Here is a 140,323-nt window from a genome sequence, read left to right as displayed (position 1 = left end):
GAATTTCGCGAACAAGGACATATGTCAATTTCATAGGTTAAATTGGAGAAGCTTTTTCCATCTCATTTTGGAAGATCTTTTTTTTTTCCCGATTGATATTGATATATATTGGGTAGAACCCCATAAAAACCGATTTACATGCTCCGCAACCGATGTTCATGGTGACCCACTCTATTGACACTAATCTGATGATAGTCATTTTTTTTTTTGACGGCTCCACTTATCTATAAGTATTCAATGGCTTAATACTATGACCGTACATAATACCAAAGACATTTTACTCCAGCTTATAAGTCGCTCCCTCCGTAACTCAACCACAAAACTGTAACATATTCAATCTCATACTCGACGTGGTGGTTGAATTTTAGTGTTAAAGTTGTGATATCACATCCTATCTACTCTAGAGGAATAACGACTTATTTTTAAGTTCTTAACTAACCTAGACAACGAAGATATCTCTTATTGGCACATCCTAACTAACCCTTAATTAGGCCATTCTTTACTATAAATTTCAAGTTCCCCTTAACATTTGCCGTACAGATTTCCATGGGAAGGAATGGATCCACAGCTGCCCATTTGGACAAAAATTAAATATTAAAAAAAAAAAAAAAAAAAAAAGCCAAAATGTGATTCTCCCAAAAAGGGTTGTTTAGTAAACTGGCCAAGGAAATCCTTCCAGAATGCCCCTGGTCGATCTGCACAAATAGCAAGGTTGCGTACTGGTTTTGAATTCATAATTACTGCATTGGATAGCCTGAGTTGATGGGTTTCAGCTCCACTTCCATTCAGTCTCAAATATAGATTGAATTATCTATATCCCAAATCATGGAATTTTGGATGGAAATACAACAACTCACCAACTATCTTGGTTGGTTCAACAATATGTTCTTGAACTATCTCACCAAACATCACTTACATGTATCACAAAGTTGTAAAAGAGTTATCATCAACTAAAATGAGGGGCGGAGCATGATATTTTGTTTTCTTATCATGTTAAATTATTAATTATCTTAAAAATTAAATTTTTAGAAATTAATGAATTTAATTATTTCAATTAATACTTTAACGTGAACCTTAGAACATGAGTAGCTAGCTAGCATTGTAAGCATCTCTAAACGGGTTTGATTAGACAAATGGATAAAGATGAGTGAGCGGAAGCAAAGAGAAATAAAAGAAATAAGAAATTTTGAAGTGGTTTGGCCTTGGGGGCTTATGTCCTCCCCGCCGTGTGAAGTGTCTTTAAGGTTATATACTTACAATGAAACTAAATCAAGGCTTCAGATGGTTTAATGTTATTTAGTAGATTGCTATACGACTGTCATATAATTAAGGTAATATCGCAATAAAAATCAGATTTCTAACAACTAAAACTCTATACCCTCCCCATGTTTCGTATTTCTTTTTAGGAAAAAATACACATATTCCTTTTAATTAACGCTCAATTTATCGATGCAAACTTTACAAATGGAGTATTTGTTTGAAGGAGGTAAATTAACTTTACTTTTTCCTTCTTTTCTTATTGTGGTTGTTTCTTTTTGGTCTTGTTTTGGTTTAGCTTTTCTTCCGGGTGTTTGTATCTTAGTTAAGTGGACTCCATTCGAAGATACCAAGAAGCAACAGCACAAGCAAACCAGAGGTGATGATCATATTTTAACATGTGCAGTTGGTGAGGATAAGTTTGATGCGAAAGAAGCCAACTGGGAGCAGCCTGAGCCAATGAAAGAAGTCCAAACAATCAAACTCCCCCAAGGCAAGTGCTTTGGGCAAGGGCCTACCCGTTTGGAAAGTGATAAGCTCCAAAGTATGCATCCAAGGAAAGCATGTAGAGGACAACATAATGCATGCAAAGAAAAACACAAAGAGACAGATTGTACACTTCGTGGAGGATTGAATAATGAGTGAGTGGACCTACAGGCCTACAGTATATTGGAAAAGATGTCTACCAAGGATCACAATATATCCTTTGGTGGTGGTGCTGGGGCTAAGTGTGAGAGAAGGCTTTAATTTTCCCCACGTGTAGACTTTGCTATTGGGTAAAGGAGCATATATGATCAATGGCGTAGGTGTCTTTTCTAGTAATAATGGGAGGTCTAATGATTAATTAGGAAAGTGAGGTAGTTGGAACTTAAGTAGCTTCAAGCTAGGGCCATAATTATATATAAAGCTAGAAAGCAAAAGAGGATAATAGCGACAGTTAGGGTTTTGTGAGCCATTTTATGAGTATTTTGAGATGATGAAGAGTGATTAGTGTGGTGTCTGCTATTGGAGATCTCTGTTTGATGCATTTTAGTGCGTTGTTTTTTTATATATGGGAACATGATATAAACCACCACCCAATATTTCCATACATGAAATTAAGAGAGAGAAGTTTAATTTAAAAAGTACTTTTTAAAAAAAATTATAGGGTCATCACTAGCTTAGATGAATGAATGTATGCATGTGATCCGTGGGTATTTCCAAATTCAATTCTCTTCGTCCCAAAGAGGTAGTTCAATCGGCTAAGACCACGTCTTATGAAGTGGAGGTCACTAGTTCGAATCTCCCTCCTTCATCTTGTGTAGACACGTCAAAAAAAAAAAAAAAAAAAAAATCAATTCTCTTCTTGCATAACTTTATTGGCTCATGCTTAATTATGAATTCCCAAAGCTATTTGTAATTGAATTCCGCTAATTAGGTTTAGTTCCAGATGAAAATGGACCCTTTGAGATTAGGATACATATCCCTATAATGATAGATGGATATTAATGAGGTCTTTATCTTCTCATGTATTTATAGGATTGAGATCCCCTCAAATTACTCGAAATTTGAGATTCTTATGTTACGAAATTGTGGCCTTTCATTTTAAAACATCTGGCTTACATGTTATTTTAATAACAGCATGAATGTTGTAGTGTAAGCAACGGTTAATATTGAATTTTAAAGTTGACTTACTTTTAGAAGCTTTTAATAGAATAGAGAAAATGAAGAAAGATTTTGAGAGATTTAATCTTAACCGTTGCTTAAACTACAACATACATGCTATTATTTTAATAACAGCATGTATGCCGGATCCCATTTTAAATCCAATGGTCTATGAAATCATTTAAATCTCGGTAAAACAAAAGTCAGCTTAAAATCAAAATTTAATGCCTCCGTTATACAAAAGCAGCTAATATTATATTCTATAGATCATTTGATTTAAAATGAAGGGCCACGATTTTGTAACATGAAAATCTCCAATTTTGAGTAGTTAGAGGGGATCTCAATCCGTATTTTTATAAGCAGACTTACAAGTGAAATTTGAAATATACAAACAACTAAGATCTTATCCTAACAACCATAATCTTATCCTAAGATAATGCTGTTATAAATAAATCAAATTATGCAATCAAAACAACCTGAGATACGATCTAAACAAATTGAGATAAGAATATCTCGACCTGAGATCGAATCTAAATAAATTGAGATAAGATTCTCTGATGTAATATCTGTAATAAGATTATGAGATCCAATAGTATTCTTGTTATGGGACACGTGTTCCAATCCTAACAAATCAAGTTCCAACTAAACTAGATCCAAGCCAAACCCTTTTGTAATTTAATCTAATCAAAGTAAACGAATCAGCTAGGGAATTCAAAATTAAGAGCTGAACTAGAAATATCTTGTCTAGACTTTGGTTTGAAGAGGTATATTGTTTAGATAGGAGAGTTTAGGATTTGAATGACCCAACAAAGAAAAATAAAAATGGTGTTTTCTTTTCTTGGCGTTAATTTGTTTCAACTTGTAAGTTTAGTAAGATATTATCTTTAATTGTAACCATCTTCAACTTTAGCTAGGTTGAAATTTGAACTAGAATTATCTCCTTGTGTTCAATATAGACTGATGGGAATCGTACGGGAGGAAGCCTAATCCTAAGTACTTGGATTAGTGCTATAATCCAAGTACTTAGCAGGGTAGAGTTTATCTTATGTTTATCTAGGCAGTGGGAGTGTTTCTCTATATAGTTGGGTCGGTAGGTTAAGAAGAAGGTCATTGAGTTATTTGATCAAACAATTTGTATGCAGATGAAATCTAACCCTAAGTGGAGTATCATGAATAAATCCCCTTTCCATTTCTCCAATCATTCACAAATCCATCATCTACATGATATCAGTAGAACGACCCTATCATAAAACCCTTCGTGGGCAGAATGAAATAATTCTAATCATTTCTCTCAAATCACTCTTTCCAAAAGATTTTATAATTACTTGAAGAAAACTACTGAAAACATATATACAGTAATTCTGAAGTGTCCCATTAAGCAGGCTGCAGTACACAATAAAATAATGGATTCAATCGAAACTTTTCTAACAGTAACTTTCTTGATTTTTAAAATTTTTCCTTTTGAATCCTAAAATTTCCCTTGGTGATTTGCTGCAACAATTATTGCATTATGAACTTCTTTTCCGCACGCTTATTGCAAGATTAGACTAATTCTGTCCTTAATTATAAAATTTACTTAATTAGCAAAAGCGAGACAAGTATTTAGTGGGGTTTTCACTTTCACTATCGAATCTAAGTGTCTGAAGGGTGATGGACCACCTTAGCTAAAGCCACACACCATACAAGAAACAAATTAATCAAAAAGATTGGTGGGAACGGAAAGGGACTTCATCCCATAAAGCTTGAACTAACAAACCCCCTTAACTCATTAATTTAATTACCCCCCTCCCTCCACACTAATTAATCATATGTTGTTATGTACCAGACGGTGTACATGTCGCCCCGCCGACACAATCCCGGCTCTTGATCAATTAGTTTATAGTTAATCCATATTAGATTCTAAGATCTTTATGATATATATAGACCAAAATAAGATCATGGTACACCATTACATTTTTTTTTAAAAGTTTAATTAATTAACTAGTCAATTAATAGGCTTTAAACAAGATAGTAATATTTATGGTTGATATTAGATTTCACAGTATAAGCTTTATGGTCCAACAAAGGCATGGTCTTAATTAGGCGTGCAACATGGCGTGAGGCTGAGGTTATCCTAACGTGGATAGAGACATTTTTTTTATTAATTATAAGGTTAAAAACTGCTAAAAGCTAGAGACAAAATACATATACTGTATGTTATTAATCACCTTTTGGCTAATATTGTTGTCGAAGCCGAGGTTGATGTTGATGATAGACAACATTCCCATTCCCATTCCCATTCCCTCCATATAAATGATGATCATAATGAAGGTTCAAAAGCTAAGTTTTCTGCTCCTAAAGCACACATACATAGATATATAGAGAGAGAGAGAAGCAGAGAGAGAGAGAGAGAGAGAGAGAGAGAGAGAGCTCTGAGCTCTCATTTCTACCTTATACAAATCACAGTGCACTCCTTCTGTTGCATGCTTGTTTATGTGTATTGGTGGGTAATAAGAGAGCAAATTGTATTGGATTAGAATGGGATTTGAGGAGGAGGAGGAGGCCATAATCAGAAGCTATGATGGGGAGGCCGATAGAGCTCGAGTGGAAGATCTTGAGAGAAGATGCGAGGTAGGGCCAGCAGAACGCGTATATCTCTTCACAGACACTATGGGTGACCCCATATGTAGAATTCGCAACAGTCCGATGTACAAGATGCTGGTACATTCAACTTTTCTTTCTTTTTTTTTTTTTTTTTTTTTTTTTTCTTTTTGCCCTTTTCATCTTCTTCTTTGATTTAATTTCTTTGCACCATTATTGTCTGTCTATATGTATTGATGTCTAATCGAAAAGAAGTTTCATATATATATATATATATATATATATGATGATGATGATGATGATGATGATGATGTGTGTTAGGTAGCGGAGTTGGACAGGGAATTGATTGGCGTCATTCAAGGCTCTATAAAGGTTGTCACGGTTCATGGGCGTCCTAGGGATCTAGCCAGGGTGGGCTACATCTTAGGCCTACGGGTGGCACCAATTCATCGAAGAAAAGGGATTGGGTCGAGGCTAGTGCGGCGGCTGGAGGAGTGGTTCATTGCAAAAGATGTGGATCTTGCATACATGGCAACCGAGAAAAGCAACGACGCTTCGGTCAATCTTTTCGTCGACAAGTTGGGGTACATGAAATTCAGGACACCGGCAATCCTCGTAAACCCGGTTCACTGCCACCCATTTCATATAGCATCGAATGTTGAGATAGAGAAGATCAAGGTAGAAGAAGCGGAATTTCTTTACAGAAAATTCATGGCGTCGATGGAGTTCTTCCCCAATGACATACACAAGGTGCTGAGGAACAAGCTGAGCTTGGGAACATGGGTGGCATATCCGAGGGGGGAGTCATTTGGGTGTGATGGGCAGGTTCCGAGCAGTTGGGCCATGCTTAGCGTGTGGAACAGTGGAGAACTGTTTAAGCTAAGGGTTGAGAAAGCGCCATTATCTTGTTTATTATACACAAAAAGCTCGAGATTGATGGACAAATTTTTCCCCTGTTTCAAGCTTCCATATCTGCCCGACTTTTTCCACCCATTTGGATTCTATTTCATGTACGGGTTGCACAGGGATGGACCGTTGTCGGGAAAGCTTGTGAGGAGGTTGTGCAAATTCGTGCACAACATGGCTGCAAAGGCTAACAAGGACTGCAAGATTATTGTAACAGAAGTTGCAGGACACGACACGCTGAGACATCACATCCCGCACTGGAAATTGCTCTCATGCCTCGAGGATTTGTGGTGCATCAAGGCCTTGAAAAACGAAGCCCATGAATTGACAAAAACCCCACCACAAAGAGCTCTTTTTGTAGACCCCAGGGAGGTATGAAACCCCAAAACAAACCCACCCCCACCCCCACCCTCACGCTCATGTATTGTTTGATAACTCCATCCATCTCTCCTGGTGGGGGCGAGGGTCCCTGTTTCCTCTTGTTCCTTTCACATCGGTGACACAAAATCTCTAAAGATTTCCTTAAATAGGTGGCACCTTTTTTGTCCCTGTTCCCAACTAGATTTTTCGCCTCTTGATTCTGACTAATCAATAACCCCAGCGGTCCAGCTTTGTCCCTTGCTCTCAGATCAAACTTTTTGCTGGACCCTCCCCCCTCCTCTCTTCAGTCCCATCGGACGATCTTCATCCTATCATGCCAAAACAGCATACTGACAATCATTCAGAATTGCATTCAAATCATATATATATATATATATATGATGAATATATCTAGTTGATGATCATGTGGAGAAAAATTGTTGGTTGGGGTTTCAAGTCACTACCTAGCTAGTAGATAAAGCTAGATGATCATCATCAATTAGGTGCGCAGGCATAATCTCATGCCATTGAAGAGAAAAGCAAGTCTTTTTATAGTGAATACTAAAAAGATGATGAACAAAATGCATATATAAATGTACCAAAAAGGACCCTTTTGTGCCTGTTTGTAAAGATGATTGATCATTAGCATGAATGATGATAATTAATTAGGATAATGGTGGGCAGTGGCCATGCTGATGGATGATGGTGATGCGCTTTATATAAAGTTTATTTGGATGGATGAAAGATGGGGAAATGGAAGAAAAGGGCTAACATGATCATATTGCATTGGACTTTAACTTGGATCTTCAAAGAGGCTTTTGTCCTTGACATAACAAAAATTAAAATATTAGGAGTGAGTGGAACACGCGGCGATTATTGGCAAGTAAGTGGTGTCTGCATTTGTTTTGTTGGTTTGGTTCAAATTGTCTTTATCGTTGAACATGTCCACTTACAATCTTAATTAAATCATATCAGCTTAAGCTTTTGGGAATGTTGAGTTTGAACTTTGTCTCTATAATTCGTCTTCAATTTAATCATATCTGCTAGCTAGCTATACTTATTAGGGAGATAGTTTGAGTTCACGCATGATAAGTATTAAAATGTTAAATTCATGATTAAATTGTACCATTTCTCATTAACTTAAACTTTTGAAATATGCGATAATTTAACATGCATGATAAGAGTTAAGGGTAGCTCATCAAGGCCGAAAGCGTGATATCAAACAAAATCACGGAAAGTATGTCGTTTGAGAGTGCATATTTAAAAAAAAAAAAAAAAAAAAAAATGGGGGTTTGTAAATATAAACAAAGATTACGTTTTCAAATCCAGGCAAAGAAGTGCATTTTCAAAGGCTAAACTACAATTTTAAAAGTCAAATCTCGCGATTTTACAAAACGTTTCAAATTGCACGTTTGAAATCGCTATCTTCTAAACTGCGCTTTTTGAAACCGCAAATCCAAAGCAACACTCAATAGCAGCATGATCTTTGGCCATTGAACAAGGCTGTATCATATATATATATGGAAGCCAACGCTATGAGACAGCTTTTGACAAAAATTCTTGGTCCAAATACAGAAAGAGGAAGAGAAAGATAAAAAAATTAACAGAGAGTAAAAAAAAGGCAAGATGGTAGGCTGGTAGCAGCAGAATATCTGATTTCACAAAGTTCTTGGGCCCTTTTACAAAAATGGAGGCAGAAACCCCCAAGAAGAAATCTTAAATATATATTAGGTGGAGACCACATACGCACGACACAGCCAAAACAATTGGAGTCGTTTTCTGATGATAAAGGTCCCCTGAAACTGTTGTGCAGAAAGTTTGAGCCAACACTGCATGTATTCTCCACGGTCGATGCATTCATTGAGTGAAAGAAACTTGTGGACCACATTCGATGCAATAGTTTCCAGCATTAAACTTAATCTCTCCGAGGAAATGAGAGATTCCCAGAGTTAGTTGATTAATTAATTAAGTCAATCAATTAAAATAGGCAGGCTGCCGCCATAATAAGGGAAGTTAATTGGAATTTTGCTTCTTCCCTGTTCATGTATTGTATGTTGCTGTCTATCACTTTTATGAGAGCTCCATTGGAATTCCTAATCATAGATAGAGGAAAGGTTGAATTCTGATTTCGTTAAAGATGCCAATTTGTGTTCACATGTCAGGTGGGATCGGGCTAAGATATGTGTATAAGATTATATGGGTCAATTCGAACTCAGTTTATTGAATTAAACAAGTCAATCCAATCAACACTGTCGTGGCTTGAATAACCTATTTAATAAACAAGTTTTGTAGGGTGGGGTTAATCCGACCTACTTTACCCGCTTAATTAATAAAATTCTCAATTATTGAGCATGAAAATGAACTGGATAATATTCAATTAGTTATAGTTGAGGGTATTTTTGTCTTTTCACTCCATTATAACTAACTGGATATTATCGAGTTCATTTGAAATGGAGAGAATCCTAATTCATTTTATACAAAGATATATTAACACAATAACTCCCAATTATTGAACATGAAAATGAATTATATTACCAAAGTTATATATTTATAACTAGGGATGAGACTGGTGGTAATTTTTTTGTCTTAGTCTTTTAGGCCGGTTTTAAATTTTTTTTAATGGTAAAAATAAAATTTTTGTTAATTTATACAGATTATACAATCGAAATCGACTCGTTTATTAATTGTATTCAATTGGATCGATTCGGTTTGACTCCTCAATTAATTTTGTATTGAATTTATACGGAATACACAAAACAAACAAATCGAGTAAAAAATTATGAACCGTAAATTTCGTCTTGGCTAAAGAGGCCAAGGCTTGGGGCTAAACGACAATTGCATGGCAACTAGATAGCCGCAGCGTTTGATAGGAGGGTTGTCGATTTTATGGTGGAAAAGAGGTCACGTATAGGTACCACAACATGATAGTACATTGCACATGAAAAAAACAAAACGACAATACGACATAATGACTATTAACGTACAGGATGACTAAAGAGGGAGGTGTCGTCAAATTCTTTTGTTTGGTTATGCAAAAGAAATAAGAGAGATACTCAAATAATTGTTGATTTTTGTTATTGTAATTATCATTCTTTTGAATGAATGAGCAATGTTTCAAAATTCAAAAGCAAAAGAGAGAGATATGAAACGGTTGATACATAGAAAGTTAGAAACCAAACCATATAATGCCAAAGGTTTCCTAAACAAAAACAGATTTTAAGGTGACAGATTTAAGTAAGGTTTTCTGTTGAAATAATGATTATGGGGGAATATAAGCGGAAGCAATATAGAAAATAAACACAAAGAACTTACGGGTGGTTCGGTGTTAGACACCTACGTCCACCACTCGGAATACCCCTAAGGGTTACATTGTGCTCATTAACTTGATTTGTCTACAATACAAATGTCCCTATTTATAGGATAATGTCTAAATACAAGTTTGGTAATCAAATCCCTTTAATTTGATTACAATCCCAATATATGATTACAATCAACCCATAAATAGAGAATATTTCAATATCAGCATAATTATGGAATATATGGAAAATATAATATATTTTCCATATATTCTAACAAAATCATATTTCTTGTTTTTGGGATGCAAATTTACCATTTAGATCTTTATATTCAAGTTTGTAGGCAGTATTATTGGACATTGGCTAATTTTTTGGGAGAGATAATGCACCATAATTTTGTGTGTGTATTTTTTTAATTCTTATTATAATCTCAAAAGATCAAAGACCTCGTCTTCGTATCCAGTTAGTTATATTTTATGGGTATTTTTGTATTTTTTTACTTTTTGAATTCAAGATTCAAAACGAGGAGAACTTGCTCCTTACTTTCAAACCCCAATTCTTACATCCTCTCAATAATATCCAGTTAGTTATATTAGATGGATAATTTTGTCCCATCAAAAAGTGAAAAGACAAAAATACACTTGCAATATAACTAAAACTGGATATTATCCCGTTCAAATGAATTGGAAAAGATCCTATTCTAATTCTTACGGTTTAACTACCTTCTATTTCAATTAAAATATTTATGTATTAATGGCCCAATTATGATAAATGACTATTAATTTGAAAGTCTGAATGGAAGAAATTCTATGGTTTAGCTAAGAAAGCAGTTAAGTGTCATAAATCAAGTTTGAATGAAAAAAAAATTAAGCACCGAGCATTCTAAAAACTTAAACCAATAAAAATATATATATATATATATAATAATTAAATTAATATTAAAAAAAAAAAAAAAAAAAACGGTGTCAACTTGTGTGAAATTTTCACACGGAAAGATGGAGCTATAAGGATGCCTTTTGTGTGGTTGAGGCAATTGAGCAAATATAACAACGTCATGGACCACTTCGTACAAGGAGATTCCAATGCATGCATGCTAGCTATACTAATCTTTTGAATCCCTCCATGGAAATGAAGATAATCCGAGAGGTAAAGAATTAGTCAATTTTTTTTTTTTTTTTTTTTTAAATCAATGCGAGAGACGGGGAAAAATGGGAGAATGGGATAAGCTTGAGTGCCGACTAACTTGATGGTCTAAACGGGCTCAGATGTCACCACCATACTCTCTCTACCTTTATTTATTGGAATTGCATAGACCTGAAGTGACCTTCTTTCTAACTCAATCAATACATTTATTTTTAGAGCATGTGATAGTCATATGCTGTAGAGTATTGACGAGGACGCGAGAGGGCAAATGACCCCGACCCGAGGACTAGTCACGCAGTGCAATCCTTATCAAATTTCTCAAAGTTTGCCCTGTAAGTAAAGGGTTGTACACCAAAAAAGAGGGACAGAAACCCTGCTGGAATTGAGAGCTGGTTGTGTCAAAAAGAGAAAGAAACATTTTGCTAGCGCTTTGAGAGAAATTCGGGTACCAGCTGGAGTCTTTTTGTGGGGGAATGAAAGAGACAAGAGTTGCAATCTTACATAGAACAGTGCAGTTATTTACGAAATAAAAATTAAAATAAATTAAAATTTTCAAAAAAGAAAGAAGAGTGCAAGTTAGGATAAAGTCTTGGGAATAGAGATAAGAGTATTTAGGGTTAGGCTCGATAGCCATCAAAAGAAATGAGCAGGGCCTGACTCAGCAACGTAGAACGTTGAAGGAGATCAATGGTGATGGGCCTGGATAGTCTGAGCTGAGATCTGTCGAGGCCCATCACCACTTTTAGGTTTATCAATTAGATATTTTTTTTTATTAATTTATAATTTTAAATGTTTCCATCTTTCCCAAGCTATTCCAACGATGAATATGCAACGACAAGGATTTTTCTTATTTCAAAAATTTAAAGTAAGCGCATAATTTTAATGTTGGCATTTATAAAAAAAAAAAAAATTAAATTAAATAATATAATATCATGTATATCGTTAAATGTACAAACTTTAAATCTTGATTATAAAATGCATACTATCCATTTAATTTAAAATTGAGAGGATCCTATGCAAGCTATTGCAAATTAATTTGAATCTCTTTTTTTTTCCTACTTAATTCAAATTTAGATTTCCACCAATTTGCTAGTGTGGGAAAGTTCATATAAGACTCACTTGCCCAAGTTGGTGAAAAATAGTCCAAAACTTATTTGGACAAGTAGGTCTCAATATGAACTATTTTACAATTACCGGATATCTTAATGTACTTAATTCATGCATGATCTGGACTCCATTTCTAGCCGTTTTGTTTTTAGATCTAGTTTGTAAATTTATATCTAATATTTCAAACTCAGATCTACTCATTTTCACCAGTCAAGGCGTGTCTTCTCGGGTATGTTTACAATGCCGTGCTCCTCCACTGTTGCTTGTATTGGGAATTTTTTTTACTTTTGATTTTTTATTATTCTTGTCCTAGTCTTTAGGTCGAGGACATGAGTTGTTTTCCTGACCTTGTAGGCCAAGAAGGAGTAGATCGGTGTGGAAATTATCTCTCATGGCCGAAAATTAAAGTTTGGAGGCTACCTATGTCTTATATCTAGTTTGCCTTAAGCATATTTGTTTCATCACTGTAATTGTACATGGATTAGTGGAAGCTGAAGTCATATATAATACTTGATTGTAACTATAATTTTGTAATCTTATAACTTTTTGCTATGATTTATTAGAGCTTTACGCTCTGTGATATAAGAACTTTATACTATTAATATTTTACCAATAAAATCTAACAAAATTCCAGTTAAAAAAAAAAAAAAAAAAAAAAAAAAAAAAAAAATCATTCACGATCCAAATGTCTATGGCCTTTCCATTAATGGCAGCCATGATAGGGTATTTACTATTTAATGCATCAATTGTTTGTGGATAAAAACCATGGGATCCGGGTTGGGTAAAAGCTAGCAAGTTGGGTGTTTATAATTATTGCATCAATTATTTGTAACCTAATGCACCTAGCTAAAAAGCAAAAACCATGTGGGCTTAGCATGATTACGAGGGCCGAAAACCAACCAAATCTAACTTATGAATTGAATTCATTAGAAAAGCCCAAACAAAAATCTAGGAGTTGGGTTTGAAAAACGAAACCCAAATGAGAAAGTCAAAATAAAATAAAATAAAAATCTATCTTTCAAAGAGTCATTTTGGTCAATAAATGGTACGGTTAGCTACCATTCAAAGAGTTTTTTTTTGTTTTTTTAAATATTTGAAATTAAAAAATCTATCTCTCCACTGTCGACATCTTAACTTCACTCTTCCCGTCACGAAAAAGACAACCCTTTTTAATAATTCACAACAAAAGCCTTCTCAAATTAAATAAACTAGAAAAAGGCATAAAACTAATGGCACCTTACACACATCATTACATTACATAACAAGTATTAATTTATTATAACATAACTTTATAACACAAAAGTGGAAGGAAAAGTTTTCGATATTTCTCCTTACAACATGCAAATGCATTCCTCTATTAAAATGCACTTAAAAATAACGATAAATATCAATTTAAAAAATTGTTTGAATTATTATAATTTTTACTACAAAATCATTTACAAATTGATATGATTAGGGTAAGTCATTTTTTTAACTTAATTATTTTATTAATTATAAGTTGCCACATAACTTGTAAATAATTTTGTAGTAAAAGTTATAGTACCCCTAACACCACCCATCATTTTAATAGATCATTTAAAAAATAAATAAAAAATCTCTAACCCATTTTTTATTTTATTTTTTTCTAATTCATACAATAAACATGAGAAATTCACCTATTCAACTACTTATAAAACAACCCGCCCATTTATTGGAACAAATGAACACCATAGTCCATAGAGACTCTAACAATCCAAAGGGCAAATTTTGGGATCCGGATCCGAAATGAAGAGTCACACTCACACGTAAAAAATTGTTTTACATGAACCTAATTTTTCCATATTATAAAAAGACGAATATTGGAAAATACACACATCACACTAAGTATGTCTATTTATCAAAAGGCCCACTCTATTTATCACGGCTTTCTCCATAGTGGACTCCACACCACTCAATCCCACAAAAGTCCACAAAGGCCAGCGTACGCCTACACGGCTACACTTCTCTCTCTCTCTCTCTCTCTCTCTTGGTGCGTGCGAGTTGCATTGGCTGGTTAATCCATGGCTCGGTGTGTAGAGGACACGGCTCGAGCCCTGGCGTGCCGGGACGGCAAAGCGGCGGCGCACCTGAAGCTGATATCCATCTGGGTCATCTTCTTCACCAGCGTGGTGGGCATATCTTCACCGGTAATGCTGGCTCGCTACTTCCAAGGGAAGCCTCTGTACGACAAGGCGGTGCTGGTGATCAAGTGCTTCGCGGCCGGAGTCATCATGTCCACATCATTGGTCCACGTCCTCCCGGACGCCTTCGACGCCCTCTCCGACTGCCGCGTGGCCTCCCGCCACCCCTGGAAGGACTTCCCCTTCTCCGGCCTGGTCACCATGGTGGGTGCCCTTCTCGCTCTCCTCGTGGACATCACCGCCAGCTCGCACGTGGAGCATAGCCACCAGAACCCTCGCGACCACTACGCTCCCGTGCCAGCGCTGACGCAGGAGGAGCTGATGGAGACCAAGAAACCCTATGAGTCGAGAAGTGAAGCGGGCGAGTTGGGACCGAGTCATGAGCTGATGGAGACCAAGAAACCCTGTGAGTCCAGATGTGAAGCGGGCGAGTTGGGACCGAGTCATGAGCAGCGAGTTGAGGAGTTGGTTAGACTGAAGCAGAGGCTGGTGTCGCAGGTTGTCGGGAAATTAATTTTATTTTTGTAAATTTATTTATTAATACCAAATTACTATACTAATTTTCGGTTTTCAATTCTTAAATTATTATAAAATCGTTTTCCATGCAGGTGTTGGAGATAGGTATAATATTCCACTCGGTGATAATCGGAGTGACGATGGGGATGTCTCAGAACCAGTGCACCATCCGGCCGCTGGTGGCGGCGCTGGCGTTCCACCAGATCTTTGAAGGCATGGGGCTCGGTGGCTGCATTGCTCAGGTAACTTCATCCATTACACTATTTAGACTTTTCGATAAAAACAATAATTTATAATTTTGTCAAAATTAGGGTACACAATTTTCTTCCCAATGAATTTTCTCTAAGTTTTCTTACTGGTTTTATTAATGCTGACAGAACACATATGCTGACTAATTGACAATTAGCCGTATTTTAAGTAATTAATATATAAAAAATACTTAAAACACGTTTATTAAAGTGAAGTGAGTGTAAAAAGTAGTATTATTATTTTTTTTTTTGACATATAGTTTAATGCGGGTAAAATGCATCTCATTGAGTTTAATTTAGTTTAATATAGGGGGTGAAAGAATTTGTTCCAACTAGAAGAACTTCATTCATTGAATTTGGGTTAATGGAGTTTGGGGGAAAATCCAAAGAGGATGATTGATATTAAATGGCTAAGTATTTAGTGTCTTTTGAAGCTCCTAGGATGTAGGTAGTTTTATTACAGGGTGTAGTTGAAAGGTAGGTTAAAGAGATAGCCGTTGTGATTATTACTATAGGCACATGATAATGTTATGACATTAATTGATATGGTACAATTATGGAAGGAGTGTTGATGGGTGTGGCACATTGGTGCCTTTAGATTATGTGACTTTCTAAGTAAATGGGTTTTCGAATTGCTACAAGTTTTGATTTAGGATAATCTTGTCTCGGTTCGATTGAGGTGGAGAGAGGTTAAACTCTTTTAATCCTATTAATAATGCATATGAAAATCATTTTATGCCCAACTTAGTTTTAAAGAAAAATTTATCCAATAAATATTTACTTTGGAACATCTTTGAAAGAAAATAAGATGTTTGGATATGAAAAAAAAAAAAATTATAAATTTCTAATTCTTAATTGGAATTTTCGTGCATTTTAAAAATAAAAGTCATGACTATTTTTTTTTTTATATATATAAAAAAATATATATAAGAATGATAGAGTGAAATGAATAAATTTTTTTTTTTTTTTCACTTTTTTCTTCTTAAAAATGGGACATCATACATATTATTTGAAGCAAAATATAAAGTTATCGAACGCACTAGAACTTCCTGCCCCTGGACAGTCAATACAACCGACCGATGCAAGACGCAAACGCCAAATGTGGACACGTGTTTGATTAATATCGAGCGATGGTCTTTTTGCGTAAGGGAAATCGATACGACTTGGACTTTGTGACCGATGACAAGTACTTGTTTGAAAATTCAAATGATTTTTTTTTTTTTTTTAGATATGTCATTTAACATTTCAAGTCAAATGTCACCTTTGGATCAATTTTATTTTTTTATTTTAAAAATAAATAAAGAGAAAATTGAGCATATATATATATATATATATTTGACTTGTCCGCACAAGAGGAGAGATGGAGATTCGAATTAGTGACATTCTCTTCATGAGTCGTGGTCTCCAACTGATGGGAAGTGCTAAGGAGCCAAACAAATAAATCTAGAAAAATTTCTAAACTGACATGACAGACCGTGAGTAACAGACAAGGGAGAAAAAAATGTATTTTTTAAATTTCAAAACCATTGTCTTGTCAGTTTGGAAATTTTTCTGGATTTATTTGTTTGGCTCCCTAGCACTTCTCCAAGCTGATTGAGCTACCTCATGGGACAAAATTGAGCGTATTACATCAATTAAAAACTTAGAATGTTAGAAAAATGCTGAAAGAATACTAAATAGCATTTTTTTTAGTCAAAGAAATGGCATTTTAGATTGTTAAATCAGCATTTGTTATTAGAGATATCGATTTTTAAGTGCACTTATATGTGAGAATCTACGTGAATTAGATGCCTGTTTAAAATACTAAATTAAAAAAATTTAAATTTTTTTTTTTTTTTAAAAAAAAAAAACCATTGAGAAATAATATATTTCATGAAATAGTACAAATGATTTAAAATAAAAACAAAAAAGTGATAAGTAATCTAAGTACATTTTACCTCTTAACTATCCACCAAGCATTTTTAATCTCAATATTTAAAAACTGACATTTTACCCCACAAAGTATCTGACATTGATACTTGACCCCAGAACTACACTTTACCTCTTGAAGTATTTTGAGTTGACATTTTACCCTCGAAATAACAAAGTTTTCCCAAAATAACGAAGTTTTGAGAGGGTAAAGTGTCAATTCAGGGGTAAATTGTCAATTCAAAATACTTTGGGGATAAAGTGTCACTTTTTAAATATTATGATTAAAAATATAAATGTGTAGATAATTCAGGAAAGTAAAATGTATTTTTTCCAATATCTTATTTTCACCGTATTCTCCTATCAATTTAATGACGTGACGAGGGTGAAAATTACAGGCGGGATTTGGGTTCGGAACGACGGCCTATATGTGCTTTATGTTCTCAGTGACAACGCCCGTGGGGATCGTGATGGGGATGATATTGTTCTCAGCGACAGGCTACGATGACAGTAACCCTAAAGCGTTGATCATGGAGGGGTTGTTGGGGTCCTTCTCTTCGGGAATACTCATATACATGGCTCTGGTGGATCTCATAGCCGTTGATTTCTTCCACAACAAGATGATGAATTCCAGTCCGTGGATGAAGAAGACTTCGTACATCGCCTTAACCCTCGGCTCTACTGCAATGTCTATCCTTGCCATCTGGGCTTGAGGCCTGAAATGGTGTTTTGTTTGTGAAAAAGCATTGGAATTGGAATCATATGGGGGAGGCTTCATGATATGGGAATGTACATTTCAAAACTTCTGGTACCATGTTCTTAGCCTCTCCCTCTTTCTCTCTCCATTTAAATCTTGGAGACATAATCAAAAGTAGATTGGTCAGCATTTGAACAAATCTTCTTTCCAATTCTCATGTTCCTTGAATAGAGGATTTTGTTTCCTTTACCATGCCACATTTTACATGGCGACACTTATATGCAAGTTTATGAGAATTTATGATATGTTTGAGTGTGCACTTGAGGGACTTAAAAGTAGTAGCGAATCAATGAATTCGTATTAGAATGGGCAGAAGAAGAATAATAGAGGCAAGAGAAAGAGGAGTAGGGACTATGATCAAGAAAACTAAAAAAATACCCTTAGAAAAGAAAAGAAAGAAAGAAAAAAAAAATAAAAAATAAAAAATAAAAAATTGAGATCCGCCCGCCACTGCTTAAAAATGCGTTTAACACTTAAAAAATCTATTTGAAGAAAAAAAGTACATGTTTGGTAAAAAAAATTTGAAAGCGCTTTTAATAGTCAAAAAAAAAAAAAAAAAAAAGGCCAAAATGCAATTTTGGCAAAAGCAAAAAAAATGAACATTTTGTCAAAAAACGATTTTTTGCTTAAAAGCTCTATTTCTTAAACACAATTCCAAACATGCTCTTATTATATTTAAGTGGGTGTATCAATAAAACTTAAACATTTACAATGCCAGCTACGAAAATATGAATTATTTATCACATATATATATATATAGAACCTCATCCACAAGTTTGAATCATATAAAATTTAATTTAAAATATCAAATAAATCTTTTTACTTGAAATGAAAAGGATGATTGCCCCTTCGAAAAGTGTCTCATATGGTCATATGTGAATCCCAATTGGACTACAGTAACATGTCGTGAAAGCAACCCACTTTGTCTTAAAATATTGATGCCTTTTTACCAATCTTCCCTGTTTCTGCCTCCTTTGTCATCTCCAATATCTTCCCTTTTCTTTTCTCTTTTTCTTTCTTTCTTTCTTTCTTTCTTTAATATTTCATCTCCAATCTCTCACATTAAACGGAAGTGCAGATATAGAGAGGATCATGGCCCCTTTGATAAGATGGGATAAAGCTAAGTGGAAAAATGAGGTGGGCTTTGTCTCTATGAGCTAATGAATATCTTACAACATTCACAGCTCAATTAGCTAAAAATAGTTTCTTAACCAAATTTTAGTTGACCCGCTTAAATTAATCATTGCAATAAACCCGCTTATGCTATCGCCTATAGGAATTGTGCTTATCAATTCTCTTACGTAGAATTTTTATATTCTCACTCTTTCTTTCGTGCTCTCACTCTCTCTCTTTACGTACTCTATCTCTCGGGCTATTTTATCGATATACTACCATAAATACTTCTAGTAATTGAGAAAAGATTGATTTTTCTATCTCTTAATGGACTGACGATAAGTCCAATACGTACGTTGTCTTCCTTTTATATCATATCTAAGTTCTGCTTTAACTTAATTTTTCTCAATTTGATTGGTTTTTATTTTTTGTTGTTGAAGTGTTTCATTGTCAAAAGGATGATGTGGAGGTTCATGGGAACAAGAAATTGATTAACATAATATCATATTTGAGTGTACTTCCTAGTGTTACTTTAAAAATATTCCTTAGTCCATTATACCAAGTTTCTCATTTCAGATGAAATAACCACAAAAAGCAAGCCTTCATCTAGGCATATGTTCAGTAATAGAAATATTATTCACGCAAACAAAAATATATTATAGAAACAATCATTTGGTCCATAACAATTAATTAGGTCATGATCAATCAAGTTGGTAAGATGCAGGTCATTATACGTTCTAGAAAGATAATTGTTAAATAGCAGCCTATTTGTTTGTAAAACACATCATAGAATCACCAACAAGGTCCCGTAGCTCAGTTGGTTAGAGCGTTGGTCTTATGAGCCGAAGGTCGCGGGTTCGAGCCCCGCCGGGACCATCCATGTTCTGGGATTTTGGGTGTTTTTTTAATCCAGAGTATATAAAGGCCTCCTCTCTTAAGATTAGGCCTTTTTGAGTCGAGGCTTGAACAAGCCCAGTCCCAACCAAGCATCCTCTTATGGATTTCATCAGAAAGCCCATAAATTCAGATTTTTTGATTTTTGATTTTTATTTTTTTTAAGTCTTTTCCTTTTAGAAATATTTTTGAAATGGTGATTTTGCTGATATGATAATTACAAACTCAAAATTCAAAAACTAAAACTATATAAGTGTAATGATAATATCTCACAACCCTAATTATATCCTATAAATTCCATTACATCAATTAAATATAGATTTCAATTAGGGTGCCTGAATTACATCTCTAACATTACTCGATAAATAATAATGCACCAACTATAATTCGATAGGAGAATGTTATGTGCTCTCTTAGTGTTATTCTCATGTCCTCCTAATCTTATGAGGAAATACACATATCTCACCTTATTATACACATACACACACTTGATCATCTTCTTCCCTTAATTAGTGCTAGAAGTAGTTTTTTTTTTTTTTTTGGCAACCCAACTTTATAAGTAGCATTTTATTATGAAAGCATATATTTTGAATTGTAAATTTTTTTTTTAAAAAAAAAATATATATATATATATATATGTTAGTCCCAATTGTGTTGTTTCAGCAAAGAGAGATATATTTTTTTCCCCTAAATTCTGAAGCCTTGGCTGCTAGCAGAAGGGGACCATTGATGGCATGGCATCTTTTACTTGCAGAAAGATGATAGCCACATGCTTGTCCTGAATGCATAGTACACTCTCTCTTCCTCACTGCTATTAGTACTTGCCTTTTATACTGAAGCTTCAGCCTTGAATCCTGAGTCATGCTATATAAAATCATTGTCACACACATTATTGAGCGGTAAAGAGGGAGTTTAATCCAACAGAATCACGTCTCATCGAGCGAAAGTTAGTTCTTAATTAGGAGTTTATGATGAATAGGCTCTATTTGATCTTATATATAGCATATTTTTACGTGTAATTTATTAAGTTAATTATTAAATAACAAACATTTTTGATACAAGTCTCACATTCGGCCAAATTAAAGATAATTAAAATGAAGGGTTGTGTATAAAATAATAATAATAATAATAGTAGTGTGTTTGTCCTTGTATGAGTGTATCCCAAGTCTTGTCTTTCAAATCACGTGCCCAAGGCCCACTTTGGCTAAACGAGGATTGCCATTTGGAGTCGGCTTGATTTAACATCCAAACAGAAAAGTGAAAATGTTCTTTTGCTACTTGTCGTTTACTGCCTTGGCGTTAGCCTGATATCATCAGCTACGACTGCGAGTACTAATAATACATCAAAAAGTTTTTGGATTGGAAAATAAAAAAACACTATATTAAATTAATGGAAAAATTAAAGTTTATTCTCTTAAAGTTGACAGCATTTTTCAATTCTAACATTAAAGTTTTAATTTTTGCAATCTATCTCCCCCAAAGTTTCAAATTTTTGTAATTTGACCAATTATATAAAAAACTTCTCATATTGCCTATAATTTTTATTTTTTTTATTTTTATAAAAAAAATTTAAAAAAATTCGGGCTACCCCTTTGGCCATCTGGCCATTTTTGCACCATAAAAAAATAAAAATTAGGAGCAATATGAAAATTTTGGGATAATATTGGTCGAATTGAAAAAAAAAAATTGAAACTTTGTGAGGGGTGGATTGCAAAAATTAAACTTTGGTGTTCGAATTGAAAAATGCTGTCAACTTTGAGGGGATAAACTGTAATTTTCCTAAATTAATATATATCATTAAATTAATTAAAATTATATATTTTTAAGATAAATATCAGTTTAATATATTGAATTATCGGCCAATATTCTAATTTTTTTAAAAAGATATAGAAACTTATCCAATAAAATATGAATGCTAAATTTTGTTTTTTAAGCAAAAGTAGTTGGCGGAGGAGAGCAACTGTAACTATTTTAGCTATGAGGTGACTATAATAGCACATGTTCGTTACGAGCAATACTTAAAGGGCCTAGACGATGGAAATTGCAGATATTTCCTCAAGTTTAACTGTGAGCCACACATGAGAGGCCTAGACAATAAGAATTACAAGCGCTCATTTAAGTTCAATTGAGTCATAGCCTAATCCAACTTCATTAGGTTCTCATTTTGAGAGTCAAACTCTGTTACGATCCTAGTGTCCCACATGAGTTAAGTATAATCTTGACCATGCATAATATATAAGTTATTGGGCAACTTTTCTTTGTAAGTTGGTTTTTAAGGGTGAGTTCTACCCAAGGTTTGTATCATTTGATATCAAAGGTAGCTACAATGTCGGTTAGATTAAAATACTGATAGATGAGTGGGGCAGCCAAAAGAAAAATGACTACCATTAGATCAGTGTCAATAGAGTGAACCGCCATTAACATCGTCCATAAAAATATGATAGTATATTACGATTCTAGTGGTCCTTATATAAACTCTTAGATAATCTTCCCTTGTAAGCCTCTATGTACATATTGAAAATTTGAAAGAGGCGGAGATGGCGACAAGGATCCGAAATTAAATGTAGAGCGTTGCATTGCAGCACTTGTTTGACCATTCTTCTTCACATAATAATTGTTTTTTTTTTAAAAAAAAAAAATTCTCCTTCACATAATAATTGATTGATCAATTGAAGGATTGATTATAAACGCTCTCTGACGAGTGACCAGAAAACATGGAAGGCTGTACAGCTGGTCTTTGTCCTCCTCTCCCTACTCTGTCCCCATTATCCTTGTCTAGTCAACCATAATAGGTCCACCTTTTTGTGTTGAATATCATATTCATTGTTCACCGTACATCCTGTGTATACCGCGCAATTAGTGTAAATTTGGATCCTCTGCCGTTCATTTACTTAGTTATGTTTGATCGACATTTTTGTTATTTATAAAGTAAAAAAAAAAAACAAATTTACCTTTCAAATATAACTATTGAGATACTTTCTTGTTCCCTTATTATCGGCCACAGCCCATAGAGATTTTTTAGTATTATTATTGGGGTGGTTAGTAATCTAAACACTAAACATGAGTCTTTGTAAGACCTTATTTGTCTGAACATGTTTTATAAAAACGTTTATTGTTTGAATCTCTAGTAATTTTAATGGTAAATTAATTCAGCTATACTATTCCGTGCACTTGATTAGCGAGATGTTGAATTTATCGATTTAGTGGTTTTTTCTCACATAAATATGGAAGCTCCACAAAACGATGTACATAAACTTATGACTACTCAAAAAGTTGGATTATAAAAGTATTTTAAAATGCTAAGTTTCGCGATAGTTTCTTATTGATTGAGATTGAACTTTATAAATAATTTTAAAAAGTAATTTTACAAAGCGTCAATAATAACTTGACTAATCAAAGTGTATAACTAACTTTTTTCACTGATTCATTATAACAGTTATCATTCGCATTACTAATCCATTAGAAGCAATATGGAAGAGAATGACACTAAACACATATTTTTTAACATTATTTTACCATACATGCGTTTGGGATTTCGGACTCATATAGTCATATGTTCGAAGTAAGTGGATCCCAATATCTCCGCTTGATAGCGTTACTCAAATTGAGTGGAATTTAAGTAGCAAATTACCAAATGTCACCTACCAATTACACTAAATTGGGTGCGTAAAAAACATGTTTCAATCAAACAAATGAGAGCTAGTGATTAGGAGTGTAGGAACACAAGTGCAATAATATAATACGATCTCACTAACCGACCAAAATAGACGTTTCAGTATCAACAGCCCCAATCAATCACAAAACATGACAATTTGCCAAGAAATCTATACAACAACAACAACAACTGTGTATCCACATTCAAGCACAGTCATCTCTGATCACTTCATTCGCATTCGACGACGGGAAAATCTTGCGTTCTGATCTATTCCGGCTCAGCATCCTCTTCAACGAACAACCCAGCGACGAAGATGACGGAGATACTGGTACGGAATCTCCCGCCACTGCCACTGCTACCGCATTCTGATCACTCTCAAGCTCGAAACTTGGGATATCAACCACAACCTCCAATGCAGAATCCCCGTCGCCGATCAAACCCAACTGATTGTCGGAGGAATCCGCAGTTGAAGAAGTAGTCGTCGTCCCATCACACGCCGCCGGAGCTCTGCAAATGGGGCAATTGGGATGCGAACTCAACCACATGTCGATGCACTCCACGTGGAACACGTGGCGGCACTTGGGCAACTCTCTCCCCATCTCGTTTTCCTCAAACGGGCTCAAGCAGATGACGCAATCCAACCCGTGATTTTGCTCCTCCGAGCTGTACAAGAACAGAGGAATCGCGGATATGGAAGACGGGTCGAGGCCTTTTGTGGGTGAGTTGGAAAGAGAGGCGTCGATGGTTAATGTGTGGAGATTGCGGAACCGAGAGGGCCTGAGCACGTGCGAGATGGCCATGGAGCGCCGCCTTCGTCGCTGGGCTTGCGCCAGGAACCAGTTCGCGCAGATGTGGAGAAGCAAGACGAAGAGGATTACGACGAGTAGAGATATTACGGCGGCGAACATGATGTTTCCGTCGTAGGAGAAAATGCTCTGGACCAACTGGGTCATTGTGTGTGTGTTGGAAAGATGGAATCTTCTTCTTCTTCTTCTTGTTTCCTTTTTGTATAGCGTGGCGGAAGAGAAGGTTTACGTGAAAATGAAGTTGTTGTGAAAGGATTAAACAATGGGGGAGTTGGGATTTGCGTGTACTCTTAGCAACACCCTACTACATCTCTCTCTCTCTCTCTCTTGTGTATGTTAATGTGTGAGAGTGTGTAGGGGGTACGTTGAAGTCAAAAGAATCCCTTTATTCAAGGAGATAATGAGACTCATATGCATGGGAGAGGAGAGAAAGAGGGCAGAAATGGACGACTCGTGAAGGCGACGGCAGCAGAGGGTGGGTGGGAGCTTTTTTTGATTCATGCTCTGTCTCACATACATTTTTTTAGTGGGGGTGTGGTACGGATCACAAGACCAAATAGGAGGCCGGAGGGATCCCAATTTTTCATTTACTAATTTTCTCTTCCACCTCCTTAATACGTGTCCCGACAATTTAAAATTTATTTGGATAAGTGGGTTTTCATTAAAAAAAAATAATAATAATTATTATTTATCTAAATTACTAATGATTTAGATCAATAATTATTATAAATGTTTATGCAAAGGATTCTCGTACGGTTCTCCTAGGCCCATCTTTTTTCGGGTCTTTGTTTGCTTTACTAGTTTTGGTATTTTCTTGCGTGGAAGACTCGTAGGGTTGGCGGGGGACCCGGTGGAGTTAGGTGTGAATATTGGGTGAGGGATCAGGGGTGACTTGTGAATGTAACCAGGGTCTTCTTTTTGACTCTTCAGCCATGATTTGCTGCTACTACACTTAGCTTCCACCTTTTTATGCTGCATGTTTTAGGCAAATCATCATACTTTAGCCTTCGTTACAGGCTCGTGAGTTGTGACCCTCCGACCCATCTCGTGATAAATGTACCAGACTTATGACAGACCTCGGATTCAGTCATAGGCACGCAATTTATAGCCAAAATCCAAGATTTTGAAATCTTGGGTGTGGAAAATATGAGGTCCTATCCTTTTTCACACGAATTACAAATTTGATACAAACTTAATATTAAATAAGTGGGTTAAAATTTAAAGATTTAACTTTTTTAATTAAATGAATTGAATTAAGATTAACATATATAGTTTTAGATAACTCGAATCCGACACAACAATTTTTTACATGAGTCGTAAATCAATTTTCACCTTTTATGTCATATGATAACACTTTTTCAAACAAAAAAACAAAACACATTGATAAAAATAACCAACTTATTTCATGCAGAGATGACAAATGAAATCATTTTCCATTGATGATTATTGAAATACTGATACAATGTCACTTTTATGCTAATGTTACATCTTGTTAACGAATGAGGATTAAAAGAATGCAAACTTGCCTCAACAGTTTTGAGTTACAAGCTTAAAAACTAAAAAGTTCTTGTGAACTTATCTAGTCCATGAGTTTGTATCTTTTCTCTTGGACACCTGTAACTCCCATTTGAATCTCTATTATAGTATGAAGCGGGACCTGAAAACCAGTATTTCAATTATATTAGGATGTTAAAAACCAGTAGACTAGTTCTATTAGGATGTATATCCAATACACCCAGCAAACACGATTAAATCAACTATTCTTACAAGCTCTGCTTATCTAAAGACTGATTTTCATTGCTATATTATCCCAATTATATAACAGTCATACAATGATCTACTAAATAACATTACTCATTCTTATGGCGTAGTTGAGGAGCAAGAAGGGAACATGAAGGGAGCATGCAACAAGAAATGTAAAGCATAGTCAACCACAAAAACAAACGCTGCAGGCCATATTACCTCAATGTGTGGGATTTCTTTCAGAGGCCTATCAGCAAAATAAGCATATAATGCTCTCAATACTGCCTGCAAGAATAAAGAAATAATGAAGCTTAAATGGGATCATAACCACAACATCAGAATTTCATAAAAGCAGAAGTTCCATATGATGTATATAACCTGGTGAGATATCACAACAACAGGTGCCCGTTGTCGTTCAAGCTCAATAATTACAGGCTCAAGCCTGCATTAGTGGAGATGTTAATACTATTGAACAGGTCGGAAAACTATGTATTCAGAGACTTGAGAAAACTCATGAATCATTAGTACTACAAATTACATACCTTTGAATAACATCCAAATAAGACTCCCCACGAGGATACCGATACCTCAGCTTGTCCTTCTTACGTCCCCTGTTATTTTATAAAGACATAATTATAAAGGATAAATCTCACAGCAAATACAGCTTACTCATACCAACAAAATTTACAGAACAAACTATTATTTGGATAGATTTAGAAAAGTATACGCGTTCTTCATCTTTACCATTTAAAAAGAAAGGACAAAAAAAAAAAAAAAAACATACTCGTATTCCTCAGGCATGTTCTTCTTTATTTCTTCATATGTCATTCCATCACAAACTCCAGCATATATCTCATCGAGTGCACGCCATTGTATCTACCATATGTAAAAAATTACATTATATCCCATATAGGTAATTGTAGAAAAAATTCCTACATCTATCTATCACACCAAAATCAGCCGTAAGTATATGGCTTAAGATGGTGAAAAGTCAAAGACATTCTGATGGATCAAAATAAACCTTAGGGAATCCGCCAATTGGAGTTGCAGTCAGAATTGTTCGCTGCAGAGTGCTTGTCCAAATCTAAACCACAAAAGTAAAATGAAATTAGCCATTAGATCCAAGAAGTTCAAGAATTGATAGCTCTAGAAGAGTTAAAAAAAAAAAAAAAAAAAGGCCAAAGAACATATTCAAGTAGCGAGACTAGCTCTAGAAGAGTTTTACGCATGTAAACATTCAAACCCAAGACTAGATGGCCCAAATACTGTGACCTAACTTTAAATACAGAGCCAAAACTATACAAACCTCTTTTAAAAACTACTTAATGTAAATAAAAAAATCATCCAGAGAATTATTTTCCAAACTCACGTTTGAAGGAGGCCAGGTCTGCCCCTAAACTATCATGTTATGCCCTTGAGAAATCAAGCGCGTAATAGAACAACAATTATCAATTTGTTTCTTAAGCCAATTTTTTTTTTTTTTTTTAATTTATTTAAATGTTAACTAAATGCTATTCATATTCCTAACTTAATCAGCTGTTAGAAGTGAGGTATAAAAGTACCTATTTGTTTGCTGAGCAAAGGGGTAAGGTCCTTTACAGTTCTAGAAACAAGAATCAACTTACAAGCATTGCATCATAGTAAAATATACCAAAAAAATTAACTATCATGCATGTGGATGAATCTTACAGAAGCAGCCCTTTCTGATTTGAGTCGCTTTTCGACAAAGTTTGCAAGTTTTTTTGAATAAATTTCTCCACGATCACTGTACAAACAATTTGCAATATAGATGGGTAAGTGACACTCAAGATATAAAACTTTGTTGTTGAGGAAACAATATTCAGAAGGAAATTAAAATGCAAAACTTCAACAGCAGAGTGGATTAAAAAAAGCACATCTCCAGCATCAAAGAAAATGAAACCTAGATTTAGATGGACAGGGCTAACAGTTATGATGAGCAAAAAGCCAAAAACTAATCAGATGACAGAAGAAGATTGGTACAGACAAACAGAAGTTAAGATGATCATAATATAATTTAGAGTTAAATGAAACCTAACAAGTGGAATTACCATTGGCACATGTTGATCATTATTATAGTTATATACCTAATATTCACTTTAAACATCAAACAAGGAGTACATGCAAGGACTTTCTAGTTTCTCAACCAGCAGATGAACAACATGACCTTCCATTTTCTGATGCATTTATGAGTAACAGTTGGTATTTGCATTGATTGTCTTGACAACTAAATGTTTACGAAATTTAACAGTTTTTACTGGTGTGTTTTTTGTGAGAATCAATTATTGGCGTGCTTTTCTTAGAAGTCATTATTATTGCCAACAATTTATATATTTATTTTACACCACAGAAATCACCCAGCCTCAACCAATTACTAGCGCTCATGATTTTCACCCTATTTTTTGTCATGCCTGCATTCTTTACGAATCTATGATCTTAAAATATTCTCAGGATCAAGGATAAAAGGCTAGATTTCAGTCCTTTGGAATTTTTGATTGCACAAATGGCCTTTTGGTCTATGAAGACGGATCTTAAGCAAACTCAAGTAGAGCCACAGGACTGCAACAAAATGAGCCAACGTCTTTATGGTGAACCTTGTTTTGTAGTAATCCATCGTCCAGTCCGGCTGTGTAAAATATCCTCAACAGACAGTATTAATGTTTTGGTAGAAAAAGTTTTTCAGATATGTTGCATCATCTTAGGAAACCACCCCCAAACTAGGTGGTTGAACCCTTCTAATGCTAGAAGTAGGACTTTTGTCCCCCTTTTATCACTCAAAAGTGAAGTGTTTTTTAAAATCACCATTAGATTTGGGATGATCACTATTAGATTTTGATCCAATGGTGATTTTAAAATCATATCAACTTTGGGGGATAAAAAAGGAACAAAAGTCCTACTTCTAGCATTACTCACTAGCAATACCTCCAATCAATGGAAAAATGAGTGGGGAGATTCCAAATTCTACTGTCAGATTGCCAATATCAAACATCCTTGTAAACAATTTCCCACAAAGGAAACTTTTCTCAAAACCCGTTAGGTTTTAATGTTGGCTTATTTTGTGATCAAAACAATATTTTTAAGTTTATTTACACCCAAGTATTTTGGTCTTTTAATTTGGAGTTGGTCCTGCAACTGTGTCATCGAAGGTGTCCTAACGTGAATCTTCCAGTAGCACTCTAGAGAGCCTTGTCAGCACTAGCGTCAACTAGCCTTCCTGACATCTTTGTTATTTCACTACGGAGGCAAAAGAAACCCTAGAGGCCTTCTGACGGGACTATTTAGGCATCCTAACACCGCTACATGATCTGCATGGGTTCAAAGCTTTTCAACATGCAGATTAGGTTTTTCATCCTTGCACTTTATAAGGATCACTAGGCAAGATTAGAGCTTTGCTCAAGCCTTTTGATAGATAGTGCTTATTGTTATGAACTTCCATTGTTTTTTTTGATACGTTATCCCGGTGGTTATGAGCTTCCATTGTTATATCTCTTGGAGTGCTTTGATCAAACCACACCCTTCACCATCAACAAACCATCAATCTATTCAGAGTTCCAATTAAGGAAGATCAAATAGAAGAATTATATAGAGGTTTTGGGAGAATTACTGTGGTAGCAAGTGAGTGGGTCACTTGTTCAGTACAATAGAATGTCATTTACAAAGGTTTTGTGAATATAAACTTATTGTAAACTTCTAATTCTTCTGTAGTGAGCTGATTTCCTAGATTTGGCTTTTTCAAAGTGTTTTACTTTTGAAGCGTTCTTCAAAGGGTTTCACTTCGACAATAAAAAGTGTGTTGATTGTATGTATGTTCTTCTTTCTTTTATGTGGTTTGATATATTGATTATTTGTGCTGCGTTGAATTTTTAAAATTGCCATTGTCGTTGCTCATTACATATTCACCCCCTCTAGGTGATTGCCTTGGGGTCCAGGCTTGTTTTTCAAAAACCGGCAGCCACACTACTGTTATATGATCAATCCATTGTTTCTTGCATGTTTCACTTGGTTCTGAAATGCATTTCTAGTATTTATAGAAACTTTTGAAGAAACATTTTTAAATGTGAATTCAGCTACTAACAAAATATCACCAGTATAAACTGATGAAAATTAGAGATGCTATCAAAGTATGAGGGTTATTCAAGATAGATGATACAAATTCTAAAAGCAAGTGTTTTATTTCCCACAACAAGTGTGGAAATGCACTCATGAACTTTCAATTTCTTAGAAATAGCAACTAAACCAGTAAAATACTATCTTGATTGTTGTTAGAAAGATATACCTCAATTCAGTGTCACCCCCAATCCTGCCTCTGACATTATCCTTACTCTCCCCGTGTCGAGTAAGTAAAATTGGGCGAGGTGTGAGATGTGTGTTTACCTGCAACAGATATAATGAAAATACATGCCAAGAATATGAACATCAAATCAAGATAGTAACAGCAGAAAATGATCTCATTTTTAACAAAGATAACTCTATACCATAGTTACCAGATTCCCTATCCCCCCGGGAACCACATTTAATAAAAAAAAAAAAGGTTCTCTAAATTTGGCAATCCCTACTTCGAAGAGTAAACAACTGATTTCATCTTATAGATTAATGAAGGACGAAGGATATTTTATTTTCTATAGTTTTTTCCCTTTTTGAAAAAATAGAACATTTGACTTGATCTCATATGAAATAAGAATCTGATCTAATCATTAAAAAAAATTCCTTATTGAAAGAGTAGAATATTTGATTAATCTGATACCCAAAAAAGAAGTGTAATGATTTTTAATAGTTATTTTTTCCTTTTGAAAACCATAAATATTGGATTTGACTCATACTCAAATTAAAAATCTGAATGGAAATTTTTTTTTTGTAATAATAAAATAATTCATCTGATCTCAAACCCAAAATAAAACACATAACCTAATTTTTAAAATTTTCTTTTGATGTTATGTAAATGCAAAGTGTAATGATGCTATTTTATCCTTGTCAAGACACAATATTTTGATTTTCTTTGTGTTTATATATGCTACATGAGTAATGCTAAAAAATACATTTTCATCTTACAATTATCCCACATAACGTGACAGTCCAAACCAACCATAAGACTAGTCCTTGTTAAAAAATAAATAAATCTAAAGGTTAGTTGACACTGTCACATCAGAATTATAGGATAAAAATATGGTATACAGCATTTCCCACGTTACATATAGTTAAAATCCACAGATAATGTGTACATACATACATACCTACATACATATAGCATTCTAATGCATACTGCAAGCTTAAGTAGGGAACCAACTAAGTCTACCCCCACAATACTGCATACTAGGCACAAGAGCATACCACATTTCTCTACCCATACCACGAACCCAAATGTCGCATCTTCCAAATAACCTTATTCTAACTCAATCAAAACTAATAGTGATGTAAAAGTCACCCCTTATTTACAAGCTCAAATTAAGCCGAAGAAATCTGTTGGTAAGTATATATGGGGAACCTTTTATGAAGAAGTTTAGATATATCTTCATATAATGCAGTTCTCCTATTAATATCTTCACATAGTGCAGTTCACCTATTAACAATCATGGTTCACAGATATTACTTCTGCTATTAATACAATGTCCATATGTTAGGGTGGCTAGGACATTTTTTTCTCATAATATGATCTTATTCAAGCCAGGTTACTTATCCAAAAAATTATCTTGTTCAGGCCAAATGGTGATCACATATTGCAGATAAAACATGGAATATAGCATATAGACATGTGGTGTGCAATACATCCTAAAGCTATCTTTGACAAAATAGGCATGCCAACTGTTTACATAGTACAGCCACTAGGACATATATTCATTAAGAACTTGCAAAAATGATAATTCCTTGCACAACAGTTGTGAACCAAAATACCGGTCTCGCCATGTTAAAGATTCGCTCTATGTAGCCAAGCTAATCCATGGAACATTAACATCATAGTTTCAAATGCATTTATTTTGTGTATCCAACTTTACACGATATATATTGGCTGAGATTAGAGTTGGCTGTGCAGTTGACCAAATTGTGTCCTAAAGGACAAACAAGATGGAAAAAGATTCTAAAGATCACAAAGCCTTACAAAATCAGGAAGACATATGCTAGGACCGTATTTTTCACAGTACAACATACCAAGAAAAACACAATCCGCCCAGGAAGATAGCCACTGATATTGTTCACCTGAACAAATAAAAAAGGTCGTCAGCAAGTTGAAAATCATAGGACACCACTGTAGATTAATATATTAAGAAGACAAAATAGATGAAGGAACATCTAACCAAGGATTTTTGGGAAGAAAAAAAATAATGACAACTTACAACAAACAACAAACATTGTTAATGGACAAGAAATGGCCCATGCCACTCTCCTTACCTGGCAGGAATGCCAGTGTTATGAACTAAAGTACCATTTAATTGAATTTAAGTTAAAATAAAACAGAAAGTTATCAGGCACTGCTATCTTCAACAACATGAGGTAGTGAATGCATCAAATATGTTTGTGCTAAAGCAAATAATAAAAAACTAATACAACATCCAAAATTTTGTCAATAATAATCAAGCAATTTTCAACAGATAAACATAGTGCACAATTAAAAGAAAAAAGTACATTCAATAGGTTCACAACATTTTGAGGTAAGATCCTTCTTATTAACAAAGTCCGCAAGCTTACTTGTATTTGTCCACCGTTTCCACTGACCATATCAATCATTTTAATGTAAGATCCTTCTTCTACTGGCTCATAAACCTAGTAAGAGGAATGCAGTGTATATTTTAGCAAGATAATAAGCATTCCTGTAACCAAATCTCACCAAGACCAAATTGTAGAAGTGCGTTTGAGAGAATTACCTTTTCATAATTGTCTAATCGATTTTTGAAGTCCCGATATCCTGCCTCAAAATCTGGCCTGCAGGAGCACAGAAATTATCAGGCACACAACTTTCAATCAAGGTAAGAAGCAACTGGTTTCAGAGAGCAATCATACTCTTCCGCATAATCAGGACTTTGTTGAATTTTAAGACGTATATTTCTTTCAATAATGCGTTCATCATTGCAAAGTGTCTCCAAAAAAATAATCTGCATTAAAAAAATAAAAAAAATAAAAAAACGTATCAATGGCCTAAACTATGTATATTACTTTTCATATATGGGATTCCTTAACTATACCCACAATGCTTGGATCATGGTACCTTGCATTTTCCTTCAGCCATTTTCATCAGCATATTCCTTCTTTTCCTGGTACTGTTTGTGGCATCAAATATCCCTACCTAAAACCAAATCAAGATTAATGAAAAAATGAACTAAATGGATGCCTCAGATATATCAAAAGAAAACATAAGAGAACTTACCTGGCCACCTTCTTGCATCCAAGATATCATGTCTTCCATAGCCAAGGCTGCTACCTAGTAGCATGTGATATATTAAAACTATTTTACAAAGAAGAGGGTTAATATGGTGTTAATATTACCAATTGTCCAAAATAAAAAACAGTATAAACAACCAAATATTGTCCCTCACTACCATATTCATGTGGTGAATTCATATCCAAAGATCACCTCATCAACATAAGCCAAACTGCTGAATCATGTAAACATTGTGTGAGGTCTCACGGTGTGTTTACTCCTTTTCCATCCTTCCTTCATTTATTTTTTTGCCATTCTTTTTGCTTCTTATAAATAATAATAATAATAATAACAAAAAAATTAAAGTGAATCATGACCTTTAGATTTCCAATCATTATATTCATGCAAAGTGCATGCTCAAATCACAGAGAAACTTTAAACAAACCAATCATTTAATCCAAGTAACCTCGTCGATCACAGAATTGGCATCACTCATTTAATGATCTGACAGATCAGTATTAATAAAGAAAACCAGACTTGTAAACTATAGAAAACAAATACATAATCACATGATATACTCAAAGCAATAAATCATTCTAGTGGATATTCACCTCATTACGTGCTTCCATGCCTTCGGGATTGTCAGCTCGGAAAAAATCTGCAGACTGCACCGAGATATTCTTCATCCATCAAGAATCATTCAAGAAAGTTGAGAAAACTAATGCAATCCTCTTCAGATTCAAAAAATGTTTTTAAAGAAACCATGGCCTGAAGACAAACTATGAAAACCCCAACATTTTAAACACACAACACTTTCTCCTGCAAATACTTGGGCTCCCTCTCTCCTAAACTACGAAAACCCAGACATTTCAAAGACATAAGACTTCCTCCTGCAAAAACTTTCATACCACTTCGTTTAAAAAGGCCCTAACAATTGTAGGCCACCACAGTTATATACCACTATTAAACCCAACTCCCTCTTGTTAGAAATCAAATCAATATATCCTAACATACATCACAACAGAGCCATTGCATCCCTAGGCCCAAGCCACAAGTCAGTCCGCTTTTCCCCTCCTCATTCCTCTACATATATTGCAAATTTATGCATTTTCCGATGTTTGGTGCCAAAAAAAAAAAAAAAAAAAAAGGAAAAGTCCACATAACCCCTCAAACTTCCACCCAATTGACAATGTCCTCTCCCCAAAAAAAAAAAATTTCAATTAAGACAATGTTCCTCTGGTTAGCCATATTTTGGCCCCATCTCCCGTGGTATATTCCCCATCTGAGTCTGCATCACCATTGTTCTCTCCACGGAAAGCAAATCCACCAATAATAAGCGACAGCTCAGCCCCAGCTTCCACTTCTAGGCTTGCAGAGTCCAAACAACCTTCAATCCCTCCTTTAGGATCTCCATCAATTCTTCCTATATTACCTCCAATCCCATTTCATAAATCAATTGATCTGGCCATCAAAAAAAATGTGACAGTAAAGGCATGGACAACATTGCTCTTTGACTCTCCTCCATAGCTCCATTTCTAGGCGGCAAGACTGGCCCCCTTTCTGTGCTTGAGATGGCAGTAAAGGCTTGCATCCAACATGCAAAGAAGGCGCTGGCCATGGCTTCACAACTCCTTGTTGGAGCTAACAGTTCTCCTCACAAATGGTCAGGGGTGGCTTGGCCACCCCCCATTTGGCCAAAGGGGGTGGCTTGGTTTTTGTGTTTTTATTTTTTTCTATTTTTAATTTTTAGTTTTAATTTTTATTTAAAAAAAAAAAATTATTTATAGAGGTACTTTTTGTCTTATTGAAAAAAATTTAGGGCCATTTTTGTCTTCTATTTTTTTTTTCTTTTTTTTTGCCTGGGGAGACATTGACTATTTCATGGTGGTTTGTGGGGAACATTGTCCCAATTGAAAGGTTTGGAAAGGATATTGTCAATTGGGTAGTAGTTTGAGGAGTTTATGTGAACTTTTTCAAAGAATAAAAAAAAAATAGTCAGTGGTTTAGGGCAAAAATAGGCTCAATCCATCTTCCACCCACTCATTTTAGTGCCAAAGTGAGTGTATTTTTTCATGAAAATTTACTGGGCAATTATTTATAAAAAAAAACATTTATAAAAGCAGGTGGTTTTATATATGTAGACGTGTGTGTGTGCGTGTTTAAATAAATTAACAAAACACCAAATCTTTTCCCATAAGCATTTATACTTGATTTTTTATTTAATTTTTTATTGTACTTTTTATTATTTTCTTCATAAGAAATCAATCTATCCAATCAGTAGATTGATCTTCTAGTTTCTTATGTTATATCTTATAGTGAATAAAAACTATTAATTACATAAGATTATAAAAAAATATTACAGATTTTCAATACGAACCAAACAACCAAAAATGTTTTCAGGATCACTTCCGAAGTGTCAACCAAACACCAGGAAATTAGTAGTCCTCGCAGAAAGTATTTTTAGCCGAAAACATTTTCCATCAGAAAATGCTTTACGTCGAAACAAACATAGCCAAAATTGTAGCAAATTCTTGTTTCTTTAATAAGATTGAATATTTAGAAATAGAGCGAAGCAGGTAAGTGCAGAAACTGGCTATTGTTTATTAACACTATGAGATTAACCATCCAAATGAGTTTTTCACACCACTATTAAACCTCTACAGATTATAATCAATTTTGTAGCCAAAAATCTGCCTGAAATTAATCATATCCAACTTTAGGCAACTTAGAAGAATGGAAAGAGAAATCTTATGTCAATGAATGAGATATCTAAGCGGGAAACAGGAAAGAGATATACCTGATTTGACCCATGCTTCAGCCGCCGATACTGTTGCAACCAAAAAAAAAAAAAAAAATCAGAATAACCTTCATCTTCAAATTTTTCCCCATTAACTAGAAGTCTGACGGGTAAAAGCAGTATTCATGGTAAGAAAATAAATGACCTTCCCAACATTGAAATGCTTGGTATCATGACCCAACCAACGAAGATATCTGGTAAGTTTAGCTGCAGTGAAAGTCTTTCCTCGAGCTGGCAAACCAACCTAAAGAACAAGCAAGTACTTAGAATAATTCATTCTCAACAGTAGTCCTGAATTAATTTTATGAAGCAAATGGGGAACTAATGATGTTGGTAATTATTGCCAACACCCAATTTCCAGTCTATTAATGGTCAAGCTTTAAATTCCAATCTCGTGAAGTTTACACCTGGGAGAACAGTGGTTAAACTTATTAGCAGTTCTGATAAACGGTCATGCAGAGAAATACCAAGACAATAGCCAAATGTCGATCCTCCTTTGGTCCAAGCATCTGATCAGCTACAGCTGCAGCTGCAACAGCTCCAGCAGCCGCCGGAATTGAATTCTAACAATTAAAAAGAAGATACATGATCATCTAATAAAATAACACCACCGAAGAAATTAATTAAATTGCACAATCTTCAGTTATTAGAGAAAATGTACTTTTAACAAACCTTTGTTTCTGTGTCCAGTCTGAGATCAACAGTGAAAGTACTTGCACTAGCTGATTTAACTAGCCTAGGAGATCCAACACCCCTATCCACAAGAAGACCCCTGTGACTATCTTGCTTTTGCAAAGGCGAAAATGTCCCAACTGACTTCGATTCAACCATTCCAGGACCTGAATACACCCGGGATGAATCAGGGACAATTACCTCCATCTCCTATGTAAACAATTAACATAAAACATTAGATCCAGAATAATATAGCATTTTACAGAAGAAAAAGATAAATTCTGGAGGCACGCACAACTCAAACAAACATATCAAAGTTCAGTGTCCTATCTAACATCTTAAACAACAATATCACACTGTTCTGAATCAGCTAGCACGCCAAAAAAAAAAAATGCTACCTGTTGCATACAGTAACTTCCATTTCATAATGGACCAAAGAACACCTGAATGTTGACTGTCCTATCCTCATGCTGATATAGCTTACTATTTCTCCAAAGGTCATAGTAAAGTACAATTTACATATTTGCAAGATGGGTTACCAAGAAAAACCTTTATAGTTGCAGGTCGATCAACAGAAACACCGGCATCCTTAAAGGAATATGAAACACTCCCTGGGCCATCCATGCTGGCAAAAACCCCAGCATGACCTAATGACCTTGGGGTCTCTGTGTTGTTAGCTGCATAAACAAAACCTGAATTGGTTGATGGAGCTGGAACAACATAATGTTCAAGATCAAGCTCCAAACTAGTTGAAGAGTTATCCTGCACAGAAAATGGAACAAATTTTTTTTACTTGGGCTATATAAGACATTTCAAAATAAATGTCATAAGCTAACGTTTCCAGCAAGAAAGGCCTCACTGGAACCAACTAAACTTCAAAACCAATCAGCTTAACCTCAACATTAAGCCACCTTGAATATAATTAAGAGACATATATGGCTTCTGAATTTGGGTCAAGGAAGAAAATTAAAAATTATAACAGCACTACATAAAATAATCTGTTGGAAAAAGAACAAGTTCTTATTTCAATTCTATGATTGTAGTTCAACTGAGTTTGTTGCTCATTGAATAAGAACATGTCTCAAATTTATTTTCCATCAGAATACCTCTTCAACAAAATAGAAGCCAAAGCATTGAAAGTTAAACTGTACCTCGGCACCCATCTCCGGCAATGAATTAATAGTGACATCAGGAATACCACGAACAGCTGAAGGCCGAAGGTTCTCCTGATAAGCCCTCCAACTAGCCGCAAGATCAAACGGCGAAACCCTGTCGGCGTGAATGAACACCCGATACTCAAGAACCTCATCTGCATTAAGCCTAAATATAGCCAGCCTTGCATCCCCTTGCAAGGTTCCCCCAGTGAGAAGTCGATTTGGACCCTCCTCGACTATGCAAGGCGCATTATTGTACCTAGGCTTCAAAAGGAACTTGAAGTCCAAAGTTTCTACACCCAAAACAAAACAACCCCTAAAAATTTATCACATAATTTTTTGTTGTGATATTTGAAATCTTAACATCGACTTTCTTCTTTTAGGAAAAAAAAAAAAAGAAAAAACAAAAGAACAAAAAAAAAAGAATCTTTCTGTTCTATGAAACTTAAACAACAATCAAAACAATAAAGATTATGTTAATCAAATAGCCATTGCATGAGGGTTGTTTGCTGGTGTATTGAGTATTCTGTGCTTCCAAGAGCAATAAAAATACTGAAAAAATGCTTTAAGCAGCTGGTGCAGTCAAAAATTACTGCTTAATTGTCCACGGTGATATCTGGAAATTGAAATAACCGGATTCCTTTTCTTTTTTCACCGTTTGAAACCTAATTTTCAATAGATAGAAAACAAAGCTAATTTTCTTGATTGAGTAAAATTCTCTTTTTCAAACTAAAACAACAATTAAACAAAAAAAAATTATGTAACTCATCAATTAGCATACTAATAAGCGTGTGTTTACTGGTTTACTGAGCACACGTTAACGCTTTCTATGCTTTTCCAAAAGCAGTAAAAGTGCCTTCAAAAAATGCTCTAAGCAGTTGGTGCAATTGAAGCGACAAACTCAACACAATTACCGTGATTAGGAGGAACAACAAAGCTCAATTCCCACATAGACGCCGATTCCCGTTCCATCGGAAGCTAAAACAAGGCCCCAATTAAAACAAAAAAAAAAAAAACATCAAAAACCAATACAACATAACCGAGAGAACACAGAGAGAATGAGTGTTATAGAGAGAGAGAGAGGAAATTGATTACGGCTTTAGAGGAGTCCCAAGAGCCGACGAGAGGGACGGAGCCATAGACATGGGGAATGATGTCGCCCTTGCGCTTGTAGTTCTCCATCTTCAGCGACAAGTAGAGCTGCCCGCCCGCTTGGTCCAGGCTCTCCTCTCGCTCCTCCTCGCCTCCATGCGAGCCGTCCTCTCTACTCTTCGACACACCCGTCCCCATTGCTCTTGTTTTCGATTGCTCTCCCCTATGCTTTAAGCAAAGGGACTGAATGAGATAAATGTATTCTGAGGTCGTTTGTTTCTTTTGGTATTGGATAGGGGCGGAGAGAGAGAGAGAGAGAGAGAGAGATTGAAAGATGGAGACGAAAACAGAGAGAATAAGTTAATAACGATAAAAAAAAAAAAAAAATTGAGAGATTTTTATATTATTTGTTGGCCAATATTACTTATTCCCCAAGTTTTTTTTTTCGAAATTAATTATATATTAATTAATCATTTAAACCCACCAAATATTTTTTATAAACAAATTTACAATATTTTGACAATACATTTGGTTAAATCTTACAAAATATGGGCTAGCTCACTATTTTAACAAATTTATAATTTCCTTTAAAAAAGTATATATTAGAGTGTTTGTGTGGTTATCCTTAGCGGAGGAAAGGGATGGCTCCACCAAGATAGGGGTGCTTCGCCATCCCTTTCCTCCATCGATGGTGGTCACAGGTCACACAGTCATTTTTTTTAAAAAAAAAGTTTATAAATAATGAGTCAGTTTTACACTTATTTGTATTTTTTTAAAATAAATAGGTGCACTCCACAATTAAAAAACATTTTTCTCAAATCTCACAATAAATTACTTTCAAAATACTTGTATAACATTTTATGTCACATCATAACATTTTTTCTAACAGACGATAGCAACTCCACTCCCATTTTGTAGGAAAATATAATGATCAATCTTTTGTTGCATCGTTACTATTAATCATTTATTTAAAGGAAGCATTCACTTTTCTCTTCATTTTTGCTATTAAAAAATTCTATTTTGACTTTCTTAATTTTCAAAGCAACTACATCACACTTATTATACTTTTATTATTTCATTTAAATATTACTTTTCAACAACTTCTTTATTTTTTATTATTTTCATTGAAAGAATAAATAACAATATAATCAATTTTGTTAATTTTGTTACATTTAGCGAGTGTACATTGCTCACCAAGCTCACCATTTCTTTTTCTTGGGGTTAAAATAGCTAGTTATATGTTGGTGATTTTTCATCCAAATTTACATCATGTTTATTTATAATCAAAACAACATTAATAGCTACTATCTTGCATTAGCCAAAGGCAATAAATTTGGACGGTTACACCAATAAAGTAGAGTCACCTTCAATATATGAGCTATGGGTTGAGAATTCAATCATTGACTTTCTACCTAATAAATACAAGTAGAGTTTTTAAGAGGTAGTTCAATCAGCTTGGAATCACGCCTCATGAAGTGGAGGTCACTAATTCGAATCTCTCTTCCCATTTTCCTCCTCCTCTTATGCAGATTGTCAAAAAAAAAAAAAAAAAAATCAAACAAACGCTTTCGATGAAACCACCATTGTCGTTGCCGCTGAGGAGTCTTGAGACCTCTTCTTGGAGTTCCATACTTGCAAATCACTACCAAATTATCCGTCAAAGCACAATCAACATTAAAAAAATATATATTTATTTCTCGGTTGTGGTATATAATTCCAATGTTGAGTAATGGTATATTATTAATTCGAGAAATGCTATAATCTAATAAAAACTCAATATTTTACCCATAAAAATCTATGTAGTAAGATGTCACATCATCTTTTAATTTTAATAAAAAATGACAAAATAAAAAGAAGATAATGTGGCATCTTGCCACCTGAATTTTTATGGACAAAATATGAACTTTTTATTATATTCTACCATTTTTCTATTAATTCATATCCCTGTCATCTTTGTTAAAACATTGTTTTAAATAATTAATTTTTTTTTTTAAAAAAAAAAAATTATAAATTTTTAATAAATAATAATTTAATATATCATCCGAAGAGATCCTCAGTCAAGAATCACTAGATTGCATCCCATAAAAGTGGAAGTTAATAATTTCATAAACCAATTATTAATAATATGGTCGAAATCATATGTATATCAAGTAATTGAATCTATTAGTTTTATTAAAAATGATTTATTGAGAATCTTATATTCATAAATGTTACATTAAAATTTATGGACCAAATCCAAATTGAGATCTACGTCAATATCCAGAATAACATTTCTGATTCGCTGTTGATGTTATAGCTCTTGGCCTTTTCAATTCTCTTGTGAATAAGTCCGCATACGCCTCATCTAGTGAACACGTGGGATTCTCTTTTCGATTTTGTCATTGCCCTGACACGTGTCGTGCGCTGGTGATGAGTTGCCCATTCGACCGTTGGTTTCGCTGCTACGACAGGGATAGGGTTGGGTGCTGAGGATAACCTACTTTTTTCCAACTAAACGAATCGTGGCATGCATACCTGTCATTGTCCGCCACGTCTTATTATTGTGATATTCATCCCCAAAAAAAAAAAAAACTATATAATTTTTTAATTTGGTTAATATATTAGGCCAAAGTTTTTCTTCAAACTAAGTTGAAAGAATTTTCTTCAACTTAATCTATAAAATTGACATGTGTCCCTTCTGCCCTAAAAAAATGTTCGGGGTGACTCGACCACTTTCATTAGTTTTATAGTGGTGTGTATTTTTCTTCTCAATTTCATGACAGATAAAAATTATTTTATTGTATTTAATAGTGTACATAATATTAAGAGATAAATGTAAAATTAGTCTCTGTGGTTGGCCTAAATTAGAAATCACTTCATGCGATATAAAAAACAATTTATAGGTCATCAGAGTAGCTAAAATAACAGTTTACTTACTGAAATCAATTTTCATCAAGCAATTTAATAGAATCCGTAACTTTGTCACGTCATACCCAATAAAAACCCGATACATATTATTATTAATTTATGACTTTAAAAAATGACAACTAGTATTTTCTATATCATTTTAGGACACCGGCTAAGATTACACACCAGTCCTCACTACAAGTCATGTTGCTTCAGTAAATTAACATAATCTCTTCTATCCCTAAAATTTTACTTTATGCGCAACCCTCCCTCATTTCCATTCTTCTCGCCACGATTTGCAACCCTCTCTCATTTTCATTTTTTTCGCCACGATTTGGGAGCATTTTGTGAGAATTTGAGGGTCACATCTTCTAACCATTGAAAAATAAATAAAAGCAACATTCAAGTTAATAAATTATGACAAAGTTTTATTTCAAATTAAGTTGAAGAAAATTTTGTTACTCTTTTCATTAAACTGACATTTGTTTTTAGAGCATGAAAATCGATTTCAGAGAGTAAACTGTTATTTTGGCCTACCCTGAGTACCTACAAATTATTTTTTATACCACAATAAATGATTTGTAATTTAGGCTAACTACATGGGCCTATAAATTATTTTTTATACGACATTAAATGATTTGTAATTTAGGTTAACCACACGCGCTAATTTTGCATTTATCCCTAATATGAAGCTATTTAAAAAATTTAAATGTCATGAAATATGACTGTTAGATCTGTGAAAACTTTTAATAATTTTCTTTAAATTAAAACTGTAGTGGAACCAAAAAGAAAAAAGAAAAAAAGAAAAAACCGGAGATCCTTATGGGCTCGTTGACCATGATGGCCACGCTTGGGTTTAAAAGGCATTGAAGCCCCGTATTCACGTGGATCCCCTTCAATTGCGCTCCGTTTTCGTACCCGGCCCAGTTTAATGGTAGGGTTTGCATATAAATACCGTAAAGCCACCATCAGTTCATTTGAGTACACAGCCTTCGTTTTCCTCGGCTGCGCAGAGTTTTCGAGCCGTTCGAAGGAATTTTGGGTTTCTCTCTCACTTTGCCACCATGCGAGCCAAGGTACGGAAACAAATCAACAGTTAGACTCTCTTTGTTGGTTAAAATGATTTTCACAGCGCTTGATTACAATGAAAATTCTACCTTTTTTTGCAGTGGAAGAAGAAGAGGATGAGGAGGCTGAAGAGGAAGCGCCGAAAGATGAGGCAGAGATCCAAGTAGAAGCAGAGCTGCGCTGGGCTCGATCGAGCTCGCACGACGTCGTTTCTGGGTCTTACTGGGTTTTGGCTGGCGTCTTTGTTTTGTTACTTAGCTCGTTTAGGTCCGCTTTTGAACCATTTGCTAGCGGCTTAGTGATTTGACTCTCTTGAGCATTTAATTTTGTTTTTTATGAGATGGGTTATGTGAATCTACTGAATTTGTTTATCTAATCTATTATATTTGGTTTTGATATTATTTTTTCTGTGAATGCGATGGTTGAATATCTGATGGTATGAATGCGATGGTTGAATATCTGATTGTATGAATGCGATGGTTGAATATCTGATTGTATGAATGCGATAGTCTTATATTGATGCAGCTGGGTGTTTCTATTATGGGCATGAATTGGAAAAAGAATAAGAATACAGAAAGCCGATGTACGCTATGTTCTTAGTGCAATATGCGCAAGGCTTCTAATTTGATTGTTTTGATTAGGGTTTGAAATAGTTTCATTATGTTCTCTGCTATAATTTTGGTATATCTAATTGCTACAACCCGTATTGCAGTGAGCAGTTGGGCTGTACTACTTTGTATCTTAAGGTTAGGATCTAAGTAGACTTGGATTGGCTAGCATAGGTTTTCATGGTTAGTCTCCAAACACTCCTGATGTTTTTGTTTGTTCGAAGGGTTTTGCTTTCCCATGCCAAAAGGAAAATAAAAAGTGATTTGCTATGTGTAAGAATGTTGAATGGTATTGAGCTTTGCATTATGGTTTGTCCATGGAACAAAGTGTCCAAATTGGGTTGGAGGAATTTTCTCGTACCCAATCTATTAAGCTTGTGATTCTCACATGTACACCCGGAAACTGACACTTAGGAGTAGAGTTTAGAGAAAAACTTTGTTCCTATCGAACCATGTAGGACACATTGAGCTTGCATGTGTATATATGATTGACTCGTAGTTTCTTTTTCTTGCACAATTCTCTTGGGAGCCAAAGAAGGAACGACCCTTGTTTGTTTGAGTCATTAGTATAGATCTCTTCTAAAATGGATGCTAATAGCTGCGCAGGCATAATAAATGCACTATACAGTTAGGAAGTATTGGGTTCACACTCAAGTTCATACTCAATGAAACTTACCTTTTTAGAAAATATATTCAAAAATATGCAAACAATGAACTACTTATGTAAGTTTTGAGGACACTTCACATGTTGGTGCACTGAAACCACACAACTTCTCAATGTCCATATTCTAACATGTCCAAGGTGTTTAGAGACAACGCAATCAATTTTCGGTACCCAAGCCAACTTTCTTTAGCTTTTCAAATGCTTGTATGGTCTCTGCATCAAAGCCGCCTGCAAACTGAATTTTCTGGTGGTTAGTATGACAGATATTAGAATGTAGTGTTAATTTTTTGGTGTCCATTTTACCTGGTGTACTCGATATGCATATCTAACTCCTTGAAGCATAAGATTCTCTTCGCATGAGCATTCATCAGACTGCAGTTCTTTTGTAATCCTTTTCATGTATTCCTTTGCTAGCCTCAGTGAACTTAATTTCATCTGCCAAAAATATAAAAATTAAGATTTGTTGAAAATGGAGAGTAGTTGTTTCTCAGACAATATGGGAACTCATTGGCTGATTTGGGAAGTTATGTAGATTATTGAAATGAAGATGGATACATCTTCATGGCTGCTTTGCACCAATTTCTGTCACAGATTCGATAAGTTTTTTGAGCGATAAATGTCAAGAAGGGCTACTATTGTTTCCTATTTATAGTATGGATGGACCATTTAAAGTAGAGCTAGCATTTTTTGATAAGATGTGTAAATTCAATACGAAATTAGCGGGTTAAGGTTGAGTGCTTTACTCCTTTAATCAAAGGACTTGGGTTATGGTTGATGTATATAGTTTTATACTCATGTATCAACATGACCAAAATTCGAAATGTTGAGGGTTGATAATTTTTTATATGATTTGCGAATTCAATACAGTTAGCATATTAGAGTTTAAGGGTTTGACCCGTTTAATTAAATGGGTTGAGTTAGCATATTAGAGTTAGTTTTATCATATTATAGTATTATGTTCATGTCTTGACATGATCTGAAACTAAAACTCGAACATGATTGTTACTCTCGATCTAAGGTTTGTAGAAGAAGTTTTGAAAAATGTACCGATTTAAATAGCAATTTGGGTGTGCTCGTCAAATTGGTAAGCCATTGTTATATCTTGAATCTTAAGTTTTGAAGTAAAGATCAGCTATGTGCTTCCTACCTTACCAACTAGGCCTGTGTCCAGCATCCATTCCCAAGGGATCTGGAGATCTCTGTACCTCTTGCTTGTGCTTTCCCTCATCCTCTCTACATTGTCAATGCTCTGCTCCAACCTGTAAATTGGAATATGGGAGATCATGCAATTTAATCGATAGTCTAGAATGAAAGTATCGAGTTCTTATATAATATTTTATACATGCTCGCCTGTCTTGCAATGCTTGAATTCTTCTTAGAGCCTGGGTTAAAGGCTCTTTGGGGTTGTCTTCAAAACTTGAAACTTCAGACTCAAGGCTCTTTAGATCTCGGTAGGAGAAAGAAGCTTCCCGCAGTGCATCTGCTTTTCGTTCTGGCCATTGTGGGAAATGCTTCAGCACTGCTCTTTCATCAACCAATGAAGATAATTCCCCATCTAGCCATTTCACAAATGCCTCCACTTCTGCAATATCTTTATAGGCTGCAGACTCTACCTCTTTGATCAAGAACTTGATGAATTCTCCCCGTCTATCGACATCTGATTTTATCTGTCCATGAATTTACAGAGTATCAGCAATGGGTTTTTCTTTTCAGATAACTAAATATGAAGAAGAGTAGGCTGCAACTATACTTACAGCTGAAAGATATGCCGAGCGGTTTTCAATTTCTCCAATCATGTTCTTCGTAAATGCAACTACTGGAGTTCCTGCAGAATTGCTTCTGTTCTCCTTGTGGGCATCTCTCCTAGTTAGCGAACGGTACAACTCCATCACCTCCGGCACACGGCGCACCGCTCTTGTCCCAACTAGCGATTTTGATGGTGGCGGCGGCGGCGGCGGTGCTGGTGCTGGTGGAGCTTTACTTCCTTTCACTTCTTTGGGCAAAGAGGGGGGAGTGACTGAATTAGGCCTTGGTGGTGGGTTCGGTACCTTCATTGGTTTTTCCATGGTTGATTCTGGGATATCTGCTCTGGTTACTCCTGGAGATGCATCTGTATAGCTGCTATCCATGGAGAGCTGAAACTTTTTCCAGAGCATCGTCTTCCTCTCATTGTTGTGTGCTCTGAGGGAGCTTATTTGCCCTTTTAGACGGCTTACTTCCTGCTTTAGCTCCTGGTTTTCCTTCTCCAATGAATCCATCTTTGCCAGAGAGACTCCGAGCTCTTTCTTGAGCAGCTGGATCTCTGAATCATCTTCCTCTTCTGTCATTCTCTCGTGCTCTGCTTTCATTGAATGACACAACAAAGCACAGGAGTCACCACCGAAAGGTTAGATCGATCTTTTCCCCTTTATATATATGATTTTGCTTTTGAACTAAGGTTGTCATGTTTACCTAAGCCCCAGGAGTGATGTTCAAGAAAATGCCCCTGGATACTCTAGCAATGGCGCTTTGGGGCATACAGTGTACACTAGTCTAGGCAAGGATGCTTTCGACATTTTCGAATTTTGGGTCGGTTGAACATGGAGATTCATTGTAGGTGAGAGATTACTTTGGATTGCTAGCATGTGATTATTTCTTTAGGAAATCAAGTTAGGTAGAACATTAAATTCTCTTTGTAATTGACCAAAACAATTTTTTTTTTTTTTTTTTTTTTTTTTTTTTTCAGCGGTGTTAGGGTACTACAACAGTTGTATTATAAGTTTCTTACAAACTAAAGTAATAGTCTCCGTAACACTTATCACGTTATCTTCTAAATAATCAAATTTATTAGTCAAATTTTGTTTCTTTTTTTTTTTTTTTTTTTTTACCAGAAAATGTTAGCCAGGCTAATTCTATTCCTTGACGTAACAGTGCAATGTGGCACCTACGTCAACCCTCCAAAAAATTTACGATACTCATGTAGACTACCACGTGAGTTTGCAAAAGAATTATAGTAAAAAGTGTAGTATTCTAAGAATTTTCCTTTGTTATTAAAAAAATTATGTGTTTTGTTGGCTCTTGAAATATTTGAGCCTACTTACTTCATATTTTAGACGTAGTATTTGAAAGATGGCCAGAATGGCAAATGAAATATGACTGATTGCAATCTTCCAACTTCCCTTGTATGAAACTCTCAATTCCTCGTGGTCCAGGTGTCAATCGTGGTATGGGACGTTGAAATCTTTAGGTCAAACTAGTTTTTATTTCTAACATCGCAAGGCCAACTATGGGAATCGATGCATTTGCTATTCTTTGCGTGCGAAGCAATGGAAAAAAACATGAAAAGGGGACTGGGAAATGAGTTATATTGAAGGATGCTGACTGTGAAAAGTAAAAGAAAAAGAAAAAGAAAAAGTATTGATGTTTACAGCCCACCATATTCTAGATTGAGATCCTCTTGATATTCTATTGCTAGTTTGTTCTTTCTAAAAAATACTCATACCGGAACGAGTTACAAAAACACTAATTACACTTGCGCTATTATTTTTTTAAAATTTTTTCCAATTTAGAGTTTATTTAAAAATCTTGTATAAAGTCCAATTTTTTGTTTCTTATTAGGTGATACTGAACTTTATAAATGATTTTAGAGAACTCTAAATTGACTAATCATTTCGAAGTGATAGCGTAAACGTGAATAATGCTTTTTCTGATCTTTATAAATGATTTTAGGGAACTCCAAATTGACATCATTTTAAAGTGATAGCATAAACGTGAATAATGCTTTTTCTGGGTCATTACATCTACCCCATTTTTTCTTTTCCATTTTTCCGGTTTGTAAATTGTGTTAGGGTTTAAAATATGGGATCATAGGTGATTAGGAAGACCTTAAACATGGAGTAATGCTTGCATTCTTTGTCCTGTGAGCACATGTCATATTAGTAATTAGAGACGCGTGACACTCCCAACTTGTGTTTTTTTTTTTTTTTTTTTGTTGTCTTGTGTGCACAAGAATAGGACACAAACTAAAGCCTCAAACATGATATTCCTGCTACGTTTTATATGACAAGTTTAATGGTATTGGTGGGATTACATAATGTTAAAGTATTTTATTAAATTATTAAATTTACTTATTTCGACCTGTTTAAGTGGTGATTTAACGCATAACAAAAATATGTTATAGGAGGCTAATTATTTGAGTGTGGTAGGAGAAAATAAGTTGATGGCGAAATTTTGCTTTCTGTGGTAGTTGAATCTGAGACATAATCCAGCAGCACTATAATTGTGGTGAAGAAGATTCAATTAGAATGAGAGGTTGCTCAATGCCCCTCAACTAGGGTCTAGAGAGAAGTAGATCTTTCTTTACATATTCTCAAAGGATTATATTCTTACCAATTCTCGAAGACAAAAGGCAAAGGTACCTTAAATGCACTGGTGGCTGGCTGGTACAGGTTTCAGATTTGGCCTTTACTTTCTTGAGGGCCCATGGCCATGTCTATCTTTAGTTCTTAATATGACTTCCCTATTGGCAAGGGAACCTTGTAGGGTGATAGACTAACAACTTGCTGAAGGCTAAAAATATTATAAGCCCTATAATCCTCTTTATAAATTTAGTTTGAAAGTTTACGTAGCACTGCCACGTTAATCACAATTAAATTTAATTATTTAGTAGCTGACGTGGTAAGTGTCATATGACATTGTCATATCAGCTACACTCAAATTTAATTGTACGTATAGGGTAAATATTATGTAAACTGTCGCGTTAGTTTGTAAGAGACTTGTAATAAAAGTTGTAGTACCCCTAATAATACTCATGAATGTAGTATTGGAACTAGATAGTTTTAGGAGTTTTAATTGAAGAAAATTTGCATCATTGCCATAGAGGGAAACAGAGAAAAAGTAAGTGATGAGAAAAAAATTGTGGTCGGTTTTCTACGTAGAGTAATGTTACTATTCACACCCATTTATTATTCGCTAAGGTTACGTGTTCAAATACAGTTCAGAAAACATGCCACCGGTGATAAGTGGTGCGACAAGTAACATTACTCTTCCATATATGATAGAGATCTATGCCCCAAGACAAAGGGAAACATTGTCTGTCAGATTTTAGTTAAAGAATGATCATACTAGTCTTGGGGTCGTTTTCCTTTTTAAGTTTCAACAATGCAAGGCTGTGGTATTTATTGAGGTTGTTGCCGTCCATGCAGAACCTTGCCTAGTTCTTTGACAGTTTGACTAGTCTAAATTTCAAGGATCTCTAGCGAACTTTCCTTAAACTCTGTGTACACATTGCCCCAAATTATGAGAGTGCAAATTTTGGCATTACTCGGATGTTTCCTGCCCAACATGGCATGAATAGAAGTAGGTTCTGGTGGTTAGAAGTACAAAGAAAATGAAAGCTTGAATATAAAGTATATGCTTTCATGTAGTCTGCAGAACATAGAGAAGCTATTTTTCATACGAAAACTTAAGCAAAGGGAGACTGAAAAGCCGAGTGCATGTTAGAACGAGCAACAGATTGAGTTGACAACGAGCGAAAGCCGTTGAGTGTTAGAACAAGCAATAAAGCATAGACAATCATGCCTATCTTATTGTCACTGATCAATATTATTTGCACCTAGCTAGGTTAAAGTGTGAGAGACACTCGGACGGGTGCTTCATTGAATGCTTAGGTTGAAACAATTCAAAATCATTTTGTAGACCGTAGATAGTGATCATAGGGGTCATATAAAAAAATTTCAGCCATACCAAAATGTCACTTGTAAGGTTCGAGTCGTATAAAGTCATGTGTATAAGACTATGAGACTCCTCAATCATAACCCGCTAATTTAATGTCAGATTCGAGAATTGTGAAAAAAATTGTCAAAGTCTTAGGCAAGGCCAGCGGAAAACTTGACTTCATTAGGCATAAAAAACTAGGCAAACTATGGCTCTGAGAACTTCGCCCAGCAAGATAATAGAACTTGGAGTTATTGATCCATTACTACAGGAAAGCCTGCGGATATATATATAGTTTGGGCTTAGAAAGCTTGCGTCAAGTCGAAAAACAACTATCTTTTCAGCTTTTTGTGGTTAAGTTGATCTCTAATCAGATTGAATAAAACAATGGAGATCAGTTCCACACACAACATATGCAGATTGTTCCCACAGAATCTCAAAAAACAAAGAATATTGAACAGTAAACTATCTCATGCATTCAAGATTTTAATGTTTCATCAAATCCTTAATTAACTAACCGATAAAATGAGAACTCAACTAAAATTAAGAAAGTCATTGAAGACAAAACGCTAAGATATCTAACATGCTTAATTGATCTTATCTAAGCTGGAAGATCATTGAGGATTTGGTGGACGGCTATTCGCTGCAGAGACCCTGGACCCCCATTCAAGCAACTCTTTGCTGGTATCATCCTTGTGCACAATCACTTCTATGAAGCAGAAGCAGTCTTTCTTCTCCCCTGTAGCTGTTTCAATTGCTTCAATAAGCTCCTCTTCGCAATGAACCTGATCATGAGTTAAGAATAATATTGTAAGATTTTGAGTGTGTTTGGCCAATAGTTCGATTTTAAACAAAATCAGAAAGTGTACGTTTTGAAAGAGCAAACTTGTAAGAATTACAAACACAAACTGACCTTTGTTGTCCAGCACTTTCCTTGTCCATTATGGATGGCTTCAACTAACCCAGTGTAGTTCCAATTCTTGATCACGTTGTATGGTCCATCATGTATCTCAACTTCAATGGTGTATCCTCCATTGTTTATGAGGAACACGATTGTCTTTTGCCCGCATCGTATCATTGTTGAAACATCTTGTGCAGTCATCTGCGAGCAGAAAAACATCATCAATTTTGTAACCAATCAACAACATCATAGAATCAGCAGTAATTCTCAAGACATTGGTCCATTCAAGTTTTGCCTAAGGTTAAACAAAATTTCAATACTATTTGTGTTACCAAATGCCAACCTAAGATAAATTTGGGTAATGTTTGGGAATTAACTTATTTCTATGATTTTATTAGCACTAAACTCCTAATATAATACAACTTACCACACTGGAACAAGCAGAAATATGGGTTTTAATAGATTTCTAATGAAAAAACCAAAACAAAAAGCTTTCAAATTCCTGCTAACCTGGAAGCTGCCATCACCAATGCAAGCGATGACACGCTTATTTGGTACAGCCTGAGCATATCCGAGAGTTGCACCAACAGACCACCCGATCGAACCATATTGCATCTGGAATTCATATCTGCAAACCCAACTTTTGAATTTTTTTCATGTTCCTTAAAATTTGGCAAACACAAAAACAAGGTGCTAGCTAGATTTCTGGTTGCTTACCCACATCCTTCAGGCAACTTCAGTTTCTGGCAGTTAAACCAGGAATCCCCCGTCTCAGCAATCACAGCAGTGTCGCTTGAGAGCATGTTCTGTATATGCTGAAACAGAATATTAACCCTCAATGGCTCTTTAGGCTCACATTTAAGAGGAACCCCATCGGGGATATATATGCGGTGGTAGTTTTCATAAGCGGTGGTGTTGCGGTTGAGCCTTTTCGCAAGTGCTTGAAGAAAGTCCTTCATTAAGATGCAGCCGAAAGCAGGGCCATTGGCGACTATCACACGATCAGGATGCACAATGATTGCTTTCTCCTTCCTGAGGAGGAGGGAGTAGCCGACAGAGCTGTAGTCGTTAAGGATTGGCCCTGCAAAAATGTATGCGTCGGCAGATTCCACAATCTCAGCGCAGAAGGCAGTGCTCACTGCACCCCAATAAGTCCCGATGAAGTGAGGGTGATTCTCTGGCACCAGCCCTTTTGCAGATGGCATAACAGAAAGGGCATAGCCAGAAGCATTAGCAAGTTCAACAAATGCGTCACAAGCCTTTGCAACTCGGAGCTTCGGCCCGCCCACCATCACCGGCTTCACTGCCTTGTTCAAGAAGGCCGCTGTCGCCTCTACCGCGGCTTCTAGTCCAATCTTGTTGCTCAATCTGTATCAAGAAATTGCAGAAATACCATCAAAAGATTGATTGGCACTATCACATCAAGAAACAATTCGGGTTGAGATAGGGGGATTTTTTGTCTTACTTTCAAATGCTCAGTTTTTAGTTCATAAAAAACAACCAAAGTATATTTTTTTTAATAAAAAAAATTCTAAAGAACCGAAAAAAACGAAAAAAGAAAAAAAAAAATTTGCTCCCCTCCCTTAAAATTTCCCGGGTCGTCCGTGTGTACCTGGGAGACAGAGCAAATGGAATGGGCTCCCTGCTGAAAGTTGGATGAGGGATGGCAGGCAAATTGCAACTGATGCTGATATAAACAGGCTTGCTTTCTTTCAAAGCAGTTGATATGGCTGTATCAATCAGTTCGTGGGCATCGTCCAAGTTATTCACTACAGCCTTTATTAACAATCACCATATTGCCAAAACAAAAGGGTAATTAATTTTTTGTCAATTAATCAAGAATTCAAAAAAAAAAAAAAAATCTCAACTTTGACATTCAAATTGCGCGCATAAGTATTGCTCACCTGAAAGCAAGTAACAGGCTTGAAGCATTGAAGTTCTTGGCTGAAATCGGGCAATCCAATGGTATGGTGAAGAATTCTGTTTGTGCCATAATCGTTGGTATTTGGCCCTCCAACAATACAGATAACGGGAAGATTCTCACTGTAAGCCCCAGCAATGGCGTTGAGAACGCTTAGGCCACCCACAGTGAAAGTGACAACGCATGCACCAACCCCACGAGACCTGGCGTAGCCATCAGCAGCATAGCCAGCGTTGAGTTCATTGCAGCACCCGACGTTGTTGAGACCAGGCTCGGCAATGAGGTGGTCGAGAAGAGTGAGGTTGAAGTCCCCCGGCACGGAGAACACGTCGCTGACTCCAATCTGGACGAGCCGGCGGGCGAGGTGGCGGCCGAGCGTGGCGTCGGGGGATGCCATGGCAGGAGCAGGGTGAGAATTTTGGATTGAGGCTGTGCCGTTTTGGGGAGGGCAGCCAACGTCGTTGTTGCAGGGTTTGCACGAGTCTAGCATTCCCATTGTGGTGTCCATAATATTTTGTGAAACGTACAAACAAACACAGAGAGTTAGAGAACAGATTTCAAGAGATGGGATTTTTGATACCTGGTAGACAAGGAAGTGACCATATTTATACGTGCGATTAACGGTTAAACCAGGAAGTATGTATGGGGTTTACTTGAGGAACACGCATACGCCAATTATGGTAGTGGTGTTCAAGGCATTTACAAGGCCGATTTTGATTCTGTGTACATGCTCGCTCTATTTATGTTGCTATATATATATATATATATGAGAATTTTTTTTTTTATTTTTTTTATTTTTTTTATTTTTATTTTTTTTTTGCACTTTTAGATCATATTCACTAGTAAACCGTGAGATTAATTAGTTTAAGTTAGTTTTGCTCCATATATATATATATATATAGGATTGAATACCCTAAAAGCGAGAGAATGGGTGGCGAGGCCAACCACTAGGCGAGTTAGGCGGTCGCGTAGGGCTCCCAATTTAAAAATATTAATTAAAAAAAAAATTCTATAAAAAAATTAAAACCCTTATTACCCTTCATATTCTTTAATTAAGGCTTCTAATCATGGTAAATAAGTAATTTAAGAAAGACCCCAATTTAATAAGGCCCCCACAATTAATGATAATAAAAAAATTTCCATAAAAAAAAAAATCAACACCAAATTGCTGTTTCCATAATTTTTTTTTTTTTTAAAAAAATTGATATCAATAAATAAGATAATCAAATAACAATAAAGATATTCTTAAATAAAATACCCTTATTACCCTTTTATGGCTTGCACGACACTCATTTTTTCTTTCTTATGTGTTTTTGGGCTATTCATTTAAAATAAATACTCAAATTAGATATTACACGGGATCTTAATCATTCATGGCTCACTCTCATTGGCGACTCCTATGGCTTGCACAACACTCACTTTCTCTTTCTTATGTGTTTTTGGACCGTTCATTTAAAACAAACAGTTCAAAGTAAATGTTGTACGGGATCTTAATTCTTCATGCGCCTAGAATATAAATTGTTCTACTTAATTTCTTTAATTTAAAGCATATTTACATTTTGTTTTCCATATGTGTCTGCATATTGTTTGCATTGTATAAAAATTTTTTATTTTTATTTTTCTTAGAGTATATCTTTTATATTACTGCTTTTGCACTTTTGACAATAGATTCAAAGGTTGGGAACCATTGAGGATTCTACCAATGAAGTCCGACTTTTGCTGCATGATGTTTGTTCGACATTTTCTTTTGGCTGATCACAACTATAATTGTTCCTCATTTTTTACAAACGTTTTAGGCTTTTATAAATCTTTTTCTCTTCTCTTTTGTAACAAACATCGACAAACACCCCAAACACAAAGCACTTCTAAGAACACAACAATTTTCACTTTTATATTACATCGTAACACTTTTTCAAGCAAAAAACACAAAACAAAACAAAACACTCATCAAAACACACATTCAAAGCCGCCATTTTTTTAAGAGACCATTTAGTGTTCTGGACTCTTTGGAGAGAAAAACACTTGAGAATTTTCAAATGAGACTTTGATATAATAAAAATGTTAGACCTACAACTCTTTACACTTTGCTGGCATGTGTGAAAATGTGATTGAAGGCTATTAATTTTTTTAGTCACTAATATGATTTCAATCACATGTTAACAAATGTCAACAAATTGTAAAAGAGTTATAGGTGTAATATTACTCTTGAAATAAATATTTGACATCAACTCAATTAAAAAGCTTTAAGAACTTTATGGCTTTTCAGCTCAACAATATTATAATAGCCACATTTTTTTTTTTTACCTATTATCCAACCCATCTTCACCGCTTACTCTAACATGTAGACTCAACATTCATAATTAAAATGTGGGTTTTTTTTTTCTAAAATAAAAAAAATAAAACCAAGTACTTTTCATGGCACTATAAAGTGCACCGTTCCTGAGTTCCATACCAAAAGCCAAGCAAGAAAATGGAGTGCAAATAAAGCTATCCTCATCTAGATCTAATTCAATAATTGTTAAAATATTTTTCAAAGTTAATTTGTATATATATCTAGGAAAATGATCCTCTTCATTTCACTTGAAATGAAGATGATCCATTTAGTGCGTTTAGGAGGACCTTCTAAATGCACTAAATGGATCATTGAAATGGAGAGGATCCGTTTCCAATATATCTATAGTTTGGAAATGTTTTAAATGGAAGGTGTTTAAAGAACCTTCGAATAAATTTATAAGGTCCAACTCACACAAGCATTTGCTTTCAAGCAATACTTGAATGTATGCAATTATATGTATGTTCTAGTATAGTGTGAAGCAATAGACACACAAGCGCATGTGCGTGATAGTGGGCTGTAGGGTGCTAGTGGTGCCTTGATGGTGCACTTGGCACGAACCATCGAAGCTTGGAGCAACAAATCACAGCCATTAATTTTTGGACGGTTATGATTATACGACTTGGCGATTTAAGATGCTTCAATGGTAGATCCAATAGTTGAATTTACTTGACCGTTGGTAAAGTCAACTATGAGATTAAATTGAGTTTGATCTAAATAATTGTTTCTAACAATTAAGATTTAATAGTTATAATTAAATAACATTAATTATAATCTTAACCTAACTGTCAAGATTAAGTGGCTATTAATATTTGATGGTCAAATTTTAATGATTGTTAGATTAGCAGTTATTTACTGTTAAATGCGAAATTATATGTCTGTTAGTGAACAAACATTTAAACTACTAATTTGACACTATATATATATATATATCTTTTCTTCTACCTCTCGCAAAACCTTTTGTAGTTTTGAAAGAGTCTCTCTCTTACCAGAATAGAAACTTTGAGGGTATTTTGATTTGGTTTCGTTTTGTGCAAAACGCAATCAAACTACATAAGATTTTTAGGCTCCATTACATTCTTGGAAAAAGTATTTGATATAACCCGGTGCATACCAATTCGCAAATAATTTCTTAAAGAAAGGCACTCGGTAACACACCTTAGAAACATTTCATTTTCTGTTCTCTATTTCTGTTCTTAACAATAATTAGCTTATAACAATGATACAACAAAGATGGAATCCTTATATATCCTCATGTTATGCAGTTACAACTCATGAAGCCCGGTTGCATTATATATTCTTTAAAACTATCATTATGGGAGTGCTTCACTTCTATTTCTCTCTCTTATAAGAATCAAGGATTCAAGATAAAATGTATATGTACAAATTTCAGTGAAGTGCTAGTTGGGCTCTACAGTGTTCATTTGTCAAAAGGATAACCTAAAGACCAGTGACAAATAATCTAACTGAAAGAGAGAAGTAAGTAGTAACACCTGTGGGGAGGATCTTCATTCTTCTGACCAGCAGGGAACCCCTTTCTTGAGCCCTTAGATGTTAGACATAGTAAATCATACCAACTTCCAGGGAAGATGTAGGAGGCACGTTCAAAAGAGAATTAGGATCTCTGCAGTTCTTGCTCAGAAAAGCATATACTACATTAATAGCAAATTTCTTGAAAATGGAAGATGATTTCTTTGCCTTTGCATAGGAATGCCCAAAAACGTAAGTGACACCGGATTCTTTAGCTGTTAGAATTTGAAGAGACTCAGCCTTAAGAAGAAAACTTTCGACGTGCCCGATATCAGATTTCGTCACTTGAATATCACGCGAAGACCTCACTCTGTCCTCTTCATGATTTGGATTTGTGATGGTGCGCGCTAGAGAATCAAAGACTTCAACATGTGAGTTCCCAAACTCTTCACATAAATCAGTTGTTGCTTTTGATGCACTTTCTTCCTCTGTTTCTACAAATTGTACTAGTCCAGACACCAGTCTGTGCTCTAAATTATAATTTTCTTGTTGCAGATCCTTGTAACCATATCTCAAGATGCACCTGAACATGCCGCACTCCGTTGGGCCTACCCTGCTAATGAGAAGTCGTTCCTCTTCACAAACATAGGGAACTTGGACAGACTTTATACAAACAAAAACAAGCACCTGATGAAATGCAGGTAAATTAGTCACAAAGTGTCCAAAAACAGCTGGGACCCCAGTTGCCAGATTAGTGTATACAAGTCCAATTCCAGGGACCCGGACCATGCCTAGGCTTGGCCCTAAAGAAACTATTCTATTCATTGAAACCTTGTTCTCCATATCAAACTGGTGTTTCTTCATTGTTCCATAGTTCCATACATACATTATAGCCATAAAGACAGAAGACATTGCAAGTGCAATCCATGCCCCCTCTGGTACCTTGAAAATGCATGCAGAGATGTAGAGCAGTTCCATTGACCCAAAAAACAAAAGAAATGCAATGGCACTAATTATCTTCTGCTTCCATACTATTATCATCACCAGTGCCATCAAGCAAGTTGTCACAAACATTACAGTGGTGACTGCTAGCCCTGTATATTCAGCAAAACAACCAAGTTCATTCATGGACACAAAAGGCCTAAAGATGCATTAGAAATTGGCAGATTTACTCAATTGTTTATGTTGATACCATATGCATGACCCATCATGTTTGTGTCCCTCAGCCCGATTGTCACAGCTAAGGAAAGGCACATTAACAACCAATTGACCTCAGGAATGTATATTTGCCCACATATTTTACTGGATGTATGGACGATTCTAACATGCGGAAAGCAATTCAATGCACAGCACTGGCTTATAATGGAGAAGGTAGCTGATATTACAGCCTGACTTCCTACCACGGCTGCAGAAGTAGCCACTATGAAGACTGGCCAAAATACAGCTTCTGCACAGAAGATAATGGCATTAACATGAGACGGGGAAAGAATGATATATCCCAATTGGCACTTTAATATGTTCTTGCCTGGTATGGATTTGTAGAAGCTTCTTTGAATATCTTCGTGGTGCTTAGAGAGGAATGCGGCCTCACCCATATATGTAAGAAGCAAAGAGGGATATACCAGAAATGTGAAGGCTATCTGGGATTTGAAGACCATGTATTATGACAATAAGTTTGATAATTATCCAAGGCATTAATGTCCCATGCATGCACAAGAGTTTGGCTTTACCTTAATTGAGAGTGGAGAGAAATGGCCCAAATTAGCAAACATCGCCTCCACACCTGAGACAATTCCCAAGCAAAACCAGTTCCAGTAGCTCTTTCTAGCAACAAATAAATGACAAAAATCCATATTGGATCTGTGAAAGAGTTACCTGTGATTGCAAGAACCACTCCTCCTAATGACACCCATCCTTCGATGCTCGTACTTCTTAGGAACTTGAACATATAAATCGGAGAAAGTGCACGATATATATGAGAATTCCACCGAAATATGTTGTATGCCCCAATGCCAGTAAGACACAGAAGCCATGCTGTGGCAATTGGAGCAAACATGAAAGCAACTCTGTGTGTTCCATGGTGCTGAAGGGAGAAAAGCCCCACCAGAATGATGCATGAGATAATAACAACATAATCTGAAAGAAAAGAGAATCAAATGAAATTAATATGTTGTTAGGGTTTTTAGAGAGAACAGGAAGATAGCAATGTATTTAACTGGACTTACTCTCATGGAGTCCTGTGATCTTCAGTTTAACGCCCGAAACTGCTGAAAGAACTGAAAGGGGACACACATGCAAATCTCGGTAAGAGCATTTGTGGAGAGTAAAGTTGAAATTAAATTGAAGGGCCAGCAGATACTAATATATAAATGTGCACTTTGAACATGTAGGATCCAGACCGAAGGGAAAATGCAGGATCCTTCCTCCCCACCTCTACCCCAACCAAAAGAGTATTACCCATTAGGTATTCATTCATGTTTTACACCACTTTGCCTTTACATTGCCCAATCATCTTCAAACAAGGTTCTTTTTAGTAGGCTTATGAATGATCAAATCTTCACTTTCCCAAATTCATTTTGAACATTTATGCTTTGCAGTTTAAAATCAGTGATAAAACCACTCATGACCGACCCTTATTTTTATGCTTGTAATAAGTGCATAAACTACAAATATCACACATAAATGCAAAGCTCAGTTCTATGACAGCTACATGACATGTTTTAGAAATAAGTATGTGGATAAGAGCTAGATTCCTAAATGTTATACATGTACATATATGTATATTTTCATTTAAAACAAAAGAAAATAATCCTATAAATTTCAATGTTGATACATAATGAAGATATCATGTAATTTATATATAAAGCAACAATAGACTTGTGAAATGAAATGCTAAGAACTATAGCACTGAAATCTGCACCAGATCTATGATACACAATTAAGAAAAATCTGATGCTAGGCATACTTGAATTCATATCTTGTGGACTTGATATCAATAAGGCTGGGTACTAAGAGAAATTCAAATGATGGAGCACATAACAGTCATGATGTAAGCAGCGCTAGAGGCTGACACTAAATCCAGCTACCTGATATTGCAGGGGTAAGTACCCCATCAGCAATAGCCATACCGGTTCCAAGCAGTACAAAAATCAAAAGCCCTTTGTGAAATCTTTGGTGCTTATTGAAGAATGACTTCAGAGAAGAACTCTGCCATGTGTCTGCAGATCCTTCTCTTACATACGCAGACAACTTCTCATCTGCGGCTTGTTGATTGGGCAGAATGCTCAGCCCTGCATGGCGGCAGAGAAGGGAGTACAATGCAAAGGTGCCACCTACATCATAAGTGAAATGTTGGCATTGATAGACTTTCGATTTTGACTAAATCTGCAGTCATTAAGTTTCAAACAATAGTACTTCACATAACTGATTAGAGGTTTACTTTCTGAAGTTTACGTCTACCATACGAAAGGAAATTCTCAGCCACAAGGTCTAAATAAAGCATCAGCAGCACACAGTGCTTCTGTTCAGTGATGAGGAGGCTATTTTATAGTCAGGAGTGTTCAGCTTACTGGCATATGCCATTTGAACAACATCGTATGACCATGCCCAAATTTGTAAGAAGAGAAAACAATAAAAAGAAAAACTAGAGGATTTTAGTAAATCACTTGTTTTTGGTTGTTTGAGACACAACATGTGGGTTCTCCATACATATATGCAGACTTACACCAGATTTGGAGCCAGAAATGACCCCTGCCTAATGCCTACATAATGGTGTCATAACATTTTTCATATCCTTCTCAACTATTGTGGGCATGGGAGGGAAAGTTGAGGGACAAGGAGTCAGTTTGAGTCATGAGTTCAATCATGTTGGCAAACTAAGTAATTAGTTATTGAAAGGAATGACAAAGTTATACCTTCACCATTGTCATCAGCCAACATCACTATGAATACGTATTTAACGAGAGCAATGAGAGTAATTGTCCAGAAGATAAAGGAAAGCACCCCATAAATCTCTTCATCATTCTCATGGAGGCTCAACTTCCCAGAGAAGGTGGTCTTGTAAACATAGAGGGGGGAGATACTGAGGTCGCCATATACCACTCCTAGACTTTGATAAGCCAATGTGAGCACTGTTGTACAGGACACCCTTTTCAAGTTCTGGTTCAAGACACTAAATTTATTAACATATATGTGATGAACTTAGTTGGAAAAAAGAAAAGGAACAGGCATCAGTGGTTGCTTCAAAAAATTTCATGGTGGATCACCATTGTCAGAGATTCACGACCCAACTTTGGCTCAGGACTCGAGCCTGACTCAGATTATATCATTTTTCTTTCTTTCTATTTTCTCTTGTTCAATTTCTTTATAATGGTTGCACTCTTTGAGTACGGTTCGAACATGGTTCAGGCAGCAAGCTGACAGTAAAGGCTCTAAAGCCATTACACACATCCCTTTCCATTGGGATTGAAACTTGAAATGCCTCCAGGGAGGCAGGGTATGAAGCATATATGAAAAAGACATGCACTTATACAAACAATTATGTCCTAAATAATTAAGGAGAATACACTCCTTCTCCTTCCACATGCATCATACATTCATACTATATCTCACCAATTAATCTCTTGTTATAACTCCATTTAATACAGAACCCAATTAACATTCTGAATACAACAATCCCCACTAACCCATGTCATTCTTTTTCAAAGGCACATTATTTATAAACACCATTTTAAAGAACCCCATTAATTCTAATAGACCCAGAAACTCGTTAGGAGACAAATGACGAGAAAAGACTGAAACTAACATGGAAATATTATAACTGATTATTCTTACCTCTTGAGATATTCCCTGTTCTACAAACTCTTCAGAGGGGTTCATGGCTTTGAGAGAGAGGGAGACGGAGAGGAGACTGGGAAGTGGGAAACAAGAAGGCTGGGAATTAGAATATAAAGAGAGAGAGAGAGAGAGAGAGAATGTAGGAAGTGAGCGGCAGTAAGTAGTCAAGAAGCAAGTGGTGTGTGTGTCCAAAGAAGTTGCAAAACGCTTTCAATGCTCTTCACCTCTCTTGGAAATTGCACTGCTTATTCAAAGCCATGGAAAATTAGTTCTATTTATTTATTTTTTTTTTTTCTGAACAGAAAATTAGTTAGGAATTTATTAGGCCAAAATCTTGGATTAATTATTACATTGGAGAAAGAAATGCTATATACTATTTTTTTTCATCCCACCATTATCTTATTGGGTTGATATAGCAGTGTCTATTAGCTCTTAATTTTTTTTTTAATAATGGTTGATCTGGTTAAATCACCAGTTATCCCATAAGCTTAAGCTTTTGGGATAACGGGTAGTTTAACATGGTATTAGAACAAGATTCGACCTAATGACCTTTGACTTTGATACTATGTTAAATTACTAATTATTCCAAGAGCTTAAACTTTTAGAAAAAGTGGTGATTTAATAGATCCAAGAACTAATAGACACCGTCAATTTAGACTAATGTGATAGGAGTGGAATTGAGGTGTAGTATATATATCATTTCTTCGAGAGATGCTACATACCAAATAAATATGAGGCATGTTATACAACTATCTTTCAACCATATATATATTTTTATAAATTCAATAGATCAATCATTAGATTCGTAGACTCATGTGGACTCCACACAAATTCAATGGTAGATTCATTCATTCACTATGGAGATCGTTGAGAAAGAATAAATTCATATTTTCTTTTTTTTATAATTCTTATTTTTAGAGCAGATTTTTTTTTTTTATTATTATTATTACTATTATTATTATTGTCTTTACTAAGTTAAGCATCAAAGTGTTTCTCTACCCAACGAGCCTCTAGTAATTTAATTTATATCCTTTTTTGCATGTTTCTATTGACTAAATAGTTTTTTTGTCTTTCCTAACTTAAGCATCAAATATTTCTCTCCCCAACAAGCCTCTAGTAATTTAATTTACATTCCTTTTTGCATGCTTCTATTGACTAAATAGTCAATATGACTGAGGATCAACAGCATCATTACATGTTTTTCATCTAAAATTTTTTGGGCAGTTTTCTTTTCAGTTCAAGTTTTGTTTTCCATTCAATTTAGGAACCCTAATTAAATCTCACTGACCAAACAGTATTCAACAAATTAGGTCAGGCTTCTTCTGCACTAGGCCTCCTAATCTCCTCCTCATTTGTACCAACTGAAGTCTGGCTTGTCACATAAATGCTGTGTACAAGTAAAACCTGTAGGTAGAGTTGAAAATCTAGAGGTGACAGAAGGACCACCACGTATGTCCTTCCCCCCTGAACCAATATCCAAATTGTACTAATTGTCTCGGTAGGGCATTTGGTCCCCAATTGTTGAGGATGTTTTTTTTTTTGAGCTAAATATCTTTGTGTTCATTGAAATTATTTTTGTGGTTGGAATTAGCATTATTTATGGGTGAACTTGTGCTAAATTTTCACTTCATGTCTTTTACAATGTTGATGAATTAAATGAGTTTGGACATTTTTCAATTCTACAACTAATAATGTAGGCTAATCAGTGTATTACATGCATTTCATATGCTAAGTTAGTTCACAACGCACGAAATTGGACAATTAAGGCTGCTAAGATAAAGTTGGTGTGGACCGTTGATGCGACGTTCTCAAAATGTCAATCATATATTAAGTCGGTAGATTATAAGGTGCTCTTGAGTGTTAAGTTTTTTGCATTGGTTTAATATTATGTGAGACAAAACTTTAATGAACTTTAATTGTAATTTGACTAATTCTTCTGAGCCGATACGATGATAAAGACCTAACAATACTTTTCTTGGGTGATACTTTTTTGAAAGCAACATTCTAACACAACTTTTTTGGTTGATGTGCATTATTTGCCAATAGTATGAGATGCTAAGATTTGATTTGATTTTACCCACCAAATCAGAAGGAAATGTAGTAAGGAAAGAAAAAAAGATACGATGGGAACTTATCTTAAGATAAAATGTCAACTTGAGACTAGTCTCTCACTCTCTCACTCTCTCCCCTCCAAATGTTCTCTTTTCTATCTTGGATGGACAAAAATCTCTTTCAAATTATGTTAGAAGAATCTGTTTTAGCTTAGTTTATATTATTGTCATGTGTTTATTGATCATGTGAAAAGCATATGTTGATTTTCATGTGTTAATTACATGTTTTTCATATGCTAAGAAACATATGATAATAAATTTTCTCCGACCCTATTTAGAGGAAATTTTTATCCAGGTTCATTAAACTTGACACTTGGACTATCATATTGAACTGGTTCAGAGGATCCTCAGGCATGATGAAACGTCATGGTCAAAACGTTTGTCTTTGAATTTGGATTAGAAGATGAATGATTAGGATCTAAGATATCTTCCTTAACAACCAAATCTGACTTTGGTTGTTTCTCTATGTATCATTGGGTTCCAGCCGTACAAGTACTAGTTTATACAATTATTGGATTTCATTATGGGCAAATTGGTTGATGGTCTATCCATCTTAACAACTAAGTCGGTCGATAGAGTTTTTCTCTAAATTAGGTTAGAATGAAAATTTTTTAACGTGTAACTCATGCTGATGTTAATTTAACAGATTGGATTGGAAAAATTTCTTCAAACCCAATTGAGAGAAAAATTTTGTCTTATCATTGGAATTGTGAATACACTGCATTTTTCACATACTCTAAAATTATATGTTAATTTAATAGATTGAATCTAATGAATTTTCTCTGGCCGAAAGGACAAACTTTGTCCTATTTTGGGGTCCACGTGTCAATGTTTATAATTGAAGGCTGATAAAATTTGAAAAGAGAGAATGACAGTGTGAGAGAGTGTGAGAATGAGAGAAGGGATGGGGTATTATGTTAGGTGCCCTTTCTATGTCAAAGATTTATGGCTCTTCCATTTTGATTCAATGCTAGGACTTTTGTGAGTCCCCCTCCCATTTGAAAGGTCATGGCCTCACGGGGGGACTTACTGCCTTATCTAACAGTTGCTTTCATGGACAAAAAGAGTAAGGCAATTGCTCCAACTCTCTGTGCTTTAACGGGTTCCTCCATGGCCCATCATGCCAACCAATCATTCAGCCACGCACGGGTGCATATGTTGAAATGGCATGCCATAGCTGAGAAGATGACATTCCCTTCCATGATTGCTGAGGTAGCAGGACCACATGAGGGTAGGATAGATTTAATGGTGCACTGTGTTGTTACATTCAAATGCAACCAAAAACCGTAAAACGGATTCTCACCCGATAATTTTGGTTGATAATACTAGACTTTTATTATACCACTATCTTATTCGGTTAATGTGACAGTACTAAATAGTTATTGTTCCAAAAAAAAAAAAAAATTCAATGACTAATTTGACACTGATGTGTCAGTAAAATAAAATAATAAAAAATAAAAATGTAATTTCTATCATTATACCAAGATAAGTCAAGTTGAACCACCATGTAAAGCCATATAGATTTTTTTAAAAAAAATTTGTGAGGGGCCTTTGGTACATTTTGGGTCCTTTGATCAAATGTAGGTAGAGAGGTCCAAGTAAATGTTTATATATAAGGCCCAATACAATCTAGACCATGACAAATGCAATTCAAGATGGAGCTCCCTACACTACAAAAGTGAGTCTTAGTGTAAGGTACTCTGACTAATTTTATATTTGGTGACTTTATAAAAAAAGTTGTTTATTTTTTTTGACAGAAATTTTATTGAAATTGGATCGGAGGAATATTATAAAACTGTCATCTTGTAATAACTTGAAAAATGCATATGTTATTTTCGCTCAATATTTTAACAGAGACATGTCAACACATCTCATAATGTGACATTTGTCTCATACATAGCATCATATTATTTTAAAATAAGAATAAGAAATAAAATCAAAATAATTTTTTTTAAAAAAAAATGATGAGAGTGGCCGAACCACCCTTAGGGCGCCCGAGCCACCGCTAACCATTTGGGGTGGTTCAGCCACCCCTAGCTGGCAATAGTAATTCATCTCTTTTGGCAAAATGGGAGTTGCAGCTATTAAAAATAAAATAAAAAATCTTTGTTTTGTTTTAGTTCTTCAATTTTTTTTAAAGATTTTTTTAAAAAAATATTATTAAAATATATGAACACATGACAATTGCTGATTAATTTGACGTGTCTCTCCGCAAAAATAATGAACAGAAAATGAATAAAAATACCGTCTGCCTCTTTCAGATTATTATCATTACGACACTTAAGAAAACCAGAGTCTGTTTTGACAAAGAGACAAACCACAAATACTCACAAAGCGTTTAACTATTTTATTTAAAAGAACTCCCAAACAAGAGTAACGGTGGGTTGCCACCATTCTGAGCATTCCCTCTCGGCCCAATCATCAAACCGATGAAATTATAACCCAGAACTTCTTCTGAAGCTTTGACAGCCAATAATCCATGGGTGACTTGAAAACTTTGGCTTTTTTTATAATGAGTTGGAAGAAAAAAGGTTAAATTTGCACTCTTTTGTTATTTCATTATGAATCCGTCTCTAGGCACAAATGGTTAAATTTGCGCCAAATCCTTATAAAAATTACTCTTGCTCATAGTGGTAATCAATGAACTCAACTTGGGAAGTGCACGTTTTTTGTACAAGAGAAATGCAGGATCGTTTCAAAGGTGAAACAAAGATTTAAGGTTGCATTCTTTTAAAGATTATATTTTTTGGATTAGATCCAAAGTCGAGTCTCTTCAAATAATCGCTTTCTTATTGGGTCTTGGGATTTTTTTTTTATCTTTGCTTGTCCAATACCACCATTAAACTAGACTTTCCACACAATCAATCAAACTCTGCTCAAAATGGATTGTAGCTTGAGACACAAGCAGAAGAAATATATTTCCAGGAAATTGTTGACAATAAGACACAACCTTTCGTTCATATATGGAATAGATAACAATTCCAGACTCTGCACAAAACAAGAAATAATACCCCAACAAAAACTCTATTTTTATAATACTCTTTCTTCCAGACCCTCCTGAGCTTAACGACCCGCAGCTTAAACCATGTACTTAAATTGCTTAGAAAAAACCTTAAGACATGCCCAAACTGCAAAAACAACCCTCAAATACGCAAACGAGAACAAAGTTCGACCAAATATTGAAAAAAGACTCCCAAATGAAGGACGCAAGAACCTCACCACCATCCAACCCATAATTCACACCCAATGAATTTCAGCTGCATGAATATATCAAAGACATGGGTGGGAAAAGGTCAGCCAAACAACCTCATCTTATGGCCAGGTCTCTATGGCATCAGAAGACATCATCTTTAAGAGGAGGAAGCAGGCTCCTCATTTTTCTTCTCCAATTTTTCGGAATCACTCTCAATTTCCTCTTCGGATGCAACAGGGGCGTCATCACCAGCTTCATCCTCGGTTTTCTTTTCTTCAACAGTCAACTTATCAAGAAGCCCAGCAGCTGCAGATGTCTCTTGGTCTTCCTCTTTCGTTGATTGGGATTCAGCAACTTCTTGAAACTTCTCCATGAAGGTTTTGCAGTCTGATACAGAAACAAAATATTAGTAATCTACATAACAGAATAATTTCTTCAAAAAGGAGTGTTGAGTGATAACTAAGAAAATCAAAAGAATAAAAAGCGAAAACGCAAAACATTCATAACTAAGAAAATCAAAAGAATAAAAAGAGAAAAGGCAAAACATTCATTATACTCTAGTTTTGCTACAATACCAAAGGTCGACAGCAATCAGAAAGTAATTCTTTAAACCAACAGGAAATAGAACATGACAATGCTGCAGGACATTATCATAAAATACATTAAGTGAACTGCAGAATGTACTAGTTGACCAATGCAACACTTTATTGAGAATTTAAAGAAAAGGCAAGATGCACAAAATTTCAGTATTGATTGTCAACACATATTTAATAACACTTTCGTGAAGCCAGTAGGCACCTGACATCTAAAGAGAAATAAATTTCCTCTGTTTGTCAATATAGAATAAAAGTCACTATGCTCCCGCTTGTACTTTCAAATCCAAAAGATGACATTATTAGGCAACAACTAATAATAACAAAGTTTTTGCATACTTAAAGAAAGTTTGGGTTTAAATCTTCACTCTAAGTTTCCAATTGATTTTCCCCAAGTATAATGGCTAGGGCAATATGACACTCATTCCGAATCTAATGAGTTCATTCCAATAGGCTTCATTGTTAAATAGTCCTTCACATATTCGCATGCTTAATGAGTTCTCCAATATAGCGTATTGATTTTCAGGCATTACAACCTAGATCCAGATTCACTAACCACTACCAGAACTTTATGTCATGAAATTCTAACTTGGTCTTGTAATTAAATCAAGAACAATGCTCTCTTTGCCACTTCACTAGCATCAATAAATGGCACAAAAACCAACACCACATTTCAAACTCGACACAAATATCACCCAAGCATAGAGGCTTCTCTTCCAACTACACCCTGAAGTAATCTTAAAATACCAACGTAACTTTATTACTCTTATAAAAAAAAGTACTTCGGCCTCTAATCTATAGCAAATCGAGGGAAACCCAACTGTGTTTAAGACAAGTTACAACTGATGATAGTTGAGATCATATTTTCAATTCCATTTTTTTCTTCTGAGCAGGCATATTAGGGTCAAAATCTCTATCTTCATATTGATTTTCAATAAAATCCACATTCAGATCAAACACAATTGCAAATTCAAATGATGTTCAAAATAGTTTCCCAACTAGACGGAAGAGAATTATAAACCACATATATTCATTTGAGAACCGCATCAAATTCATCAAAATTTTAATCTTCCAGCAGTTGAAAAGATTAACACTTGCGTAGCATCTAAAGAAAATCCAGATTTACCAATCAAGAATTCGAATATACTGTAACTCAATTGAAGATATCAAGACTCACTCTCAATGGAAGCAAATCTGATGCAGAAAAGCTCGTCCTTCAATTCACCATCGGCGAAATCGGTCGCATGCCACACACACGACTTCTCGTTCCCGGCGTGTTCCTGCACCGACATCGTCGAAATAACTGCAAATATACACAAGTCCGTCCGTTACATCAGATTCAAGAAAACCCTAACCCTAACCACAACCAAAAAAAAAATTAAAAAAAAACAAAACAAAACATAAAGCAACGGACCGAGATGATTGGCGCAGATCTTGAGGGTCTTGGACTGCCTCATAACAAGGCGCACCTTGTTGGACTCCTTGTGCTTGAGGAACTTCACCGTACCAGCGCCCCTCTCTTTCCACTGCTTCCCATTTTTATCGAATCGGTATAGCTTTGCTTTCCTACAAATCCAAATCAAATAAAAACCCTAGATTCAAAAGATCCGCGAAAAAACCAAACCCTGGGGACAATACAATCAACATATGTATAAAAAGAAAGCGTACAGCTCGAGAATGGCTTCTTCGTTCTCCTCGCCAGTGGAAACGGCGACCTCCTCTAGCTTGACGATCGGAGCGACCTGAGCGCCGGTATCCTCGTCTTCGTTGGCGGCAGCCTCCTCATCCTCTCTGTGCTCGTGCTCTGGTTCGGTGCTCGCCATCTTCTTCTAGAAAGAGAGATCCGGAATTCGGCTGCCGAGAAGAGAAAGAGGGGTTTTATAGTGGAATGAGAGTGTGTGTGTAATAGAGGGCAGGGCTTCGTGAGAAAAAAGCGTGAACCTCACGCCTTTATAAGGGAGTGAGGGATAGGACGTCCATCGATTTGTAATTTTTGGACACTAAATATGAGAGAATTATTAAAAGGTATATTTTGGGGCGTAACCAGTATTTATATTTTAGGGGGTCAAAACTATATAAAAAAGAAAAAAAGGGGGCTATATTCTAATTTTTTAAAAAATTTCGAGAAACAAGCTGAAGCCCTAAGCCCCATGTAATTCCGCCCCCTCATCCTCTCTATTATGCTCTAGTTCGGTGCTCGCCATCTTCTTCTAGAAAGAGAGATCCGAAATTTGGCTGCTTAGAAAAGAAAGAAATAAGGGTGTAAACTCAGTCCCAGTTTTTTGATTATTGGCTAAAACTAAAAACTGAAGCCAGGATACTCAGTTTTTTATTTTTTAAAACCCGTACCGGAACCGGGTACCTACTTAACCGGCCGGTTCCGGTTGGTACCCGGTTATCCGGACCGGGTAACCGGTTTTTTAATTTTTAGCATTTTGGGCTTAATTTAACCATTTGGTGCCCCATTTTAAAAAAAAATCAAAAAAATCAAAATATTAATAAATATACTAAATTCGAAAATATAGAAATGATTTACAATTTTTGTGAACGCTAGAGTAAAAAAATAATAATAAATATACTAGATTGGGATATATATATATATATATATATATATATATATCCCCGATTATAACCGGGTATTTAAAAACCTCAAAACTGGTACCTAGAACCGGGCACCCAGGTTACCGGTGTTTCCCAACCGGTTTCTAAGTTTTCCGGTTTCTCGGTTCTCGTCCCGGTTTTTGACAAGAGAGTGGGGTGAGGGTTCAAACATTCATCAATTTGTAATTTGGACACTAAATATGAGAGAATTATTAAAATGTATATCTTGGAGGTGGAACTAGTATTTATAGTTTGAGGGTCAAAACTAAAAAAAAAAAATGGGGGCTATATTCTAATTTTTAAAATATTTTAGGGAAACAAGCTGAAACTCCCCAAGCCCCCATGCAATTCCGCCCCTCATCCTCTCTGTGCTCGTGCTCTGGTTCGGTGCTCACCATCTTCTTCTAGAAAGAGAGATCCGGAATTCGGCTGTTGAGAAGAGAAAGATGGGTTTTATAGTGAAATGAGAGAGTGTATGTGTGTAATAGAGGGCAGGGCTTCATGAGAAAAAAGTGTGTACCTCACACCTTTTATAAGGGAGTCCAAGAGAGTGGGGTGAGGGCTCGGACGTCCATCAATTTGTAATTTGGACACTAAATATGAGAGAATTATTAAAAGGTATATGAGAGAATTTTTTGGGAAAACAAGCTGAAGCTCCCCAAGCCCCCATGTAATTCTGCCCCTGCATGTTGTTCAAGACTTGCTCGGACAAATTGCTTTCTTACATTTATTTATCGCATCGTTAGCAATCTAAGCAACTAAAATTATTAAGGATCTCCATTCGAGAATAGGTGAATGTGTGATGCCTTTTACGTCGATCATTTGTACTACTTTCTAATGGATATGATATGATCTCATGACCACATAATCACTTATACCAATAAAAGGTTAACAGAAATAGTGTGAAGAGAGTCATTTGATAATGGTCTAAACCTTAGGAAGTGATTCAATAAATTTGAAATCGTAAAGAATGGTTTGAACAAAAAATGGAACCTTAAAGAGCCACTAAAACTTTTTTTCCTAGATAAAAATTGTGAAGTTTTAACAGAATTTTCGATTTAGAGTCTAGCCAAAGTAATAGCACGAAGTTGCTTACCATCCAAGCCGATTGCCTTCAAAGGATTTTGAGTGTAATTTAGATGGTATTCCTAATTCATTAGCATTACTTATTAATGTCGAAAGACTAATGTTAAAAACTATACTTTTATCTCACCATTATCTCGCTATGTTGATATGACAGTGTCAATTAGCCATTGTTTATTAAAAAAAAAAGAAATGTAAAAACTAAATGATACTTTCACATTAGCAGAATTAAATATTGATGAGATATGATTTTTAACATTATTCACGTTGAAAATGTATTTGTAAAGACTTGGGAGGATTTATGTGGTTAAAGTATCATGGTCACAACCATCCAGCATTACTTCGGAGGGATTAAAGGAATGCCTGTATAACATCTGAAAAGGGTGGAATAGAAACCAAATTCACTTCTTATTGCCAATGAAAAAGAAGATAGAGAGTTGCCCAATTCATGCAAGATATTGTTTAGTTCTTGAATGGAGCCACGGAGGATATGTTATACATGCCTGTCCATCTAAGCAACAGGGTTTTCCTCACTAGCATTTTTATAGGACCTCGGTATTTCATGCAGATTTTTAACGAAAGAATATTCCTATTAAACTGACAAATTTCAAAATGTATGTGATTTTTGTGAGAATCAACATATTGAAAGAACTTTTTCTTTGGTCGAAAAATTTTGGCCTTGAAATGGGAGGAACCTCTTTTAAATGAAACCACTTGGTACTTATGTCAAGATTCTGTTAAGATTTTTAATGGAGTGTTACGTCACCCTTATATATAGTGTGGTACTTGTAGTTTCAAAGCGCTACATGGCGTGGTACTTGGGTTTTTGGGTGCCACGTTATATTAAAACCAAAGAAAAAAAAGGAGACTTGGGGTGGCCGAACCACCTCCTAGGGGGTGACCGGCCACCCCGTTTGGCCTGAGGGTGGTTCGGTTACCCCCAAGGGCCGGTCTGGGGGTGGCTGGAGCCACCCCCATGGCCGGTATGAGGGTGGAGAAACCACCCTCATGGCCAAGGGGGTGGTTTGGCCACCCCCAAAAGGCCAAAGAAAAAAGAGGGATCGGGTGTTTTGGGGTTAGGGACCCACCCCAAGGGAACCTGAGTGGTTCGGCCACTTATACGGCCTTTTGGGGTGGTTTGGACCACCCAGACCATTTAAGGAGTTGGCTCTAACACCCGATTTTACTATTTTATTTTTTCAATATTTTACCTTTTATTTTTATTTTTATTTTAAAAAATAATAATTTTAATGCCCAAAACGATGTCGTTTTGGTGGGTGAGTGTTGTAGTTTTGAGGTCTAAAACGATGTAGTTTTTAGGTGAGGGTGTAATGAGAATAAAAAGTCAAACCGTTTGAATTTAACCTTGAAAATTAACAGAAGGATCCAAAATGATAGAAATTGAAAGTTCAATGGTTCAAAGTGAGAAATTTGAAAGTTGAGAAAGTGAGAGATTTAAAAGTTGAGAGGGTTTTGTCAAATCGGCTGAAAGTTAGGGGGCAAACTGAAGTTTCCCTTTCTTTTTACCATTTCTTTTAAAGAACTGTGCTTTAGCACTTCATCTCTATTTGTGGTAATGGAAATCCAACTAAATATGTTGACAGAGTAGCTCACTCTGAACCGTGTGCAGTTTCATGGATTTCTTTATTTTGTTAAATCTACGATATTTAGTTTGATTATTTAGATTCAGTGGGCTCTATCTTTATTTATAATTTTTGAAGGTCCCAAAGGCATGGAGATATAGAGAGTATGTAGTAGGCTAATTTCTTCTATTATCTAGGTAGGCATTACCTCTCTTTCATGGTCCTCAATTATAATACTTGATTTTTTACTGACAAGGACAAGGTGTTGGAATTCGGAGCTCTTCTTCCAAAAATAGAGGATGGGACTGCTTGATATTATTATTATTTGTAAACTACATATACAATTGAGTTGAATACTTGCTCGAATAGTTGTTAAAATGATTTGGCATTAGCTAAGTCAGCATACATCGACACTTAATTATGTTTGTATCGTAGTTCTTAGCGATTGTAACATTGTGTGATCGTTTCTATCTCGGTTATGAACAAGCTAGATGAAATGTTATTGGTTGCTTAGTTCGATCTCTTCACCCTTCATTTTTCATAATCTGTTAAGTTCAATGTATGTTGTATGCATGGCATCATTAACATTAACCTAAACTGTTTTTTCCACTTCTTAACATCTTATATGCGTTTTGTGTGCACATGTGCGTGCTTGCGTGGTGTGTATGTGTGACATACAATATGTCAAGTTTGAATTATAAATAGTGTAGGTACTTGCCCTAATTTCTCCATGGCACAAAGTCAGGCTGATCGTGGAGCACTTGACATTCCAGCATTACCAACTTTGCGAGTACAAGTTAGACAAGCTAATTGTCACCAACCGCGATGGTGAGATCACAAGCCAACCAAGTAAGTCCTTTATAGCCAGCTTCAACATCAGAATTCAACAGTATTATTGCAATTTGCTAACTAGGGCTTCTAGAAAAAATGAAATGATCCCAATGGGAGGTATGTGAACAACGTATATGACCAACAATAATAGGACAAGAGTAATGCCAAAATCCACACTTTTATCTTACCACTGTTCGTCATGTTCGACTATGCTGACATGATAGTGTCAATCAACCCTTACACTTTTTTTTTTTTTAAAAAAAAAAAATAAGAACTGATTAACATTGCAAAATCAGCATATTGGGTAATGGCGTCCAAAGGTGAATTGACACTTCTCTATCAACATAATGGATAGTGGTGGAAATAAAAGTGTGATTTTTAGCATGATTAGCAAACAACGGCCAAAGAGGGAGCATAAAAGAATGAGATGATCTTGATAAAAGGTACAATTTAGGAAGAAATGCAATATAACTAGGTGATAAGAAACAATACAAACAATATCAACTATATGATTCGAAATTTTCTGGCCATTTAGTCTCGGTGGCAAAAGAGGTTTAAATCATGGTTATGCCAAAACTTGCTGAGATCCTATCTATATATATACATGCGTTCCTTGCATGTCATAAGTGCCATGCGGCATAGCTCCAGATCCATATTGAGAACCAGCATCAGCAGCAACCTGGACCTGAATGCAGTACATAGTTTAGGAGCTATCGAAATGAAGAGCCACAAAGTTTTGTGGTATCAAATAAAAGCCATTACCCCCCATCCCCTGCGCGACGATAATTATACAATATTATAATTACCCCGAAGTGTCACTGCTACTCATGTACTGTAAACTTGCAGCAAAAAATGCTATAAAATTAATTAACATTATCTATTTTAAGAAAAATTTACGTACATAAATCATGCTATAAAGCTTAAACTGCCTTCGAGAGGTGTTTACTTACTTTAGTTTCTTAGTGTTTTCTGTCAACATTTCACAAAACACTCTGCTCCAACATCTAAAAAACTATAGCACTACTGAAATCACCATTCAAACATTAACGATGGAGACATATGGATAGTGGACTATTTTTCTACAACTAATGGTTCAAATATTTCTTTACTTGCACCGCTCATGATATATCATGTGACTTTGAATTTGCTTTGGGGGAAAAAAATATCTCAGCTGGACAACCTAATTAAGACTAGTATTATGTGATCGACCTAATTCTCGTTTGTTGGGTGATATAAAGGACTATTATTTATAGGTGATGGATGACATTGGACCAAAACTAAAGCCTTAATCACTTTCCAAAGCTGTCAATCATAAATAAAGTATTAATGACACAAAACTCGCAGTGGTGCCTATTAATGGCGATGAAGTCCCAGCCGAGTCTCAATGAAGTCTTGACCGGGTTCGGTAAGTTCCGTATGGGTCCGTACGAGTCCCAACCGGGTACCGATTGTGTTCCAACCCAGTTCCAACGAAGTCTCAACGGTTGCTCGATTAGGTCTGGACGAGTCCTAACAATGTCTTGAAAGGTCCCGGCGATGTCTAGGCGAAGTTTGGGAGGTGGCGCGGCCAAGTCTCTACCGTGTTTTGGCGAAGTTGTTAGCAAACTCATTCACTAGGGGTGTCGGTATTTGACCCTCACACCCCACACTCGTTACAATTCCACTCTATATCACAAAACCCATCTTCTTTTAACATTTTCCTATATATAGCAATGCACTCTCTCCCACCCTTTTGCCTACTTCATTTCTCTCTCTCTCTCTCTCTCTCTCTCTCTCACAGAGGTATTTTCAATTCAATAGGGATGGGAAGGCCAAAATCCATGAATGCGCCATATGTAGGTTGGAGTTAGGGCTGGGTATCGGTCGGTTTGGACCGGTTAATGGACTAATCGGTCGGTTAACCAAATCCTAACCGATTACCGACCAATAAGAAGTGTTAACCGAAAATTATCGGTTATATCGGTAATCGGTTAACCGGTCGGTTAAATCGGTTTGGGCTTTTGTGGGCTTTTTATTGGGCTTTTACTAGTTGCTAATTAGGCTAAAAATTAATTGTTTTGAAGGTCAAAATACATTTTGTTGGGCTAAAGCCTAAAATAGCTTATTAAAAATTAGTTATTTTAGAGTATATTTTTGGCTAAAATACCTTATTGAAACTTTTTTTTTTTTATATTGATCCACTACAATAATAAATATAAAATTCTAAAAAATTAAAAATTAAAATATCTTATCGGTCATATCGGTTTTTCGATAAAAAATTTTTAACCGACCGATAAGCTTATCGGTATAAAATTTTTAACCGATTACCGACCGATAACTATCGGTTACGGTTAATATCGGTTCGGTTAAAGTCGGTAATCAGTAATCGGTTAATCTGCCCACCCCTAATTGGAGTTTATGTCCACTCAGGCACTCAGCGCCCACATGAGGCGGCATATGGCAACTTCAACAAGCGCTGCAGCAGACTCCGTCCAACATGTTGAGATCAAACGAGAGATATTCTGTCTTTGGATCTTAATCTTTCGGCGCTAGAAGACAATTCTAATTCCACTTTAGATCGGCCGACCAACAAAGCCTTGTCTTCTCCACCCCCGCCTTGGTGGATTGCCACTACTAGCTGGAAGAGGAGGAAAAGAATATTGTTGATTTTTGATGAATGTAAATTATTAATTACCATTATTATAATATACTATTATTCATAATTATAATTATTTTTTGTGTTATTTGTGAAACATATTGATGAATGGGAATTTGAACTAATGATCTCCGCTTCATGAGGCATGGTCCTAGATGATTAAGCTACCCCTTAAGGACAAGATCAATATTGTGAAGGGTCTTTATCATATAAAAACCAACCAATATGCATAACAAAAAAAAAAAAAAAAAAACCCAATATTCTCAATATCAATATGCTACGAAGACCTGACATTTAATAGAACAAAATAATATATGTTCTTTGTTTTTTTTTTTTTTTTTTGGGGGGGGGCGGGGAGAACAAAATAAAATAGAGGTTCCTAAATATAAATTATAGGAAGGTCAATACTATTTTATTTATTTATTTATTTTTTTTGAGAAAAGGAAGGTCAATACTAGAGTCTATAACCAAACCCCACCTATACTTTCTCTATAAATAAATTCTTTTGTAACATAATTGTATTTAAGTCAATAAGATCAATTTGTAGCCCTAGCAAGCTTTAAAATGGTGAACATGAGACTCTTAAGGTCAAATTACCTCAAATTCTTGTTTTTATCTTTTTCTTCGCTTCAATTCTTTTACATGTTAGAATTTAATTCTAACACGGTATTATAGCCACTTTCTTTTGCAATTGTTAAGGGTGATTAGAGATCGCTACCACACTGTTTTTTGAAAAAATTCGGGTGCTTTTAGCTCTTGTTTTGGAATAAAAACAATACCTTTGGTTTCACAAGCCCTAATCTACTCTATGCTGGCCAAGCAAAGCAATTCTAAACCTACAAGCGACATAAAAGATTTCTTTGCCATCCATGCACTTTCAAGCGCTACCCACCATCACTTGTGCGGCTGTACCGTCACCGTCGACCATTATTGGTGTTTTAATTTTTAACCCACATAAATAGGCATGGAAGGTTGCTAATCTTCCAATCGAGGGAAGTGAATTTCTCACCATACACCTCCGCACATGCCTTCAAGTGCCACTTTAAAGTACAATTCTTCATCCCATACACTTCACACACCATGGCAGATTTTGGCCAGCCATTCGCATGCCCGCGCACGTTTTGCATGTGTCACGCGCTACATTCACATTCATTGGATTATCAAGTTTTCCAATCTTATCACCGCCTCAAGTTAGCCCGTTTTGGCTCATAATCGGATAATCGGCCCAAATTATCAGCCTAGTTTCAGCTACCCAATGCTGAGCCGAAGTTTGTGTCCCATTGCCAACCGAACAGCCCATATTGTGGAGGGTCAACACATCGAGTTTAACGAGTCAACGATCAAGTCACTTGGTTAAAAAAAATGGGAAGTCAACTCACTAAACCCACTCGGCACGAGTTAACTCAATCAAAGAAAAAAATATATATATTGACATACCGAAAGAAAAAAGGGAAAATGTCCATCCAGAGCTAGGGCGCCAAAAGGTAGTTGACTAGTTGTCCTTAGTTAGCATACACATTCAACCTCACTCGAGCAATAACTTCTGGGTGAAGCCTCAACTCTGCAATATATTCTCCTGTTTCCCGGATTTCTGGAAGAGAAACAATTCGCTTGTCCACATCCCTATACATGCATTAATAATAGCAATTAAGAAACCACAAGCATCAAATTAATATAGCCTCCAAAAACTTCTTATTCTCTATTTTTTGAACTGTATACTTTTATAATCATACCCTTATACTTTAACCAAAAATCCTAACGGAGGGTTAAAATTAACATTAAAAAAAAAAAAAAAAAAAAAAATGAAAGGTGGACTGTGATTGATACTTTTAAAAGTTTAAGGGTATGCTTGCAAAAGTGATGAAAGATTAAGGGTGGTAAATGAAATTTTTCCTAATAAATAAAAGCTATGTAGCTAGAGACCATGAAGAGAGATTTAGAAATGGAGACTCAATGGATCAAATAACATAGAAAATTATGAATGAATTCAAGAAGAAGAAAAAAAAAAAAAAAACCATCCATAAATATGAGAGGATTTCAATCTGAAGTAGGATAACAAATAATACAGTATCCTGGAATCATAATAATTTCAGAAATGTTCAAATATATTAGAAATTATGGATTTGTAGATAAATATAGAAATCGTTGAAACTTGGATTAGGGAAAAGCTCACAAATATAGTTGGAATCAGTGAAAAAATAAATAAAATTAATGGCAATATAGGTGGTACCTCTGAAGTTGTGCCTTAATTATGTCAACAAGATCTTGAGCAGTAACACTGTAATTGGAATTTTGCATCAGTTAATATCCAAACAATAGATCATATAACTGCTTAATAGTGCACTAGTTCCACTCACCTTCCAAAAATTTGTTTCCCCTTCCCACCTTTGCGCCTCACCTTAAAAGCCCCAACCGTTTCAAAACTTAGGGCGAGTTGCTGTGCCTCGTCTTTTGCCTAAAGAAAAAAATGATATAAGGAACATAAAAAAGAGGGACGGGGGACACCGGTAGAGGTTTTTACTAACAAAAGAAAGAATATAAATGTAATCAAAGATATAGTGCATTTGGGCACTGAATTGAAATAATCAGCTCTTATTTGTCATTTGGAGGCTTTTTATTTTTATAATTAATGACGGGGAACCTCCAAGGCGGGGTCATTTCGTATACCTACCACTATCGAGTCTAAGAGTACAAGCACAGTCTAAGAATGGATCTTTTAATAGGAAAGTGGGGTTAGACAATGTCATCAGTCTTACCCAATGATGGCAACAGAAAACAGGATTCTGAAATCGTTACAACTCATGTCAAATCTATGCAGTAACCTTAGGTGCACTGTCTAAAGACAAGAAATGTTTTAACTACAAACCACATGTAGCCTTAGGTCATAATGTATATATGAAATTAACATAAAATAAATTCAACGAGATTTGGAGAAAATAATGATGTAAACATGGAAATATTTATAAAGGTATAATCTGAACTAATTTCAATTCTGGGGAAGTAGAGGGATAAATAAATGTAAAAAACCTAGGGTTTCACGAATTCATTTTTGTATTTGGGAATTTGCTTGTAATGGAAATGAGGCAATTTTTTAGAATTAAATGGAATGATCGAATAGAATTCGATGTTGTGGATTGTACTGGAAAGGAATTGATGAATTGTAATGAACAGTATGGTTGAAATGAAAAAAAGTATGCCAAAATCGATGGGTTGTTTCGAGGACCTTAGCCTAGCCTAATAACAAAACTCACACCTACTAAACACACCACTACCATTAGACCTATTACAATAAATGGCTTATTTCATTACCCGTGTTTTCTCAGCCTCAATTCTCTCCTCTTCCATTCGCATTTCCCTGGAAAAAGAATGAAGAAAATTTATATCAAAGCGATGAGATAGGTTACTTTTTCTAACAATAATATGATACTAAATTCTATGATCTGCAGCTTCAATCAACTATTTGCCTGCTAATAATTGAAAAATGCTATGCAAGATCAAGATCATAAAGTTTATATCTAGAGCTTATGTATACATAACTTTTTAAAATAAATTATAAAAAAATTTGCTATCAATAGCTCTTTGCGAATAATTTGTTGATGTTACATGGCAGATACGAATCATGGGTGACAATCAGAATGTAGATATTTTAAACATGTGATCAATTAGAATGTGTTCTTATGCTGCTCCCCGCAGCCTCCTTCGAAGCTTGAGAAGAATGTTAAAAAAATAAAAAATAAAAATACTCCCAACTTTTCAGCTTTTTGAAATCTTTGGAGAATCTGCCTTGCTCAGATGTGAGAGTACCTGTGTATATTGACGGTTCAAATTTTGTCAACGCAAAACCACTTACCGTTACAAGTTTCTAAATTCCCACATGAATTAGAGTTTTGGGTGGACATCATGATAAGCCATATTTGAGAAAATGCCAAGACCACCATTACCACCTTAGACTACGAAGATATCATCCATTACAAACATTATACCTTCCTTCACCACCAACACCAACAAATGATGGAGCAATTGCTAGGAAACTACGGCATGTGATTGTCTACTCATGGGGATGGTCCGGTAAAAATTGGTATTGATAAGTTTTAGGTTGAGGGTGATGGAATGTGAGAATGGCAGAGGTGGTTAAGGCTGACGAGGGTAGGATTGCTAATGATGGCTTTGGCAGGTTGTCATAGAAAGGGTGGAGGTAATGAAAATTGTGATGGAGATGACATCAACAGTGCTCTCCTAAGGAGATGGAGAATATAAGCATTGGTCAACACAAGATGATGAGTCACAGTAGCACATGGTGGAATAATGATGGACCCCAAGTGAGGAAATATAGAAACTAAATTCAACTTACACCAAGTGATTGCTACTTTAGGTGGGAACCAACACCTCAGTACAAGGATAATAGATTTCTTTTTCTACTCTATCACACACAATGCTTCCTTCCCTCTCTAAACATAGATCTCTAACTGGCTACCACACTCCCTAGGACACAAATCACACTCTAGACAGTTCATGCATCACACAACACACACATATAGAACACATTAGATACACTACACTACACACGTTGAACACCAAAGTACCCACATTTCCATAACTGTATTACACTATCCCACGACCTCTATTAAACTAAATCTAGTACCCACTCATTCAGGGATCACCTCCTCTAACACCCCAAATTTACTTAAAACACTCCCAAATAGGTGCTCTATTCTGGCATGTTTTGCAGGATGCAAAAAGCACTCCCACTTCCAACATTTTCCAATTTTTCCAGGCCTAGCACTTGCTCCCTCGAGATGAATATTGTCCTTCAGGTTTAGATTAGGAAAATGGTTAGAGAGCCGATCCAACGAATCAAAGTCTTTAGAGATTATATTCATTTTCCACAAAATGAGCACTATGAATGAAGAGCAGCTACTACAAAGGTGTTTGCCCATCCGTTCTTGACCCAATCTTTCCTCACGAAGCAGAGGAGGAAAAGAGAACTTACCCGAACCATAGCCCAAAGCTAAAGGAGCTACCGAGGCAAAAACCCGATCCAACTCAATATTAGAAAACCCTACCTGCTGCTTAACCCATTGAATGACAGAAATGCCCTTCGTCATCTTCGTGGAGACAGCCGCCAGCGCATATAGAAGGAGATCTCTTCTTCTTCGGCAGAACCCGATGAGCCTTAGAATCTGGCTTCTCCAACTCAGAATCAGAACAATCCACCGCTGAGTGCGGCTCATTTCCTCCATACCCCGTCTCACGAGAAGCCGACACCAGAAGCAAATCAATAAGTCCAAAATCCATGCCTAGTTTTACTTATTCTATCTAACATACACATTCCCTAATAGTTTGCAGGTACTCTAGTTAAGGACTGTTAGCATATGGTATGGTATAGTTTCTGTTTGACAAATTTTCCAATTTACTCAACTTAGGCTCCTAAACATGTTGCATTGTTTCATCAAATAATCAGTGTTCCTACTGAATTGGAGATGTGAGAGACAACCAAACTAACACAATCTAGAGATAATATGGTTTCAGTTATACGTTACTTGAGCAGAGCTGGAGTGACAATTTGGGCCTTGCCCATGGGCAGCAGATAATTCCTGTAATACCCGGCCTTCACGTCAAGCAGCTGCCCCATCTTTCCCAGGTCTGCCACATCCTCCTTCAAAATTATCTGAATCCCTCCAACAACAACAATAACCCCATTATATAATTTTTTTTCTTTTCTTTTTGCCAGGCAGTTTGGTTGCTGAGAAGATGTGGGAAAGGAGAAGCCCAATTGTGAATAATGTAGCTTAACTGAAGTGGGAAAAGTTTATTTTAGTTTTCTTTCTTTCTTTCTTCAATTTCTCGGCAACCAAACAAAGGCAAGCACACAAAGACCCAATTAATTATGAGAATAGTAACAGAAACCCAGTTCGTTTTTATGCAATGAAATCTATGTTTCTACCTTTCGGGTCTTCGTGGCTTTCTTCTGAGCAAAAACCACCAAGGCTGTTCTTCTATCCGATAGTTTAGTTGCTTCGCTCAAGTTTCCGCCCAAGCTATTTAGCCAGGAAGAACTCCATGATACAGTCGAAGCTGTGGATGCCATTGCCAAGGCGCTCTTCTCTCTCTGTCTCTAATTCGTTTATGTGATATTATCCGTTTAAGGTGGGTGTGCCTTGTTTTGAGTAGTTTTGGAGGGATCAGATCCCCTCCCATTATGGGGAGGATCGGAGATTCTCCAAATTTTAATCTTAGCCATCCATTTTTATCCGACGGCCCATACAATGCCACATGTCTAACTTAAATTAAATAATAAAATATTAATTAATTTTTAAAAATAAAATAATAAAAAATTAAAAAAATAATAATAATAAAATAAAATAAACTTAGGAACTGGAATCGGCCGGTAACCTAGACTCAGTTCTCGGTTCCGGTTTCCTAAAACCAAGAACCAAGGTACCCTGATTTTGGTTCCCTGTTTTGACCAAAAATTGGGAACCAGGTTGACACTCTTAACTCTCGAGCATGTGAATGTATTGTTCAAGATTTGTGAGATTAAGTAACCCTTATAAATACTTTCTCACATTTATTTATAAAATTATTAGTAATTTAAACAACAAAAATTATTAAGGATTTCCATTCGATGATAGGTGGGAATGTGATGTCTTTCACATCGATTGTATGTATTACTTTCTAGTGGATATGATATGATCTCATGATCACATATTACTTATACCGATGAAAAGTAAAAAAGAGTCATTTGATAATAGTCCAAACGGAAGTGATTTCAGAAAATTTGAAATAATAAAGAATGGTTTTAACAAAAAAACAAAAAATGGAACCTTAAAGGACCACTAAAACATTTTTTTCCCAGATAAAAATTGTGAAATTTTAACGGAATTTTTTATTTAGAGTCTAGCCAAAGTAATAGCATCAAGTTGCTCACCATGATACCCTCCAAGCTGACTGCCTTCAAAGGATTTTGAGTGTAATCTAGATGGTACTCCTAATTCCTTAGCATTGCATTACTTATTAATGTTAAAAGAGTAATGCTAAAAACTATATTTTTATCTCACCACTATCTTATCAAATATGGCAATACCAATCAACCGTGGTTTATAAAAAAAAAAAAAAAAAAAATGTATATATAAAAAAACTAATTGACACTTTTAGATCAATGGAATAAGATATTGATGAGATTAAAGTGTGATTTTTAACATTACTCACGTTAAAAAGGTATTTGTAAAGACATTGGGAAGATTTATGTGGTTAAAGTATCATGGCAACAACCATCCAGCATCACTTAAGAGGGATGAAAGGAATGCCTGAGAGGGTGGAATAGAAACCAAATTCAGTTCTTATCGCCAATGAAAAAGAAGATAGAGAGCTGCCCTGTTCATGCAAGATATTGTTTAGTTCTTGAATGGAGCCACGGAGGATATGTTATACATGCTTGTCCATAAAAGTTATAAAACACTCCATCAAATGCGATGGAATGAATTCAGCAACAGGGTTTTCCCCACTAGCATGTTTATAGGACCTCGGTTTTTCACGAATGAATATTCCTATTAAACTGACAACATTGATTTTTGTGCGAATCAACAAATTGAAAGAGTTTTTTCCAATTCAGTTTGGTTGAAAAACTTTGTTCCAGGTATTTTTACTCTGCCTTGAAATGGGAATAGGAACCTCTCTTAATGGAGATCTATGATTAACATCACAGAAGGCCCATTGGATTCTAAGAAACATAGAATCTGAGGGGCCTTGTGGGGCCGTGGAATCTAACCTAAAACAAACCAGAAAAAGGAAAAAGAAATCATTACTTTTGTCCAGAAATGTCTCATGAACAGATGATTTTGTACAACTTAGGAGCTTCTCGGTTATAAACAAGAAGGTGATTTACCATAACAACTTAAAGGGGAGCATTCAGCTGCAGAGCCAGACAGATTTAAAGTTCCTGATGCATATTTTGTAGATGGCTGAAACAAGCAATTCAATAACACACTCAAAGCTTGGATGAACAACCACCCTAATAATGAGATGAGACCCGGATAATTAAACTACAAAATCTAAATGGTCATACTGATTTCTATCATAAGTGAGTGCATTCATGTACCCTATTCAAGTTATAGTGCTCAAAACAATCAAAATATACACCCCTCTCCGTGTGTATGAATGCACTCACATATGGCAGGCACTAGTTCGACCATGCAGATTGTCCTCAATTGAACTAAACTAAAGATCAAGACTTGGCCTGCATGAGGGTGCTGCATTGGCCTCATGCAGCACCCTCTACTCCGCTAAACAATTCTTATATGTACCAAGAAGCCTACGTTCAGAATTGACATTAGTCATTTCAATCACATGCAGGGGAGAGTTTCAAAAGGCACGCTAATGGAAGTACCAACATCACGGATCATTTAATAGTCAGCAATAGAATAACATTCTCTTTTCCAAGTATCCCAGTGCACAATCAAGACAGAAGTAACCATAATTAAGCTTTAATCGTGGGGGATATTTTATGCAGCCATTTGCTTTTTATTGTTTGAACAAGTGAAACATTGGGACCAAGTAGTCGATAAACAAAATGATCTCTGTATGCATTAAGCCAAATCACCTCACACATCAGAAGCCCCAATCAGACACTATATTAGAGAGGTTTCTCCACAAAACTTCCATTGCAATTAGCCAATACAGTGGAGTGATAAGTGCCTAAGACTAAAAACTCTTATTCTTGAGTTACAGCCCCATTCTCGGCATCCATTGACTCGGCTTCTGCTGAATCCTCCACTTTGTCGCCCTTTTTACCTGCAAATGCTTAAGTTCAAACTGTGAATTATTGATTGATAAAAGGATCAATGGAGTTTGATCTACTGCCAACCCAGTATAGAATGTGTTGTAGCTGAATATTTAACCAAGTTTCTCTTTGACCCACCTTTCTTCTTCTTCCCACCACCTTTCTTCTTTGTTTTAATGCCAAGAGCCAGCCAGGCCTTGATTTCAGGATCATTATCAATAGACTTTGCAGGCTGCAGTTCCTGCAGAGGATGAGAAGTGACCCTGTCTGACCCATTTGGCATTAGTAGAACTGTGAATTTAATATGCGCAACTAAATCCCCTGCACACCACCGACAAAGTACGTTAAAAGAAACTCAAGTGGTTAGAATTAAAACCAAACACACAATGTTAACTCGCCATTTGTCTTTGAAAAAGAAGCCAGAGATTTTGTATCACCAGCCTCTTTTTATGTGTCCCTGATGCATATTTGAATAACATAGTTGCATATCAATAATTTTATTTTATTTATTATTATTATTTTTTTTTAAAAGGTCCTCCTTGTGCTACCAAGAGTAAACATGGGAGTTTCTGAAATGATTTGTGAGACATTTTTGGTAAGAAAAAATATTAGAGCAATGATGCGAGCACAAATTCACTATTTGTGAATTTAATATTTTGCAAACAAAGTTGATCAAGAGACTTGCCCGGTTTCTCGTGGAGAACAGGATATGGCTGCAACAGATCATGGTTTACACATTCCACTAGTCCCAGTCGAGCTCTCTTCTCTTCTAAAGCCCTAAAAAAGAAAGGCACGCAAATGGATTTTTTATAACAAACCACACAGGCTAAACAGCAATATCTTTTCAAGATTGAAACAGCATAGAAGTTGAAAAGCATGTGAACCTTGCCGTAAATGGCATGATGGGAAATTTCTGACTAATTTCACTGAAGATGAACCTCGATGCTTTCATCTTCAAGTGATAATTTCTGTCAACAGCTCTCTTGTAAATAGTTGTTTGACGCTCATCCAACAGCTTAGGCTGCAATACAATATCCATAAGCCACCAATAAAACATATTACAGTATGATGTTTAGGTTAAATAAAAGCCTACACTTACCTTGCCATCACCTGTGCTGGTCACTATGTCAATGGCATAGACTTCATTTTCCTCAAATTCTGCATCATCAACTCTTGTTTCCGGACTGGACACACTCAGTACAACCTTGTTTCCATCAATCACAAACTGCTTCAGCTGGTGACTCAGAACACCTTCAACAATCTTGCAGTCATAGGCAGCAGCAACTTTCTGAATAGCATCTGTCACATCTTTGTTCTGCCACATCAAGAGTGAACAAGTGAACAAATTGGGGCATACCATAAAGAAAAAAAAAATCAAGAGCATAATGAAGGAACATATAGAATTAAATATAGGGAAGATGGATGAAGTAAATTAATATAACATAAAAATACTTATCTAATGAACGAAAAAATGTCAACTCCAATAAGTATAAGGGCATAATAAAGACTTGTCGTGAACCGTAGCTATATTTCAGTCAAGAGAATGGGGATGAGCATGCAACTAATGCAACAATCATTTTTAACATCTATCCTATCTTATTTTTAAGATAACAAAAAAAGCCCCACTTGAACATGAAACGACTGAGATAGCATCTTATCCTTATGATGCGAAGGATATAACACAGTATATAAACCACATTGCATGCAATACAATAATTTCTGAGTTTTTGTATTTTTGTTTATGATATATTTACACAAACGTGTGCATTTAAACAATCCTCAACACAGTTTGTGAAGAACTCAAGAATTTATTTGTCAAAAGTCGTCACCATCAGTCATCTTAAGGAACTCTTCATTCACTGTATTTCACTCTCATAATGGCCTTACAAGGTACCCAAACATTTCATTCATCTGTTATTCAGTAAGTTGAATAATAATTTTGATGCTTCTTCAATTAGTTTTTTTTAAGAAGCATTAAAAAAAAAAAAAAAAAAACTAATTTAAGAAGCATATAACACAGTATATAAACCACCAGCATCCAATACAAGCTCAAGTATCAATACAAACCAAAATTTTGCATGCCCTGAAACAATTCATTATAGTCCAGTTCCATACAAATGAAATTGCACCAAGAGCATAACCAAATGCTTTAGATATACACGAGTGGTTGAGGAAAAACCAAATGCTTTAGATATACACGAGTGGTTGAGGAAAAACCAAATACCTAAGACAAGTTGGGCGTCCAAAGGAAGAATATTATTCAGTGCCCCCACTAAGTTGAGAGAAGAAAGAAATTGAGCATTGTAAATTACCTTTCTTCCAGGCTTTACAAGTCTCAAAGCAACTTCAGCAGCTGTATTGGCTGCTGCAATAACATCTGCTGCCCTACCCGTCACCGGCCCCTCTTGAAGAACATGAGTATGTGCCACTATAGCAATAAAACCGTCGATGTGACATCCCATATCACTGCAACCAACCAAACACTTCCTCACATATCCTCTTTCCTCAAAGAAAAAACCATTTACACCATAGCTAAGAAAATAAATACCAGACAACAAATAACCCAAAACAGGACTTACATCTTTATCATATCACCTTCTTCCAACAAAGCCTCGTCACTTGCTAGCGGCGAGAAGTGGCAAACCGTATTGTTTACAGAAACACACGTGGGAAAGGCAACACCCCTCTCAATTTTCCTCTTAACATTCTTGTACATGTTCCCAGTTTGCCTGTACCCACAACCCCATCATTAATCAACATAAGAATGAATCCATATCCAATCAAGCCTTAACACATTACACGCAGTCATCATTAGCATATACAAAGTACACATTTTTTTCACATTTGGGATTGGGAGCATGAATTCTCAAAATATACAAACAAATAAATTTTGCCATACTCTCTGATAAAGGCATCGCCTTTCTCGCATATATCCACAATCTTCGCTTTGGGTTTGCATTCCGATATCACTAACTGCAATGCCCCTGCAAAACAATACGTTATACAAAAATCAATTAAAACCCATTTTTTATCCCCAAAAAAAGATACACTTTTCTCTAACATTTCCAAAAACCCAAATTAAAAAAAAGAGACAAAGACAGAGAAATAAGATCATCACTGTTGACAATCTCGGCAGCACTCTTGTACTTGGTGACAACCTCAGGAGCTGTGAGATCCAACTCTTTCTCTTCTCTCTCCTCGTCCGACATGGCTATCAAAACACAATAAAACAACAAAATCAAGGACTACGAATTGTGTAGGAAAAAGATTTTTAAAAAAAAATGAAAATCCAAAGGCAGTAACTGAAATTACCGGAATTTAAAGCTAGGGATTTGAGATTGGGTTTAATGGGCTGGGAAATGTTAGGGCTTTTCTTTTTCTTTTTTAATTAATTATGTTAAAGGGTTTGTGAGAGAGAGCTGGTGTTAGACTGTGGAGTACAATTAGGGCTTGTGGCTTCGTTGGCGAATCAGTAGCTAATAGGGGATGTATGGGAGCCAAGTGTAACGGCGATGGAGCGTGGTGGCGTAACGGAGGATCTTGGTCCAAGCACCCACGTGTGTGTGGATTATTCAACTAGCGGTGACGATTTTGTTACTCCATTTACTGGATAGACATCTCCATTAATTTTGTTTTTACTATCCACGTGTCTAAATAAGTTTTGGATAATCCACCCCTTTTTGGACCAGTGGGATATCGTAATTAGGATCTTTAATGTGTCCTTTTTGTCGGATCAAAATCCTGTTTATTAAGTTACTTTAAGGTAACTTTTTCTCTATCACCCCTATAGACCGAAATATAATCTCTCAATTTTAAGTAAAATGAAATGGAACCATTTCATTCTCCATATTAAATTTTACAATATCTAACGATGTTTATATTTACTTATAAAAACAAAAACGATGTTTATATTTACCTACACTTCTAAATGACATGACAATATAGACAACATAAACACCTTTAATTAAATGCTGTGAAATCTAATTTATACCATAAAATATGTTTCCTCCATTTCAAGGATCCTGTTCACCATTGTCACAATGTAGTAGGTTCGGTTATCTTCTGATATGGACCTCGTAAAAAGCATAAACAAAATATCTTCAAGAATGAGATTCAGAAAATAACATGGCCAACAATTGGGGGGGCCAAAAAACAAAAGAACGTGAACGAGAATCAATCATAAAATTTAGCGGTGAAAATTGTAATACAAGGAAATATAGTGTGTACAAAATTTTTCTAAACCCTCGTCGGGAACCCAACATGTGTCTTGAAACTAAGACAACGTTTTACTGTCTTAGTGATCTAAACAAAGAAACCTATACACGTTAAACAAAAGTTCAGTCCAACACCGCCTGCTCGGCTCACCCTTGACTGCTAAGGAAATAGAGCCGTGGTGATGCAACCCAACAAATATTTGGCACCACCGCTTCAATTTCCACTTATCATTAGAATTTGTAGACAGTAAATAGGTAATTCTCTATGTATATTCAACAACCCAGAGATCAATAGCCCATTGGTGGCATGCCGAAACCTGGCATCGGAGGCATCCCCATCCCGCCCATTGGTGGTGGAGCATAACCGCCTGGCATTGGTGGTGCAGGCAAAGCAAGAGGCAGCAACTGGGCATGCATATTCTGCAGATATTGAAAACATTAAAAAAAAAAAAAAGAAAAAAAAAAAAAGAATCTTTTTGTTACTTTTATAAACAAACTTTTTATGTACAATAATATGAATGTTTTCAGAATTCCATTTGAAATGGAGACAATTCTATTCCCAAAATATGCACCAGAAGCACAAATTTCCATGTGGAGAAAATGTCTCCTTAATGACGCAAATAAATATTGGTGAATAGCCATACCAGCTGAGCAGCCACATCCTGCTCCTCCTTCGCTTTAGCTTTCACCTCTTTTTGAGCTTCAAGTTTGTCCTTGACAAGTTCATCTACCTTGCTTGTGTACTCTCGAGTAAACTTTTAAAAAATAATTTAAAAAAGTAGATGTTAAGAAAAAGCAAACAAGTGTTAAAGACAAGTAATAGAGGAAGAAGAGTAATGACAGAAATAAAAAGGTCACCTGCAAGAGGTATGGGAAGGAAAAATCAATGATATTGTTCATCCATGCTAGCTCAAGAGCAACATCTGGCCGGATTAAGTCATAACAAACAAAGAGGCACGATGCAAAACACTCTTTCTTTCCCTGCATACACATCATGCACAATTAGACAAGAACATGAAGCAATGTTCAGTGAACCAAACTTCAAGTAACCACATTTAGGATAATATATCATAAAGGAAATAGGAGAAGAGCTCCTGGCCTCAGCTGAAACTGAGGTTATGATTTAAACAAAAAAAAAAAAGTAGTCAAATGACAACAAAAGCAAACACGTATCGAGGAGCTATACAAAAATAACTACACCAGCACTATACTTTATATATTGAAAAATATTTAATCCAAAAATATCAAAATCTAAAAAAAATAATAATCAAGAAGATAGGTGTAGGAAGGGAAGAACATGACTCAGATAATAATGTACATTTCCTTGACTCGATTTATTCAAGAACAATGTATTATAATAAAATAATAATAGAGAAGAAGAAGAAGATGTATGACTCGGATAACAATGTACATATTTCCTTCACTCGATTTATTCTAGAACAATGTATTATAATAAAATAATAATAGAGAAGAAGAGGAAGAGGAAGAACACGAACCTGCTCAATGAAATAGACAAGCAACTCCTCTGAAAGTTCACGCTCGCCAGACTGTGAACATGTCTCCATGGCATCCTTGTAAAGATTATCTTTCTTTGACAATGCAATGGACTGCTTCCATCTGCCTGCTTTCTTATAAATATAAGCAGCAACACGCCTCATCTCAAGGAGTTCATGTTTCTCAATCTGAAGATTTGCATTGTTGGCAAGGTTAGTCTGAGTCCCATCAAAAACTTCCAACAACAAAAAGATTTTAACCTCACCTTCTGTGCAAGGCCTATGTGATCAAAGTTATCATGCAGATCAATTGATTCACGAAGTCTGTCATAGTCCTCCTCCTCTATGTAAATCTCATTCAAAGCTTCGTTTACAGCAGCAACATCGTTGCTCTGAACTGCAACCATGTATGGCTTCACAAGACGGAGGTGACCAGCCTGAAACCCAAAAGATAGCAAACAAAAAAAAAAAATTACAGACAGCACTTTTTCCAACAAATTCAATCATCCTCTTCTCAACTAAGGGAGTGGGGGAAAACAGCAGCAAGACCAGTATATAGCATATACTGATAATATCATAAGTAACATTCATACCTTTCGCATTATATCCACCACACGGCTATGGTCAACACGAAGGGCAAGCACATTAAGAAGATCATTGATAAGATCCGGATGTTCCTGCAAGTAAAAATGCACAGCCCTATAGTAGAGCTCAACACTTGCAACTTTGACTATCACATCCTTGAATTGCATGTGGTCCCATGCTTCCGGGGAGTGGTTCATAATGGTAGTTGCAGCATTGTCAAACTCATCATATTGGATGTATAAGTAAGTTAATTCCTTCCAGTGCTGTTGTTCATCACAAGCTCGTATGAGCTTTGGAATATTCAGACGGGTTGAGAACAATTTAATGTGCTCCATAAGCTTCTCAGGACGATATCTTGCATATAAAACTCCCAACTCAGTAAAGATGCCCATATGAGCACGTTCCAACCCCAGTCCACTCTCCATGAGAGAAATGAGCTCGTTAAAGCATCCCCTGTTCTGATAATACTCACTGACCTCTTCCAAGTCATCCACCTTAAATAAAGAAACATACAGAATTAAGGAGTAGTCAAACAGCAATGGGGTTCTAAATAAGCAAGAAACTAATTATGTTACAAAAATGGACCAAAAGTATAGCTGCCAGCCCAGGGGGACAGGAAAGTTAGGTCCACAAGGACCTAAGCACCAGTATTCAACCACAGTTGTGGCAAGTAAGCAATTTTCAAACCCAGTGAAGCAATGAAAAACATGAGGGGAAAAAGAGGACAAGGAACTGGTGTGAAACCTGCAACACGTGGAAGCATATAACATGGAAATTCATTACAGATTTCCTTCTATTTTGTAAGTACCTTTGACTTAAGTAATTTAGATATTGGCACCATAATGGTCAAATACTCATTTATGAAACCACAATATTAACTTTCATCAGCGAGATGGCATAAAAATTAAATGCACTATAAACATGAAAGGCACCTGTATGATGATGTTTAGACCACATATCTGAGCCAAGCGGAATTCCTCAGCATCAACACAGGCAAAGCAGACTTCCTTCCATGTTTTCGAGCTGTTGGCTTTCCGAGCTGCGTCAACAGCACCTTGAAACTGTTGTAGCTTCACCAGAGTAACTGCCAGTTTAGCCCAGTTTGAAATAAATGCATATATGATCTTTGCCGCCTCATATAGGGCTTCATCATATAAGCGATCTCCAACATTTTGGAGATTAGCAACATTTGGCATGAGAATGAACTCTTCAATGTCGCTGAGCCGATCAATCTTAGCATATGCATAAATGAGTTCACTGTCCACCTTGGGCTCTTTGGTCTTCTGCCTAACCATTAGAAGGTACTTCACCAAGTCATGGTACACATTTGCATCCTCAGCAGCCCGTATGACATCTAAAAATTGGGTGGCATCATCTGCACGGATAAATGACTCAATAGCATCACTCACTAGCCCCTCTCGCAGTTGAGCCTTGGCAACTTGGCTCCAAACAGCATCTTCTTCAACCCGGAATGCAAACTCCACAGCTCGTTCAATGCTACGAATGTTATCCAACAGCACATTCACTGCCTGAACATTCAAATTGAACTTTTTAAAGATGGCATATGCTTCTTCATATAATTGAGCTTCCACAGCCACCTCCCCAACAGCAGGTCCATCAAAATTGTCTAACCTATTAATATAATCCATAACTCTTGACGGGTCAGCCTTGATGGCAGTAAGGATCAGCAGATTCTGCAGATTAAAGTTGCCACTAAATGCAGAATTTTGGAGCACAATCTTCTCAAGAAGCTCAATTAGTTCATGTGGAAGATCCGCCGTCATAAAAGCTTTAACAGCTGCTGACACTTGCTCCGGACTTTTGCTTTCAGGCAAAGCAGTAGACACAACTTGATCAATTAGCTGCCTTCTATACTCATTTTCAGGAGTAAGAACTTTCTCCCAGAGGTCACCATCCATCCTTTCAACCACATATCTAATAGAGAAACAAAGATAAATAAAATCAGTTCGCCAAGTAGAATAGTTAGGATATAGATTCACATCTAAAGCAAGTAACAACATACAAACCTAGCCTGCAGTTTGAATAAGGAGTTTTTATTTGTGACATTTATAAGTTCATCATCACATTGCCCTCTACGGTAAGCAACCACAGCAAGAGTGGGATCTCTTTTCTCACAATATTTTCCCACGACACGAGAATCGTAGTATGGGTTGGTTGTGAGAAAATGCTCAGGATTATTGTTGCTGTCAATGATGATTTTACCCAGAGCATTGTGAACATGTACATCTTGGCTTCCCTCACTCACAAGATGCTCTAAGAACTGAGTTAGCAAGCGGAGACGATTCCTGCCAAAAGGACAAGCAACAATTAAATAAAATCAAAATAATGATGAAAAAAGGGCATAGTTAGAAAACAACACACCTTTTCTCACATTCCTCCACCAGGGGCTCAACAGGAAGAAGAGAACGAACTGAAAGAATAAGACCTTTGATGAAATCTTCGGGGCACTCATCATCTAACAGCTGCCCTACAACTAGAGGAGCATTTCCTGGATTGACCTATTAAGCAAGACAAGAATCATAATGCTTAATATCCACTTGATATTACTCAGCTTCATTAGAAATAACCAAAAAACCAAAATCACTTGGAATATTCCATATATAAGTAAACAAATCCATGTGAAATATTTACCTTTTGAACGTAACCTTCAATATAGCGAAGCATGTTATTAGTGTATAGGTAATGGGTGAGATCCGGAACAAAACCAAAACGATCACAGACATTAATCAGAGGACGCGCATCTGGAAGCTTGGCTTCCATCAGAAAGTTCTTTGTCTTTTCAGGGTCGTAAAAGTTAGATTCCCGCGTCACACGTTCTACCTCCTTAATTTGGCCGGTTTTAGCAGCAGCTTCAATGTACTTGAAGTGGATATCAGGATCCTCACTATATAAAAAGAAATAGAAAGTAATGATAAATTGCCCACCAAACGAATATAGTCAACTAATGTCGGTTTTTCCTTTTCTTCCACTATAAAGAGAAGGGTACCTGGAGCTCAAATATGACCCTAAGAAAAAGTATAACCCTTCATAGGACTTGAACTGCTCAAATAGTTTTATGCAGGCGTCAACACCTAAATGCTCAGAGTATTCTTTGGCAGCCTGCATCAAAAATATTCTAATGAGCCGCATGCTTAAAAACAGCAGTAACAGCAACACCAACTGAAAGAATCACCACTTCACCTGCACAATTAGCTGAAGATTGCCTCTAAGATTGACCACTAGAAGATCTTTCATGCACTCAAGAGCCCATTCTCTGGAAAGGGTTCCAAAGAACTCAACAAGCGACTGGAAAGCACCAAATGATTAGAAATTTTACCACATTCACATTTGGCCAAGTTTTGTATTAGAATGAGTAGCAAACCTGTGGTTCAATTGCATGAGTATTCACAATGACACGTTTAATATCAGGCAACTCCGTATAGTGCTGCAGAATAAAAAGATAATTTAGATCAGGAGATAACTAATTATCCTTTTAAATAATTTTGTCATCAAAGTTCAAGAGGCCACCATACCTGAAGGGCCCGCAAATATAAACCACCTTTTTCACAAAGTTGTGCAATACGTGGGCGGTCGTAATGGCTGAACATACCATTGGCTAATATAGCATCCGCAACATTTGGAAATGTCACAAGGTTAATTTCCAAAACCTGAACAAAATAAAAGATGAAACGGATATAAGTAAAAACATGGAAACAAAGTTATAAAATATCAGATTAAGATATTAGAAAACAAATTGCAAGAAAAAAAAAAAAAAACACTGGACCTTTGTTTGAAGGAAGCCATGTTCAGGTAGATTTGGCTTCAGCACATCCAGCAGAAAAGCTGTTGCCTCACGGATTAAGTTCCTCTGTACAACAGCAAATTCTTAATAAAACAACGTCTGAAGTATGCAAGTTTTTAGTAAATCAATAATGAGAATATAATAACTTTCTCCTGGTAGAAAATCTGAATATGCTAAACTAAAGATTTCTTTAAAAAAGGAGAAAATATGTTTCTAACTTCATATCCAAAATACATTTTATTAGCTTACGAAGAAAATGAAGTCTATGTTGAATCTGAAACTATTAGAACCACATATTAGGAAAATTCAAGTTGAACCTGAAGAAACAGATCTGTTATCGTGTTGTAGTCAACTGGGCAGCCTCCCTCCATTTGAGACATCATCAGTGCAAAATTAACAGCCCCCTGCAATCAAAAAAGTAAAAAAATAATCCTATATAAAAAAACGCAGTTAATATTTGGCAACTCAGTCTGGTACAGCACTATGACACGTTCAACATTTGAAAAGAGACTTGCTATGAGCTAGAAAATGAAGAAACCACAACATAAAAAACTGCATTTTATATCATAAGGGAATAACACGTGTCCATGACAACACATAAGATACTGCAGAATACAATTTAAAAATTGAATCTGGTATATGAACCTGCAAATTTTGCACCCAACTTAGTTATAATATCCTACTACGAAAAAAAAAAAAAAAAAATTGCCTCAAATTCTATTACAAAACAATCCACACACCTGGGGATCTGACCGCAAAATCGTTTGCAGAAGGAACAAATAATCAGGTGTGTACCCAACCTGCATTGGTAAAGAAAATCATCTGCATGATGAGCATCAACAAGTACATATTACATATTATTTGCAATGACATGCCAAAGGTCATATAATGTTAGTAGTGATTTACTTATCAAATACAAAATGTTAGTAGTGATTCAAAACTAAGGACTACTGGTTGAAATGGTTGAACTTGACTAACTATATTTAGAGATGCTGGTACTAGTAAGAAAAGCTTATTAAATCACCTGCTTTGAGTATATCAAAATCTTGTCAAACTCCCTCCTCTCAGCAAATGCTGCAACAACTTTTGGAGTTGCCCTAGCTTTGATATATATTTTCAGCGCAAGGTCACCATCCACTGTCTGCAAAATAAAACATTTCAAAATATTAGAAAGATAAAAAAAATTAAAAAATTAAAAATTAAAAAAAGAGAGAGAGAGAGAAGAAGAAGAAAATAGATGAGTAAAACAAAAGCACCATAAACACCCAACTATATAAAAAAACAAACAGAAAAAGATTCAAGGAGACAATCGTCAATTACAAGTAAGAAGGATAATTCAGTTTGATCTTAACAAAGTTGGTATTTTTCCCTAAAAAGTATAACCTTCACTCACCCAGCCCAATGAGCTAACATTCAAGCTTTGCACTTGAATAATCCTCAAAAGCTTCTAAACAAATCCCCACACACATAGGGTGTTACTGAAAAGAGTTCAAGAAAAAACTTCCATACAGACCTTCACAAGATCTCCAAGCTCCTCACTACATTCCAGCTTGTCCTCTGCCAACCAATTCTCCAAAAGATTCTTTTTGTTCTGATTTACAACAAGGCGTGATAATTCCAAAGACTCAAAACCATTGAGTTTTCCTCTCGTCAACAGTGTTCCAAAGTACTGCAATAATGGTGGTGTTTGCCCTGCTTGCACAGGAACACTCTGCAACAAAAGAACAACACAACCATATTAGAATCTCGCCACAAAGATCACGTGCATGTCTTATAGATTATGTATCCCGTTCTCAGGATCACATAAAGAACCAAATGGAAAGCAGAAGAATCTATCAGGAGTGAGGAATATGCATAAACTAACCAAAAAATGCCAAACTGGGATGTATACCTGAAATTTAGCAACAGTATCAGGGGTACGGAGTATTCCCCGAGGAGATTCTGCAGCAAGCTCTGCAGCCTCCTTATACTTGGTCTGAGCGAACAACTCTTGAAACCGTTGGACAACCTAAGCATAATGAACAAAACAGAAATCAGCTAAAGCATACATCAGAGATCACTACATTTCACCAGTCACAGCTCAAAAACAAAACCATTGTTATAAACAATATCAAAATCAATGTCAAGTTACCAGCTCATCTGCACCAGGAAGGTTTGCTCTTTTGGCGAGATTAACAGCAAGTTCCAAATTGTTCAACTGCAGAATCACATCAACAATAATTTAATATACCGATAATTTATTTGCTCTGACAGCCAAAATAGGGAAAAATTTATAAACATACCGATCCACTAACAAATTTTACAATTGTGTCTTCATTTACAGTGGCAAGCAACACCTGCCCACGTCTATTGATGGCATAAAAGCCCCCAACTGATGAAGCTTCTGATGTCAAAAATATAGGATCTGTACTGATTCGGTTTCTATACACTGCAGTAGCTGTCTCTAGGTCATACACAAAAAGAAGTCCAAGCTTCGTGATCACATATATTAACCCATATTTTTGCGATATCTGTCACACAAAGAATAGCAGATTAATTTATAGTGAATCTATCTGGAACCAAGCAAATCAGTAAGAGAATATTCTGACCTGCATTGAAACAGGAAAGTCATCAGGAAAATCTGGGGGAAAGAATAGATCTGCTTGTTTCTTGGTAAATGATGGTTTGCCTGACAACAAAAATCCATAATCAATACAGCAAGACATTACAGAGACCAGAAGATAGTGTGTAACAGAAGCATCTAACTTAAAACAGCTATAAAATTGATTGCCCATAGTATCATATGGCATGAAAAGCATGCATGTGACGAACCCATAGTAGTAGTAATAAACCTATCAGTATGCATGCACTTCTATCACAGATGTTAATGGAGAATAGATTAGACCTGGCTGGGCACCAAGTTCAATAACATGCATCTTCGATGCAACTTGTCCAGCATTCAAGGTCTTTGAGGCAAAACAAATTAGAATTGAAGGATTTTCATTCCCTGCAACCTGTATATAACATGAAAAATAATATGCAGCACAATTACAATATAACTGCATATTAATAATAAACCATATTGAAACAAAACAGCATTGAAGGAAAGTCATACTTTAAACGTGGCAAATGACGCAGCATGTGCTTCTAGAGCTTGACTACGTTGCTGATCCACAGAGAAAAGCTGCATATTTCCTTTGACCAGTTGGGGCCTCTATAACAAAAAATTTGTAAACACAAAATATATCAGTGTTGAAGATACTGCCGAACTGGTAAGCTTCTTACATCTTCTGCTCTAATAATAGGCAGAGGCAATTTCAGTGATTCAAAAGCCCTATAGACAAAGCAATTATTGTTTTAAAAAATAAAATAAAAAATGAAAAGAACAACACTGCTGTTTAGTGGAAAACAACACACTAAAGGCTGTGCCACAATAATTGGAACTAGCATGTTTTATCATAAGAGAAATTGCAGTAGTATGACCACGTTTAAGCAATTAAGCAGCAACCTAAATGAGTACAGCATGTGTGCATCCACCACAACATTACAGCTGTCTAGTATTTACAGGAAATTGGCATAATTCATCAAAATAATGAGCACGTAGCAAGATTAACAGATGAAACCATGTTGGGAACTGCAAGGCCAATGTCTGCAGCGTTATGACATGCCTAAAAGACACCCAATCACTAAAAATGTTAACCTAAACAAACCCATGAGTGAAAGATACACAAACGTAAGAGCAAGCATAGAACATTAGCAACATTGACAACATGGGTCCAAAAACTACAGATAAGGATGGAACCACTTACCTCGGGTGAACCAGGAGCAATTCCAACCAAGACCAACCACTTTTCAGTAGGATCGCTACGATAGTTGATTATTTGATTATTTACCAAATTAGCTGCTCGCTCAAACATCTTCACAGGCTCAGAATCACCTAAATATGAGATGCATTAAGAATGTTATATGAACCAATAACCAGCAAAGAAAGAGAGTGAGCAAAACAAAAGGCCAAATCATTAAAAAAAAAAAAGGGAATACAAATAATCAGGAAACGTTAAATGTCTTGCCTTCAATTGACCAATGATAAACTGAGGTCAGTGTGACAAGACCTAGCATCTTTGGGGTGATCCATTTCCAAAAGACAACCTATCCAAAAAGGAAAGAGTTAACACTGTTTAGTGCAGTCAAACTCATAACTTGACAAAATAAAGGTTCAAAAGTGACATCACACACTTTCGACATGCTTTAATGGGATAAATTCATCACCTGCTCTGGCATCTGATGCGACTTGACCTTTGCTTTTAGTTCAATGTTGAATATTTGTAAGTGATCCTGAGTAGTTCCCGCAACTTGAGCTTTAAATCGAATAAAACCACTCATTAGCCCCATAGTAACCATAGTACCGAAAACATACAATAAAAGTGCAGAGAAAATAATTTCTGTTAAATTTCTTCTTTTTTCTATAGATTTTGCCACTATTTCATAATACTGAATCCAATATTGCTCTGTGGTAATGTTTAAAACAGAAAAAGACGAAACTATACTGAATATACACTGTTGCAATTCCGTGTCCAATATTCCAAACAAAGATCACTATTCCGCAATAACATGAGTCAGTAACACAGAAACAATGTACCACAAGGTCCACAATCTTTAGTTGGCACTTGGCAAAACAAAATACAATGGTTAACAGTTGATTGATTAAATGATTCTCATTTCAAAATGCCCAAAATATGAGATATACACACAACGACAAAACTCAAGTTAAGTTCCTTTTTACAAAACCACTATATTAATGATAAACAGAAAATTAAGATCCATACACCTCACGGGTCTCATTGAATATACGCTGTTTATCTGAATCAATTCATTCTAATGAATCTTTAAACATTTGATATAGACTCCCATATTCATCACCATATTTTGATAAAATTTCCAACCATCTACATAGTCTAACAAATCTCAGTAGAATTATATGTTAACGAGACAAAATTTCAAAGATTTCCGATGGTCACTCCACCGTGGACTTCTTAAATTTCTAAATTCAGGTTTTGCTAAGTGCCATTGACCATAACTACATTCTTACAACGTTGTATGGTTGCACATTTTTTGATCAATAAAACAACGATAACAAGATATAATTTGTACAAATCTCAACATTACTATTTTTAGAACGGGCACATAATGTGTGGTACCGGTACACTAAACACGATGAGAAACTGCGAAATTCGAAACCGGAAGTCGGAATTCAGAATGGGGAAAACGAAATGCACACCCTTGAGAGCGAGGATTCTGGAATTGGGGTTCATGAGGGCCGAGTCAGCGGTGATAGGCCGGCGGAGGGGCTGATTGGGCATGGTCATGTCGATGATGACGACGCTGTTCTGCGGCGACGTTTCTCTCACGCAGATGTACTTGTCAGACTCCATCGTCACGTGCGTGAAGGTGATGAACTGCGGGTTGATCCCCAGGCTCGGTAGCTGCGAGCACCACAACGAAAAGCAAAATTAGATCGAACCGAACAAAAACGACGACGTAAATTGAAGCGCAACCGCGCAGACACAAACATGGAAGCGTAGGGATTTACAGTTAGGGTTTCTCTCGCGGATATGGGGGCGTTGGCCGCGGTCTGGGAGGGCGTGGAGCCAGACATGGCGGAGGAGATCGGACGGTGCAAACCCTCCGGGAGAGAGATAAAGGATACAGATCTGAGAGTAGAAAAGGGTCGTGTAGCAGAAGGGCTATCGAGCGTAATTTGAAGGAACCTTGGGAAATGAGTGCTGTGCGGGGTTGTACCCTTTGAGAGAGTGAGGCTGGTCAAATGTCAATGCCCATGCTGGTTCCAAGTGTTTACAGGCATTACAATACTTGGACTGTAAGTATAAGTTGTTGCAGTTAATGTCCGTAAGACAATTTAAGACCAGCATGGCCCATTTTCATTTTTTTAAATATGAGGCAATGGATTTGGGCTACCAGTTCATCAATTTGGGCTAGGCCTGTTTCCTCTGGTGGCAAATTATATAACATTTTACATAGGTTTTGCATCATTTAACGATATACATGTCGTCAATATTGGCACATATTTTAAAAGGTTTAATTAATATTACATCATATACATTGTTATATGCATCATTTTAAATGAAATGAAGAGGATTCTTATAATTCTAGACAATGCTACTGTTAGGACAACCTTTATTGCCTTAACAACATGATCATTAGCTTTAGAAGCTCTTAAATCTTAAAGGATAGGTTTGACATACAAAATGGCTATTTTGTTAAGAAGAAAAAAAAAATGAGTAACTTTTATGGTGAATGAAAAAAATATAAAATGTAATAGCCTTAGAATAACCATTTTCATAGCCAATAAATGAGGAATACTTATTCCTTAGTTTAAGGAATAGTGAATGACTATTTCAAGTAGGGAGGGGTGTTGTTTTGGAGCTACGGTAGTTGGGCCACCGAGGCAGAGCTCACCGGCCTCCTACTTCTCTCTGTTATGTGGCCTCTCGGTGTCCAACAAATTCAGCAAGGATGGTAAGTTCTAGTAGCTTCTTTGGTCTAATCTTGTTTAAGCTACAAACTTCTTCCAACTACATATACTTTTAGAAAAATAATTTCTTTTGTTCTGGTGATTCCTTGGACTCACTTGTCCAAACTTTTCTTTATTATATATATTGGATTTCCATTCGGTGCAGTGTCGTGTTGTTTTGTGGTACTCATTGATCCTTCACTCTGCAGCCAATAATTTACAACGATTAGATGGTTTTGGGGTGATGATATCGACAAGATTGCTATTAACGATATCTTTGAGGTACTTCCCACTCTTTACTGGTCCAAGAGTTGTTGCCGTTGTCTAATGTGTCTCATGTTTATAGGTCTCATCAAAAGAAAGTGAAATTGCTCCATTAATATTGTTCGTGAAGCACATAGAAAAGGCCATGGTGGGTAGTTCATATTCATCGTTTTACTCTGTTGGCTTGTTCATAATTGCATGGTACAAATTTTATTGCCTTAAAGAATCGTATCCTGCACCTGCATCTCTTATTTGTATGCCTCTATTACTTGCAGTGGTTTGGTGAAGGGGTGAAGTATGTCAAAGCAGTTTTCTCTGAAGCTACTAAAATTGCTCCCAGTGTTGTTTTTGTTATGAGGTTGGTTTAATGCATCCACAATGGCTATTATTTTGTCAATTCTATGTTATGTTCATGCCCTTTTTTTTTCTTGTGAGGAGGGGGTTGTCAATGTCATAGCCCTTGAAAACCTTCCCCTCTCTCTGTCTCCGTCTCCCTCCCCCTCTGAAATAATGTCTGTTCACTTAATTTATTTTTGCAGGTTGATGATAGCATGATAGGAAGACGTCAAATCCACTAGTTAACTCGTAGAACCCTAATTTTATGTGAATTTCGTTTATGAATTCATTCAATTAAGAATTAATATCCTTATTCGCTAACTTTCTTAGATGCAACGTCCACCCGAGATTCTAGTGGCTTCGATGCGACGTCCACCCGAGATTCTTGACGATCGACGAGAGGAAGAGGAATTTCTCAAAATTCGAATCATCGAGGCGGTACCAAATGATGAAGTAGCAGCAGTTGGACGATCCGATGAACGAGGTGAGCTGGTTGGAAATCGCAAATGCTCAGTTGGTGCAAAGTATCAACTGAGCATTGTTCAGAAGTGATTATCTACCATTGTTCAGAAGTGGCTGAACAATGGTATATAATCCATCCAAGGGAGTTTTTGCAAGGGCTGATTGAACAAATTTTTTAAAATAAAACAAAAGATAATTATTGGAGTTGAGTTGCATGTATATGTGAGGAACAATTGCACTTCTTATATATAATTATTGGAGTTGCATGTACAAAAGATAATCACACGATGCTGTTAAGTATATATATATTAAAATTAAGCATTTGTTCATAACACAAAAGACATGTTTTCTATAAAATGAATTTTGAAAAAGGGAAGGCACAGATAAATCATTTAAACGTAATACCAATAATCTTTTTATGAAAGAGTCATCAAGACCAACATAAAATAGCATATGATGCCACAATATGTGGATAACGATATAATGCCCTAAGAAACAGGAAAAAGCCACAACTATGTCTTTGAGATATAGAGAGTGACTTTTATAAGGAAGTGGTGTAAACTCATCCCTTTGTGCCTACCACTCATCAAGTGACACTTCAGCATTTTAGAGTAAACCTAAAGTTTATGGAAAAAATAGTAACACACCAAATTATTTCACCTAAACCCTAAAAAATTAATTATTTTTTTTTAAAAAAAGAAAACACAAAAATTGATGGGGTGGCTGGGTGGCCGGCCACCCCTAGCCCATTTGGGGTAGCCGGCGAGCCACCCCATAGGCAGAGGTGGTCACGTAGGCCACATTTAGCTCATTTGGAGTGGCCGGCGAGCCATTCCATAGGTGGAGGTAGCCATGCGCAGGCCACTCCTAACCCATTTGGGGTGGCTGCGTTGGCCATATCTAGCCCATCTGAGGTGACCGGCGAGCCACCCCACGCGAGCCACCCCATGGGTGGGGTGGCTCGCAAGCAACCCCAGAGGCCTTCCCCAAAAAAAAAAAAAAAAGGAATAAAGCTATATAATCTGGTGTTTTTGTTCTTATTTGGGTTTGTGCAATAATCGTAGGTGGCAACTGTTTATTGGTTGGCATAAAAGAGCTGGTTTATAGAAGTTATTATATATATATATAGAGAGAGAGAGAGAGAGAAAGAGAGAGATAGATGCTTGAGTGCAATAAAAAGACAATTTTTTGCCCATAAAAGTTTTGGGTGGCAAGAGGCTATAGGCTCTATCCTTAGTTGCTGTGGCCCCACCCACTGATGGACCTGTGGTTTCTTGCCACTTAGGACTTTTATGGGCCAAAAATGATATTTTTATTGTCCTACTTAAGACTTTTATGGGCAAAAAATGATATTTTTATTACCCTATAGCATATCTCATATATATATATATATATATATATATATATAAAAAGAGGATTTAAGATTATTAGGAGGATTTAAGGTTATTTTTGCGGAAACGGGTTGGATTTTGTCCAACCTTTACAGGGCGGGTTCGCCCGCTTAACGCACAAAAAAAAAAAAAAAATCCCTAATTTCCAATTCCTAGCCTAAGCGCCTCAGTCACACCTGCCTCTCTCAAACTCTCACTTTCCATTTTCTCCAGAAACTCAGAATAGCTCTCTCTCTCTCTCTCACTCGACGCTCTCTCCAAGGATAATGCTCTCTCTCTTTCTCTCCGTGTGTGGGTTTGTGAAAGCTGAAAGCTTTATGTTCTAAGATTTGACCATGGAGCTACTGGAAGAAAAGAGCAGCAAGACCCAGAAGACCAATCTCTAGTTTTCCCAGGTATTCTTATTGGGTTGATTTGATGCTATTGTTTTTGTTTCTGTTTATTCTTTTTTTTTTGGAGTTTTTGTGTTCTTGGTAGGCTCATTCTGAATGTGATTTTCCTCGTCGTGAAGTTTTTTGTCATCGTGAAGTTTTTGTCGTCGTCCGAAAGGCTGGCCACGTCCTCGCTGACAGTATTCTGTTGTCGTGAAGTTTTTTTCCGAATGTGATTTTCAATATCCGGCCCGCCCCGCCGGATATTGCCTATTTTAGCCGGGTTGCAGGCCTAAATTTCAAAACCCGCATCATGCGGGCCGGATAGCCAAAACGCCCAATACCCGACCCGATCTTTCTTCTTTCTACATTGTCAATATCTCTTATTTCTACGCCCTTCTCGCGCAGCCCCTTCACTCTTTACCAAAAGGAGCAGAAGAACAGCGTTCCTCGACCCGGCCCAGGTTAGTTCTTGTATTTTCTCGTACTTTTTATTTATTTTTATTGTTTTAGGCTTTATTACTTTGACTGTTTGTTTGTATTTTTTCCACTTAATGTTTCCTAGTAGACTAGGATGTTTGGGGTGTTTTAACAACAAAAACCCTAGAAACTAGATGCAGAGTATCACAAATTTGACGAATTTCTAAAAGGGGTGTCGTATCTGGTTATGTGTATGCAAAAGTACGTCTTTGTTGTGTAGGTCGCTGCATTTTGTTGTATGTTTGAGTAATGCGCTACCTGGTGTTCTCATTGATTAAGGTGTTTTGGGTAAAGCAATGGCATAGGATGAGTACCAAGTGTTTGATGAAGTGCCGCTGTGAATTTACGGGGTGAAATATAGTTGTGTTCGGGTTATTCTGGAACAAGTATTAGGAAATAGATTGAGTTTGTTAAGAGTCGCGGAGTGCGGGACGCTTGGGGTTGAGTTGAGCTCTTAAAAGAGATAGGGTTTTAGTACTTCTTATAATCTGATGCGGAAAAGTTTTTAGGGAGTTCTATTTGATGGTGGACCATGTATCAATAACCTGCGTCTTATGGTTCTTGTGTTGTTAAGCTGTATTATCTCTTTTTTGTTTTTGACAATAATTGTTAATCTCTTGGACGTTGTTATCTGTGATGTGGCTATCTGTGATATGAAGAATGGGGATTTGCTGGTGGTTTGACTTGGCTTTTTGGTGGCTAGAAAAATGATTGTTTGAGTTATACATAAATCAACTGGATTGTAATCGTTTAATCAAATTTGGGCAAGTCTGTTAATTTTGTATATTGCTTAAGAAGAAGAAGAAAAAGGGCCTGTTCCTCTCTATCTCATATGGGTTTCATTACCAGGGTGATCGATTTAAGCAGTTGTGGTTTTTGCTGCCGTGGTGTGGTGTTAGGTTAACCCTTAGTGAAATACTTTTGATTGATTTGTAATTAGGTGTATAAGGAACATATTGCATTTCTAACTAGCTTCTCACTTGACTTTTATCGCTTACTTGGTTTGATGGTCCACATGTTTGACTGACCTTTGCCATTCTCAGCCTCCTGTGGATTTCAGCTGTACTTTACGTGACATCTAGTTGTTTCTTTACTAACCTTTGTTTAACAAAATTTTACTTTGAGTGTATGATTATGGAGAAAATTGCATGTTTTATTTATATTGGAGTATGTTGTCAGATGATCGTCGGCTGTTTAATCCTAGCAGTTGATGTTGTTTGCTATGTTTCTGATACCACAAATTAATGTGCAATGTGCCATGCATGGGTTTTGTTCGAGTGTGAGAGCATCATTTCCAAGTTATATGGGAGGGTACACTCTTCATTATTAATATTGTGAATTTACACCAAATTTTGTTTAAAAAATTGTTCGAAGTTAAGACACTATTAGTGGGTATTATGGATATGGGTTTTATATCCTAACAAATAACTCAAATACAAAACATTATTAAAAACAAAATAAAAATAATTTTTATTTTTATGTCTAACCAAAATACTTTTTTAAATCACAAAAAAATAATAATAATAATAATAATTCTATGTCACAAAATGTTTTTTTTTCTTCTAAATACTATATATCATATTTTTATCTCATATTCCAATCAATCCTTAAATTAATTAAGAGTGACATGTTAGCATTAAAATAATCTCTAGCATTACTTTTTTTAATTATATATTTTCTTCTCTGTTGTCTTTTAGTTAATTCAAAAGCATTGCCCATCACAATGTGTATTAATCTTGCAAACCCCAATCTCCTTCCATTCTCTTACCCAAACCGATATGTTCTCCCCTTTCCTTGCCCTCGCCGGAACGCAACCCAAGTTCATCGTCTTTGAACGTGTAGTGGCCGTGCATTGTTCAGTGTGCGTGAGGTTTGTCCGAGCAGGCAATCGTTGTGCAGTATGGTGTGGAGTTCATCAGTGGGCGGATCCGTTTCCGTGGCATTTTAGTAAAAGAAAGGGGTGTTTGGTCGTATTAAATTACCACTTGTCCCAAAAGCTTAAGCTAATAGGAAGAGATAAATTTAACTACTTAATCATTACTTTAACAGGTTGTAGGCTCAAACCCATCTAAGTGTGCTTCTTTATTCCTATCCTAGTGTAGGGATTACGTTATATTTGTATTGCAGAATGTTTGGTTCTGTGTTTAGAAAGAGGCAATTAATTGAATTATTTTTCGGAAAATCTAGTTGATTAAGAAAAATAAATTGTTTTGAAGCAGATGGCATTTAGAGGGCGAGGGCGAGGACGTGGATATGGAGGCAGTTTCGGTTATTCTAAACAGGAGAAATTTGAGCTTTTTCCCGATATCGAACTACCCAAGATCCCAACTTTGACTAAGGAGCAAGAAACCTTAGTAATCGAGCAAAGAAAGCTCGAAAACTTTTGGAAAACTTCACCCTATTTTCTTGAGGAATTTGCTTCCAAAGAGAGTATATTTTCTGACAGTTTCCACAAAAAGAAAAGTGATGATATTGAGAGATATTCTGACCGCAAAAGGCCAAACAACAGAATAGTCCGCGATTCTCTTAGTCAATATTTAGTGGCCACTAGATTTCCTCAAGAGCTCGTTGAAGATTCGAAAGGGCAACGACCAAGTAGGAAGAAAGCTCGGTGGAATTTGGACTCGGAGCTGAACAAGTTAGATGTCTTAGAGAAGCTTGAACAAATGGCTAAGGGCGGAGAGGATGGAGAGGACAAGAAAGGAGATGGGGATGAAGATGAAAATGAAGAAGAAGAAGTCGTTGAATCTAGTGATACTGATGGTGAATACACGCAGAACATAGATTTCGATGACGATGAAGATGATTTTATTGATGCCGACAATGATGGTGGTGATGACGAAGGTATTTATTAATAATTTGGCTCTCTCAATGTGTATCTTACAAACTTCGGGATGATTTTGGCCTTGTTTTGCTACAACAATTTTTTTTATTTGTTTTCCTCTATTTTTCTATCGAAAAATCAAAACCAAATTTAAGTTTGTGCATGTTGTAAATTTTAACCCCATTCCTCGTTTTCAATTGTTTTTTTTTTTTTTAATATGGTAAAAAGTTGGGTAAAGTCTAGTTAACCCCCTCAAATTACCACTCCAATGACAATTTACTCTTCAAATTATCAATTGCGACAATTTACTTTCCAAACTACCAAAACAATGACAATTTACATTGTCATTATTTTAGTAGTTTGAGGGGTAAATTATTGTAATTGATAGTTTAGGGGATAGATTGTCATTGGGGTGGTAGACTTTACCCTAAAATGTTAATAAATAATCTTTGATCAAGGCCCTCAATTATGGTTTTTTTTTTTAATAATATTGAGGCCTTAAAAAGTCTCTAGACGTGGAAATGAGAATTTATTGATGAGAAATGATAGAATTCATTTTCATTTCGACTATCTCCATAGTGAAAGGATAAATTCACTATTGAATTTGTCTAAGGTCTATATGAGTCTATAAATTTAATGGTTGATCTATTGAATTTATAGTATGAGATGGAGAATATATATATATACATATATATATATATATATATATATATATATTGAGGTGAATTATTTCTCATTATTGACTCTAGACATGTAGTTATTCCATTTCTTCGGATGTGTATGATTCACATCCATAAAGAATGACTCAACGTCATAAATTTTTCAACGTATATAAATTATTAGAATGCCCACTTGTTACTTTCTCATCTTCACATTCATGAAAGTTTTTCATACATAACTTTCTACAAGATAGTGACGTTAGTTTCAATTAATTTTTGTTTCTAATGTGCTCTAACGTCAATCTGAATTGAATGCTAAGAAGAATATGGAAAGTAATGAATATAAAAACTTAATTAATAATTTTGCATTTTAAAATGTATGATTTTTAAATTAAAATATAATTAAAAAACAAAAAAACAAAAAAAAAAAAACAAAAACAAAAACTGAAAGAAACATTTTGTAGTTCATATACATATTTAATCATATATATTACTTTCAATGATATATAGAGACTTCATTTGGTTCTTCTTCTTTCACAAATACAATTGAGCCTTTATACTCAAGCCCAAACCGCAAAGACCACAACAAGTGGAGAGTTTCTGGCCCCCCCCTTCACTATAAGAATCAATGTTTTGTGACGCACGTGACTTTTCTAAATGGCTCATGTGCTAGAGTAATGCATAAGATAACCCCAATTAGAATTCCTACGATCTAATTTATAGGAAATATAGAAAAGAATAAAGAAAATAATCCATAACCCCAATGGAACCTTAAAAGAGTGTTATATCATCCCATTGTCGTTAACCAATTCCCTACGAAATTTCCTAGTTGAATTATAATATATACTTCCAACTTATGTTTCACGTGGAATATAAAATATATATATCTCTTAGGAAAGGATCAATATGAACCGATCCAAAGAAGCCGTCAAGGAAACAGGGGAACCTCTGTTTCTGTCTAGTCAAAAAGAAACAAGAGGAGAAATTTTTTGTTTATACTCAAACCACAAAATCTTCTACTAATTAATATGTGGCTCTCTATATGTTTATCCTTTCTAAAGTATCATTATTATTGTGAAATCGTTACCAACATTACGTGCTAGTGGTGCTAGTGGCGTGAACAAGTCTCATCGCCACCCCACTCTTATTCTTGATATGGTTCAAGACAATAATTTGGGAATTGCATTATATATATATAACACAGTTTATTGCACGGTCAATTTTGGATAACGGATGGGATACAACTATGGCAAAATGTAGCATGAACTCCTTCCCTACTGACAGGCTACAACCATCATCAAGTGCCGCGCTAGATTGCGTGCTTATTGACAAGTTAACGATGTTGTCTGAGGATGGAATCGTAAGGGAATTACCTTATGCATTACATCCTTAGTTATTATCAAAGTAGTTGGAACTTTAGTTTTTATGGCCCGATCAGAACTTATGATTTGGCTCCTGAACCCCTAAATTCTAAACTTAGGCCGGCCGATTAGACATTTTAGTATATCTGATGCAGCGTGACTTAGTGGTCTACATCGAATAACAACAATAAGGAATGTGATAAATATTTCTAGATCTTAAGACTATCAAAGATCTAAGAAATCTTCTTAAAACAATCGATGTTATCTAAGGTTTAAGGAAAAAAAAAACACAAAAGAAACTCAACTCTGAGTATTCTTATTAAAGAAAAACATATAATAATCAAAAGTTGCGTTTTTGGGGTTATAAGCATGTATTTATAGCTCCAAGATTCCTAAACCTAGAAGGAAATAGAATTAAAGTTGGTTAAGGTACAACTACGTTGGCCGTCTAGACGGGCAGGGAAAAAAAAAGGAAACTGCAGAAATTAACATAGGCGTCCGGATGGGGTTGCAGACAAACTCCAGACGAGCTCTCCCTGGTTGCCCTCCATCCGGACGAGATTGCAGACGAGCTCCACACAAGGACTCCCTGGATAAACCTCGTTCGGACTTGCGGCAAACGAGCTTCAAACGAAGCTCTTTGGATCATGGGCGTCCGGACGGATACTCCCTCCGTCCGAACGGGCTTCACCTTCCTTGCGCGTTTATGACCTAGTCTTGATTCTTCGAGCCACTTCCACACTCACATATGCTCGGTTCTTCTTCAAGTAATCCTTTTTAGTAGAGCTCGTCAGGTGCGAGTTTCTCCCTAATCACTGCTCTTCTTTATAGAATCCTTAGCTTTCCCATCTACATCATCCTCCCCAGGTTGGAGATAATTCACCCTCGAATTCGCATCCTCATTATTGAATCTCGTAGGGGGGTTAATTTCCACCCAACATCATTCTCCCAATGTTTGAGAGAATTCGTCCTCGAATTCGGCCTGTTCTTTTCAAGATCCTTCGGGTGCCTGTCAACTCATTCCATTCCCCCTTTCTCAAGATTAAGACAAGGCAACATCCCATTATAAATGTGATGCCTCTAATCATCAAAAGATCTTGATGATTGTTTTGAAAGCTCCACACATCACCTTGCCATGTAGGCTTGCCATGGTTTTCTCGTACCATGTCCTTCTCACATGCCATGAGAATCTCCAAAGAACTAGCAACTACCCCTTCACTCTTTGATAAAAAAAAAAAAGGTCTTCTCTGCCATATAGATCTCATCACAACTTTGGTTAGAATAATTTGATAAAATAGCATCTACCCCGATGAAATCAACATAGTTAATTGGCTCAATACAAAAATTGAAGACTTTATCCTCGAGGCTCTTATCAAGCACATGGTGTGTAGAATTGTCATGAAAAATTGCAAAACTATCTGAAATGTTTACCTCTTCCAAGGGTTCCTCTTCTTCATGAAAAATTGCAATACACTCTGAAAAATGTATCTCTTCCACTTGTCGTCTCAATCCGTCATGCTCTTTAGAACTCTTGTTGTCCCATTCATAAAAAGTACTTGGGCTCTGATACCAACTTATGCAACTTGATTTAGTGGGTTACAGGGAATAACAACAATAAGGAACGTGATACATACTTCTAGACCTTGAAACTATCAAAGTTTTAAGAATTTTCTTAAAACAATAGATGCTATCTAAGGTTTAAGGAAAAAACACAAAAGAAACTCAACTCTGAGTATTCTTATTGAAGAAAACCATATAATAATCAAAAGCTGCGTTCTTGGGGTTATAAGCATGTATTTATAGCCTCAACAGTCCTAAACCTAGAAGGAAACAGAATTAAAGTCGGCTAAGTTACAGCTACGCTGGCCGTCCGGACGGACATAGGGCTGTTTAGACAGGCAGGGGAAAAAAACAAGAAACTGCAGAAATTAACATAGGCGTCCGAACGGGGTTGTAGACGAACTACTGGGCTCCCTGGTTACCCTTCGTCCGGACGAGATTGCAGACGAGCTCCAAACGAGGACTCCCTGGATAAACCTCATTCGGACTTGCAGCAAATGAGCTTCAGACGTAGCTCTCTGGATCACGGGCGTTCGAACGGATACTCCCTCCGTCCGGACGGGCTTTAGCTTCCCTGGCGCTTCCACACTCACATCTACTCCGTTCTTCTTCAAGTAATCCTTTTTAGTAGAACTCGTCAGATGCGAGTTTCTCCCTAATCATCGCTCTCTTTATGGAACCCTTAGTTTTCCGGTCTACATTAATATCATACATTTTAATTATGAGAAAGATGTAATTTGAGCATGTACTTAATAGTATATCACAATCATATTACTCAAAACTTGTGGTAACCGGCATTTGTGTGAATTTTCCTTGCTTCCCGCCGGCAAGAAGGGTGAAGGAACTGGATGGAAGCAATAATTGATGATCCAAACATTGTACAATACTTTAAATTAGATGTGATTCTCCTAACACCATATATATGAGCATCTACACACTCTGTATAGACAGTTGGTCACATGCATACAAAAATTGAGGCCAAGAATAAAAGGTGAAGAATATGAATAATAATTTATTAAAAATTATTTCTGTCAAATAAACTTCGAACAACAATAATGAGAGTATCGCACTCGCCACCGCAAAATCTGCCTTTTGCGTCCCACACCGACAAGGCGAGCCAGCTCTGCAAGCACACCCAAATCCAGAGTCGCACTGGAAATTATTATTACTATCTTTCAGCCTAATTACCAGTAAAAGCCAGCCACCAGAATTCGAATATTCCAAACTTGTCCTCGCACTTGTCCCCGCTGTTTCCTCCCCTGTCCTCATCATTTCCGGATCTTCCGTACTTGTCCCCTCCCCTTCGTCCCCACTACAGCTCCCACCTGCTGCCACCGTGTCACATGCCAAGGCCCTCACCTCCACCCAACCGTCCGATTCCCAATTTTTCCATGCCGTTGTCGCCAATTTACCGATCCTGTCCCTCGCCGAAGTTTCGTAACTTTGAGAATCAGAATCACAGTTCGGACTCGGCCCATTCTCTTCGCTACCGTATTCCTCGAACTCCGAGTTAACCCAGTCGAGCACGCAACGCGGCGATGAGTCGATGACCACCGAGTTGGGAAACGCCGATGATGACAGAAATGGGTGCTGTAGCAGCTGATCGCAGCTCCACCGCTTCTTCGGGTCTCTCCTGAGGCACTTCTCGAGAAAGTCTCGCCCGAGTTCGGATAACCGGGCGGGAAATTCTGGCAAGTCGTCCGAAAACCCAATTCGACTCAGCGTATCGGCTCCGTGGTCTTCCCAGGCCGGCTTTCCGGTGACCATCTCGATGACCGTGCAGCCTAATGACCACACGTCGGACTCTGGCCCCTGAAATTCCCGCCTAATTACCTCCGGTGCCATCCACAGAGGACTCCCGCGTGGCACAATCGGAACACCACGCGTTTCCCAAGAGCTCTCAATCGCCGATCCGAAATCGGCGAGTTTCGCGGAGTTCAAACTCGGCCCCACCAGAATGTTCCTTCCCTTGACGTCGCAGTGGACAATGCTTCTGGAGTGCACGTACTTCAACGCCGAGACGACACACCAGGTGTAGGACCGCACAGTCCTCTCATCCACGTCAGGGACGCACCTTTTTGCCACTGTGCCAGCTGGCAAGTACTCCATGTGGAGGTTCCGGAACGACGTCGTGGGGGACTCGTACGTCACGTCGTCGCCGAGAAAGCCCACCACATAAGGCGAGGAGAGCGAACGGAGGATCCGAATCTCGTTCTCCAACGCCTCCACGTGACCGGGCAGACCCGAATTCCGATCCACGGACTTCACAGCAAAAACGGCACCGTCCGGTACGTTGACTCCGAGCGTCACGGTACCGAAGGAGCCCTTCCCTACGCACTTCCCTCTAACCCAGGAAACCATGTCTGAGTGGAACTGTTCGTTTACGTTGTCTTTGTAAGCTCGCCTCTCTCTTAACTCTATATATATAAAGACCAAGAATATTAAACAAAAATAAATGTTGGGTGTGACGTGGAATTTACAAGTGGATAATTTGAGAGAACGGTTCGGTGACGTCAGGGGAGGTTCTGGGGCTGGAACTGGTCTGGGTTGACGTAAAAGAGATAGTGGTGGGGGGTGGTGGGATACTGAGTTTTATCCTTATCCGTCACAATGAAGGCCTCATCTGGACCGTTTATTGGATGAAATCATGGGAAATGTTTCGGAAATTTCGACACGTTGTTTTGTTGGAAGTAAATAGTGTGGATTAGGAATCAGGTGGATGGTTCGTGGAAGAAAGCAATTTTGTTTGGAGTTGTGTGGGTGTGCGTTGAGGAAAGTGCTATTTATGGAACGTGGAGGCCTTCTTGCTAGCTGCAGTAAATGTCCTTTAGATCTCTTTCGATCCACTTACTCTTTTTTTATTTAATTACTTTTTGGTTATGTTCATCGTACGGAATCATAGTTATCAAGATGTAGGATTTTCCTAACCTTTTGGATTAAATTAGTTAATAAAATAACTATTAAATTTTGATTCGTTTAGAGCATTATCTCAATTATAAGTCAATTTTATGTACTTTGAACAGCTGACAACTAGAGTACTCCAAACATGTTGCTTTCTAGAGATTATGAGCCCAATCTACGTTGGACGGCTGTGATGATGTGGTGTACACCTCTGAAACTAAGGCGCGGTGCAATGGATCAGGGAAAAATAATCATAATTAAAAAATCAATTAAAAAAATATTGTAGAGGTGACAAATCGGTCGCGGAAAGGAGCAGTGAAAAGAGCGCGCCACATGGGTTCAAGGGGGGACAGGGTTCGGTTGAGACCGGTGTTGGAACTAAATGGTGGGTTGACGACGTGGCAGAAAACTGTAGGTCCACGCTGCCGGGAAAGAGAAAGTAGAGAGAATTTTGGTAAAGGAATTGGATATGGATGCTAGATGTCTGGATTCCCACGATGCTTGTTTGTGGCGTTTACAGTGAAGAGTTTTGAGGGTTGAAGCCTGTTGACGTGCACGATCAGCCTCCATTACATACTATAATATAATATATGTTATTGTTGTTGTTGTAATATTTGATTTTAATATTAATTAGCATGTTTTTTGGAAATTGCATGCCTGTCATCCATCCGTATCTCTTCTCAAAGGTCAGGGTGTCCTTTGAGGCTAAAGTGAATTACCAATAAGGATTTGGGGCAGTTGGTAGTTTCCCACCAACCCACTCCAATTATTATATACTTATATCTTGAGTTTTTAATTATCCTAATTACACGCTTTAGGGTGCATGATAATTTAGTTGATTGCACCGTCAAACTCACACCAACAAGAAAGAGTAAAAACAGAGGAAATTTTGCTATGGATTGCTGGTGGGGAAGATCTTCAATTGACTTAAGTTAACAAAGATAAAGAGTGAGTTGCTAATTTAAGGAAGATAGCTATAGCGATGAGAGGAATAATGGTTTATGTAATGATACATGAAATGATTGTATGTCCTCTTCTTATACTGGTGTCCATTAATAAAGCAAATCCTTGAATAGGAGGTGCCCACTAATATGGAACGAACCTGTTCGATTGTAGCGCTTAATTATAACTTACTAACAAGTTATGATCGCAACATGATGTTACGCCAGATTCCATGCTTGCTTGTATTTAGGACGAAACCAATAATAATTATTCAATTATATGTGTTGTACTCTTAGTATTCTTTAAGCAACTGTTATGCTAACACCTTAATTTCTGTGGTATAATTGGAGTTCGCGTTTTCAAATCACATTATCGATCTGAGTTGACCAAATGGATATCGTATCGTATTGATTTTGTCAAATGAATCACTTTCATCCATTATCTTTAAATTAGTGGCAACTATTTTTCTCTGTTCTTAATTACTATAATTACACTCATATTGAGGGGCCGAAATCAAGACATTCCATTTTAAATATGGAGAATTTGGTACATCAAGAACTTGTGGTACTTGTGAATTTACATGAAAGTAAGATGAAGATGGGAACCGATGGGGAGGTTTCTTGATTCTTTATTGTGTCTTGTCATGGGCCCATCTGTCTCTAATTTTTTTGTGGATGACCACGTGTCTTCGTGTGGATGGTGATAGATAATTACAAGGTGAAGCTAATTCACAATTTAAGAAAGTGGGTATAAAGGTGTCTTCATCAAGGGATAAGTTGGAACATTTTCTTACGCGGCGTAAGAAAGGGAAAAGAGAGTATGGGTTGTCCACGTAAACTACAATGGAAAAAACTATAAAAGAAGAAGAAAAAAAAACCTTAAAAAGAAAAAGAAAAATTCAAAAGGTGTGCTTTTCGTTTTTTTTCATTTGCTTAAAAGTATTTTGAAAATGAGAGAGTAACGTCGCTATTATAATAAATAAATATGCAGAAATATAAATTTGGTATTTTCTGCACAACACAAAAACAAATCTGGTTTACAAGTTATTATTAAAATAACAATATGTATGTTGTAGTAAAAGTAACCGTTAAGATTAAATTTTAAAATTGACTTATTTTTAACTGACCATCCAACTAAAAAGAGCCCAAACATGAAATTGAAGTTCTATATTTTTAAAGAACAAAGATAGATGATAGTTTATATTTGCCTAAATTATTCTTGAATTTAGAATTTTCCTTTAATTGATTAACATCCCTTTGATTTTGTTGTTTCAAAACACAGGTTTAAAACGGGTCACTTTCTATAATTTTATTTAAGAACTCTTTTTGTTTTTATGGGATTCGACTTACATGTTGTAGTAAAAGCAACAATTAAGGTTGAATTTTTAAAAATTTCTTTTCATTTTTTCTTTTATATTAAAAATTTTTAAAAATAAGTCAACTTTAAAATTTAATCTTAATTGTTGCTGTTATTAAAATAATCTCATGATTATGGATAATATATAATTATGATAAAGAGGGATGAGAGGAATTAAAAAAATGAGAAACTTTGGAGCGAAGGCAAAAGGGTATGATGGACATAAAACATATTTTCCTTCGTTTGCGGGTTTAGCAAATACGAGGATTTATTGGTTTTTTAAAAGAAACGGAAAAGGCTGACACCCCATTCTGGTGGTGCGGACATATGTCGTCGGATGACGAGACAAAACAGCAAACACATATCGGACGGCCGACAATCCAACATGCATGAACAAAATGTTCCATCTTTTGCGGCTGACATGCAAACCTCACATCCTTACCTTCGTTTTTCGTTGAAATTCATGCATTTCAGAAAAAAAAAAAAAAAAAAACACGCCAGCCGCCAGTTGTTATTAGAGAATCAAAAAGATATCTGTAAAAAAGAAACTTTCTTGCAGCTTTGCGTTGGAAGTTGGAATGGCTAGAAGGCAAGCCAAGAGACGCCCTATTTTCACTTTTATAATGAAGGAAAAATTACACATTACTTTCCTCAAAGTTGTTAACGATTTGCAATTTCGTCTCCAAAATTTTAATTTTTGTAATTCACCCCTCTAAAGTTTTAATTTTTTGTAATTCAGGCAATCCGTCAGTAAAAGCCGCTTTGGCTGACGGAACAGTGATCATGTGTACCACACGTGATCACTGTTGGCCTTTTTATACCCAAAATGCCCCTATGCTTTTCCATCACGCACGCACGCCCAACCCATATGACCCACGCCCATCCCAACCCAGGCTAACCCACGCCGCTTTGATCTACACCGAACCACCGCTCTAGCTTTCCATTCAGTTCTCAGGTTTGTCTCTCTATTTCCCTCTCTCTCTCTAACAAGTAACACGATTAACGGTCTAAGTTTCTAACAAGTTTCTCTCAAATATCTCATTCTCAGGTTCAGTGCTTTCTAATTCTTACAAGTTTCACAGAATCACGGTTTTCATTAATCACAGTTTGGTGCTTTTCCTTAGCCGGAGTTCGTTGAATCCCGAAAACCTGGCTTCGAACTTGGTTGGCTTTGCTTAGATATGGCTCGTCTGTGGGAAGAGAACAAGGTGTGGGGCAAGCACATGAAAGAGGACAAGGCGTGGGGCAACGCGTTAGCTTTCTAGGATGCTCTCATCTCCCAACATCTTTCTTTGAGCTTAGACCTAACCAATCCAAATGCAGCACATGGTTTCCTTGAAGATCTGTATGCCACCAACAAACAAAACATACAAGCAACAAATTGACTTGTGCGATCCCTTTAGGAAGACTGTCAACAAAATGAATAATTAAAATTTGAATTAATTTTGTAGAAAATGACATTCAAAGTTTGAATTAATTTAGTGTTAAAGGGGACTTTGTCTTTGAACGCCAAAGGGGGCAGAGGAGGAGATTTCGATCTGTTGCAGGAGATTCCGTCATTTGGGCTCTCCATCTTGTTGCAGGTAAAGGCAAATTTTCGAGCAATGACCCATCAACGAACTCTGGCGAAGGAGCAGCATCAAACGACGCCGTTTGCTGTGGGTAAGGTGTGGGTGAGGGCATTTTGGGTACAAAAAGGCCAACAGTGATCACGTGTGGCGCACATGATTACTGTTCCGTCAGTCAAAGCGGCTTTGACTGACGGATTGCCTGAATTGCAAAAAATTGAAACTTTAGGGGGGTGGATTGCAAAAATTGAAACTTTGGAGGCGGAATTGCAAATCGCTGACAACTTTGGGTGGGTAAACTGTAATTTTTCCTATAATAAATCTTTTCCTTTAATAAAAACCGTCTTCAAATAAGGTCGGAGTAAATTCATTGAACTCAATTTATTAAAGTTTTTAAATCATATAATTGTTAAATGCATTTTAATAACAAATATCAATTTATCATTTGATAAAAACTTTATCCATGATAAAACACCGAGAAATGATCATTCCGCTTCTCTGTCTCTTATCGTAAAGGGAATTATTAGGGAGCCAAATAAATGGATTCGGAAAAATTTTTAAATTGACGTGGCAAACAGTGAGTGGTAAACAAGGGATAAATAATTACATTTTTTTTAAATTTAAAAACCCTTGTTACTTCAGTTTGGAAAATTTTTGGGTTCATTTGTTTGGCTCTTAAACACTTGTCTACTGTAAAATGGACCGTGTTAGAAATTATTTCACTAACCAACCCATCAAATCCTGAGTTTCAAGGTCAATGATAGGCTTACAAAGCTACTGATTCAGGAAGACACAATTCAAGCCCGAATATGACTCTACTAAAAAAATGTAAGCTAACCGTCCGACTCCAAGTTGAATTGGAGTAGAGGTCCTGGTCCAATTCAAACTCTCAACACATAGGTATAAAAGATAGATTCAATTATTGTGTATTAGACACTTTTTTTTTTTAAATGAACTAACTTAAGCATTGAAGTGAGTTTAAATGAACTAACTTAAGCATTGGAGTGAGACCCGTCGGCATCCACCTCGAAAAAAGTGCATCACACCAATCAAAAACTCGGAACCTGTTAGACCGAAAAATGTAATAATTTCGGTGGATCATTGTCATTGAATAATGAGATGCAAGACAAACACATATGGACCACAAAGATTGCATCGATCTACAATTAAGGTTTGGACCAGTTTGGTACAGAAACAAGAAAGCTGTGTAGTAGCCAACCATATAACATGGTGTTAAACATTATAATGAGACAACTGTGAGCTTGCACCTTCTGCGAAACCCCGCAAATTGCCAACGTGCGGTGTGGGCAGACATGAAGGCATTTGGTCCTTACTCATGTGCAACTTGTGGGTCAATTTCAATCACAGGCGACCATGTTGGTCTGTCTTTTGTGATTATTTAACCGCTCAGAAAAAAAACGTCGCTCTATTTAAGCTATTAATTATGTTCTTAATGTGGAACTTTAGTGTTCGAGATTATCTGTCATTTTTAACTAAGATTTTGATTTTTGTGACATGAAGATGATTGAGTCGAAGATACAACCCTACAGTACCAAGTATATGAATACAAAGGGCAGGCAGTGGTCGGCAGGTATGTGGTATTCTTGTAATTTAATTAAGATATTCGATCTTCATTATAAATTGATAAAGAATTGGTCTTCAATGGTTAGTTGTTTTTTGTTTCTTTTGATTGATAAATGACAGGTCGGCTGTCTCCAGACAGATAGTTGCATGTCTTTTAGACTGGGTTTGGTCACACAATTTTACATACCAAACGCGTATTTTTAAACAAAATTATAAAAATTATTTTGTTTGAAAATGTATTTATGAAAAAAAAAAAAAAAATCATTTTTTTAACAGGTAGACAAAATAGTACATTTTAAAAAATATACTATTTTATAAGTAGTTTACCATACTATTTTTTTATACTACGTTTTAAAAAATATGTTTTTATTAACTACATCTATTTTTTCAAATTGTATGTTTTGAAACCGTTAAATCAAACTGACAGTAATTTTATGGATAAATATCTTAAAATATAACAAAACTTGAGATTTGAGAAGTGAACTTTCAGCTGCAATGGTAGCCATCACAGAAATTAATTGGTTTTTTTTTTTTTTTTTAAGAAAAAAAGTAAATATTACTGTTTCATGTAGGGTGGAATGACCACAAATTCACTGTAAATAAGAAGAATAAATATCAAGAGAAAGTGGTAATTCAACAGAACCCGGCCTAGGGCTCTATTCCTTACTCTAGTGAAACCTAATACACCCCACTCAAGGATTTGTGTCTGTCCTGTAACCTGTTTCTGTTTTAATGGATGCCGGTTTGATTAAAAAAAAAAAAAAATGTCTAGACCGAAATTCTTGTGAAGTCCTGAATTGGGTTTCAAAATTGAAGAAAACCTTGTAAAGATAACAAGGATGGCTGGGCACTTATTGGTGTTAAATTCGAAGCAATTTGTTAAGATTTTGATAAGAAGATTAGAAGAGAACTAGGTAGAAAGATGGATATGATAAGATTTTTGAGGAATCGTGACCTCTTATGGTAGGATTTTTGATGAATCTTAGATCTCTTATTATAGTTTTATGAGCAATTAGATATGCTCTCAACTCTTACAAACATAGTTTGAATAATTTACTTTGATTGATTAATTTTATTCAATAACAATGCAATATTTAAAAGAATGGAATACAAGAGAAAATAGAGTCTCACATGAAATAAGACTTTCATTTGACTTACAACTTAATAACCTAATCTATTGTGATACTCTTGACTCTATCTCAGTATCTTCTTTCTGGGAAGCTAGGAAAGTCACCAGAAGTGTAAACTTTTACGCTCATTATGCGGTACGTTGGGCCGCGGCCAGAAACTTTTCTGGCTGCATTCCCTATCACCTTTCTCCTTTTCTCTCGATTCCTATTGCCAGTGGGAAGGACCCCCCAGACTTTTTATTGTTTTCATAGTTCGTTGTTTTAGCCCTTTCTGTTTGTTGCTTTCTATTGTACTCACAAAAAAAATAAAAAAATAAAAAAATAACTTCTAACCCAACAAATAAACCCAAGAACATAATGACCTAATAGAATAACACTACTTCAACACGTAACACAATTATTGGTGTTATCCTTCATAGTGGCTTATAAGTTATCTTGTAATCTTAGTAGGTGTTTTTTTTTTCCAAACAGCCATTTCACTAAATTGTCATTGATTTAACACGTTTTCAAATGAGTAATGTTATACATACTCCAACTTCTTTACACCCATAAGTAACTTTTAAAATCATTGGATTAAAATCTAATAAATATTTGGTGGTTTTAAAAACCAATTATAAGTGTAGAGAAGTGAATGTAAGAAAGTGAGGGTACGTGTTTAGCATTACTCTTCTCAAATATTGTTTGATTTTATCCTTCATTGCACTGTGATGTTTGTAACGGAGTCTATATAGGTGTGCCCCCACCCTTCCTTTTGTATTGTTTTTTCTGTTATTAATGCAATCTCAAAAAAAAAAAAAACAAAACTTAGCAGTAATGCGAGCAATACTGTCCACAAAGATTCTGCACAAAGCCCAAATTGAGCCCAAAAAATTCAATTAGCAAGACTCAAGCCTGAACTGCCTCTCTTGAGAGGACCAATTTGAGCAGGCCCTTTTTTAACTTCTTGGTAGTCAACAACAAAATGACCCATGGCTACTCTCAGCACCAGTAGATAGTCAGTGCAGATGTAAAGCAGAAACTAGCCAATAGAAGGTAAAAGAAAGGTAGAAATATCTTAGAACAAACTGAAAAATATGAAGATTCTTGAAGATATGTATAAATAAAGAATAATACAAGTATCTGACTGTTTTGAATCTCCTATCCCTAGCTATGATTGTAAAATCTCCAGAATTATGTCAAAATATCTACAGTAAATAAATCAGGCTGCTCTAAATAATAAAAGAATCATCTTCCACCACCACCACCACTATATCACCATCATATTTGTGATCAAAACCACTTATGAGAGCTGGTCGTACAAAGAATGAAAATTGTAGTTAAGAGAACCTTGCCTTCAGCTCATGGGGCAAAGACAAGTTTCCTCAACCTATATGTCAGTTTGATTTCCTACTCTGCAGGTAACCAGAACATCAAATGTAGTGCCGCAGTTGGATTAGCATCACGCTTATATCGTCGCAAGAACCTCGCGAAACCGAAAGGTCTACAAGATTTTTACAGGCAGTCAATGGCTCTGGTTTATCAATGCCCATGCACCATGGACGAGCAAGATCTACTGCTTCCTGATTACTAACCTGCAAACCAAGAAAGGAAAGAGTCTGATCAATAATTTGGTACTTACATCTTTCAAAGGATTCAAGCAATAAAGGAAAAGGAAAAGGAGAAAAGCATAAGAAGCTATACCTTATCCCATAAACCATCCGATGCTAAGATTAGGAATTCATGTTCTGGCTTGATTCTAAGGACTTTTGTATCCGGCTCTGCTATTACCCATTGTTTAAGGTGCTGATCACCAATCCCTCTAGACACAGCCAGAGAGCCCTGAATTCTCCAAGTACCATGGCAGAAATCAACATAGCCACCCTGCAAAATGAAATTCAAAACAACCCATTATTCAGACTGCCAGGCAATGAGAAGTATACATGCAATTAACACAAGATTGAAAGCAATGAAAATTTGATTCACAAACACTCACCATGGCCTCAATTCTGTCCTTTTCCTCTTTCCTTGAAGGGCGATGATCAGAGGTCAGGCCCTCAGCAACACCACCTCTGCTAATAACAGCACGACAGTCACCGGCATTAGACACAACAAGGTTCCCTTTCCTGATCAAGGCTGTCACACAGCACGAGCCACTGCGTACATCTTCTTTCAAAAAATCAGAGTCTGTGTTCAAGTAACCTTTCTTAACGGCCTCCTCAATTTCCACATCGCCTCTTCTCATCACTTCATCTATTATGTTCTTATCCAAGTTTTCTGCCGCAAACTCAGCAGCTTTTGCACCTCCATGTCCATCAAATACACCAAATAAAGACTGCAAAGATGAAGCAACAACATATTAGGCTCAAATCCCATTACAATATCTCTACAACTATATATATGATGGCATAAGCTTTGTTCAACTGAAAATAGTTCCTAAATATTAAAAGTTGAAGACCCTATTCCGTATTACAGGAATTAGTAGCTGTAAGTTTAGGATATCAAACCTCCACTTCTAGAAGGAAATAACCACAGTAAATTTCATCAATGAACATGCTCCAAAAGGGATTTTATTTATTCATTAATTTTCTTATTACTCCATAATTTCAACCTCTTGATGAAAATCCGATAATCAAAATCAATTAATTTCAATTTCACAAGCCTAAATTCACCATAAATTTAGCTACTGGGACAGCTTGCATCAAAACTAATCAATTAATTTCACTATGCAAATCTTATTAGATATTTTATCCAACTTGGAACCCAAACATGAAAAGATTTTTATTTTTATTTTAATTTCCGCTTCAGAAAAAACTTTAGCCACCACAAATAATTAGTCTCACAGGCAAATCTTAAATTGCAGAAAAAAAGAAAGAAGGAAAAAAAAAAAAAAAAAAAAAAAGCAACTTTGAAAAAATTACCTGTTTGATATCTCCCTGAACGTTAAGGACAGCAGAATAACGGTCCTCCATAGCCTCTCTCCTCCCTCTCTTGCAGTACACAGAATACCCATCTCCCTCTTCCTCTACCACCTCCCTCTCCGCCATAGACGGCGTCAACGGAGCCACAAAACCCAACGAGGCCACCGGAATAGCGAGCCTCGCCGGTCTCTTCCTCTTCAGAACCGTACTCGGCGACGTGGACGACGACCCAGAAGCCGAAATCGAAGGAGAAGACAACCCAGTTGGCGGCTTCGCAAGCCGAATCCTAAAAGGCGAAGACGGTGACTTAGGAGAAGACAAAGAAGCCGAAGAAGACGAAGCGGAAGAAGACGAGTGTGAGGGCTTTAGGTGGGTTAGCGTTAGCGTTAGAGCTTCATGCGACGGTGAGATCATCGAGGCCTTGTTGTAGAACAGCGACGAAGATGGCGAGAACACTGGAGAGCTCGATACCGCAACAGAGCAAGACATCCTTCCTTTTCTAAAACCAAAACCAACACGCTTTCACAACAACGTTCTACGATTTTTGATTCCGTTTTCTAATGTTTTTCAGTTTTTCTTTCTTCCTCCCAAAATCTTTTCTCCGATTCGGTTTCATATGCTTTCAAAGATTGTTGTTTCGTCGGATTTAAAGGAGAGGGGGTTTTGGAAGAAAGTCAGAGTGGGGTCGTATTCTTCCGTGTTTGTAGAGCGCTCCTTAGGGTTTATTGTTAACGTCATTTGACTAAGTGTTTTTTTTTTGGGGGCACTCGTTCTAGAATATGCAGAAAGTCATTTTTACCCCCCATCGCTGGTTTCGTTAAGTGGTTTTTGTTCATATTTTTCTTATGCGACTCGGTCTGGGCCTTCTTTGGTTTGCTTTACTAAAACAAATGATTGCGTGCTTCTGGGATTTCTTTTCCATAACTGTTTTTTGGATTTGATTTTTCAGTAATTTGTTTTCTAGATTACTTGTAATCTGAGAGCTGTAAATACGAGAAAACTCTCGTGGAATTCACATAACTAAGTAGATGAGAGGACAACCCGAGATATAATTGGGCAGATAAGCCTCAAATAGGATATCTTTAGCAATTGTGTCATCAAAATTGCTAAAAAATCAAATATATGTTTTTTGCCCTTTTAATGTCTTGTAGTTAAACAATTCTATAAGTTTCTCTTGTGTCACTTTAAAAAGAAAAATTATACGGTTCATTGTAGTGTTCTCATGATCCTACGTAAATATTATTTTATATATATATATTCTGAAATTTACTTATTTTTTATATGTGTTCTTTAACTTCCTTAGCTAAATTGCATAAACTTGATAGTAATACAAATAATCCTGCTTGAAATGTGTAAAAACAGTTGGAGAATCCCCCTAAAATCGACTTTTCTTCATAAGCAATATTAAGCTTAACAAAATCATTTTTGAAATATGAAAAAGACTTTGAAGATTTCCATAGCTTGTTAGTACAATAGAAAATAATAAGACCCCTTCTTATAATCAGAATAGTCAAGGATTCAATATTCATATGTTTAGAACAGCATTCGATTGATTATTTAAAAGAAGAAGAATATGAGTAAGAACCTTAAACACACATAATATTTAATACATATAGTTAGTCTATGCCACCATGCTTTTGGACAATTTTTGGTCTATAATATATCTGACGTGTTTGCTCTTCTCTAAATTCCACTAAAATATTGTGTGACATTCATATACTTCTATATGATAATCATTTGATTCCAATAAGTGGTCATACAATTGATTATTTATAGGACAAATTGGGTTAGTGGACATTTTTCTATTACACTATACTAAATTGACATATGCATTTGGAGCATTTGATTCACACATACATTTTAAATCAGATTCATAAAGCATGTCATTCTCACTTGTATTTTTAAAAATTCATGTAGGAATCATGTAATATAAACATCAATTTAATAGATTAGAAGTTACAATTCGTGTTTTTGTGTCCGGTTTGGGTCGTATTCAGACATAAGTATAACGCTATATAAGTTAACTGTAATCTGATCTATTTAATTAAATGAGTCAGACTCTTTAATTATAACCTGCTAATTTCGCGTTAGGTTTGTGTTGAGGCATGAGTATAAAATTATATAGGTCCACCATAAATCGACCAATTTAATTTAGTCAACCCTCTCAAACCTAATTAACTAATTTCGTGTTGAGTTTGTTGATCATGTCAAAAATCATCGACCCTAAATAGACTTAGTAAAAGATTTCTTTATCCATATTTTATATTTAATAGCTTTTTTTTTTTTTATGCCGGCTCTTATATATACTTATAGGAATCATTTAATATAACCTTCAATTAAGTAGATTAGGAGTGGCAATTTGTGTTTTTGTGTTTAGTTTTGGTTATATTCAGACATGAGTATATGATTATATAGATTAATTATAATTCGACCCATTTAATTAAACAAGTCAGACTCTTCAACTATAACCTGCTAATTTCGTGTTGAGTTCGTGTCAAATTTGCAGGATCGAGTCATAAATTAATTGAGTTGTGTCAAGGTATGAGTATAAAATTATATGGGTCAATCATAGCTCGACCCATTCAATTGGGTTAACCTTTTTAATCATAATTTACTAATTTCGTATCGAGTTTGTTGATGATCGGCCCAAATAGACTTGGTAAAAGGGTTTCTTTATCCATATTTTATATTTTAATACCTTCTTCTTTGTCTTTTAATGTCGGCTATTACACTTTACAAAGGTGATAGTATGCAAGGGCAGAAAGGGAATTTCACGGGTGGCAATTGTGAGAAGAGAAATACCAAAAAAAGAAAAAAAAAAAAATTGCGTTTCCATTTAGGGGTCAAACACGTTATCTACGGTGTGTAAAGAGTGTTTTGACTCCTCACTGGTCAGTAATCCCCGATTTCTTCGTTGCGAAGATGTTGCTAGCAAGCTGCCACGTGGGCCCCCCCTCTCATTAATCCACTCGCAATGCAAGCTTCGCCGAAGTTACCGTTGCCCCAAGACACGTTCCATTCGGTGACCGTTGTGCCGCCCAGCAGATGGATACGTTAACATCACCCTATCACGCCACACCACGTGTCTCTACCACGCGTCCGCCCTAGCAGATTCTTTCGTCAGCGGTTCCCTATCACAGAGCACCACGTGTATGCACCACGCGTCTGTCTCTTTCCTTTAACAAAATTGGTTCTGTTTGTTTGTTTGTTTGGACGATCGTGCATGGGTTATATAGTCAAGAAAATAAAAATCTTAAAGGTAGTTTTGATTTTTCTTTTTTCTTAATTTTGGTTCGAAAATGTAATTTTTTTCTTTAACATTTAAAAAATATTTTATGTTTTGAATTGTTTATTAATAACAAAAATATAATTTTTGTTTAAATAAAAAAAAGTTCGTCATTGGACGGGTCATTTTGGTTAAATAAAAAAATAAATGCTAATGGTATAAAACTTTTTATCAAAAGATGTGTACTAAAATGATGTGGAACTTATTTATCTGAGATAATCAAAATAATTAATCAAGACAAATTTTACCGGTGCCAATGAATAAGGTCAACATTATTTTGGTACCTATTTCATGATAAAAGATTTGGTATCCATAATAATATATGTATATAGTCTTATTCAAATACTTCGACACAATTAAAAATTGGACACATAAACACGAATTGCGGATCCATACTAATAATCCAAACAAGTTATGTTAATGGGTCAAGTTTTTAGGACTTGAGCAGAAAGGTCTTGTCTTTTATTTCCCTTTGAGCACGTTGTAATTGGATAAGTTATTAATCAGCTAGGGCCATACTCGATCAAAGTCCATGCGTTGAAAGAACGAGTCTAGAGCAACTCAGCCGACATACTTGTATGTTTGTGTGTGTGTGTTTTTATTGTTGTTTGTTTTGTAAAGGACAAGAAAATATCTCCATGCATTAATTGAGCATATGTGTTGGACCAGGTCTTCTATGCCTTCATGGAAGCACCTTTACATGGAATTGAAGCATATTTTGAGTTGGATTTTGCTATGTAATTTTCGCATGTGTTTTTAGATAAAATTGTCAAAAGTGTCATTTTTGAAAATGCATGAAAAAAAAATGGACGTTTCGTCGCGGCTGGCAACAAGGTTGTTACATTTTAAAAAACGCGCAATTTTAAAAGTCGCACATCAATTTTAACAAACAATTAACTTGACTTTTAAAATTCGCGTTGTTACTAGAAGTTGTTTAAGGTCATTATGTTTTCAAACTAATAAGCTTGAAGTTGAAAACAAAAAATTTTGGATAGAGGTGTGAACTTGGCTCCACAATTCTTGCAAGTCAAATGCGTGTTTTTAAACAAAATTGCAAAAACCGTCTCATTTAAAAATATGGAAAAATCTATGTTTTCACACATTCAAAAACATAAAATATGTTATAGAAAGAATAACTTCAATTTGGTCTTGATGTAAATAGGGTACTTTGCGGTTTGCACCATCCAATAAAAAACAAACACTTCCGCTTAGAACACGAAAAAAAAAAAAAAAAAAAAATCATATTTCCCTAAGTTTTTATCTAATTTAGATTTAGTTATTGAGTTTTCAATTTTTTTTATTTTTTTTTTAAAAAGGGTTAAATACCTTATTCACGCATGTAGTTTGACTTCTTCATTTTTTTTGATCCATATAGTTTACTTTTTATCATAAGAGGTCCCTCTACTTTGCTTAAAGACTCAAATGGTCCCTCTATCAAAATTCTGTCCAAAAGTTGACAGAACGTCACGTCAGCACCAATTACTGTTTGACACGTAAAATATTAAAAATTATATTGAATTAAATTTAAAAAAAATGGAGCCACCCCCTTTAACAATTTGGGGGTGGTTGGGCACCCCCTTTGGCCATGAACAACCCGCAAGGGCCAATTGATTTTTTTTTTTTTTTAATTTGCGGGAAGGCCCTTAGGAGTAGCCGAACCACCTCAAAGGCCATAGGGTGGTTCAATGGCTGAACCACCCCAAAGGGCCTTTTGGCAATTTATTATTATTTTTTTTTTCAATTGGCCCTTGGCGTAGCTGAACCACCCTCACGGCCAAAGGCCACCCCCCAAATGGACAGCGTAGCCACTCCAAATTTTATTTTTAAAAATTTATTTTTTTAATTAATTAATTAATTATATGAACACATGTCAAACCATAATTGGTGTTGATGTAGCGTTTAGTCAAATTTTGGTCAGAATTTTGACGGAAGGACCATCTCCGTCTTTAAGCAAAATAGAGGGACCTTTTATGATAAAAAGTAAATCCTAAGAGTCAAAAAAAATAATGAAGTTAAACTACAAAGGTGAATAAAGTATTTAACCCTAAAAAACAAGTTCCTCAGGTTTTGCCCAAATTTTAAATTAGTTCCTCAACAGCACACGTTAGAGTCGATCTTAACGTCAAAGTTAACAGTTTTTTTTTTGACGTCACAAATCTAGTTAGAAGATTAGGATACCGAGGAATATGATTTTATTTATGGAATTGGGTCTTAAAAATCTGTTATGTTTGGCTTGATTAAGTGGTTTTTAGTGTTTATGGCGATTAAATCTCATCTGAGTTGTGATTGGAATGTTCACGTAGTTGGCTTCTAGGGATTAAAAAGTTTAATTTGTGCTGAATTTCATCTAGGTCAATTTAGTTTAAAAACACAATTTGGTTCCCTTTTATATTTCTGTATAAATTGACAATACTCAATAATCATTTAAAAATGGTTTAAGGTAAGTACATGTGATATTCTTAACAAGATTTGTTTTAATTTTCATTTTGGGAAGAAACTATTGGGCTTCTTAAACAAATAAAGGGTGGGCCAAACTGCCAGTTGATGAAATCCTTATAGCCCGTGGGCTTTATTAAGCAGGCCTGTCTGAACTCTGAGTACATTTAGGGTTATGATCTAACATAAATAATGAAATAATTTCTTTTGAAATGCAAAAGACTACAAATCCTTCATGTTTGAAAGGTTATGATCTAACTGAACTCTTGAGTACATTTAGGGTTATGATCTAATATAAATAATGAGATAATTTATTTTGAAATGCAAAAGACTACAAATCCTTCATGTTTGAAAGGTTATTTTCTATGTTTTGCTGATGGATTAATCAACTAAAATGAATACACTAATATACAATGGTGTGACTAAAATCAATATTAGATTTTTTTTTTTCAAACATAATTGGAATGAAAAGAACGAATGTAGTTCCCCGACGTCCTAATGCAACATAAAGGAAGCACTGGATAGCGAGGAGAACAGATATCTTGGGCTTCACTTCAACACTGCCTCGCACAAACAAGATTTAGCGCAAGACTAAGAAAACAAAGGATTTGAAGCCCTAAAAATAGAAAAATAGAAGAAAAAAAAATTGGGAGTATTAATATGAAACTCAGTCCCTTAGATGTTCTTAAAATTGCGATCATTACCGCAAATCATTACAGGTCTGTGTCTGTAAAAAGGCTCATCACCGTTGCAACATATAATACTCCCATCTATATATTACCCACAAACGAAAAATGAATTTAGAAAAGAAAAATTGAATTTTTATATACAGAAAATATAGTTGTTCAAGTGTTCTTCCGGAGCAGGAGGAAAATGCAAGGAAGATTTTTGAATATTAAACAACACACTCACTTTTGCTTCAAGGGAACGAGTCATATGGGAATTGATCGAATCCTAAATGACCAGATGATGAAGCCTTGCTCGGAAAACAAGTATAACTAATAAAACATGGGAAAGATAAAAGTAGTGGACTTTGAAAATACTCACTGAGCAGAGAGAGATCTGAGAAACCCTAATTGCATAAGTGAAGGGGGCGTACTGGGAGATGAAGCTCTTGGATGGTGGGTTTTATAGAGGGAGGGATCGGAGGGTTGATATGTTGTTTGAAATTTTAGAGATATAAAATAAGATCTGAGAAACCCTAATTGCCTAAGGGAAGGGGGCGAACTGTGTTGTGAAGTGCTTGGAGGGTTGGGTTTATAAAGGGACGAGAAGAGGGATCGGACGGTTGATGTGTGGGCTTCTTTGGATTGAGTGGCTGATGTTCCTTGCTCTCGTGTTTCCCTAATTTCGACCAACCGAAATTACAATACTATCCTCAAGCTTTTTCCTTTCTATAGTGAAATTAAAGGGCTGAGAAGGGGTCGGATCGGGCGGGTTTTGGGCATTTTGGCTACCTGACCCGCATGGTGCGGGTTTTGAAAATTCAGACCCGCTACCCGCTCAAATTTGCAATATCCGCCGGGTATTCGGGTACTGCGGGGCGGGTAGTACGGGGCGGGTTGAACGTGTTTGGCGGGTTTTGGGGTTTACATCGCAACCTCGGCTAAAGTCCATGAACAAAACAAACCTAAAAAAAATCTACACAAACACCCAACAAACTCAAAGGCAGTTTGATGAAAACCCACAACAAGAACTTACCCACAACCACAGGCAGAAAACCCAGATCATGATTCATTGATTCTCTTGTTTTCCTTCTTCCATGGTTGTGCAATCCTCAAAGAGAGAGAGAGGGAGAGAGAGAGGCGCAGGCAGATGAGAGAGAGAGAGAAAGAGGAAGGAAGAAAGAAGAAAATGAAGGCGCAGAAAAACCCAGATCATGGTTCTCTTGTTTCCGTTCTTCCATGGCTGTGAAATCTGAAAAGAAAGAGGGAGCGAGAGAGAGGCGCAGGCAGACGAGAGAGAGACAGAGGAAGGAAGAAACTAAAGAAAGAAGAAAATGAGAGAACTTTCTGGAGTGAAAAAAATGAGAATAGAGTTGAGAGAGGCATGCGGCTACGAGAGGAAGAGGAGAGGGTTAGGATAGGGTTTTTAATTTTTGGTCCTTAGCATAGCATGGCGGGCGGGCCGGGGCAGGTACCCTGAGAAAAAATTTGTATAACCCGCAACCCGTCCTGCCCCGGCCGGGTTTGGGGACAGACCCGTATCCGAGAAAAATAACTGAAAATTCGCAATTTGCGGGACGGTTCAGGGCGGTTTTGCGAGTCGGGCGGGTATATGCTCACCCCTCAATTGCTACCTTATAATGGCAGGAACAATCTCTTCATCATCTATTGAATTTTAAAATTATTCTTATTGAATTTTGATCGACACTAATATTAGGACGATAAAAAGATATTTCTTAGTATTATTTAGTTACATTCTCATCTCTTATCTAATTCCTATGCGTCTTGACTCATATAAAAGTGTCTTATTAATGCAGTCTTTATTAAAAATAGAAACAAAAGTCAAACGTATGAAAGTGAAATGTGATTCTTTTCTTCATGCCAACAACATCCACATATGGTCTTTCAAACACTTTTTTTTTTTTTTGGTTTAAATTCCACTTTAAAATTATCTTACATCCTTTTTTTTTTTTTTTTTTGACATATCCTCACAAGGAAAGAGAGATAAGGGATTCGAACTAGTGATCTTTGCTTCATGAGACGTGATTCATAACCGCTTGAACTACCCCTTAAGGACGGCTTTCATTTTATTTCTCTCTTTGAGCCTAATAAAAAAAATATAAAAAATAAAAACTCATCCTACTTTCACCTTTCTTCAAAAGCTTCAGCATGTGCTACTATAGTCGTGTCCAGGTAAAGTAGTCGCTCTCATCGCCATCTCTTTCTTTCTTTTTTTTTCTTTTTTTTTTTCTTTTTTTAATTAAAAATAATAATGAAAAAAAAAAGAAAAAAAAAAAAAAGGCAGGGGTTGAACAATAAGCCCTAAAAACTCAAACAAGGGATGTTGACAGTTTCACTAAAATAAGGCATACAACCAAAGAAACGGTACTTATACCTTGCGAATTAGAAATGAAAATCACCATCAGATGCTATATATACTTCATTTATTATTTCATCAAATGGTAAATTTTATTACCACGTTATGAAGTGAGCTCTTGAAAACAAACACTAACAAATACATGTATCACTTCTCTATGACCAATCAAGCCAAAGAACAGCAAGGATAAATGCTTAATGACATCCTCCAAGGGAACCCATAACACAACGAGTCACCTATTAGAAGGGAAAGCCTGGAATCCATGCAAACAAGGATGTTAAGAGTGCAAATTTCTTACATTTCTGAGCCTAATCAAAAGATTCTAATATTTCTCTCATGCCATAAAACATTACACCAGTTGTAAACTTTATAATAGTAATGTTAGAAACAATACTTTTATTTCAACTTGCTGATATGGCAGTGTCAGTCAACCTTTGAATTAGCTATCGATAAAATAAAAAATAAAAAAAATTAATAGCTAATTAGTACCGCCACATCAGCAGGGTGGGATAGTGGTGGAGCATAAGTGTGATTTTTAGCATTTACCATATAATTTAAAATCATTCCGTAACACTTGTCTGCGTTAGATTTAGTAGTTTTAATATGTGTTATTTGACTTGCGTTTTGAAAAATGTAGAATTTTGAACTTCTTCAAACCTGCAAAATATAAGTGAGCCTGAAAGCCAAAGAAAATGGTCTGAAAATCTTCATGACAAGGAGTATAATACATGCTGGGCTATGCAAATAGTTGTCTGTACAAACTTCATTCCAATCACAGTGAGATATATTGCAGCAGCATTAATCGTCTGTACCATATCTGAATTTGTCATCCTTGAAGTTGATTCTTGCTCTGATCCTCACCATAAATGCCTGAAATAAAAATTAAAAAAAAAAATGCAATTATTTTTACATAGATTATAAAGGAAAGTAAACTAGACTACTTTTAGAGGCAGAGAGAGATTTAGAATATTCCAGTTTTGGAGGCCAATAACAGGCAGTCAATAAACAAGAATGCATATAGAACCAGCTCTAAATGTAGTAGAATAATGATATTATTGATTTTGGATCGACTAATAACAGAACATACTGCCTTGGTCGAGGGTAGAAAACCAAGCCCAAAAACTCTGTTTTAATATCACTTTTTACTCCCATATTTCTTTTATTCATTCTAACACCACTAGTAACAAAGCAGTCATACATGGTTACCAAACATCAGTTCCACATTTGAAATGGCAACCTGCAAGTTTTGCAAGCAGCTCTTTCAAGCAAGTATGAAAACGAAGGTAGGGAAATATATTGCATGCTCATAATGAATGCATGTATAGGTTATAATATGTCAATGGCCCAAAATGAATTGTTTTAGGGCCAAATTCCAACCCTCTCAAATATCTCCAAAACTAGAGCTTAAAGTGCATTGCTCACACCCCTAACTGATGGTGGAAAATGTTTGGTATCCCTGCTCCCTCACAAGTGTTTTACTAAGTGTGTATGAGAAGTCCCAAGCCACAATCATCAAGTATAAAGTAAACTATTTATGAAACAGTAATTCTCCGTATGTCACCAATTCAAGAGAGGAACGACAGATAAAGGTTCATATGTTTACCTCTTGCAGAACTCAGATACATATCGAGATCCGTTGTAAAGAATGAACCACATCAACACGACCACCAAAGTGTCTGGCAAAATTTAGGAAAGCACAAGTGCAACATCACACCAACACACAAAAAGGGTTGAAAATGATGGAATCATGGCAGATAAAACCAACCGTACTTCTTAACTCTTTCATAAATCAACCTTCGAAATTTAATTTGCTTAGATTATAGTTGGAATACGAACATCACAAAGTATCTAAACCAGTAAAAATCGACTTTGAATTATTACATAAAGTAGAACAGAAATATATAAAGCAGATCAGATCTTTGGAAAGGATGGTGCAATGGGGGATACTGAAAAGATAACGCTCCCACCAATCCAACATGTAGAGCCCAAAAGTGACATTGTATAGATAGATCTTGCGCTGAACCCAGTTCATAGCTCTGGCATCTATAAACAATCAGCATATAGCTAGAATCAAGATAAGATATAGATGGACAAGATTGAATCAACAAATTGAAGAAGCTAAATTCTTTTTTTTTTAAAAAAAAAAAACCACATTTATGATACGGTCTGAGACTTCCATGAAGTTAATTGAGCACTCATGTCAATCGTAAATATCTCCATGTTTTCTATAATGCTACAAAGTGATTGCAGGTATATATAGCAGTTACTTTACATCAAATTATATAACATTACATAGAAAAAAACTAAAAAATTCAGAAAAAATGAAAAAAAAAAAAAAATCTTTATCAAATTGGGTTTGTTGATTAAGCTTATTGGTTAATGGGTTATAGCCCTTCAATGAAAAAATTACTAAAATGGCATGAAAACTTTCACCATTTCTCTGGGTGAAATGGTAGCTCTCTGTCTCTCTAACTTAATTTAATATTTGATCCACAACCAAAGCATTCCCAACCACAATAAATTCATAATCGAATCTGTGAACAGTGAATAAGCAACTAGGGTTACGGTTCGTACCTGACATGAGCTCCTCCTCCCCTTCGACGCACCAAATCTACTGACAATTTTTCGTCATATGACTTGGAGATTGAACTTTGTCTCATTGTATACAAGGGCACCGTCGTCGTTTTACCTTAAAGTAATTATACCGGCGGCTATTTACGTTTGTAGGTCGAGAAAATATCGTCGTAACAAATTTTTTTTAAGATCTGCAAATGAAAAAACGTAAAATAGTTATCTATTAGAAACTATGATGAGAAAAATTTTGGGAAAATTATATTTACCAATTACCCACCTCAATCTACCATCCTTTCGTGGGATGTCTCCTCGATCATTCAATTTAGTTAATGTATCATGCCAATCTATCGTTCCGTTAACAATTTTTTTATGTTAGACAACAACACATCATAAGACTCGCATGTAACGTGCAAATGATTATTATTACCATTTACCCATGAAATTTTTAGACACGAGCAAGGCTTACGGTACAACGGAATTAGATTTTTTGGGGGGTAACGATGAGAAAAAATCGATTTTGTGGAAGGATGGATTCATTTGATTATGATACTCTTCAAGTGTCCATTACTTCTTCTAGAGGGCTCTTTTATCTCCTTATGTACGGACGGTTTGAGCTTGCTTCTTTAGGTATTTGACTCAATGCACCTTATTTATTAGCTACAGATCAAACGTTACAATTATATATTTTTAGAGTGCAAATTTTCTTACCAAGCCCAGAAAAGCGAGGAAAAGACATGTGCTCACTGGGCTTTAGAATCTCGGAGGACATGTAATGGGCTACCTCAGTGTTTACCCAGGATGAGTAGGCCTGGTTTTAAAGCCCAGTGAGCCTGCAATTCAGTTTAGGCCTGGTTATTTTTAAATGCATCAAAATTAATTATTGACTTTTTATGGCAACTTTCGTCTCATTTTGGGGGATTGTCATTATATCTATCAACAATTCAGATTGGGAGATTGTTTTTGTCATCAGGGATGTATCATTTCAGCTCTATCTTCTTTGTCGGTTTGGGGGAAAGAAAGCAAACGTTAAAAAGCCCATGTTGTTGCCAAGTGAGCTGTTTCCTGGTAACTGCCCTGTTCTTTCTACTGTGTTGCATCTGAGTTGGTCCCCTGAGCCATCCTATTCTTAAAGGAGTGATGATATACATCACACAAGCGTACATGACCCGTGTTTAATTTTTATAATTAAATCATACGGGCGTGTATGACTGTTCATATACGCCGGTATGATGTATATCACTGCTCTTCCTAAAGACAAAGATGTTGGTAACCATTCATCTTGCATTAAAGAATAGTAAAAATTAACCTCTCAAGACTCTCCAATTCAACCTGCTTTTAAAGAAAACTTTGTCCATATATATACTAATCAACTCGGCCAGCCACGGTGGATGGAAGAGAAAGACAGCTCAAAAGGTCATTTTCAAAAGAGACGAAAAAATTGATAAAGGTTTAGAAAAGATTGGAAAAATGCGGTGGTAGTTGGATGTGATCAATGAGGGGCTGCTTCACACGCAACTTCATCGTGTCGCCGCACGCTTCCATAGCAATGGGCATTATTCTATATCATCCACCACGGGTAAAGCTTGAGCTCCAATTATTCTCATTCATTCCATTGGAGCTTACCCACCTAACAAAACTGTATTATTTATTCTTCTAAAGTGACTCTCTAGAAGCTGGGCATCGTTGCTGTATTATCAACCCTTTTCTCTTCTTTCACTGCCAAGCCATTATGATCAAAATGGTCTCATTCTTTTGATTGTGAGGAGATCCTCTTTAATAATTATTGGGTTGCTTAAATTTAATGAAAATTCAGAGAGTCTAAAAGAAAGAGTTGTAGAGCTCACTTGATTCGGGTAGGTGGATCTCACACTTTAAACTTTTCAAGGCAAATGAGTTTTGTAACCTTCTTCGCTCGAATTTATGTAAATTAAATTCGAAACCTAAGACTAAGAGGAAGAGCATCCATATATAATGACTTATGCATTTTGGATTTCTATATAAAGTGATTGACTAGACCCCTAAAACATCATCATTATTGCATTGACAATTAGACATCCAACATGTAATCGCAACAACCCGATTGCAAGAGCAAAGCTCTACCAATTGAGCTATATCCCCCGATCCAAGTGGAGCATGCATGAAGGAGTTGGACGATTCTTCTATTCATTTTGTGTTTCATTTATATTAATCTAAAGTGCTTACCTAAATGTAAGTAAGCCATGCTTATCTAACTCTATGAATAAGTTTTTAATTACTTTCTCTCTCCCTTCTTTCTCCCATTCTCCTCTCTCCCTCTCTCTCTCAATCTTCAAGCTATCCTCAATATCCCTCATCCCTCATTTTCAGTCAGTTTCCGCATTAAAAGCAAGATATTATATGTTTATAGTCAACCCTACCAGCTCATTCCCCACGCCACACATTTCTAATTTCTTACACGATTTTTTCTCATCTTGTGCTGAGATTGTGATACAATAGACGACTGCTAGAGCTTGAGAGTCCCACTTTTTTACTCTTCCATTTTCTGTGATATCACATAATACGGCCAAGGGTCGGTGAGAAAGAGACCTAAATAAGTGATTGAACAAGCCGCTGACTACATCAAAGGGCAGCTCAAGTTACTTGTGTATAACTTAACCATCTCTTTTCCAATTTCATAAAAAAAAAAAAAAACCTTAACCATCTTTTTTGCAAATTCACTATTAGATTTGTGGACTCACAAGTGGGTTCCACAAATTTAATGGTAAATTTATTTATTTGTTGTATGGAAATTGGTGAAAGATGAAACGGAGAATAATTTTTATCAATTTCTTATTTATTTGTGTTACATATATATACGATTCTTTTTTTTTTTTTAATCAAATGTGGAAAAAGGTTACAAGGGAACATATATATACGACTCTATTTATAATAAAAATGGGATTAGTGAAGTTAGTTAAGAAAGGTAATCAAATTCTCTGGATTAGATTAGATTAGAGTTAGAGACATATATGCAGTAAATGCTTAATAAGGATATCAATATAGATAAAGAAAGAAAAAAAAAATGGACCGATGTAAGGATTGATTTACAGTGCTACATTAATAAAATAAAACAAAAGTGAAAAAAAAGAAAAAAAAAGTAAAAAAAAAAAAGTGGTATATAGTGTTGAAGAATAATTTCACATTGTCTGTGGACAAGATTTTGGGCATATTTATAAAGAATGGACAACTCTATCTTATTAAACCGGTTTTATGAGATGAGTTAGGCCCACGAATTTCTTCATGGTATCAGAGCCTACCATAGGACAAATGAAACCCACACTACATACCCTGTGACAAGGATCTAGAAAAATACTTGCATGCGCGGTGTTGAAGAATAATTTCACATTGCCCGTTGACAAGATTTTGGACATGTTTATAAAGAATGAGTAATCATCTCTTATTAAACCGGTTTTATAAGTTAAGTTAGACGCACAAATTTCTTTATATAGCATTTCCCTTGGAGCACTTTCCACTTCTTTTTTATTTTTCTTAAATTTAAGAAACAAAACTAATTTTTTTTTTCTAAAGCCCTATATCATTAAAAATTGTTTCTTTACAAAATGCAAGTCGTATACTTTTCCTAACAATTTTTTACAAAAATCTCAACCGTCTCCAATAAAAGGCAAAGAGAAAAGAAATAAATATTTTGTGTTAAAAGAAAGGTATAAAATATCTACTGCACGTGGCTTTTTTTTTTTCTTCATATATTTAAGAAAGGAAAGAGATGGGTGAGGTTGTTAGGGATTGACAAAGTCAATTATAGGTTTCTCTGTCTGCCATTTTCAACGGCCAAAAATGTTTGTACGAACAACGTGACTTCTGCATCATAATATATGTTTGTACGAACAACGTCATTTTTTTTTTTTTTTTTTTTCGTCGTATCACTTCCCAAAAATATTCCGTTTTACTGACGATTTAGATTGTGTCGATTTTTGTTCAACTGATATAAATTCAAAATAGTATTAGTTGAATAGTAATTGACACTAACTAGGACTTGGCTTACCTGCGGTAAACCAAACTACCGCATATCTGCGGTAGTTTGGTTTGAAGACTGGGATTTCACGTTAGCCTTTGGGCTAACGTGAATTTTAAAAAAAGTGCCGTCAATAAATTATGTTTGACTCCCGTCAAGAATTCTGTTAACCCCGAAGTGCCGTTAATAAATTCTTCTCAAACCTCTCTTCTTCTTCTTTTCTATCCAAAATGTCTTCTCAATTTATCTTCTGAAAAATGAAAATCGATGTGCAATTATAATGGGTGGTGGTGGTGGCAGACTCATGATGCAGGTAATAAATTGTTTGTAGTGGCAATGCTATCACCAGGTTGGTGATTAGGGTGCAGTAGTTAACGGGGAAGCTATAGCAGCAGCTTCATACGGGCAATGGAAAAATGGAGGTGATAAAATGATAGTAGCAGCATGGTGGCCCAAAAAAATTGGCAATGCAGCATGCATAACTAATTTTACTTAATTAAAGAAAAACAGAGAAAGAAAACTGATTCTTCCCATATGCATCAACAACCATCACCTCCATTTCTCCAATCCCTTCCACTGTCCCCCAACAACCTCGGTTCTTTTTATATACACACTCACAAGCGTAAGCACAGGCACAAGCACGCAGTTTGTCTGTTTGTTTGTCTCTTTTTCTCTCAAGCAATAACACAAACACAGAAAGAGTCTTCCTTGTTATTTGTTCATGGCCGAGGAACACCAAAAGCCAGCGACGGAGGAGGTGGTGGGTGTCTGACCCACCACAGAGAAAGAGCCGCAGATTCCGGAACCAAAGCCGGAGGCGGAGAAGCCGGGTCCGGTTGAGGAAGTGCCGAAGTGGTAGAGGAGCCGGAGAAGCCCAAGGCCGAGAAATTGAAGATTACCGAAAGGATATTCAGACCTAGGATCTCTTTCTTCCAAAAAAAACATTGGCTCCTCCTGCTTCTTCTTCTGTTGCGGAAGAACCAGAACTCCCAAGACTGAAGAGAAACCTGAAGAACCTCCCAAGGTGGAAGACCAAGTCTATCGGTTTTGGGTAAGTGGGAAAATAGAGGAGAAGACAGTTTGGGTATTTCTTGACGGAAGTTAAACAGAATTTCTTGACGGCACTACCTTTGGGGTTAAAAAACCTTAATGTGAAATCCCAGCCTTCAAACCAAACTACCGCAGATATGCGGTAGTTTGGTTTACCGCAGGTGTCAGTCCATAATAGAAGACTCTTTTCAACGTTTAATAATTAAAAAAAAAAATCTCAAATTTTGTAATTAAGAAGAAATTAGAGATTCTTCAATTATTAATCGTGACCCTTCATTTAAATTTAAA

General features: G+C 36.1%; 15 protein-coding genes, 1 long non-coding RNA gene and 3 other non-coding genes across 23 annotated transcripts; 6 read left to right on the top strand and 13 right to left on the bottom strand.

Moving 5' to 3' along the window:
* The first annotated feature begins 4,852 nt into the window (after positions 1-4,852).
* On the top strand, positions 4,853-6,779 carry LOC132164114 (probable N-acetyltransferase HLS1-like). The gene is made up of 2 exons (XM_059574538.1): positions 4,853-5,601; positions 5,803-6,779. Exons 1-2 carry the CDS (start codon positions 5,419-5,421, stop codon positions 6,763-6,765), a joined length of 1,146 nt encoding a protein of 381 aa, XP_059430521.1. The 5' UTR covers positions 4,853-5,418; the 3' UTR covers positions 6,766-6,779.
* Positions 6,780-14,226: 7,447 nt separating this feature from the next.
* Positions 14,227-18,140, top strand: LOC132163583 (zinc transporter 6, chloroplastic). The gene is made up of 3 exons (XM_059573922.1): positions 14,227-14,950; positions 15,061-15,210; positions 17,523-18,140. Exons 1-3 carry the CDS (start codon positions 14,333-14,335, stop codon positions 17,835-17,837), a joined length of 1,083 nt encoding a protein of 360 aa, XP_059429905.1. The 5' UTR covers positions 14,227-14,332; the 3' UTR covers positions 17,838-18,140.
* A 1,656-nt stretch (positions 18,141-19,796) lies between these two features.
* TRNAI-UAU (transfer RNA isoleucine (anticodon UAU)) lies at positions 19,797-19,870 on the top strand. Its single transcript has one exon. It is a non-coding gene; the product is annotated as a tRNA-Ile (tRNA).
* A 3,773-nt stretch (positions 19,871-23,643) lies between these two features.
* LOC132164464 (RING-H2 finger protein ATL2) lies at positions 23,644-24,851 on the bottom strand. The gene has a single exon (XM_059574980.1). It carries the CDS (start codon positions 24,494-24,496, stop codon positions 23,747-23,749), a length of 750 nt encoding a protein of 249 aa, XP_059430963.1. The 5' UTR covers positions 24,497-24,851; the 3' UTR covers positions 23,644-23,746.
* A 912-nt stretch (positions 24,852-25,763) lies between these two features.
* Positions 25,764-39,492, bottom strand: LOC132163318 (6-phosphofructo-2-kinase/fructose-2,6-bisphosphatase). Its single transcript, XM_059573560.1, has 23 exons — positions 39,180-39,492; positions 38,999-39,062; positions 38,082-38,377; positions 37,480-37,692; positions 36,931-37,140; positions 36,726-36,821; positions 36,404-36,502; positions 36,259-36,288; positions 34,073-34,126; positions 33,468-33,521; positions 33,309-33,386; positions 33,104-33,195; positions 32,968-33,025; positions 32,792-32,866; positions 32,255-32,302; positions 30,387-30,484; positions 27,782-27,857; positions 27,114-27,176; positions 26,877-26,968; positions 26,635-26,703; positions 26,471-26,534; positions 26,312-26,377; positions 25,764-26,006 (listed from the first exon to the last, which is right to left on the bottom strand). Exons 1-23 carry the CDS (start codon positions 39,372-39,374, stop codon positions 25,929-25,931), a joined length of 2,268 nt encoding a protein of 755 aa, XP_059429543.1. The 5' UTR covers positions 39,375-39,492; the 3' UTR covers positions 25,764-25,928.
* A 3,486-nt stretch (positions 39,493-42,978) lies between these two features.
* LOC132164459 (uncharacterized) lies at positions 42,979-43,531 on the top strand. Its single transcript, XM_059574975.1, has 2 exons — positions 42,979-43,138; positions 43,232-43,531. The coding sequence occupies exons 1-2, from the start codon at positions 42,994-42,996 to the stop codon at positions 43,435-43,437; spliced, it is 351 nt and encodes a 116-aa protein (XP_059430958.1). The 5' UTR covers positions 42,979-42,993; the 3' UTR covers positions 43,438-43,531.
* An 873-nt stretch (positions 43,532-44,404) lies between these two features.
* Positions 44,405-47,102, bottom strand: LOC132164080 (protein CHUP1, chloroplastic). The gene is made up of 5 exons (XM_059574496.1): positions 46,157-47,102; positions 45,753-46,069; positions 45,550-45,661; positions 44,706-44,837; positions 44,405-44,637 (listed from the first exon to the last, which is right to left on the bottom strand). The coding sequence occupies exons 1-5, from the start codon at positions 46,748-46,750 to the stop codon at positions 44,560-44,562; spliced, it is 1,233 nt and encodes a 410-aa protein (XP_059430479.1). The 5' UTR covers positions 46,751-47,102; the 3' UTR covers positions 44,405-44,559.
* A 3,485-nt stretch (positions 47,103-50,587) lies between these two features.
* On the bottom strand, positions 50,588-53,536 carry LOC132164315 (pyruvate decarboxylase 2-like). Its single transcript, XM_059574806.1, has 6 exons — positions 52,902-53,536; positions 52,610-52,773; positions 51,715-52,365; positions 51,508-51,625; positions 51,010-51,198; positions 50,588-50,881 (listed from the first exon to the last, which is right to left on the bottom strand). The coding sequence occupies exons 1-6, from the start codon at positions 53,424-53,426 to the stop codon at positions 50,711-50,713; spliced, it is 1,818 nt and encodes a 605-aa protein (XP_059430789.1). The 5' UTR covers positions 53,427-53,536; the 3' UTR covers positions 50,588-50,710.
* Positions 53,537-56,396: 2,860 nt separating this feature from the next.
* On the bottom strand, positions 56,397-61,648 carry LOC132163586 (potassium transporter 1). Of its 2 annotated transcripts, XM_059573928.1 has the most exons (10): positions 61,554-61,648; positions 60,635-60,878; positions 59,807-60,052; positions 58,946-58,996; positions 58,596-58,856; positions 58,451-58,503; positions 58,246-58,360; positions 57,913-58,167; positions 57,663-57,814; positions 56,397-57,407 (listed from the first exon to the last, which is right to left on the bottom strand). In XM_059573928.1, the coding sequence occupies exons 1-10, from the start codon at positions 61,596-61,598 to the stop codon at positions 56,805-56,807; spliced, it is 2,025 nt and encodes a 674-aa protein (XP_059429911.1). In that variant the 5' UTR covers positions 61,599-61,648; the 3' UTR covers positions 56,397-56,804. The 2 variants fall into 2 exon arrangements, with proteins under 2 accessions (XP_059429911.1, XP_059429910.1); XM_059573927.1 differs by having other exon boundaries at positions 56,397-57,814.
* A 4,912-nt stretch (positions 61,649-66,560) lies between these two features.
* Positions 66,561-69,397, bottom strand: LOC132162742 (ran-binding protein 1 homolog a-like). The gene is made up of 4 exons (XM_059572970.1): positions 69,122-69,397; positions 68,868-69,019; positions 68,631-68,756; positions 66,561-67,247 (listed from the first exon to the last, which is right to left on the bottom strand). Exons 1-4 carry the CDS (start codon positions 69,274-69,276, stop codon positions 67,018-67,020), a joined length of 663 nt encoding a protein of 220 aa, XP_059428953.1. The 5' UTR covers positions 69,277-69,397; the 3' UTR covers positions 66,561-67,017.
* An 8,198-nt stretch (positions 69,398-77,595) lies between these two features.
* LOC132162741 (large ribosomal subunit protein bL9c) lies at positions 77,596-82,325 on the bottom strand. Its single transcript, XM_059572969.1, has 6 exons — positions 82,131-82,325; positions 81,727-81,854; positions 79,496-79,541; positions 78,544-78,641; positions 78,417-78,464; positions 77,596-77,809 (listed from the first exon to the last, which is right to left on the bottom strand). The coding sequence occupies exons 1-6, from the start codon at positions 82,272-82,274 to the stop codon at positions 77,689-77,691; spliced, it is 585 nt and encodes a 194-aa protein (XP_059428952.1). The 5' UTR covers positions 82,275-82,325; the 3' UTR covers positions 77,596-77,688.
* Positions 82,326-84,662: 2,337 nt separating this feature from the next.
* Positions 84,663-88,537, bottom strand: LOC132162740 (ERBB-3 BINDING PROTEIN 1). Of its 2 annotated transcripts, none has more exons than XM_059572967.1 (10): positions 88,278-88,537; positions 88,084-88,176; positions 87,865-87,949; positions 87,545-87,694; positions 87,278-87,431; positions 86,065-86,280; positions 85,850-85,986; positions 85,651-85,742; positions 85,104-85,286; positions 84,663-84,985 (listed from the first exon to the last, which is right to left on the bottom strand). In XM_059572967.1, the coding sequence occupies exons 2-10, from the start codon at positions 88,172-88,174 to the stop codon at positions 84,897-84,899; spliced, it is 1,197 nt and encodes a 398-aa protein (XP_059428950.1). In that variant the 5' UTR covers positions 88,175-88,176; positions 88,278-88,537; the 3' UTR covers positions 84,663-84,896. The 2 variants fall into 2 exon arrangements, with proteins under 2 accessions (XP_059428950.1, XP_059428951.1); XM_059572968.1 differs by having other exon boundaries at positions 84,663-84,976; positions 88,278-88,536.
* A 591-nt stretch (positions 88,538-89,128) lies between these two features.
* Positions 89,129-100,876, bottom strand: LOC132162739 (clathrin heavy chain 2-like). Its single transcript, XM_059572966.1, has 30 exons — positions 100,629-100,876; positions 100,317-100,521; positions 99,308-99,396; positions 99,109-99,187; positions 98,848-98,975; positions 98,154-98,252; positions 97,944-98,052; positions 97,648-97,727; positions 97,342-97,569; positions 97,191-97,256; positions 96,951-97,067; positions 96,573-96,770; positions 96,084-96,200; positions 95,800-95,859; positions 95,377-95,463; positions 95,042-95,125; positions 94,791-94,925; positions 94,640-94,702; positions 94,459-94,563; positions 94,265-94,377; positions 93,910-94,162; positions 93,640-93,776; positions 93,285-93,563; positions 92,190-93,192; positions 91,266-91,751; positions 90,939-91,109; positions 90,676-90,861; positions 90,038-90,160; positions 89,824-89,934; positions 89,129-89,599 (listed from the first exon to the last, which is right to left on the bottom strand). Exons 1-30 carry the CDS (start codon positions 100,692-100,694, stop codon positions 89,468-89,470), a joined length of 5,109 nt encoding a protein of 1,702 aa, XP_059428949.1. The 5' UTR covers positions 100,695-100,876; the 3' UTR covers positions 89,129-89,467.
* A 918-nt stretch (positions 100,877-101,794) lies between these two features.
* LOC132163334 (uncharacterized) lies at positions 101,795-102,179 on the top strand. The gene is made up of 3 exons (XR_009438279.1): positions 101,795-101,852; positions 101,917-101,982; positions 102,110-102,179. It is a non-coding gene; the product is annotated as an uncharacterized LOC132163334 (long non-coding RNA).
* Positions 102,180-104,156: 1,977 nt separating this feature from the next.
* LOC132163630 (uncharacterized) lies at positions 104,157-107,855 on the top strand. Of its 3 annotated transcripts, XM_059573995.1 has the most exons (4): positions 104,157-104,418; positions 104,535-104,859; positions 106,140-106,185; positions 107,094-107,855. In XM_059573995.1, the coding sequence occupies exon 4, from the start codon at positions 107,094-107,096 to the stop codon at positions 107,727-107,729; it is 636 nt and encodes a 211-aa protein (XP_059429978.1). In that variant the 5' UTR covers positions 104,157-104,418; positions 104,535-104,859; positions 106,140-106,185; the 3' UTR covers positions 107,730-107,855. The 3 variants fall into 3 exon arrangements, with proteins under 3 accessions (XP_059429978.1, XP_059429977.1, XP_059429976.1); XM_059573994.1 differs by lacking the exon at positions 106,140-106,185 and having other exon boundaries at positions 104,158-104,418; positions 104,803-104,858; XM_059573993.1 differs by lacking the exon at positions 106,140-106,185 and having other exon boundaries at positions 104,158-104,418; positions 104,535-104,858.
* Positions 107,856-112,198: 4,343 nt separating this feature from the next.
* Positions 112,199-113,801, bottom strand: LOC132164276 (mitogen-activated protein kinase kinase kinase 17-like). Its single transcript, XM_059574759.1, has one exon. The coding sequence runs from the start codon at positions 113,637-113,639 to the stop codon at positions 112,209-112,211; it is 1,431 nt and encodes a 476-aa protein (XP_059430742.1). The 5' UTR covers positions 113,640-113,801; the 3' UTR covers positions 112,199-112,208.
* An 8,023-nt stretch (positions 113,802-121,824) lies between these two features.
* LOC132163520 (probable protein phosphatase 2C 25) lies at positions 121,825-124,354 on the bottom strand. The gene is made up of 4 exons (XM_059573834.1): positions 123,657-124,354; positions 122,732-123,070; positions 122,440-122,619; positions 121,825-122,330 (listed from the first exon to the last, which is right to left on the bottom strand). Exons 1-4 carry the CDS (start codon positions 124,143-124,145, stop codon positions 122,169-122,171), a joined length of 1,170 nt encoding a protein of 389 aa, XP_059429817.1. The 5' UTR covers positions 124,146-124,354; the 3' UTR covers positions 121,825-122,168.
* A 5,499-nt stretch (positions 124,355-129,853) lies between these two features.
* LOC132164841 (small nucleolar RNA snoR136) lies at positions 129,854-129,996 on the bottom strand. The gene has a single exon (XR_009438443.1). It is a non-coding gene; the product is annotated as a small nucleolar RNA snoR136 (small nucleolar RNA).
* A 43-nt stretch (positions 129,997-130,039) lies between these two features.
* LOC132164846 (small nucleolar RNA SNORD25) lies at positions 130,040-130,131 on the bottom strand. The gene has a single exon (XR_009438446.1). It is a non-coding gene; the product is annotated as a small nucleolar RNA SNORD25 (small nucleolar RNA).
* Positions 130,132-140,323: the final 10,192 nt, after the last annotated feature.

This window comes from Corylus avellana, chromosome ca10 (genome assembly GCF_901000735.1).
Source record: "Corylus avellana chromosome ca10, CavTom2PMs-1.0".
Classification (NCBI taxonomy): domain Eukaryota; kingdom Viridiplantae; phylum Streptophyta; class Magnoliopsida; order Fagales; family Betulaceae; genus Corylus; species Corylus avellana.
This window is presented reverse-complemented; position numbering and strand designations above follow the sequence as displayed.

What these genes read in the sequence shown, in the direction of transcription:
- LOC132164464 (XM_059574980.1), bottom strand. Translation starts at nt 24,496, where the DNA reads ATGACCCAGTTGGTCCAGAGCATTTTCTCCTACGACGGAAACATCATG.
- LOC132164459 (XM_059574975.1), top strand. Translation starts at nt 42,994, where the DNA reads ATGGTAGGGTTTGCATATAAATACCGTAAAGCCACCATCAGTTCATTT. An exon ending in TTGCCACCATGCGAGCCAAG is followed by an intron (nt 43,139 to 43,231) that starts GTACGGAAACAA and finishes CTTTTTTTGCAG; the next exon opens with TGGAAGAAGAAGAGGATGAG.
- LOC132162739 (XM_059572966.1), bottom strand. Translation starts at nt 100,694, where the DNA reads ATGTCTGGCTCCACGCCCTCCCAGACCGCGGCCAACGCCCCCATATCC. An exon ending in TTGCTCCTGGTTCACCCGAG is followed by an intron (nt 98,253 to 98,847) that starts GTAAGTGGTTCC and finishes TTTTTGTTATAG; the next exon opens with AGGCCCCAACTGGTCAAAGG. An exon ending in TGAACTTGGTGCCCAGCCAG is followed by an intron (nt 97,728 to 97,943) that starts GTCTAATCTATT and finishes TTTTGTTGTCAG; the next exon opens with GCAAACCATCATTTACCAAG.
- LOC132163630 (XM_059573995.1), top strand. Translation starts at nt 107,094, where the DNA reads ATGGCATTTAGAGGGCGAGGGCGAGGACGTGGATATGGAGGCAGTTTC.
- LOC132164315 (XM_059574806.1), bottom strand. Translation starts at nt 53,426, where the DNA reads ATGGACACCACAATGGGAATGCTAGACTCGTGCAAACCCTGCAACAAC. An exon ending in CCATTTGCTCTGTCTCCCAG is followed by an intron (nt 52,366 to 52,609) that starts GTACACACGGAC and finishes TTCTTGATACAG; the next exon opens with ATTGAGCAACAAGATTGGAC. An exon ending in TTGGTGATGGCAGCTTCCAG is followed by an intron (nt 51,199 to 51,507) that starts GTTAGCAGGAAT and finishes TTCTGCTCGCAG; the next exon opens with ATGACTGCACAAGATGTTTC.
- LOC132164080 (XM_059574496.1), bottom strand. Translation starts at nt 46,750, where the DNA reads ATGAAAGCAGAGCACGAGAGAATGACAGAAGAGGAAGATGATTCAGAG. An exon ending in GCTCGGCATATCTTTCAGCT is followed by an intron (nt 46,070 to 46,156) that starts GTAAGTATAGTT and finishes ATTCATGGACAG; the next exon opens with ATAAAATCAGATGTCGATAG. An exon ending in ATGCATATCGAGTACACCAG is followed by an intron (nt 44,638 to 44,705) that starts GTAAAATGGACA and finishes CAGAAAATTCAG; the next exon opens with TTTGCAGGCGGCTTTGATGC.
- LOC132162742 (XM_059572970.1), bottom strand. Translation starts at nt 69,276, where the DNA reads ATGGCGAGCACCGAACCAGAGCACGAGCACAGAGAGGATGAGGAGGCT. An exon ending in GATCTGCGCCAATCATCTCG is followed by an intron (nt 68,757 to 68,867) that starts GTCCGTTGCTTT and finishes GTATATTTGCAG; the next exon opens with TTATTTCGACGATGTCGGTG. An exon ending in CAGATTTGCTTCCATTGAGA is followed by an intron (nt 67,248 to 68,630) that starts GTGAGTCTTGAT and finishes TTTCTGTATCAG; the next exon opens with ACTGCAAAACCTTCATGGAG.
- LOC132163318 (XM_059573560.1), bottom strand. Translation starts at nt 39,374, where the DNA reads ATGGGGACGGGTGTGTCGAAGAGTAGAGAGGACGGCTCGCATGGAGGC. An exon ending in ATCGACCTGCAACTATAAAG is followed by an intron (nt 37,141 to 37,479) that starts GTTTTTCTTGGT and finishes TTGTTTACATAG; the next exon opens with GAGATGGAGGTAATTGTCCC. An exon ending in GATTAGACAATTATGAAAAG is followed by an intron (nt 32,867 to 32,967) that starts GTAATTCTCTCA and finishes TCCTCTTACTAG; the next exon opens with GTTTATGAGCCAGTAGAAGA.
- LOC132164114 (XM_059574538.1), top strand. Translation starts at nt 5,419, where the DNA reads ATGGGATTTGAGGAGGAGGAGGAGGCCATAATCAGAAGCTATGATGGG. An exon ending in GTCCGATGTACAAGATGCTG is followed by an intron (nt 5,602 to 5,802) that starts GTACATTCAACT and finishes GATGTGTGTTAG; the next exon opens with GTAGCGGAGTTGGACAGGGA.
- LOC132163520 (XM_059573834.1), bottom strand. Translation starts at nt 124,145, where the DNA reads ATGTCTTGCTCTGTTGCGGTATCGAGCTCTCCAGTGTTCTCGCCATCT. An exon ending in AGGACAGAATTGAGGCCATG is followed by an intron (nt 122,620 to 122,731) that starts GTGAGTGTTTGT and finishes TTCATTTTGCAG; the next exon opens with GGTGGCTATGTTGATTTCTG. An exon ending in CGGATGGTTTATGGGATAAG is followed by an intron (nt 122,331 to 122,439) that starts GTATAGCTTCTT and finishes CTTGGTTTGCAG; the next exon opens with GTTAGTAATCAGGAAGCAGT.
- LOC132163586 (XM_059573927.1), bottom strand. Translation starts at nt 61,598, where the DNA reads ATGAACCCCTCTGAAGAGTTTGTAGAACAGGGAATATCTCAAGAG. An exon ending in ACTTACCCCTGCAATATCAG is followed by an intron (nt 58,997 to 59,806) that starts GTAGCTGGATTT and finishes GTCCCCTTTCAG; the next exon opens with TTCTTTCAGCAGTTTCGGGC. An exon ending in AGTGGTTCTTGCAATCACAG is followed by an intron (nt 58,504 to 58,595) that starts GTAACTCTTTCA and finishes GAATTGTCTCAG; the next exon opens with GTGTGGAGGCGATGTTTGCT.
- LOC132164276 (XM_059574759.1), bottom strand. Translation starts at nt 113,639, where the DNA reads ATGGTTTCCTGGGTTAGAGGGAAGTGCGTAGGGAAGGGCTCCTTCGGT.
- LOC132163583 (XM_059573922.1), top strand. Translation starts at nt 14,333, where the DNA reads ATGGCTCGGTGTGTAGAGGACACGGCTCGAGCCCTGGCGTGCCGGGAC. An exon ending in AGCAGAGGCTGGTGTCGCAG is followed by an intron (nt 14,951 to 15,060) that starts GTTGTCGGGAAA and finishes TTTTCCATGCAG; the next exon opens with GTGTTGGAGATAGGTATAAT. An exon ending in TCGGTGGCTGCATTGCTCAG is followed by an intron (nt 15,211 to 17,522) that starts GTAACTTCATCC and finishes TGAAAATTACAG; the next exon opens with GCGGGATTTGGGTTCGGAAC.
- LOC132162741 (XM_059572969.1), bottom strand. Translation starts at nt 82,274, where the DNA reads ATGGCATCCACAGCTTCGACTGTATCATGGAGTTCTTCCTGGCTAAAT. An exon ending in AAGCCACGAAGACCCGAAAG is followed by an intron (nt 81,855 to 82,130) that starts GTAGAAACATAG and finishes GGAGGGATTCAG; the next exon opens with ATAATTTTGAAGGAGGATGT. An exon ending in GGGAAACAAATTTTTGGAAG is followed by an intron (nt 78,465 to 78,543) that starts GTGAGTGGAACT and finishes TTCCAATTACAG; the next exon opens with TGTTACTGCTCAAGATCTTG.
- LOC132162740 (XM_059572967.1), bottom strand. Translation starts at nt 88,174, where the DNA reads ATGTCGGACGAGGAGAGAGAAGAGAAAGAGTTGGATCTCACAGCTCCT. An exon ending in GGCGATGCCTTTATCAGAGA is followed by an intron (nt 87,695 to 87,864) that starts GTATGGCAAAAT and finishes TTGTGGGTACAG; the next exon opens with GCAAACTGGGAACATGTACA. An exon ending in GAAGGTGATATGATAAAGAT is followed by an intron (nt 87,432 to 87,544) that starts GTAAGTCCTGTT and finishes GGTTGGTTGCAG; the next exon opens with TGATATGGGATGTCACATCG.